General features: G+C 42.3%; 1 protein-coding gene and 1 non-coding gene across 2 annotated transcripts; both read left to right on the top strand.

Annotated features, from left to right (window-relative positions):
• The first annotated feature begins 20,531 nt into the window (after positions 1 to 20,531).
• LOC145412169 (phytanoyl-CoA dioxygenase, peroxisomal-like) lies at positions 20,532 to 101,425 on the top strand. Its single transcript, XM_080282104.1, has 5 exons — positions 20,532 to 20,579; positions 25,653 to 25,789; positions 34,876 to 35,002; positions 100,754 to 100,888; positions 101,300 to 101,425. Exons 1-5 carry the CDS (start codon positions 20,532 to 20,534, stop codon positions 101,423 to 101,425), a joined length of 573 nt encoding a protein of 190 aa, XP_080138230.1.
• On the top strand, positions 57,088 to 57,206 carry LOC145412291 (5S ribosomal RNA). Its single transcript, XR_013899553.1, has one exon. It is a non-coding gene; the product is annotated as a 5S ribosomal RNA (ribosomal RNA).
• Positions 101,426 to 141,991: the final 40,566 nt, after the last annotated feature.

The following is a 141,991-nucleotide window of genomic DNA, read 5'->3' as shown; positions in this document are numbered from 1 at the left end:
ACTTTCATGCCCCTTGTGATTTTTTTTTTTTTTTTTTTTTTGCCTGTCGACCATTGAGGCCTGAGCCTCTGGTCATTAAGGCAAATATATATATATGTATATATATTGACACATATATACATACTGTATATATACAAACATATATACATACATACATACATACACACATCCATGCATATGCCCTTGTGATGCTCAGCCGCGACCTTTTATAACCTGTCAGCTGGTGAGAATAACTACATAGTTATGTACACCGAACTGTGTGAATAACTTTGTCACTATTTTCACCAGTATCTAATTTTGTTCTATTATTTTAATAAGAAACAATAAATGTATTTACAGAATGAAAATAACCACATTAAAATAAAAGGCAAAGAAAAAATAAAACTAAACCTATCAGTTAACTGCAAGCGCCCGGGGATTAAAAACTGCATTCAAATTTAGCTCATCTTTTTGGCTTCATTATGATTCTGGAATTTTAAAATAAAGAGCATTTACGAAATCCATTGTAAGTATGCTGGCTCATCTTAGGTCTGGATTAATGTAGGCCTATATAATACTTTTTTCTCTTTGCCTGCACTCATCCACTTAATACCACAAAAACATGGAATAAAGCAAATTATTTTACTTTGTAAGGTCAAACATCAACCCAGAAACCAAGTCAGCCAACGACTGTAATAATATTGGTAAATATCGTTTCAGATCCATAAGTCACATATTTATTTCTTATTTTCACGCCGTATTCGAGGGATGTTCTCTATTAATTTTTCCGGCGCAAATGCTTGGTGTAGCATTTAATTGTAATTATATATGCGATGGAGGTATCGGAGGTGTAGAATCCGCAGGAATGGAGCCATAAATATTTTTGAGGTATTGCCCCTATCACTTTCTAGTGCAATAAGTGTTGTTCCGTTATTTGAAATGTAGCTTATGACGCGCATCTGGCTGCTCTTATGTTTGTTTAGCTTACCAGACAGGCGGACTCGGTGGCAAGGAGAATGAAACTTTACACTTCTTTGTTTTTGTAGCCCACACCGATGTGTCTGCCAGCATAACTGTGGCTGTGGCAAGAACCACACGATATGGTGGCAACGGTGGCGGAAGTGGAGCAGTAAAAACGCCACTGGAGGTCTGAGGTACTGGCTGGAGAGAGGTAAAGGCGCCTGTTCCCTGATCTTAAGTGAAATGGTGGCTTCATTTAAACCAAAGGAAAGACAAGTTCACAAAAGAAACACTGTGGTGTTTGTGGAAGAAGTGCAGCATTATCCTGGTCAGCGCCTATGTAAACTGCAGCATTAAATACTGCACAGAAATATGAAATGTGCAACAGTGAATGTGGAGTAGGCCTATGCCACAAGAAGGTGAAAGAAAGCGATTATCCACTGTGACCTGTGTTAGAAATGGTTGCAGGCACAGTGTGACAAAGTGCCGGCTGAATTATACAGTGTTTTACCAATTTCTCAAGAGCTGATGTGGTTCAGTAGAAGTTGTAAAGCACAAGTGACCGATTATTTGTCTATCTATGGCCAGACGCCATCATCCCGTAAGGCATGGCTATTTAGTGGTTTGACGGGGCCGATTATATCAGAGGTTTATGAAAGCTGAGGCTAGAATTGAGGAGCTGGAAAGTGCAGCACAAAATAACATGATTTAATGGAACCATGAAAAAGAAGATAAAGAAAGAAGGAAGAATACTGTAGTGATGTTTAATCTTAGTGAATTTGAAGAAGACACTGCCACAAAGGTACCGTAAAGGCAAGGTACTGAGAAATGTATGATGTAATTCAGAACAGCTTAGGGCTGGCGGACTCTGAGTTGGAGAAAGTGATAAGACTGGGAAAGAAATCTGGCAACAAGACTATACCTGTGCTTGTGAAAATGAGATATTCAAAAATAGGTAGTAAGAGGGCATGCAAAAAGAAACGAAACTGATCTACTGAAAAAGAAAATAGATATATCACTATATATAACAGAAGGAAAGGGAGGAAAATGATCTTATGGAAAAAGAACTGGATGATAAAAAATATGGTGAAACAGAATGGAAAATTTGGAGAAGTAAATTGGCTGAAAGAATGGAAGAAACTACAGAATGGTAATTGCAGGAAGTACTGATGGAACCACAGAAAATTACCGTAAAAATCAACATCTTGGTAGTGTAAGTAATGTAAATTGTGAAGAAAAATGTGTAAAATTGAAATTATTAAATGCACAAGGGTTAACAGTTGCAAATATACATGAGTTATAAACAATAATTAGTGAGCGATATATTTTGCATCACTAAAACAATTGTAAACAGGCAAAGATCAGTGAAACTATGTGTAAGATAGACTATTAAAAGTTTTAAAGGTGATAAAGGAGAAGTCTTATGTTATTGTGTAGAAACAATGGTCCTTTTAGTTTGGGGGAAATGAGTTCAATAAACAGAGATCTGTTGCTTGTCAAAGGAAAACTGAGGAAGCACCTGCAGAAATAATTTTGGTTTCCTTATCACTTGCGGATGCAATTCAAAAGTTGTCTGAGAAAATAGAAAATGATAAAATTGTTGGGAAAAAAAAAAGTGGATGATATGTACCGTATTATTAAGTGATATGAATGGATATGTTGGCTTTATTGATGAACAGTGATTGAATGAAAATGAAACAAAAATAATGGATGAAAAAATATAAGTTGAGTAGGTATATTAACTGACAACCCAAATTTTGAAGGACATATACATGGGGAAGAGGAGTGCAGAAGAATATAACTGACACTGTACTAGTGAATGATGAAATGTATGACATATTAATGAAGAACAGATACACAAGCTATACCAGATCATAACCTTACTCAGGTAGCAATGAAAATAAAGAGCAAAAGAACATTTTAAGATGAAAAAATAACCAAAACAGTTATACAATACAAAGGCACTGGAAGATTATGTTCACTATTTGGAAGGTGCGATCAAGGCAGAAAACAGTGGTGAAAGTCTGGAACTGAGGAATAATCTGATTAAAGGTAAAGACAGACAAAGCCCTCGTAAGAGTGTATAATAGAAAAATCAATGTATGTAATGGAATAAAAGAACCACCATGGAGAAATGATGACATAAGGAAATTAGATTAAGAATAAGCTACCGGTATAACAAGAGAAGAAGGAGGGCAGACGCAGTTGAAAAAGAAATATTGTCGTCAGTAGCTGTGTGGACCAAAGGTGTATATACAAAAGATGATAAAAGACGAAATATGGAAACTAACTGAAAATGAGATCAATGAAGGTAAATCAAGAGGAAAAAAAAAAAAATGAGAAAACATATTAGTTAAGGACAAGTGTTAAAAGTGTGAATGAGACTTGTGTTTTATTATGACAGTCAGTTGATAAGTGAGGAAGCAAAAAGGTTGAGGAATACTGGACACAAATGTATCAAAAACATGATAATATAATATGTGAATGTTGGAACATAGGAATGACGTGTGTATGAAACTTAACATGAAAGTCACGTAGACTGTTTTAACTGAAACCGAAGTGACTTCCTGAAGAAATGTTGGTAATCACTGTCCCTGAAGGTGATAGTTATACACAATTAAATATCTTAAAAAAAAAAAAAATGCTCTGAAGAAGTTAAAACAAGGAAAATCAGTAGGACCGGTGTAGGAAGCTACATTGTCCCCCCCAAGTTCAGAGGCCCCCCCTGCTATACGCATGCGCTGTCGGCCGCCAGATATATGTCAGACGTATGAATCATTCACTCTCTGACTCTGAGGAGAGAACAACTCGTAGCTGGTTATTTCGTCTCGATGAATTCGGAATAGGGCACCCACGATAATCTTGAGTGATTTATAATGGTATGCCAATCATTTTTATCATTTTAGAATCCTGATCTGATCTCATTTTTATCTTCTTTCTTATCTCTGTTGTAATGTATGATGCGTCTAATTTGTTGAGCGAAATTAAATAATGGACAAATCCACTGTAAACAAAGAAGTTGCGGACACGAGCGGAAGGATGCTGATTATCACGCTAATCATATAGCCTACAGTCTTAAATAGCTGGTTTTAACAGACAAGTATCTAACGAGCAGTTACTCTATGCTTCGGTTACAATCTTTCATATTTCGGCGTGAGTATATGCGGTTAAGCTGTGGTACAGGGATAAAAAATCAGTTAACTCGATAAATTGGCGACCAACAATGACTGGACTGCATGGGCCCTTGTCACGTTCTGTCATAGCAGAAACTGGCAAATTACCGTACTGAAAGTAACAGACAGAATAGACTGTAGATATGTTACAAGGAATTTGTGTAACCAGTGATTTCGTGAAATCCTTAGGGAATTCATGAAATGAGTTAAAACTATCTATCTATCTATCTATATACCTAGGCTGCTTCCCCCAAGGAAAGGGAGGTAGCCGAGACAGGACGACTCACTCTCCATTTACTCATCCATTCAAACACATTCATTCGCATCTTAGCCCCAAAGGGGAGAACGGACAGATCCTCACCGCACCACACCGCACAAGGGTCAACTGGGCAATGCAATCAGTGACATCCGCAGCAGGGCCCGACAGCAGAACTGGTTTACCCCTGCCACATCATAACAGACCCATCCCCTTACCCGCACCAGACCTGACTAGCTGATCAGACCAAATGCGGGAGAATATCCCCTCAGGGCTGCGTCATCACTTATTCATTCACAATTTCTCTCCATTTATTTCTGTCACGCACAGCCACTCTTCCTTGCTCAACAGACATCCCTCTCGCATCCAGCGCTCTCTTCACACTGTCCATCCATCCTATTCGTGGTCTTCCTCTCAGCCTTACACCTCTCACATCAGATCTAGTTATCTTTTTCACCAATCGCTCATTATCCATTCTCTCCATATGCCCAAACCATTGCAACACCCTCTGCTCAACTCTGCCAGCCATCTCCCGAACAACTCCAGTTCTCCTTCGCACTTCATCATTTCGCACCCGATCCATACGCGTCACTCCACACATACTCCTCAGACATCTCATCTCCATTACATTCAAACTTTTCCTCTCTGCTACACCCATATTCCATGTTTCAGCCCCATATAATGCAGTCGGTACCACAACACCCTCATACAGCCTTCTTTTTACATCCATTCTAAGCGAACGACATTTAAACACTTTTTTCATTCCTCCCAGCACCTTTCCTACTTCATTTATTCTAAACTTCACTTCTGCATCTATTCTTCCATCCACAGCAACATGTGACCCTAGATATTTAAAACAATCTACCTCCTCAAGCAACTCACCATTCAAAACTTTATTCATCCCCCTACCATCTATCAACCTCGTACACTTCATCACTTTACTCTTATTCTCATTTACTTTCAATTTCCTCCTTTCACACACCCTTCCAAACTCCTCTACCAACTGTCTCAATCTCTCCTCTGAATCAGTCACCAGTGCAGTATCATCTGCAAACAGCAGCTGCTTCAGATTCCACTCTCCTCCATCAACATTTACCAGACTCAGACCACCTAAAACTCTTGCATTCACCTCCCTTACAACACCATCCATGTAAATATTAAACAACCAAGGCGACATCACACATCCCTGTCGCAGCCCCACTCTCACGGGAAACCAATCACTCACAGCATTTCCCACTCTTACACACGCTCTACTATTTACATAAAAACTTTTCACCCCTTTTAGTAACCTACCATCAAGTCCATACAATCTTAAAACAGTCCACAAAGCCTCCCTATCAATTCTATCATACGCTTTCTCTAAATCCATAAATGCCCAAAACACATCCTTGCCTTTCGCTAAATACTTTTCACACACTTGTCTCACAGCAAACACCTGATCAACGCATCCCCTCCCTCTCCTAAAGCCACACTGCTCATCACTAATCACTCCCTCTGTACCCTCTCTAACTCTCATAATTAACACTTTACTATACACCTTACCTACAACACTCAACAGACTTATACCCCTAAAGCTAGTACATTCATACTTATCACCCTTGCCTTTATAAAACTAGGGTGAGTTAATTAAGGTTAGGTTAATTTAGGCCACGGTTAAGTTAGCCTGGGATAATCTAGGTTGTTTAGATTGTTAGACTAGGTTAGTTAGGTTAGGTTAGACTTTTATAGGAATGCTTAACATACTTTAGTCTTCATATAAAAATGTAACCTAACCTAACCAAACTAATCTAGCCTAAACTTAACCTAGATTATCGCAGGCTAACCTAACTGTAGCCTAAATTAACCTAACCTTAATTAACCCACCCGAATTTAAACTCATTTCATGAACTCCCTAGAGATTTCGTGAAATCACTGGTTACACAAATTCCCTGTAACATATACATCTGAATCAAGGAGGTTTTAGCAGTAAACTTCTACAATCGATTCAGCGAATGGTCATAGCAAGGAAACGAGAAGCAGAATTCTTGTTATTTATTCATAATAAAAGGACTATTTCCAGTGGTTTCTCTATGGAAGTATGTATACAGTATGTACATGTTTGGAAAAAACACATCCTTTTTAGGTGGTACCTTAACATATACCTAGCTTAGGTATTACACAAAATGAAAAGGTTAGATTTTCAAAAATGTCCTATTTAGCTGTTGTTTGTAATGTAACCTTGATGGTAATGGACAAGATTTTTTTTAATTTTTTTAATGCAGGTTTTAAGGTAATCAAGTAACGTTGGGTCTGGTTAGTACTTGGATGGGTGACTGCCTGGGAACACCAGATGCTGTTGGCATAGCTTTCTCCCTACGTGTCAAGTGGGGTTGGTGGAGGATTAGTGCCCCTCCCTGTAAAACAATTAACTCTAAGCCCTTGGCCACCCCGTTTGGGATACATGGTGTCTGGCAATGAATGAATGAAATGAATAACATTAAGGCCTTTACTGAAATAGTTGTGGAACTATGGTATCAGGCCCAGTTCATTATTTTTGCCAGGAACCTAACAAAATAAATTGTTTGTTCAAACTTTGGATTTTTTATTTTCTCCCACTTCTTGGCTAGTATTCACCATCACAATGTTGATGTTACGTTTAAGATCAACATACTGAGAAAACCTATAGTTCATTGCAAACGTCTTGCCCTCTGAGAATCTAAGTCTGTTGATGATATGGTGACCAGCTTTAGGAATGAGTATAGCCAATTATACAATGCATGTTTTAGAGTAGGAAAGTAATGGAAAATGGCTTCAAATGTCCATTATGTTGGAAGTTTTCGTATGCAAAAGTCGAAGGTAGTAAATGTTCATGGAAAGATGTAAACAGATTTCTAGCTACCGGTACTTTTAAAATATACGTCAATCATAAATGACCACAAGACTCACTGGACTAATATATATATATATATATATATATATATATACATATACAGGTATATATATATAGATAGATAGATAGATATTATATATATAAAATATATATATATATATATATATATATATATATATATATATATATATATATATATATATATATATATATATATATATATATATATATATATATATATAATATATATATATATATATATATATATATATATATATATATATATATATATATTGTTACATAGCCTATGATTTCATCATCCTTCGTATAATTCTAACGTACAGTATGCTGCATGTTTGATCACGATTCGCCTCGTGGCTTCCATAGTGACTAAGCTTCCGTGTTCTACCTCACTCCCCCCTTCTCCTCCCTTATAGTAGAGTAAGTCGTTCTTTTTGTTGTTCAGAGCAGGAGTGTCAACTCTTTGTCCCCTATGGCTTCATTTGCGCGTCCTTCTTACAAGTTGTATCAAGCTCTGCCGGCCCCTATATACAGTAACCCCTCCAATATCCGGATCAATAGAGCCATCAGTAGGTTAGGATATTGGTTTCGTCCGGATATTGGGCCCCAGCTTATGGACTTGTACTTACGGACCCTAACACAGAGAAACACCTATACAACTCCCTCCGGACATGCATAGCACCTATTTAACACCCAAATCACACCAATAAGGCACATAAATGACTGAAATAAATGCAATAGAAACATAAAATGTGGGTTTAGAAGTATGTTCATACATTAATAAACATTCTGGTACTTATGGACTCTAACCGAACCTAACCTAACCGAACCTAACCGAACTCTGAAAAACACATTCCTACTGCACATGCATGAGGTAAGTTTAATATGGAAAGAAGTACAGTATGACACTTTCTGGTAAGTATAGTATGGGAAAAAATACAATATGAAACATTCTGGTAAATATAGTATGGAAAATAGTACAACATGAAACATTCTGGCTACTTACAGCAAGTCCCTGGCCACCTCGATGAATAACCGCCTCCTCTCGGACTCTGACAGTAAGAACGATTTCCTGAAGCACTTGCACTACACTCTTCCTGAAGTCTTGCACTGAACTTAGTCACTAACACACAGAAGTCCGTTCTTTTCACAGTGTTCACTTTAGTCCAAATAATGTTCCATTAAATTTGAGTGTTGCACATTAACTTTTCCCAAGTTTTTTTAAGTTTCCAAAGCCAAAACAAAGAAGGTTAGTTACGTTAAATTTCTTTTCTACTTAGTCTTTTCTCCCAACTTGAAAACCTTAACACAACACACCGTTTTTTTCACTGCACAACACTAAGAGTAGGGCAGAGAGCAGCAGGAGGCCTTGCATCAAGTACGGCACCACCACAAAAGTGAGCACGTGGGCAGCCATGGCGAACAGCGCAGGTCTTGTCGCGGTGAGAGACAGGCGGGAAGTGGGGAGGATGCAGCGGCGCTCTATCGGACGTCGGAGGAATGACGAACCAAAACAATGCTCTCACGCGGCGCGCGCGGCAAGTTCAAATTACGGACGGCAAAAAATCGATTTTTTTTTCCCAATTTTTTTGGATTTTCGGACCATTTTGGGAATGTTTGATCCCAGGACGATAAGGTTCGGTTAGTGGGGATGTTCGGTTATTGGGCGTCCGGATATTAGAGTGATTACTGTAATGAGCTCAGTCTCTGCATTAATTGCCACTTAGATCTACTCCTCATTTTGTTCACATCTCTGTTCTCCCCTGTACAGTTGTTATTATTTTTGTGAGTGCTCAGGAAGTCTCCAACCATCTAGCAGCTGTGTAATTTGAGTATAAGTGTTATTACATTTTTTTCTTGTACTGTATAGCGTAAGGTGTTGGTTCGTGGGTCTGGTGAGGTTTTTGTGATTCATGTGGAGTTTTTGATGTCAGCCATTGTTAATAATATTTTGTATCTGTAATAATATATCTTGCATTAACTGAGCATTATCCGGTTTTCTCATTTTATCAGGGCTGACTTAGATAAATTTACTCTTGCTAATTTCGTGTTAATAGAGGCTATTGCAGTTAACCATATATTTAACCTGTTTTTTGCCATTACATTATCCTTATGAGTCCTGAATGTTTAGTTGTTAGCTTGAGCATTAAACTTTACCTTGTAATTTTACCTAACTCTTTTGTTTTGAACCTGGAACTTTGTGGGACAGTAGTGATTTTAGTATTCTCGCTTGAAGTGTTCATTATCTCTCTCTGCTCCGTAACATAAATTTGGCGACCTCTTATCAGGATATTCAGGATATTATCATAAGGATATTGCTTGATATTTTGTGACTGATTTATTCATGATGTCTACTATTACTACGGTTGATGAAGCCAAAGATTTTTTGTCAAATGTGCAAACAGTGTGTGATGTAGAAAACAGAACAAAGGATGAACTTAAGCTTGTTGCTCAACAATTGGGAATTGCTGTTCACACTCATCATTCTAAAGATTAAATTGTTGGCATGATTAATGAAAGCTTGTTTAATGTAACTCCTCCAGATGAGCAAACGCAGATTGAAATAGCTAAGTTACAGCTAGCCCTGCAGGAGGCTCGTGCTAAGGAGGCTGAGTTTCAGGCCCATGCTAAGGAGGCTGAGTTTCAGGCCCGTGCTAAGGAGGCTGAGTTTCAGGCCTGTGCTAAGGAGGCTGAGTTTCAGGCTCGTGCTAAGGAGGCTGAGTTTCAGGCACAAGTTGAACTTGCTAGGATTCAGGCAGACCATGAGTATCGCATGAAACAAGGTGGAACTGGATCATCTAGCTCTGATGATTTTGATGTGGCTAAAAATGTTAAACTTGTCCCTCCTTTTAATGAATCTGATTTAACAAAGTATTTTCAGTTGTTTGAGAGGGTAGCTACAGGTTTTAATTGGCCCAAAAAGTATTGGCCAGTACTCCTTCAAACTGTTCTCACCGGTAAAGCTCAAGTAACTTATGCATCTTTGCCTCAGGATCAGTCTGATAATTATGATGTAGTTAAGAGCTTGATTCTTAAGGGCTATGAGCTTGTTCCTGAAGCCTATAGAGTAAAATTTAGGACAACTTATAAGCAAGATAAGCAATCCCATATTGAGTATGCAAAAGTCAAAGAAGATCTGTTAGAGCTGTGGTTAAATTCTAAGAATGTGGATTCTGATTTTGGTAAATTTAAGCAGATGATTTTGCTGGAGGACTTCAAAAGGTGTATTAATAAAGATGTAAGCCTATATCTTGATGAGAATAGATAATTTGTCTGATGCTGCAGTTTTAGCTGATGAATATGTTCTCACTCACAAGAGATATTCTAAAGAAAAAAGGAAAGCTGAGAGTAAGTATGTTGCCTCTACTCAGAGTACAGGTAACAGGAAAGAGAATAAAGATGATGTTTCTCAGGAAGTAAATACCAGCTCCACCTCTAGATTTCAGAAAAGTAAATGTACTTATTGTAGTAAGCTTGGTCATACTACGGAGAAATGTTTCAGGAGACAGCGTGATGTGAACAAAAAGGAGTCTAAATATTCAGTCAATTGGTCTAGTGTCCACCCTTGAGAGTTCCCAGAATTCTTTAACCGAGTTAACTGAACCTGCTTTGAGGGGTAAATTAAATTCTCATGATGAAGCTCCTCTTTTGAGCAGTAACGTGGGTGACACTCTCAAGAGTTCATGTGCTAATTTCCTGTCTGATGGTTTTGTCAGTCCTCTGGACAGTAATAACAGGAAATCAGTTAAAATATATCGTGATACAGGTGCTTCCAATCCCTTATGCTGACCAGTGTTCTAGGCTCTAATGTTAATTCCTCTGATGAAACTTTAATCTTACAAGGTGTAGGGAATAATTACTTCTCTGTCCCTCTGTGCAGAGTGAATTTAGAGTCTGGTTTTGTTGATGGTTCCGTTATGGTTGGGTTGGTTGAGACACTCCCAATGTCAGGTGTAACTTTCTTACTTGGAAATGATATTGGTGGAAGTCAAGTGTGTCCAGCTCCTCAGTTGTCTAGTGAACCAGTGACTGCGACCCAGGATTGTGATGTCCCTGATGTGTTCTCTGCATGTGCTGTCACTAGGGCTAAGTCTAAAGTTACTGGTGACTTAGAGGATAATGATGATGATGATGTTATCCTAGCTGACACTTTTCTTGCTAATTTGGACCACTCACCAGATGAGGCAGTACCCTGTAGTGTTGATAATTTGTCTCGTCAAGAGTTGGTTGAGTTGCAGGTTGCTGACCCTGAGTTGAAAGGTCTAGCTAACTCTGCTTGCAGTGAGGAAGAGTCAGCAGGTGCTTCTACTTGTTATTAAATAAAGTCAGGAGTACTTATGAGAAAGTGGAGACCCCCAACAGCATCAGCCGACTGTGAATGGGAGGTTGTACATCAAATTGTCATCCCTCGTGTTTGTAGGCAGGATATCATTGGAGTGGCTCATGATTCCAGTCTGGCAGGACACCTTGGAGTGAGGAAGACTGTGGCACGCATTTTGAAACACTTCTACTGGCGAGTTACCGTATCTTCAGGGATGTTTCCTGGTATTGTAAGTCTTGTCACACCTGTCAAGTTGTGGGGAAGTGTAATCAGACTGAAAAGGTTGCACCTCTAGTTCCCATTCCTCCTTTTGAGGCGCCATTCACCCGTGTGTTGGTGGATATTGTGGGCCCTCTTCCTAAGACTTCTTCAGGATTTTCTTATGTGTTGACCCTGATTGATATGGCTACTCGTTATCCTGAAGCCATTCCACTTAGAAATATCTCAGCAAAGAACATGATTAAGGAAATAATAGGGTTCTTCACAAAGTTTGGTCTGCCCAAGGAGGTACAGTCAGACTGGGGAAGTAATTTCATGTCAAATGTTTTCAAGCAGTCTCTGAAAGAGTTGGGCATCACCCAGATCACATCTTCAGCTTACCATCCCCAGACCCAAGGAGCGTTGGAGAGATATCATCAAACACTCAAATCGATGCTCAGGAAATACTGTTTGGAACATCAGAAAGACTGGGATAAAGGTCTTCCATTCGTTGTATTTGCCGCAAGAGAATCTCCATTTGAATCACTGGGCTTCTCACCCTTTGAACTACTGTTTGGCCATTAAGTAAGAGGACCCCTTAAGCTACTCAAGGAATGCTGGCTGTCGGAGGAAAATGACGTCAACCTGCTGGAGTATGTGATGAAGTTCAAAGAACGGATGTCCACTGCTTTACGGCTGGCGAGAGAGAATTTAGGAGCTGCTCAGGAGAAGATGAAGACTTGGTATGATAAGAAGTCCAGGTTACGCCACTTTCAGCCAGGAGATCAGGTTTTGATTCTGCTACCGGTGCATGGGCAACCTCTTCAAGCCAAGTTTAGTGGTCCTTATTTCATGGAGAAGAAACTCAGTGATGTCAACTATGTCATCGCCACACCAGATCGTAGAAAGAACAAGCAACTTTGTCACATCAACATGCTAAAGTTATATCACAGGCAGAATGAAAATAACCCAGTCTGCACTGTAGCTGTTCCACCCGAGTCTGCAAGTGAAGTTCTCCCATGCAGCATGAGCCTGAGTGATAGTCTGGGGAAGAATCCTGATATCATTAATGATTTCCAGACTAAGCTTTCTCATCTAGCTCCCGAGGAGAGGCAGGAGTTTTCGGCATTACTGCAGGAGTACCCGCAAGTGTTCCGTGCCACTCCAGGAAGAACCACTGTGTTGATGCATGATGTCGATGTTGGAGACGCAAAGCCAATTAAACTGCCTCCTTACCGTGTGAACCCAGTGAAAGTTCCTCTCATCCAGAAGGAGCTTGGCTACCTGTTGGACCACGAGATGATTGAGCCCTGTCAGAGCGAGTGGAGTTCTCCTGTCACTCTAGTCCCTAAGCCAGGTGGGTCACAGCGGCTTTGCATCGACTACAGACGTGTTAATCAGATAGCCAAAACAGACACTTACCCTCTCCCTCGCGTGGAAGATTGCATAGACAAGATCGGAAAGGCTAGGTACATAAGTAAGTTTGATTTGTTAAAGGGATACTGGCAAGTACCTATGACTGAACGTGCTAGGGAGATCTCATGTTTTGTAACACTAGGAAAGACTTTTGCATGTTCTGTAATGCCATATGGTATGAAGAATGCACCAGCCACTTTTCAGAAGCTCATGAATGTTGTAACAGAGGGTTTGGCAGGGTGTGTTGTTTATACTGATGATGTATTAATCTTCAGTGACAACTGGAAAGATCACCTATGCCATGTCAGTAAATTTCTTGAGCATTTGGTTCAGGCTAATCTTGTAGCTAATTTATCAAAGTGTGAGTTTGGTCAAGCTAAAGTTCAGTACCTTGGGTACGTAATTGGTGATGGACACGTTGCACCACCAGCAGCTAAGGTTCAGGTTATAAGTGATCTTCCCAGACCTAAAAGTAGGAAAGAGCTACAAAGATTTTTGGGAATGGTAGGTTATTACAGGAGATTTGTTCTTAACTTTTCAATTTTTGTATCACCACTTACAGACCTACTGAAAAAGGGAGTTAAATTTGTCTGGACCGATAACTGTGAATCCTCTTTCAGCACTCTTAAAGCTATCCTATTAAGTCAGCCAGTGCTCGCTACTCCAAATTTTGCTAAGCCTTTTAAGATGGCTGTTGGCGCAAGTGATACAGGAGCTGGGGCTGTTTTGCTCTAAGAGGATGATCAGGGTATTGAACACCCTGTATCTTATTACAGTAAGAGGTTCACTCCACCTCAAAAGAACTACTCAACTATTGAGAAAGAGCTTTTGGCCTTGATTTTGGGTTTACAGCATTTTTCATTTTATTTGTGTTCTGGTTTTGACCCCATAGTCATTTATACCGATCATAACCCACTGAAATTCCTTAGTAAGTTTAAAGATAAAAATCAGAGATTGACAAGATGGAGTCTACTTCTTCAGGAGTATTCATTAGACATACAACATGTCAAGGGGAAAGAAAATGTTATTGCAGACTGCTTATCTAGACTTTAGACAGATTGTTTTGGAGTAATAAGAAATTTACTTTGTAATTTTTTTTTTTTTTTTTTTTGTGGGAAGGTGTTACATAGCCTATGATTTCATCATCCTTTGTATAATTCTAACGTACAGTATGCTGCATGTTTGATCACAATTCGCCTCGTGGCTTCCATAGTGACCAAGCGTCTGTGTTCTACCTCACTCCCCCCTTCTCCTCCCTTATAGTAGAGTAAGTCGTTCTTTCTGTTGTTCAGAGCAGGAGTGTCAACTCTTTGTACCCTGTGGCTTCATTTGCGTGTCCTTCTTACAAGTTGTATCAAGCTCTGCCGGCCCCTATATAATGAGCTCAGTCTCTGCATTAATTGCCATTCAGATCTACTCCTCATTTTGTTCACATCTCTGTCCTCCTCTGTACAGTTGTTATTATTTTTGTGAGTGCTCAGGAAGTCTCCAACCATCTAGCAGCTGTGTAATTTGAGTATAAGTGTTATTACATTTTTTTCTTGTACTGTTTAGTGTAAGGTGTTGGTTCGTGGGTCTGGTGAGGTTTTTGTGATTCATGTGGAGTTTTTGATGTCAGCCATTGTTAATAATATTTTGTATCTGTAATAATATATCTTGCATTAACTGAGCATTATCCAGTTTTCTCATTTTATCAGGGCTGACTTAGATAAATTTACTCTTGCTGATTTCGTGTTAATAGAGGCTATTGCAGTTAACCATATATTTAACCTGTTTTTTGCCATTACATTATCCTTATGAGTCCTGAATGTTTAGTTGTTAGTTTGAGCATCAAACTTTACCTCGTATTTTTACCTAACTCTTTTTGTTTTGAACCTGGAACTTTGCGGGACAGTAGTGATTTTAGTATTCTCACTTGAAGTGTTCATTATCTCTCTCTGTTCTGTAACAATATGTATATATAAATAGATATTTATATATATATACATATATATATATATATATATATATATATGTATATATTTCTACAAAGGATGCTGGTTCAGCCTAAAATATGATGCAGACTCATGGGTAAAGTAAAATATCCCCAAATAGCAACCTCACTTAAGGTGATATATATCTATCTACCTATCTATAGCCTGATGTCTCATTCCCCAAAAGGTGTGGCCATAAACAAATCACCTCCATGTCACTGTCATCTGCCATCTGGCTGGCCTCAGTCCAACCTCCTCTCATATACCTCCCCATCATTCCACCTCATCCTTGGTCTCCCTTTCTTTTTTCCCCCCTCTACCTCACTCACGTAAACCCTCCTAGACAGTCTTTCATTCTCCATTCTCTTCAGATGACCAAACATCTCAGCATAGTTCTCTGAACTTTCTTAATCTCATCCACATCAATACCGCAGGGTTCCTTCCTCATTTGTCTGTCTGTCTCTCCATGAACCTCCGTAAGCTTAAGATAATATGATAGTAAAATTCTGTTTCTGTTCAGTCTCTGAACATTATAGTTACTTGATTTTCAGATTATATCTTTATACCCTGCATTACTCATAAAACGGATAATAGTCATGCAGGACTTAACCCATCCTCAAAGACCTCTAACATACATGGGGTCAAATAATTGCACCATATGCATGAAGTTTATTGTCATACTTATCACAGTAATTTTCAGGTTTTCAAAATGATTTTACATTAACAAATACTGACCCATGACAGGCAAGGAAATACAATTACAAAGGAACATGTGTGTGTGTGAAAGAGTGAGTTATATATATATATATATATATATATATATATATACACACACACACACATAAACAGTGTAGATATATAGGGGTGGTGTGGCAGCCTTGCCTGGCACAATTTAGGGGGGTAGCAGACAATCAGGCCTCGGCTCCGTTCACTCCACTGACAATGTACTTTTCCTTGTGAGAAACCGTACAACAGTTACCTCCTGCAGCAGTGATCCCTAGTACATTAAAAAAATCCCGAGGGTGGTCACTTAACTAATAGAGCCCTCCGTGATCCACAGTCAGTCACAGGTCGAAACTAAAAGTTGTGACCTTTAACTAGGGGTTGTCTGTGCAAAAGATCATAGACTGCAATCCTTAAATCATTACTGTACTACATTTGAAGCATTGCATTTCATAAGCCATGAGCAACCATGTGCAGAAGTTCTTCACTTTGCTGCCAGCTGTATGAATTGTAAATATTGTAGGTTTATGTTTGTTATGTGACACCAATATAAAACAACAACAGTAGGTGAAGGAACGATACTGGGAGCAATACCAAATCCTGGCAATGGCTTATTGAAGAACCTTTGCTTTTGGCTGTACCTTACAACACAATATTTAATTGAAACTTGATTTTTTTTTTTTTCAAACAGTAACATTGAAATAAAAGCAGATTTGTTACCCACATTAAAGGAGCATGTATGCATCATCAGGTTAATTCCATTTTTATCAGCTATCAAAACAAACATTTAATGCAGCCACACACTTTCCGGTCAACTGCTGTGTGACATTCCAGTCATTAGTGCTACCAGATGCCCATGTAGCATGAGGGAAGGCATGGAAAGGTGGCACAATGGATGCAACATAGTCTGAGCATTTGCCATAAAGTATCTGTAAGCTAATGCATGGGAAACAGCATTCCTTTTTACTTGTAGGGAGGGTAGTTTATTTGTAATAGCAGGGTTATTAATAATTCCAACAGGTTTGATCTGAAATTTGTCTAGTTGCTTTAATGCAACTTCTCCACATCCATTCCACAAGGGTGAGCAAAATTCAGTCTGAGAACATACGTTACTCTTATAAATTTTAGCTAACTGCTCCTCAGTGAAGAAATTACGGACTTTGTACAATAATCCAAGTTTCTTTGAGGCAGTTTTAGCAAGTGATTTGATATGAGAGGTTCAGTTGAGGGGATTATTAAGTGAAACACTGAGAATTTCAGTACTTTTGGAGATGAGAATATTAGTAGCATTGAAGGTAATATACAAATCTGGAAATATCTGTCTATTATTAAACTGTACATATTTGGTTTTACTAACATTAAATGAGACAAGGTTATTTTGTCCCCATTCAGTGATCTTAGATAAGTCTTGATTTATGGAGATGGCTGTACTGAGTTGAGAGTCAGAGATATTAAACTTTGTGAATGGGTGTTTGAGTGTAATGAACTGTGAAGTATTGATGTTAAACTTTTTCCTCCAAAAAAGGTGTACTGCATCATTCTCCCTGGAGTTGCTTGCCCCCACCATTTGTTCCATATTGCAGTAGAGGAAGTGGGCCATGAAAGTGGCAACACCCCCTGTTCTGTGGACTGGGGGAATGATGTTGTGTTGGGGGCAGATACACAACCTTGATGTTGTCGACCCAGTCCTCTCTGCTGTTAAGGTGGCTTGGGGTATTGTCTATGAGGAGGAGAAAGCAGTTTGCTGGATTGTTCTGGCTAGTGTATCACATGGGCAGGAGGGACACGTATAGTAACCTGCAATGTAGGATCAGCAGAGCAATTTGGTCAACCAAGCCCTGGGGTTATTTTTCCAAGTAACCCCCTTAACTTACTCTGCCAGTACCCGGGGATTCTTCCAACATTAGGTGAGTAAGGGTTTTGGCTTAACCCGTTCTGTGTTGTGTCTGTATATGTACAAACAAACCTACACTGGCACAAAATGCCAAGTCTGTAAATATACAGACAAACCTGTCTGTCTATCTGTATACCTAGGCTCTTCCCCCCAAAGAAAGGGAGGTAGCCGAGACAGGACGACATACTCCCTATGTATTCATCCCCACACACACATTTATTCATATCTTAGCTCCAAGGGGAGAAGGAACAGATCCTTACCACACCACACCGCATGAGGGTCAACTGCGAAGTGCAACCAGTGACATCCGCAGTAAGGTCTGACAACAGAGCTGGTTTGCCCCTGCCACATTATAATGGACCCATCCCCTTACCTACACCTGACCTGATCAGCTGATCAGACCTAATGTGGGAGAATATCTCCTCAGGGCCACATCACCATTTATGCATTTGCAATTTCTCTCCAGTCATTCCTGTCACACGCAGCCACTCTTCCTTGCTCAACAGACATCCCTCTTGCATCTAACGCTCTCTTCACGCTGTCCATCCGTCCTCTTTGTGGTCTTCCTCTCAGCCTTATACCTCTCACATCTGATCCAGTTATCTTTTTCACCAATCACTCTTCATCTATTCTCTCCATATGCCCAAACCATTGTGACACTTTCTGCTCAACTCGATCAGCTGAGTCCGTATATATAAGGACACAGTTTTGTTCACATTTGCGCGAAAGTATTTGAGTCCGCCCTAGTATACCTAGTACAGAAACCAAATAAAACTGTCCAGCAATGTACAGTAAAGTGTTTCCACCACCACAAGACAGCCTTAGAAGAAGAAAAAAGACAAGGTATGAATGCAAAGACAGCAATGTCGGCCTGTGTATGGAACCCTTCATCACAGAGTACCATACATAAGAAAATTATTAAACAGAAGAACAGGGAAAGTATGTGTGTGTGTGTGTGTGTGTGTGTGTGTGTGTGTGTAAATAATGTATATAATGAAAATAATGTTTGTAAATATAAGTAAACAGAGATCCTTCCAGAGATCAAGCGCCTTTGTGGAGATGAAGGTAAACTTCAGGGTCTGCCTCACTCAGTTTAAGTTCATTAACCTATGGCACAAGGAGATGCTCTGTGGGCTTTGTTAGATGCATAGCGGTCAGGATGGGCATGTTTTGTGCTACAATTAGGACAGCCTAATTTTTTTTTTATTATGGCAGAAACTGTAGACTAAGGTAGCTTAAGGGCTTTTGCAATTTTGTTTGCCCCATGGCCATCCTTATGATGCTTAACCCGCCCCGTCCCGACCACTTTTTGACCACTGGTACCCCCGAATCCCGACCATTTTTCGACCATTTTTTTTTTTTTTTGCTAAAACTTTCGCTTTTGGTGAGAAACATTGAAAATTCATAGAGAAATCGCTCACCTGAGGTTTAAAATACTCATTACAGGTAGGAGAGCCTCCTTACCTTACTGGGTTTTCTATCAGGCTGGCACCAAAGAAAACGAGTTCTATGGGAGGATAACTATTTCACACCACTCATAAACGGTATTTATTTATTTACTGTTACGAATTTATATGTAGTACAAGAGTATATTGGTTTTCAAGCAGTAATATAGGCATTATAAGCATTGTTTCACTCACTAATACCTGACCTTTTTTTGCCACATTACCTGATCATCATTTCTAACTGTTTCTTCCTCTAATGCTATGTAAAGTTTGTCCTCCACATTGTCATTGATTGGGGAATCACTCTGGCCCTGAATTTCGTACCGTGGCATGACATGGCTATACTGGCCAGGTCACTGATAACAGGTGAATTGCTGAGAAAAGGGCATGCAGGGGGGGGGAGGAGGTCATGCTGGGTAAGGCATTGTCTCTGCCTGGCATCTTGTTGAGGAAGGTGTCCCGTGTATACGTACCAAAAATGACTCGCGAAAATTGAAAATTGTGGAAATTATGAACCTTGCAATTGCAGGACGTTGAAGTACGTCCTCGGGATTAGCTGTGACAAAACGTGAGGACGTGGAAGTACGTCCTCGGGACGGCGCGGGTTAACAGTGTCCAGTTTAGCAGCAGGGAAAGGCCATGCCTTACCCTTTTTGGCATGCCCTTGGCACCCTCAGTAGCACCATTCTTACTGCTGGTGTTAGCACCCTTACTTGACATGTTTTCCAAGTTACTAGTTTCATTATTTCACACAAAGTCATCTCCCCCTATTTTACTTTTTGTTTGTTTAAGGGATGCAGCCAAGACTGTGGCCCAGTGCCTTTCTGATGCAGATTGAATAGGGCCTGAAGTTACATGCAGGAGAGCTGCCTAGATTTTCAGATAAAGTCAGATGTGTAACACATGACTGATTGTCGTAACCAAGGGTTCCTATTGCCTCCTTCCCAGAGGATGTGGAGAGACAAGTTGAAAACTTCCAGAGATGCCAGATGATCTCACAAAAGTGTGTGAAGGGAGTGAAACCTAGGGTACCATAACAGGAAATGTTCTATGATCTTTTCAACCCAAGGACACCATTGGCACCAAGGGTGCTCTGTAATGCCCAAATGGTATGGATGACTTACGAGGCCTGTGTGGCCCAACTGTAACCTGGTGATGGCTACGCCAGCGTCCCAACAGGAATGGCAAGCCCAAGGGTGTGCAGAGGAGTTGGAGCAAAAACGCACCAGGTGGGAAATAGGGAGATTAGTCGCAAGGTCTGCATTCTAGTACGACATGCAGGCATTGTGTGCAAGGTTAGGGGATGCGGCAGTATCTGGTGCCACATATACCAGGTGCCAGTGTATTGGAGGTCAGCACCCGCTTTGCTGCTGTGTCTGCGATTTCATTGCCTCAGATGCCTACATGCGAAGGAATCCATTGAAGGCAGAAGTGCCATAGAGGAGTAGGAAGGAGAAAAGGATGCTTCATAATAGCATGGCCAATCCTGACAAGAGTTACAGGACGAACTGAGAGAAGGAGGGTGAGTGAGGACTGTGAGTTGGTATATAAAACCACCAGTTGGGGATGGAGGAAGGTCCACACATACTCAAGGTCTGGAGGATGGCTAGAGCTCCATCATCAGAACATCATACCGTCCACTGAATGATCAAGTTTGGTACGTGGAAAGGTCCTCAAAGTAGGCCGATGAGGTAAAGGAAGATGGAGGGGAGTGGGACCTACCTGTGTTTATTCTAAAAGAGTCCTTATGAAGAGAGGAGTCCATGTTGAGGAAGATCTGCCATTCCATGACTGCATCTGCCAACATAAGGAAAGGCACTAGAAGATAGGGATCTATCTATCTATCTGTCTATTGCCAGACGCCTCAATCCCATTTGGGGTGGCCACAAACAAATCGCCTCCACGTCGTCCTGTCCCCCGCCATTTCACTTCCCTGCTCCCGACTCACACCCCCCTCTCTCATATACCTCTCCACCGCATCCCTCCATCTCATCCTTGGCCTCCCCCTCCCTCTTCCTCCCTCCACCTCACTCACATACACTCTCTTCGTCAATCTTTCACCCTCCATCCTCTCCACATGACCAAACCACCTCAGTGTGTTCCTCATAACACTTCCTATCACATCCACATCCACACCACAACGCTCCTTTATATCCTCATTCGTCAGCCTGACTCTCCATGTGACTCCACAGGCTCCTCTTAAATAACTCATTTCCACTCTCTTGACTTGTGTCCTTCCAACAACATCCAAGCTTCACTTCCATACGTTAGAGTTTGTATCACAAAACTGTCATGTAGTAACTTTTTCACTTCCATGCTCACTTCCCTGTTTCTTAACACTGCTTTCAAAGAACCAGCAATCTTTCTTCCCTGCTGTACCATTTCAAGCACTTCACCCTCCAAACCTCCATCCTTACTCATCATACTACCCAAGTACTTAAACATACTCACATTTTCCAATTCTTCACCATCCAACCTTGCTGTACATTCACTGACTTCACCTCTCTCAAAGACCATCACTTTACTCTTTCCTACGTTCACCTTTAGATTCCGTTTCTTACACACTCTCCCAAACTCATCCACCGAGCCTTGCAGCTCCCCTTCGTCTTCCCTCAACAACACAGTATCATCTGCAAACAACAGTACAGGGAGTTTCCAAACACTATCCTCTCTCACCAGGGCCACTCCAACATCCACTACCCTACCTTGTACCTCTTTTATTACCCCATCCATGAACAGATTGAACAACCACGGAGACATGACACATCCCTGTTTCAACCCAACTTTCAAAGAGAAAAATTCACTTAGTTCACTATCCACATGCACTGCAGCCTTAGCACCATCATACATACTCTTCACAGCATTCAACAACTTTCCATCTACTCCATATATTCTTAATACTTTCCACAATCCTTGTCTATCCACCCTGTCATATGCTTTCTCCAAATCCATGAAAGCCACATACAACTTCTTTCCCTTCTCTAGAAACTTTTCCACTAAAGATCTAAGAATGAATATCTGATCCACACAACCTCTTCCCTTCCTAAAGCCTCCCTATTCTTCTCCAACTAATTCCTCTGTCCTTTCTCTGACTCTGTCAATAAGTATCCTACCATACACTTTTCCTATTATACTAAGAAAACAAATGCCCCTATGATACCACACACTTCTTTTTCCCCTTTTCCTTTGTACAAAGGAATAATTATACCTGACTTCCAATCCTCCGGGACTCTACCTTCCTCCCAGGCCAATCTGCACATCTTCCACATCCATTCTACTACTATCTCTCCCCCATGCTTCAGCATTTCACCACACACTCCATCAATTCCTGGGGCTTTCCCCAATTTAAGTTTCTTCATTGCTTCCACAACTTCTATCCTACTGATTTCTTCCTGTCTTCTCACCTCCCTCCTTCTCCCAGCCATTCCCCAGCCACTTATACTCACATTACTTCCATCCTGTATGTTCAACAATTCCTTAAAGTGTTCTCTCCATCTGCTCACTGTTTCTCCCTTCTCCACTAGTAATCTACCATTTTTATCTTTCACTCCCCTGCTAACTTCACTTCCACCCTGTCTTACTCTTTTCACCACTTTTCAGAACATTTTCTTACAGTCCCTCCACTTTACACTCAAATTCCTTCCAAATTCCTCATCCACTCTCTCCTTACTGTCTCTTACTAATCTTTTCACCTCTCTCTTTCTTTCTACATATAACTCTCTCTTCCGCCTTTCAACTTCTTCCACGAACCTATTTCTCATCCATTCATTGTATGCATTCTTCTTTTGTGCCACAGCCTGTCTCACCTCATCAGTCCACCACGCTGTTCCTTGCACCGCCCTCCGTCTTCTCTTCCTCCTACACACCACATCACATGCTGCACATATTTCTTCTGTAAGTATCCTGCACACACCTTCCACGTCCCCCATCTGCTCCAATTCATATTTGCCCAATCGTCCCTCCACTTCTCTCTTATACTCTGCCTTTTTCTCATCCTCTTGCAATCATTCCACTCTCCTTGCAACTACTCCTTCCTCTCGTCTTTCCCTTCTTCTATTCCTCCAGCTTACTTGTATCTTAATTCTGGCCACCACCAAGTAGTGGTCAGAAAGTCCACTCCCCCAACCTCTATAAGCTCTTGCATCCATTACACATCTTCGCATCCTTTCATCCATACACACATAATCAATCATTGCCTTCCTTTCATTCAGTTCACCACCCACCCTTCTCATCACTCGCCATGTATACCTGTGGATCATTTTATGCCTGAAGAAGGTATTGGCTATCACCAACCCCCTCCCAGCCCCTGTAATATTACACAATGCACTGTTTGTTGCACACTCTTATTGTTATTTTGTGATATCAGTGGTGTTTTGATGGCTTTGGACATGCAAGAATATTATGTAACTTGGGGACACAAGGAACAAGATCATAGCAGCAAGACACGTGAGCAAATGGGCAGGTGACATGGGGACATCAAAGGGGTGGTGGGAAGGAGGATGCTTGTGCAGAGGCCTTAGAAAAGGGATTTGTGTATATACACACGGGTTGGCCATCTTGGCTGATATGTATGGCTGTAGGCTTGCGCAGGTGGCAGCACATTCATGTGGGATCATTTTATGCAGACATAACAAAAATCATGTAAGCAATTTTCTTGTTCATTAACTTGAAACTGGGTACTACAAATTTTCATTAATCTCTATAGGGATTGATCGCTTACCAGATGATTGTATACTGGGTCGTTATTGTATGATGCTGTATGGTAGTTAAACATGGCCAGTTAAAGGAGCAGATATTCTTAGAAATAGGTTTGATGATAAGGTGGGCATGTAGTGCCACACAGAGGACCAGACCAGGATGCATGAGAATTGAAAGTGTAAGTGAAATGATGCACACAGATCTGCCGCCTTCAGTCTTCGGCACTTTTACCAGGATGTCTCCAAAGGAAGAGTGTGGAATGTGAAAATTATAGCTACTATATTTATGTAACCAAGGATCATGCTTCTTTCATTGTAAGGGCATTTGGGAGACACCCAGCTTATCAAGCCTTATCTTCCTGCCAGTGTCATACTGAGTAAGGCACACAAAGCAATAGTGACACCACACATTTCCATGGAAGATTCTTGTATCATTAACCCTGGAATGCTAACATCAGCTTTGAAAAGTTACTGCTAACCATGGGAGAATTTTACCCAATATTAGTAAATTAATTAAAAATACTTATACTCAATCTTTTTTCTGAATCCGAAAACATGGTATGAAAACACACCTCTCACACTTCCTTTACATGCAAAAAAGAACAAACAGTATCAAAAAATAAAGTTACATGTGATTTTACCAAAATAATTTAAAAAAAAAGGTCCACTGTTTTACCTTCAAATCTGTATTGCCCAAAGGACATTAGCTTTGGTCAAGATTATTATTGGACGCTGGAGATTGAAGCTGGGTATGTCGCTTACAAATCACCCTGGCTTGAAAATGTCATGGAAAATATATATATATATATATATATATATATATATATATATATATATATATATATATATATATATATATCCTGCATTGCTAACATTGTGTAAACTTACCCTTCAATCCTCAAATACGAGGGGAAATATGGGAGAGAGAAAAGGTGCACTACCTATCATGGCAAGAGGCTAGGATGACCTGAGCACTTGTGAAAGGACAGCTGCATACCCTTCCTTATCATGCGGTAAACACGGAAAAGATAAGACACGGGGAAATTAACCCTATGTTAGCGTTCCAGGGTTAAGGCCCAGATGGTCCTGTAGTCTGAGAAACAAGTAACGTAGTATAAGGCACATTTTAAAGAGTGGACAAGACATAGATGACACTTGGAAAAAACCACATGCTTAGAGAGAGAGAGAAAGAAAGAGAGAGTGATTGAGAGAGAGACTGTTCCCTGAGGTCCAGCAGTCCTCTTTTGTACCACACCCCTTCATATGTCTCAATTTCAGCACCAAATACCCACCACCCATATTGAATGGTTTACAGTACTGTTGATGGGTGGTATTCTAGTACAATTAGGGAGCCTACTGACACCTCTTCCTTACTGATTTATTTATGATTTTGTCCCATTACTGTATTCTTGTGTATTTTTCATCCAATCTATGTCATTGTTGAAAAGGCATTAGAAGAAAACCAGGGGATAATAATGAATACTGTAGTCTGGAAAACAAATAAGTAAGGAGGAAATGTTAGACATCCTCCTTACCCAACAAAACTATGGGCCTGTGGCATGTTAGTGGATCTTATGGAAGATCAATAATGTTTGTTTTAATGAAATTTGAATTTCTAAGATGGTGATCCATAATCAACTCTTAATTTACTGAGTGTGTATGGGGATAGTGTTTCAAAAGTTATTTGTTGAAATATTACAGAAATTATAAGACTGTATGTATTACAGATACTTGATTATGTTGAATGTTTCACTGGACCAAACATCATGGCCATGCATACCATGCTCATCAACAAACCTCCAGATCCAGGCACTCGCACGTCTCGCCACCCTCTCCACCAGGATCTTCACTACTTCCCCTTTAGGTTAGTCTCTTCACCTGTTGATCAGTGTTGTCCTCTTCAGGATGTCTGGGTAATGATCAGGTGCTGCATACAGGTAAGAATACCAAAGTGGTGGATGAAGGTTTTTGATCTTATGATCAGCCATGGGTGTACACCAGTCGCCTATTTTGAAATGTTCTGTATATATTAGGCTAGCCTTGGGTTATTATACTTTAAAAGTGGTGATGCAGTATGAGAATGTATACCTTGTACAGCATTGGCATATCATTATAATCTTTGTGTGTCTCTGGAAATGCGGCTTTTGTTCCGACATTGTAGCCCACCATTCTCCTTTTGGGAAATGAGGAGAGTCCAGGGATCTCTGCATACCCAGACAGTTTCTCCATCTGGGGTGGGCTGATTCTTTTTTTGGAGTCCCTATCCGGCCATATTGGTCCAACCACAGGAAGGGGATCCTCTCCAGCCAACTTCCTCTCAGGTGGACAGGCTCAGGAACTCAACCAAAACCAAAGTTTCTGATTCACAGTACTATCCGGTGATGTTCCACAGGGTTCAGTCTGTTCACCTTTAAACCTTTTCCTCCATGACCTGGCAACCTGTCCCTATTCAGTAACAGTTTTATGTCATTGACCCAGCAATAGATTAATAACTCTGAGACTCAGTAAGCCAGAAGGCTAGCTCCAGCAGTATGTACACTAATGAAAACAGTGGCTTAGGCTAAATAGAATGTCTGCTTCACCAACCAGATCAGCCATCATCACCTTCTTTACCCCAGACACACATGAATATTGCACATTGACAAATCTCCCTTATTAATTTAACTAACCATTCCTGCTGGATAGACACCCTCGAATTTTAGAGCTTGCTTTGGACACATCCATGGCCTTATCTCAGCATACAAGCAACATCATTGCAAAGTCTCCTTGAAAATAATCTACAGACTATTTAATAAAATCACAGTGAATTACACTAGCTAAAGCTAAACCCCCATCCTAACCACCAAAGATTTGGAAAAGCTTAAAAAACACAAAACAAAAACCTGAATGCAGTTGTTGTTGAGTAACCCCAGTCTGTCTGGCCAAGCAGACCCATCAAACCTAGGCAAACAACAGGCCCTGCAGCGCTGTCTTGTGCAGTGAACCCATGTTCCTTTGCGGCAGTCAGCACCTCACAGCAATGAGGCACGGGGAAGAATGCGGAGGTTTGGTTCCTGGATAAATGCTGCATATGCATCTCCATCAAGTTAACAGGTGCACCACAGTAGGCCCCACATCACCTCATTATTTGTAAATGGTTTCCAGAGTTACAGGAAACCATTAGGCTTGTCACTCAGTAAAGAATTGCCTGAAGCAGAAAGAAGAGTAATAATAATTGTAGGGTGGTAGGTGGTGGCGACCATCATCCACTCACTTGATGTAGTGCTGCCTACTTCTTCCTTAGCCTTTATCATTCTTTTTCTGTGCCTCCCCTTCTCTCTTCCTATTTCTCGCATCTTTCCTGTCACTTCTTATTGCTTTTCTTTCCTTTACAGGTGGCTTTACATTGAGTGACAAGCCAAATGGTTTCCTGTAAGCCAAGAAACCATTTACAACGCTGGGTGGTAACCATATAACCAAACCATACGTGCTCCCTACGTGTGAACAAGTGGGTTGGTGGAGGGTTAGTGCCCATCCCCTTAAAACAAATAACTCAAAGTCAAATGGCCACCCCTTAAGGGATTATGGTGTCTGGGAATAGATAGATAGGTAGATAGGAAGAATGGGAGAAAAATAGGAAGAAAGGAGTGCCGTCGTCATATTGTATTGTTAATAAAGGCTCCAACATGCTTGCATGGGTTGGCCATGGTCACCTAATCATGGCTTTCCATGCTGCTTAGTCTCTGGCAGCCTCCCTGTTCAGTCCATTATCCCTGAGGTCACTCTCTGTGATCTCATCCCAGGTCTGCCTTTTGCAACGCTACACCCGATGTTTACACTTTATCACCTTCCACACCCACTTGTCATCCTTCATCATCTCAGCATGTTCAGACCACCTCAGTCTACCTCTCCTTACCACAATGCCAGTATACTCAAGTCCCATCCATCCTCTCAACTCTTCATTTGTAATCCAAGACACCCCCTCCAGGCCTCAAGACACCCCCTCCAGGACACACTACACATCCATCTAATAAACTGTCATTTCTGTACATTTGATTCATGGAATATCCTCTTCCTTTACTGCCTAGGTCTCACTACCATACAGCATGACACTTCTAACACATGCCACATACAAAGATACCGTAACACAACAGGAGAGCTCTCTCAGTGTTAGGAGAGGAAACCCAGATAGAGGAAATGTAAGGTTGACACAGTGTTCAAGTTGCATGTTTTGTGTTCAAGTTGCATGTTTCAGTATTTCACACAGAAAGGTACCACTTAATATCACACACTGCTCTGTTTTTAAAGCACTTGCTCTGTTATTTGGCAATAACAGTGGTCTTTCATGGACAAAATAGAATGAAAGGCAGATGATCACAGCAAATATAAACACTGGGCGGCCATCTTGGCTCTGGCAGCTGACTGTCGGCTTGCTTGCGTCACTACATCCACACGAGATTCTCAAAAGCGGCTGTCAAAACTATCATTCCAGTGAAATCGCAACTAATTTTTAAATGTTATTGTGAAAGAGGGTATGATTTTTTAATTATCGTTCTAGCAATTTATCACATAGCAAACAGTCTTACAGCGAGACCAAACTGTAGCCAAATAATGTGGTGACATGGAGCTTGCTTTAATGCTCCTGTTAACTGGGTGAAGAGATGCAAAATAATGCAGTATCTACCCAGGAACCAAACCACCACACTGACCCCTCCCCCCCCCAACCTCACTGTGGCAAGGCACTGTCAGCCACATGGGAACACTGGTTCACTGTACAGCATGACATTGAAAAAACAGTTGCTTGCCTCTGTCGATGGGTCTGCTCGATCAGACAGACAAAAATAACAAGCTGTGTGGTTAGTTTAGTCTTTTAAGAAACAAGTTTTCCTTCCCTGAAAACTCTGATCATGTTGATGGTAGTGTATAGGAGAATTGTTTGGTTTACTAGATGTCATTGTTTTGATGCAGTACTGAATGCAAATTCATAATCGTGTTATTTTTCCTAGGGTTGTAGCACTAGCAGATTCTGTAGAAGAGCTGATGCTTTTGAGAAGCAAACCCTTAGCCATTATTATTATTATAAAACCATATAACCAAACCATATGTGTTCCCTACGTGTCAACAAGTGGGTTATTGGAGGGTTGGTGTCCCTCCCCATCAAATAACTACCGTAACTCAGTCAAACGGCCACCCCTCATGGGTTTATGGCGTCTGGCTATAGATAGATTGATACAGTAGATAGATAGATAAATAGATAAATTATTATTATTATTATTATTATTAGTAGTAGTAGTAGTAGTATTACTGTATTATTACAGTACAAATTCTGAAATCCGAAAATTACATTTGTAATGTCCACTTTCCCTTGTATGTATCATCATGGGGGTGTTCCCATCACCTGTCCTCACAGTGATATCATCATCCACTCAGTGAGGTGCTGCTTCTTTCTTCCATCACATTATCATTCTTTGCCTATATCTGCTCTCCTCTTCTATTTCTCCCATACTTCCTATTACGTTTTATTACTCCTCATTCCAATACAAGCTGCTCTACGCTAAGTGACAGGTCTAATGGCATACTGTAACCCAGGAAACCATTTACAACAGTGAGTGATAACCGTATAACCAAATAATGGGATGATGTGGAGCCTACAGTACTGTGGTGCCCCTGTTAACTGGGTGGAGGTGCAAATGTGGAACCAAACGTTCGCACTTGGCTGCAGCAATGGAACATTGGTTTAGAGCATGGGATGGCCCTGCTGGGGAGGATGTTTGTCTGCAGTTGATGGATCTTCTTGGCCAGACAGACCAAGATTACTCAACAACAGGAACAAGAACATATTTTTTTTTTTTTTTTTTTTTTTTTTTTTTTTTTAAATAGATATAAATTTGGTAATACAAAGTACTGTATCGTATTGACTGCTGATGGTAATGTAGGCTATTTAAATAATGATTTTCTTATTAGTTATCATTATGATTCAGTATTCCAAAGTTTTCAGTTATCTGTAGAGCCATTGTACCCAAGTAATTCAGATTTTGGGAGTTTGTACTATATTATTATTTTTTCATCCATCCATCCATCCATCATCCAATCCTACGTTGTCCTATGAGGAACGTAGGAGTCCGGGGCTAGGCAAGTTGGTCCTGACATTAAGATGAGAGACCAGCCTCACTCATCCCTGAGTGGCATTACTATCTATCTATTGCCAGACGCCTTAATCCCATACGGGGTGGCCACAAACAAATCGCCTCCACGTCACCCTGTCCCCCGCCATTTCACTGCCCTGCTCCCAATTCACACCCCCCTCTCTCATATACCTCTCCACTCCATCCCTCCATCTCATCCTTGGCCTTACGTGAGCAATAAACCCCAACCATCCCTCCGATTGGAGCACTGTACAGTAATAACCCACTAAACCACCAGGGGCCCAAATTTGGTTATATGGTTATCATCCGGCATAGTAAATGGCTTCCTGGTGTACAGGAAACCATTTGCCTTGTCACTTAGTGTGGGGTCACCCACAGGCAGAAGGAAGAGGAAAGACTGAAGGAAAGAAAGACAGAAGAGGGAGTGTAAGGTCACCCGTGGGCAGTAGGACGAGGAAGGAATGAAGGAAAGAAAGACAGAAGTGGATGGAAGGAAAAAAGGATGGAGGAGAGGAAAGGGCAGACACCCGAGAGCAGCACTACAACGAGTGAGTGGATGATGAGCTCCTCCACCTACAACATTTTAACCCTCTCAGGGTCACTCACGCGATTCGCGTTTCATGTGGATTGTTCTAAAGATGTTCAGTCACTCGAATCGCGTTCCTAAGCAGAAAAAACGTTGTCAAAAGAAAAGTTTTCGGCCGATATGCGTCAAATTTTGGTACGTTCCAGTGTGTGCATCTTTTTTCCAAGGTAAGCATTTGGCAACACTGTCACTGCTCTGATGAGACAATGTGTAGCAGAAATATCTCAGTATGTCATGACCAGCCGGGCAGGAGAGTAGCGCAGCTGTCAGCGTCCCTTTAAACCCGCCATTTTCCCCCTCCCACCCGAGGCAGAAGCCAATATTGAAATATTGTGATTGTACAGTGTTTTTGACTATAATGTGAAGTGATTGTGTCTTTGGAACATAGATATATTGTCTGTAAATCATTGGGGCCTGTTATCAGCCGTTAAGCCTACAGGCAGGAGTGTGGTTTGTTATAACGGGGTTTCCATTCTGCTTCACCCTGCCCATAAATGATGTGAGTATTTTGCCTTTAAATAGTGAAGCCAATACTTATATTTGTGAAACATATAGTGCTTGGATTGGTGAAATAACTGACCTACCATAGCAGGCATTATGCACGCTATAGAGATATGCAACAGTTGCTAAGGAAACAGGCGGTCACGTACGCAATAGAGTCAGAAATACTAGACGAGGTTGGGATGGAATCATGTGGTAGTGTTTTTATTGCATATGGTTTAGTGTGAAATATAAATATAAAATAGTGCAGCGAGTGTTCACAGAGAAATATTTCATTCATTGACTATCTATCTATCTATTGCCAGATGCCTCAATCCCGTTTGGGGTGGCCACAAACAAATCGCCTCCAAGTCGCCCTGTCCCCCGCCATTTCACTGCCCTGCTCCCAACTCACACTCCCTCTCTCATATACCTCTCCACCCCATCACTCCATCTCATCCTTGGCCTCCCCCTCCCTCTTCCCCCCTCCACCTCACTCACATACACTCTCTTCGTCAGTCTTTCACCCTCCATCCTCTCCACATGGTCAAGCCACCTCAGTGTGTTCCTCATAACGCTTCCTATCACATCCACATCCACACCACAACGCTCCTTTATATCCTCATTCGTCAGCCTGTCTCTCCATGTGACTCCACAGGCTCCTCTTAAATAACTCATTTCCACTGCTCTCACTCTTGACTTGTGTCCTTCCAACAACGTCCAAGCTTCACTTCCATATGTTAAAGTTGGTATCACAATACTGTCATGTAGTAACTTTTTCACTTCCATGCTCACTTCCCTGTTTCTTATCACTGCTTTCAAAGAACCAGCAACCTTTCTTCCCTGTTGTACCCTTTCAAGCGCTTCACCCTCCAAACCACCATCCTTCCTCATCACACTACCCAAGTACTTAAACGTACTCACATTTTCCAATTCCTCACCATCCAACCTTGCTGTACATTTGCTGACTTCACCTCTCTCAAAGACCATCACTTTACTCTTCCCTACATTCACCTTTAGATTCCGTTTCTTACACACTCTCCCAAACTCATCCACCAAGCCTTGCAGCTCCCCTTCATTGACTGACTTAGCTAAAACATAGCGCAAGTGTAAGAGACAAGAAATATGCCACAGTCACATATACATACGTATGTCATGCAGCGAATGTTCGTGGAGAAATCTATTGTGTGCATGCATGTGTTTTAGGCAAATGTATCGCAAGGAGAGAAGAAAATACGCCACAGTGACAGACACACCCACACGCACACACACTCACCCACATGCACCCACACTCACCCACACCCACACACACACACTCACTCACACCCACACACACACACTCACCCACACACACTCACACACTACATAACTCCTCATCTTCAAGCTACTGCCAGCATCTCAACACCTCTGGAGGAAGTGAGTTATCTGCATTTTGTTGATTTGTATATAATGTTTTTTACATACACACATATGAGATGGAAGAAAGTTCAGCTTCAGTATCAGAACCTAGCAGAAAGACTAATGGTCATGTTGAGTTTTTGACAGCACTATCAAAAACCTTATGATATTTTACGTGTATACTTTGAGTAAAAAAAAGAAAATAATAAAACGTAATGAGCAAAAATATGTAGCCGTGGGTGAGGCAGGGAAAGAATGTTTTTTATCTCGCGTGCGGGTGAGGAGGAGTATTCTGCATTTGTTGTCTAGTTACTGCAAAACTGTTGGACGTATCGATTTCCCGTAAAAATCATGATAAAGAGCATTAAATTCTATGTATGTTCATTTGCAGAGTATAAGCCTTTGGGAGCATTTTCTGTTGGAAAATTTGGAGGAACAGACTGTTTTGGTGAAGTCGAAAGCGCTTGGAGGAGTAATCTCACTTTGTTGGCCAATTACTTGAAAACTATTGGACGTATCGATTTCCTGTAAGAACCATGATAAAGAGCAGTAAATTCTACGTATGTACAAGACATAACAATGCAATATCTATGATAAGAAGTCGTTGTTACGGAGGCGGGAATATTGCGTATGCTGTTCGCACATCACGAAAGTGACATACGGACGTGAGTTCCCAGTCGTTTTTGGCGATTTACTTGAGAACTATGAGGCATATCGAAATCATTTTCAGGTTATTAGAAAGCTCGTGAAATTCTGCATAATATTATGCAATAAAAACATACCGTAACATGTGCGGGAAAAGTTCAGTATTAGAGTTCCTCGATTTTTTTCAAAAATGGCTTTCAGTTTTTGGCTATTTTCTCGAAAACTACAAATCTTATCACAACCGGATTAGTCTCTTTAGAAAGCTGATGAAATGCTCTATCAAAACTTCATATAACATTTTCCTGTATGACAGAAAACATTCAAGTGGTGATGTTGTGAAGTGAATGTGACGTAGCGAAATGTTTATTCACGGCCGCGTAATGTATTTTTATTCGTGTTTTCCTGTTTTTTTTTGTGGTGCTTACCAGCTAGAACAAACACTGACGAATAAGATGACATAGGTTTCATGGTAGTATATTGATGTTTGGGTGGCGAAAATAAGGAAAGAATACGTGTTATTTGCTGCGCGCGGGCAGCCTTGCCGGGCGGCCTCGCAGAAAAAATCGTTCTCCAGAAAACTTACTGAACTTATCGTGCGCGAGAGGGTTAATTATTATTATTAGAAGTAGCAGTAGTAGTAGTAGTAGTAGTAGTAGCAGTAGTAATAGTAGTAGCAGTTGTTGTGGTAAGTGATGGCAACCATCATCCAGTCACTTGATGTAGTGCTGCCTACTTTTTCCTTCACCTTTATCATTCTTTATCTGTGTCTGTCCTCCTCTCTTCACATTTCCCCCATCTTTCTTGTCACTTTTTATTAGTATTCTTTCCTTTTCAGGTGGCTTTACATTGAGTGAAGAGCCTATTGGTTTCCTGTAAGCCATGAAACCATTTACAGTGCTGGGTGGTAACCATATAACCAACCCACATGTGTTCCCTGTGTCAGTAAGTGGCTTGGCGGAGGGTTAGTGCCCGTCCCCACAAAACCACAAACTCAAAGACAAACGGTCACCTCTTATGGTAGTATGGTGTCTGGCTATAGGCATCATCATCATCATACATCAGCATCAGCATCTCTTTCCATGACTTGAAATAGTATCAGAATTGTCCCCTCACCAATTGCTTGTGATGGTTAGGATGTGTTGTTACTGCTTTTGTCAGAGCATTTCTGTGACTGTCCACCTACCTGATGCCGTGTTACCTAGTGATACCTTTAGTTAGGCTGAATCTGCATGTGAGTGATAAGCCAGATGGTGTACCCTTAGGTAGGATAATTATGTGCATTAATGATAAGTCAAATGGTTTCCTGTAATCAAGAATAAATATTCCATGTTGGGTGGTAATCATACCACCAGATGATGCCTGGTGGTTTAATGGGTTAAGATGGTGGAACCAGATGGTGACTGTAAGGGTTTACATCCTAAGGGTGGTTTGGGTTTACTGCTCACATAATGCTTCTCTAGGGCAAGCAAGGCTAGTCATCCTCACCTTAAACGTCAGGACTGTATAGCTTAGCAATGGGCCACAATACTCTTGATGGTAAAAAAAAAAAAAAAAAAAAAAAAAAAAAAAGATGGATCACAAAAAACTATTTTGTCATATAATTTGCTGTAATAAGCGTACTGACTGATGGTCCCCCTATCCTATTTCCAACGTCTCCTTGCTTGTATTTCTTACAGTTCTTGCATTTAACTGATATGTAAACATTGCTGTTTTCAGGCCTGCAAACCATATTGTGTGTGCATGGACAGCCATGGAGAAGGTTGACACAAACAATGGTTGCCTGTTTGTCCTTCCTGGGTCTCACAAAGGGGTTCTAGAACAGCATGATTACCCTGAGTGGGAGGTGAGTCTAAGATGTTTCATAATGACTGGAAGACATTGTAGTATCTCTTATCATTTTGTTTTCTTTAAAAAAAGCTCCCACATGCTTGCATGCATTGGCCTTGGTCACCTATTGGCGGTTCTCCATGCAGCTTGATCTATGGCAGCCTCCCTGTTCAGTCCCTTACCCCAGAGAACACACACTTTGACCTCATCCCAAGTCTTTCTCGGTATGCATCTCACAACCCTACCCCCAACATTCACACTTCTCACTTTCTGCACCCACTTGTCATCCCCCATCCTCTCCACATGCTCAAACCATCTCAGTCTGCTTCTCGTCATCACAACACCAATACACTCCAGTCCCATCCTTCCTCTTAATTCTTCCATTGTAAACTTAGCCCCCCCAGGCCTTGCATTCAAGGACCCACTGCACATCCATCTAATCATTATCATTTCTGTACGTTTAAGCCTGCGAATGTCTTCTTTCTTTACTGCCCAGGTCTCACTACCATACAATATTACACTTCTAACATGCTGCACACAAAGATCCTTTAGCATGGAGGGAGAACCCTCTCAGTGTCAGGAGAGGTAACAGCTCCCTGAACTTCTTCCAGCCAATCCTCACTCTAACCACAGAGCTAGAGCCAGCTCCACCTTCAGCACATAACATGTGTCACACAAAACAGAACTCTTCCACACACTTAAGGGACTTACCAGCAAGAGTAATGCCATCTTGCCTGACAATTTCCACATGCACTTCCCAACACACCACATGCATGAAATCAGCATTATCCCACAGTCTACCTCTAATACCCTACATCTCTTATGCACCCACTTATCACAAACACTGCACAAAATGGAATTACTTCGCATGTCTTTGCGGCAAACTGCATATGGCCACTCTCCCACTTCTTTCACAGTAGTGCCACAAACCCAAGATGTCTTTACCTTTGCTTTATCTGCATTTACTCTCAAACCCTTGTGCCCTATACCATCTCTCCACTTCATAAGTCTTTCTTCCGCCTCCCATTCATTCTCTGCAGTCAGCACCAGCTCATCGGCATACATCTCCCATGGGAGTCCATTTCTGAAGTCATGTGAGTGTGCTTCAAGCACCTTGATAAACAATATTGGGCTCAAGACTGACCGCTGATGCACACCAACATTCATGGAAAACTCGTTCTCAAATCTCCATTCACTCTCACCTGGGTGCAAGCACCTACATGCCAAGGCATAACCACTCTAACCAGCCACTCCATGATCCCAAGCTTTCTCATTGACCACTTCACCTGCCTGGAAACTGTTAAAGGCCTTCTCCAGATCAATGAAAATAACGTACAGATCCCTTTTCTTTCCCATATGTATTTTTCCTGAAGCTGTCAAACAGTGAATTTGGCATCAGTGGTCCCTTTGCCTGCTATAAAACCAAACTGCATCTTATCAGTATTCTCTCTTTCTGTAAGCATACCTTCTAGAACTCTCTCCATTACCTCCATTATTTGGTCTAAAAGTTTTATGCCTCTATAATTTCCTCTTTCCAGGGCATCACCCTTCCCTTTTTACTCATTTACAGTCGCACTTTTCAGCCATTCATTTGGGACAACACACACATATATAATCGTATTTATTGAATTAGTAACTAACCCCATTCCGATATCGCCTATACATCTTTTATCTTTTGATCGGTTGGCTTCCTTGCTCCACATCGATTGTTTTGTTTCCTCCAACCTCCACTTCCTGCATACATTTCTTAATACTGTAATACCATTTCTGTGTCTCTTACTTTAGACTTTTTTCATACCCATATGTTAATGTGGGAAATAAAGCACCTCTGGGCAGTTTTCCCATAGCCTCTGTACTGAAATCTTTTATGTTGTATCAGGGCACCAGCCACTTTTCATACATAAGTCACTCGGATTTCCTCTTCTGCATATTTATCTCTTTTCTGTCACTATATTCAGGTACATGAATTTCTCTGCCAGTGTCTCTCTCTTTCCACTGACCAACACATCAAGGTCGGAATCAGCCTGTCACGACAACCATCACTTAAACTCTTACTTACATTTACTTTCAGACTTCATCACATACTGTACAGATATCCATAAAACTTAACTTGTCTCCAAAGTCCCATTCATAGTTTGAAATGAGCACAGTATCATCTGTATACATCAGATTCAAGATATTCTGTCCCTCACTATTCATCATTGTCTTCACTTCTCTATCCATAAGTTGTGTTTTGATCTCTTCTAATCCCATCTATCTATTTATCTATCTATATATCTATATATATATGTTTATATCCATCCATCCATCCATCATCCAATTCTACATTGCCCCATGAGGAGCATAGGAGCCCGGGGCTAGGCAGTTGGTCCCGATATTTAAGATGAGAGTGAAATATATATATATATATATATATATATATATATATATATATATATATGTACACACACACACTGAACAGCCATGAGGACTTCACAGACACCTGTTTCTCACTTCAGACATTAATCTACCCTTACTTTTTCTTCCCCCAAATAGTGGTCAGGACTGTGTAGACTGGTTTATAGTGGATGTGAAGAGGAGGTTGGTGAGAGGGTAAAGAATGGTCAGAAGAAGTGGTAGAAGGTATCAGGAATGGTGTGCCACAGCACAGAGGTTAAAAAATGTGTTAAATGGTTATGAGACCAGTGTTGAGGTATTGGATGGATACCTGGGCACTGAGGGAGGGAGGGGAGGAGAAGCATGAGAAGAATGAAATAAGAATGCTTTGGTGAGGGGTGGGTGTTTTGATCAGAGAATGGTTTAGAAACGAGGACTTTAGGTGGTGAGCAGGTGTGATGTGTAGCAGTGAGATCTTAATAACAGGATTTAGATGGTATGGTCATCAGAAGAGAAGAGAGGAGCCAATCAAAGAGAGAATGAATGTCAGTGGAAGGAAGGTCAAGAGGAAAGCAGTGGATTAGGTTAAGAGATGTGGCTCAAAGAGATTTGAGAGACACTGGGCTCATGGAGGGCAGTGCCATGGATAGACAGCAATGGTGAAGGCTCATTAGAGAAGCCATCCCCAAACAGACGGTGGGTGTTAGCGCCGAAGTGGTGACATGTAGAGGTGTATGGTATGTAGGAGGACTGCTGGGCCTTGATAGCAGGCTGTGAAGCCTATGCCCAGAGTCGGACACATAAAAAAAAAAAAAAAAAAAAAAAGTTGGGAATAGCTATCAAAGATTAAGAAGATGTAGGGTACATAAAGGGTGTGCCTCCCCCCCCCCCTTTTTTTTTCTTTTTAAATTTGATAGTGGATTGACTCTGCCAGGTGCATGTGAAGCACATCAGCACAAGAAAATCCCAGTACTTCAGAAATGTTTAGATGGATAGACCTGAGGTCAGACCAGGGCCAGGGATATGAATGATATGGGAATGATAGTCTGGTCCATTTTACAGGGCATGCTGTTGACATTTCTCCCACTTTTGTACTTGCTGTGTTTCTAAATCTTACCTCACTGTATCCTTAAGTGGGGAAAAGGTCAGGGTGGTGGTGGTGGTGGTGGTGGTGGTGATGGCGGCGGCAGCAGCAGTTGAAAAATACTGCTAATATATCCCCTCATATAGATGATAAAGTTATACCTCTCTCATGACTACAACCTTCCACTTTTTTCCAGATCCCATATACTGTAATTCCTCAATCCTCAATCATCATCCTGTGTAATTTAGATTATATTTCACATGAAGTAACTGGTATAATGACAGTGACATAGACTGAATTAGATAATGCAACCACCATTATTTTAACAAGTGTTGATGGAAATGCCAGATGGTGAATTAAAGTAGTGGATGCTAAATAACTCCAGTTTAAACACGAAGCTGTCTCCGAAATATGCCATGGGAACAATTGAATCTGAAAGTGCAGTTTTACCAAAAGAGCTCACTTTATTCAAATGGTCAGTGGTGCAAGCCATTTTTTGATAAAGGGATTTTTACCATAATTTCATGACCCAGGACAACCTATGACATTATGATTGTGAGACTGGTATAATAGAAGTACTGGTATTAGAAGTTAAGAGTGAGGACAGCAAAAATGGAACTCTTAAGGAACAGAAGTGTTACAAGTGGACATGGTAAGGAATTTTGGAGAGTTATGAAAAATGTGATGTTGGAAAGTCTGCTGATCAGAGTAAAGGAAAGTGTGCTTTGATGGTATGGGATTGTACTGTCACATAGAATGAATTAGTATAGTGGTGAAAAACATACAGAATATGAGAAGTGTAAGGGTAGATGGAGGGATTGAAGGCCAAGAAATGGATAGATGTGAATACAATAGACCCTTGCAATACTGAACCCCAATATAACAGATTTAAGATTTATCATGTGCCTCAAAGCCACCAAACTTCTGTTGGCAATACTTAGTTGTTAGGATGCATCACACAGCCCATCCAAAAGCCTCTGAGCCCATTTAACTGTTTTACAGTTACTGAACAATGGTCAATAAGTGAGGCACAATATATGGCCCTTCTGAACTACTCCTCATGAGCTGGGTGACACAACACAGTTGCCAAGGTTGTGGTGGTTTCTCCCACACACTTGGGCTGGGTTGGATATCTGTTGCCAGGAAAAGTTGGGCTATTTTGAGGCTACTTCTGGTAGGCTTGGATGAGTCCAGAGTCTGTGGACACACTATCACATGCGATCACCTTAGTCTTGCGGTGTCTTTTGTTTTGTTGAGACTACCATGTTTGTGTCTCATGTCTCTCGACTTTACCAAGCATTTTTCTGCTGTGATTGTGAAGAATGGCTTCTAGTATGAAATCTCCCAGCACAACTTCTTCTGAGAAAGCGAAGAGGAAGAATCTTTTCATTTTGGAGAAGATGGAGGTGATTGAGGCCCACAAGAAAGGCATGGGCAGGGCCTATCTCATGGGTAGTTATGGCCTCAAGAAGACAACCCTTCATGATACTCTGAAGACTGAAGATAAAACAAAGGAAGCAGCAAAGAAAATGGAAAGCAGGAAGAAAGGGAAGAGTATGCTCAAGACCAGGAAGCTGCCAAATGAGAAGTTGGGCAAAGATGTGTTTAAAGTGGTATGCACAGGAGTGAGTTGAGATTGTCTGTTCGTGGCCTGGACATCCAACATACAGCACAGAGGCATGCTGCACACCTTGGAATTAAAGATTTCAAGTGTAGAGATAGGTGGCTGGCTGTGGAGGTTCACGAGGCACAATGGCATTGTTAACAAGGCAATTTGAGAGCTGCACAGTTCCAGTGTTGATGCTGTAGAGCCATTTGTACAGCATCTGTGGAAGCTAATGGAGGAGGAGGGCCAGCATGAGTTCCAAATCTACAATGCAGACACAATTGGGCTCTTCTGGCATGCTCCTCCTCAAAACACCAAAGCTTCCAAAGAAATTGACTGCACTCCAGGGCATGAAACAATGAAGAAGCAGCTCTCCACCCTGGTCTGTGCCAACACTGATGGTTCTCATTGCCTACAGCCAGTCATAATAGGTAAGCGCAAGCAGCCCAGGTCACTCAAGGATATCATGGCCAAACTTCCAGTGAAGTATGGGAACAAGTGTGCCAGTCATAGTAAGAGCAAGCAGCCTAAGTCAGTCAAGAACATCATGGCCAAGCTTCCTGTGAGGTAATATGGGAACAAGTCTGCCAGTCATAGTACGTAAGAGTAAGCAGCCCAGGCAGTCAAGAATGTCATGGCCAAGCATCCTGTGGAGTAACATGTGAATGAGTCTGCCAGTTGTAGCAAGTAAGGACAAGTAGCCCAGCTCTCTCAGGAACATCATGGCCAGGCTTCCTGTGTAGTAACATGGGAACAAGTAAGCCTGGTTTAACCAGGATATCATCAATGACTGGTTCCACCACAGCTTTGATACTTCTGTGCAGCAGCACCTAAAAAGGTATGGCATCAGTCTTGATGAAATGAAGGCAGTGCTGCTATTGTAACAAGACCATAGCCCATCTTTCCACCACCAAACCGTGCAGCACGGATGGACGAATTAGGACCTTGTTCCTGCCACCCAGCACCACAGCAATGATCCAGGACATGGACCAGGGAGTCATACAGAGTGGCAAAAGGCACTACAGAAGTCTTTACTTGCAGCAGTGCCTCATTGTGACTGAGGATGGGATGGACAAGGCTGACTGTGAGGACACCAGAAGCAAGAAAACCCAGGAGAATTTCAAGCACTACACCATAAAGGACACCATTTTCAACTAGGCATAGGTATGGCAGAAAGTGCCATTTGCCACGCACAGGAGTGGGTGGTACAAACTCTTCGGAACCCCCAAGACTTCAGCTTCACAGCATGATTTGTGGTTTGGTCATCTAGGATGGTAGAATTATTGGCAGCTGTAGGGCTGGGGAACCTTGTTGAGGAGGAGCTGCAACAGTGGCTGGATGAGGATGCTGGTGTGGCTGGCTGCCATCAACAGACGGAGGAGGAAATTGTAGCGGAACTGCAGGAAGATGTGACACCAACAAAGAGGAAAGACAAAGAGGAGGAGGAGGCGGCACCTAAACTATCTAGCTGTAGGTATTTATGCTGCAGTGCTCATGCATCTCCTGGTCATCCTTTCGGGACTTTGGCAGAAGCTTTGCCATTGCACTTGACATCTCAAAGGCTTGCGATCAAGCCTGGCATAAATCTTTAATTTCCAAACTTCCCTCTGATGGTTTCTATCCTTCTATCTGTTCCTTCATCTACAGCTTCCTTTCTGATCGTTCTATAGCCGTTGTTGTAGACGGCCATCATTCTTCTCCTAGATCTGTCAACAGTGGTGTTCCTATCACCAACTTTCTTCCTTTTATTCATCAGTGATCTAAGCTGTACATCTAACCCTATCCACTCGTACGCTGATGATTCCACCTTTCCATTCGGTTCCCGCAACATCCATCCCAGCAGTTACTTCAGCTAACAAGGGATGAGGCTATGGCACTCCTAATGTCTGACTTGGCTCGTATCTCTGACTGGGGTAAAAATCTATCTATCTATCTATCTATAGCCCGACGCCCTAATCCCGCAAAGGGTGGCCGCAGACAAAACGCCTCCAAGTCACTCTGTCACCCACCATTTGACTACCCTCCCCCCAACTCACCCCCCCCTCCCTCATATACCTCTCAACTCCATCCCTCCACCTCATCCTCGGTCTACCCCTCCCTCTCCCTCCCTCCACCTCACCCACTTACACCCTCTTAGCCAGTCTTTCATTCTCCATCCTCTCCACATGTCCAAACCACCTCAGTGTATTTCTCCTAATCTTTTCAACCACATCCACATCTACCCCACAATGTTCCTTCACTTCTTCATTCGTCAACCTGTCCCTCCATGTCACTCCACATGCTCCTCTCAAGTAACTCATTTCCACTGCTCTCACTCTTGACTTGTTCCCCTCTTGCAAGGTCCACGCCTCGCTTCCATACGTCAGGGTAGGGATCACAATACCATCATGCAGTGACTTCTTAACTTCCATACTCACCTCCCTATTTCTCATCACTGCTTTCAGTGTGCCAACAACCTTCCTTCCCTGCTGTACCCTTTCACGTACTTCATCCCCCAAAGTTCCATCCTTACTCATCACACTACCCAAGTACTTGAATGAACTCACATTCTCCATATCCTCACCATCCAACCTCACTGCACACTCTGTGACTTCATTCCTCTCAAACACCATAACTTTACTTTTGTTTATATTAACTTTCAGCTTCCTCCTCCTACACACTGTCCCAAATTCATTCACCAAACCTTGCAACTCCCCATTCATCTTCACTCAACAATACTGTATCATCAGCAAACAGCAACACCGGAAGCTTCCAAATCTCACCCTCATTCATTAGGGCCACCCCCACATCCACTGCCCTACCTTGTACCTCCTTTACGACCCCATCCATATATATATTAAACAGCCATGGAGACATTACACACCCCTGTTTCAGTCCCACATTGAGATCAAAGAACTCACTCAGCTCACCATTCACTCGCACCGTAGCCCTAGCTCCCTCGTATATACCCTTCACAGCACTCAACAATTTCCCCTCCACTCCATATATTCTTAATACCTTCCACATACCTTTCCTATCTATTCTGTCATAAGCTTTCTCCAAGTCCATGAAGGCAGCATACACTTTCCTTCCCTTCTCTAGATACTTCTCCACTAAACATCTTAGAACAAATATCTGATCTACACACCCTTTTCCCTTCCTAAATCCCCCTTGTTCTTCTCCAACTAGCTCCTCTGTCATATGCCTAACCCTATCAATGAGTATTCTACCATATATTTTACCAGTCACACTAAGAAGGCAAATACCCCTATGGTTACCACATACTTCTCTCTCCCCTTTTCCTTTGTACAGAGGAACAATTATACCTGATTTCCAGTCCTCTGGAACCCTTCCCTCTTCCCAAGCCAATCTACACAACTTCCATATCCACTCCACAACAATCTCACCCCCATACCTAAGCATTTCACCACACACTCCATCAATTCCTGGGGCCTTTCCCAACTTAATCTTCTTCATCGCTTCCACTACTTCCGACCTACTGATCTCTTCCTCCCTCCTCTCATCTCTTCTTCTCCCAGCCATTCCCCAACCACTTATACTCACACTGCTCTCACTCTCTACATTCAACAAATTCTCAAAGTGCTCCTTCCATCTCCCTCAATTTCTCTCTTTTCTCCACCAACAATCTATTATTCCTATCTTTCACTCCCCTACTATTTCCCCTTTCACACTGCCTTACTTTCTTTACCTCCTTCCAAAACAATTTCTTACTCTCCCTCCATTTCACACTCAGATTCCTCCCAATCTCTTCATCCACTTTCTTCTTACTCTCCTTCACCAGTCTCTTAACCTCCCTTCTCCTGCTCACATATACCTCTCTCTTCTCTCTCTCATCTTCTCCCCTACCTCTACTCGTCAACCATTCACCATATGCCTTCTTCTTTTGTTCCATAGCTCGTTTCACCTCATCATTCCACCATGCTGTCCCTTGCACACCCTTGCATCTCCTCCTCACTCCACAAACCGCCTCACACGCTGCGCTTATCTCTTCCGTGAATATCTTACATACGTCTTCCACCCCTTCCATCTGCTCTAGCTCATACCTTCCCAATCTTTCTTCCACTATGCTCTTATACTCTGTAAAAATAATCTTGTTATATTTAATGCATCAAAGACTCAGTTTTTACACCTATCAACCTGATAAAATCTTCCACAGGAGTACCCACTAATGTTTAATAATATTCAGCTTGATCCTGCATCATTCTTGAACATGCTTGGGGTTTCATTCACATGGGATTTATCTTTGGAAGATCATATTACATCTCATGTAAAATCTGCTTCCAAGAGATTAGGTGTGTTAAGCCAACTCCGTACCTTCTTTACCCCTCCACAGTTGTTGACTATATACACGGGTTTTATTCGCCCCTGTGTTGCTGCTGTATTAGCTCCAGTCTGATGAGCCATATGACATCATAATGATGAGAAAGGTGTCCTCCAACACTGCTTTTTTTTTTCTTTTTTTTTTAATGTGAGGAAGAAGGAACCATTTGCTAGGTGCCCGGAAAACAGTTCCTTCCAAGAGAAAAACAAAAATTATACAAAAGAGAGCCCATTTCAACATCCATTCATTTTGAGATGCCTGGACACACTGCATTTGAAAGACTGGAGATCATAGGAAGTAGGAAATACAGACAGAGGAAGACAGTTCCGGAGTTGACCTGTTGCAGAAATGAAGGACTGCGAGTAACAGTTAACTTTTGCATTAGAGAGTTGGACAGAAAAGGTTTGAGAGTTTGTTTCTAGTCGGATGCTTCGCGCCTGTCGTAGAGGTGGAGGAACACAAGCAGACATTTCAGAGGAACAGTGACCATGGAAGTAGCGATAGAAATGAGATAAAGAGGCAACAGTGCCGCTAAGAGACAGAGGTTGAAGGGAGCCAGTAAGAGGATGATCCAGCCAAAGTCTTTCAAGGCTGTGCCCTCTGCTGCCAAGAGGCCCTGCACAGAGTCAGAGACCTCCATTGTGTCTGTAGCATCAGCCTCCCCATCCAGTTTCCACATAGCCTTATGAGCCAGCACTACAGCCTCCAGGACCCCAACCCCCAGTGCAATAATCTGCCATTTTAGAAGTTAGAAAGTAGCCAAATTTCTGTATATCTATGATATGTACGACTCTATACCAGACGTGACACCTGAGTCACCAGATGTAATCATTACCGACAGTGACAGAAGTAATCATTACCGACAGTGACAATGAGTGACAGTTCTGTCAGTATACAACCTACAAGATACGTGGCAATGTTAGCAGTGTACAGCCATACGTACAGGTACAGTGTACGAAACGTGTTTCCTACCCCTTTTACTCCAACCTAAACTAAATTATTTAAGTCCCTTTATTATCCGGATGCCCACTAACCGGACATTTTGGGCCTAGGCCTTTAGAACCCCCAAATGGCCAAAAAATGAAAAAAATCCCCCCCAAACCTGAATTTTTTCCCACCCGTAATTTGAACTTGGTGGGCAGCGCGGTACAGCTGTGTTTACGCACTGCCCCCAGCCCCCTGCTGTCCCTCCCCTCCCCAGTTACCACCTAACTACCATCGTGAGTAGATGCTCATCACAATGGATGCTGCATGTTCTCGTTTTTGTGAATAAACTGCAATACCTCGCCACTAGACCACATGGGAATTTACAGTGTTGTGCAGTGTTAAGAAATTAGAATTTAGAGTGCAAAGATTAAGTGTGGAGTGCAAACTGGCGGTTGAAACTGGCATGGCACAACTAAGAACAGAATGTGCAGTGTTAAACAATTATAACTCAGAGTGCAAAGAATTAAGTGCAGCACAACACTGGATTACTGTACGTGCTTCAAGAGCATTTTCACCACTGCCATAGCCTTAGAAGAGGCAGCCATGGATGTGCTGTAAGTACGCTGTATTATCTATCTATTGCCAGACGCCTCAATCCCGTTCGGGGTGGCCACAAACAAATTGCCTCCACGTTGCCCTGTCCCCCGCCATTTCACTGCCCCGCTTCCAACTCACACCCCCCTCTCTCATATACCTCTCCACCCCATCCCTCCATCTCATCCTCGGCCTCCCCCTCCCTCTTCCCCCCTCCACCTCACTCACATACACTCTCTTCGTCAGTCTTTCACCCTCCGTCCTCTCCACATGGCCAAACCACCTCAGTGTATTCCTCCAAATGCTTCCTATCACATCCACATCCTCACCACAACGCTTCTTTATATCCTCATTTGTCAGCCTGTCTCTCCATGTGACTCCACAGGCACCTCTTAAATAACTCATTTCCACTGCTCTCACTCTTGACTTGTGTCCTTCCATCAACGTCCAAGCTTCACTTCCATACGTTAGAGTTGGTATCACATTACTGTCATGTAGTAACTTTTTCACTTCCATGCTCACTTCCCTGTTTCTTATCACTGCTTTCAAAGAACCAGCAACCTTTCTTCCCTGCTGTACCCTTTCAAGCACTTCACCCTCCAAACCTCCATCCTTACTCATCATACTACCCAATTACTTAAACATACTCACATTTTCCAATTCCTCACCATCCAACCTCACTGTACATTCACTGATTTCACCTTTCTCAAAGACCATCACTTTACTCTTCCCTACATTCACCTTTAGATTCCGTTTCTTACACACTCTCCCAAACTCATCCACCAACCCATGCAGCTCTCCTTCGTCTTCACTCAACAACACAGTATCATCTGCAAACAACAGTACACGGAGTTTCCATACATTACCCTCTCTCCCAGGGCCACTCCAACATCCACTACCCTACCTTGTACCTCTTTTATTACCCCATCCATGTGCAGATTGAACAACCATGGAGACATGACATATCCCTGTTTCAATCCAGCCTTCAAAGAGAAAAATTCACTCAGTTCACCATCCACACGCACTGCAGTCTTAGCGCCATCATACATACTCTTCACAGCATTCAACAACTTCCCATCTACTCCATATATTCTTAATACTTTCCACAATCCTTGTCTATCCACCCTGTCATGTGCTTTCTCCAAATCCAGGAAAGCCGCATACAACTTCTTTCCCTTGTCTAGAAATGTTTGCACTAAAGATCTAAGAATGAATATCTGATCTACACAACCTCTTCCCTTCCTAAAGCCTCCCTGTTCTTCTCCAACTAATTCCTCTGTTCTTTCTCTAACTCTGTCAGTAAGTATCCTACCATACACTTTTCCTATTATACTAAGAAGACAGATGCCCCTATGTTTACCACACACTTCTTTTTCCCCTTTTCCTTTGTACAAGGGAATAATTATACCTGACTTCCAATCCTCTGGGACTCTACCTTCCTCCCAGGCCAATCTGCACATTTTCCACATCCATTCTGCTGCTATCTCTCCCCCATGCTTCAGCTTTTCACCACACACTCCATCAATTCCTGGGGCTTTCCCCAATTTAACTTTCTTCATTGCTTCCACAACTTCTATCCTACTGATTTCTTCCTGTCTTCTCACCTCCCTCCTTCTCCCAGCCATTCCCCAGCCACTTATACTCGCATTACTTCCATCCTCTATGTTCAACAATTCCTTAAAGTGTTCTCTCCATCTTCTCACTTTTTCTCCCTTCTCCACTAGTAAGCTACCATTTTTATCTTTCACTCCCCTGCTAACTTCACTTCCACCCTGTCTTACTCTTTTCACCTCTTTCAAGAACATTTTCTTAGTCCCTCCACTTTACACTCAAGTTCCTTCCAAATTCCTCATCCGCTCTCTTCTTACTCTCTCTTACTAATCTCTTCACCTCTTTCTTTCTTTCTACATATAACTCTTTCTTCCGCCTTTCAACTTCTTCCACGCCCCTATTTCTCATCCATTCATTGTATGCTTTCTTCTTTTATGCCACAGCCTATCTCACCTCTTCATTCCACCACGCTATTCCTTGCACACCCCTCCATCTTCTCTTCATCCCACACACCACATCACATGCTGCACATATTTCTTCTTTAAATATCCTGCACACACCTTCCACGTCCCCCATCTGCTCCAATTCACATTTGCCCAATTTTTCCTCCACTTCTCTCTTATACTCTGCCTTTTTCTCATCCTCTTGTAACCTTTCCACTCTCCTTACAAATACTCCTTCTTCCCATCCTTCCCTTCTTCTATTTCTCCATCCTAATTGGACCTTGATTCTGGCCACCACCAAGTAGTGGTCGGAAAGTCCACTCCCCCAACCTCTATAAGCTCTTGCATCCATTACACCTTTTCGCATCCTTTCATCCACACACACATAATCAGTCATTGCCTTCCTTTCATTCAGTTCACCACCCACCTTTCTCATCACTCGCCATGTATACCTGTAGATCATTTTGTGCCTGAAGAGGGTATTGGCTATCACCAACCCCCTCCCAGCACAAATGTCCACTAACGCACTTCCATTTCCATCTATCTCAGCAGGTACACCCCACTCACCAACTATTCCATCCACCTTCACATTCCCTACTTTACCATTCATATCACTGATCAAATACACTCTCATTCCTTCCAAACTTTTCCATGCTTACTTCCACATTTGTCCAGAACTCTTCTCTCACTCTGCTTGCATGATCTTGCGTTAGCGCATACACACAATCGCCCACATTTGTATTCCAAGTTTCAATCCTACCCACACAATCCTTGACCCAACTGATCCATACTCTCTTATGCTCTTCTTCCATCTTTTACTCACAACTATACATACTCCTTCTTTTGCCCTCTCATTCTCACCTACTCCTGCACATATACCCCATCCATACTCCCATTCCCTCACACTCTCACCTCCCCATTTCGTTTCAGTTATTCCGCATATATCAACTTTCGCACCCTCAAGCACCTGGACAATCTCTCTCTCTTTCACCTCATCATTTGCTCCCCTTACATTCCACGTTCCGATTACCATGTCCTTTGTCCGGTCCTTGGTTGTCATCTTTTGGTTTGTCCTTGTCCGAGGCTTATTGTTTGTCTTTTTAGTTAATTGTTTTCTGGGGAGAGGCATTAACCCTCCGCCAACCCTTTTAGTCGCCTTTTACGACAAGCAGGGATACTGGGGGAGTATTCATGAAAACTCCCCCTACCCTAGGTGGGGTACACTGCTAAATATTTTCCATACTTTCTTCTAATTCCTCATTCTCTGGTTCCTTTTCATTTATTTCATGTTTTATGTCCCTTGTTTGTGTGAATAGGGTCTTAAATAGGTGCTATGCATGTTCGGTAGGGAGTTATTTAGGTGGCTTTCAAAGTTAGGCTGGGTTAGGGTCCAAAAGTACCCGTTTAGGAGGCAGGGGCCCAGTATCCGGACAAAACCACTTCCCGGACATGCCTTTGGCTGTATTACGTCTGATATGGGGAAGATTACTGTATTACCATATATATCTGTGTAGTCTATCACTCCCCCAGTGCTCCTTCAGAAGCCAGTGTACTTGACTCCATATCCACACAGTTGAGTAACCTTAACCTTACCCTTAGCACTGAAATTACCATTTTGGGTGATAACATACATAATGTAAAATGGTTATTGCACTCTGCCAAGACTGACGATACTGGTCTAGAGTGCAAGCTGCTTGCAGAATTGTTTAATCTCATGCCATTGGTTAAGCATCCAACCAGAATACCAGATAATCCTGACCATAATGCCTATCTCATGGACCTATTCCCGACAAATAATCCAGATCAATACAGGATAGAAGTACCGTCACCACTTGTATCCTCCGACCACAATCTCATTAAAGCCTCATTAGTCGGCTCCCCCTAACCCCCTGTTCTGGACCTGTCAGGGTGACCCGATGACACTTTGATAGGGGAAACTGGAATGGATTTAGAAATTATCTTGCTGACATTCCATGGCAGTCTTTCTTCTCTAGTGATATTAGTTCTACCCAGTCCCACATTAATAACTTTATACCAGCTGGTATGGATTTATTCTTACCAAATCAGGATTACATTAAAAGATCAAACTCCCCAACATGGTTTGATAGGAATTGCGCCAGAGCAACGGCCCAAAAGTCATAGCATATAACGTTTACTTAACCTGTGGATTGTGAGCCACAGCTCAGGCTGGGTAGCATCACGTTGCGAGCCACAGCTCAGGCGGTGTTGGCCGTGCATCACCAATAACTATTCCACCCCTGTGCAAACTTATGCATGGCGATATGCAGATGGAGAGAAAGAGATTTTTTCTTTTCACCAGATGATGCCCTGGATGTTTATCTTAAGTTTATAATAAACAAAAAACTTTTTTTTTTTAATTTTTTTCACTACTCTCCTACATAAACTTACTCATGGCCCTATGCAAAGACGGAGAGAGAGAGAGAGAGAGAGAGAGAGAGAGATTATTATTCTTTTTTACCAGATGATGTCCTGGGTGTTTATCTTCAAGTTTATAATAAACAAAAATTAAAAAAAAAACTTTTTTCCTTCATATTTTGCACACCACGGGGTGGGATAAAAAAAAAGGTAATTGTGCAATCCACAAATTAAAATAAAAAACATCTGAATCAGTCTGTCAGTTTAAAATTGTTAGAGACTACGCAAAAGCAGCAATAAATCCTGCTGAATCAATCTTTCTTCAAAACCAAGCATCAAAACTACTTAACAATCCTAATGACAATAGAATATTCTGGTCAACTCTCATTTCTTTCGATAATAACTTTAACCAGTCATCATCTATTCCCCCACTTAAATTTTCAGATGGTAATGTTACAAATGATCTGCATGGTAAAGTGAATATCCTTGTCAGTACATTTGCCAGAAATTCTACCGTAGAGGATGTCAGCCAGAATGTCCCTGTACTAGAACTTGACTTTCCCAAAATTGTTCCACTTAAAGTCCAGGCTAGATACTTAAAATCCATCATAGACAATTTACCGACCAACAAAGCTTCAGGACCAGATGGAATTCCTCCAATTGTTTTGAAAAAGTGCTTCCCAGTAGTTGCCTCTATTCTAGCTAAATTATTCACACTATGGATACATACTTCTTCATTTCCTATTTCATGGAAAGAAGCCAGTAGCCACCAATTCCAAAGAAAGGAAGTTCTTTTGACCCCACTAATTACAGACCAATAGCTATCATGTCTTCTGTTGGTAAAGTATTTGAAATTGTAATTAACAAGCACATGTTACACATCACGAATCCAACAGCTTATTAGTGATAGACAATATGTTTTTTGTCACGAAAGAACCACCATTGATATGCTCAATCTCCTGACTCATACTATCCATCAATCAATTGACCAACATGAAGAAACTCATGCAATAGCCCTTGATATTTCTAAAACTTTTAACAGACTGTGGCACTGTTCCCTGCTATTCAAACTCCCTTTCTGTGGACTAACGTCTTTTATGTCTCTGCTATCCTCATCTCAGTGATAGAAAAATAAGAGTAAAAGTAGATGGTAGATGATGTATATTCCAGTTTCCACTCAGTTAATGCCAGTGTGCCACAAGGATCAGTTCTGGCACCAACCCTATTCCCAATCCATATTAATGATCTCTTATCTGTCACCCACAATCCCATCTATTCACATACAGATGACTCAACACTTCATGCTACATTCACACTCAAACACCCATTCACAAAGTTTGCTATCTCTAACTCTCAACTCAGTGCAGCCATCTCCACAAATCAAGACTAATCTGAGATCACTCAGTGGGGACAAAATAACCTTGTCTCATTTAATGCTTGTAAAACCAAATATATACAAAGAGACAGATATCGCCAGATTTGTATATTACCGTCAGTACTAGTAATATTCCCATCTCCAAAAGAATTGAAATTCTCGTTGTCTTACTTAACAGTGCCCTCAGCTGGACCTCTCATTTCAGATCACTTGCTAAAACTGCCTCAGAGAAAATTGGATTATTGTACAGAATCCATAACTTCTTCACTGAGGAGCATTTTTTTTTTTTTATGCGAGGAGAAGGAACCAAAGGCTGCGAGCCCGCAATTGTTGTTCCTTCCAAGAGAAAAACAAAATACAAGAGAGAGCCAAATTCAAGATCCGATCATTTCGAGATGCCTGGCCACACTGCGTTTGAAAGACTGGAGATCATAGGAAGCAAGAAATACAGACAGAGGGAGTTAGCTATGATTTATGTGTGCTTTCAGCTAGAATATTGCTCACCCTTGTGGAATGGATGTGGAGAGGTTGCACTAAAACAACTAGACAAAATTCAGAACAAAGCTGTTGGAATTATTAATAACCCTGCTATCACAAATAAACAACCTCCCCTACAAGTAAGAAGGAATGTTGCCTCCCTTGCATTATGTTACAGATACTTGTATGGCAAATGCTCAGATGAAGTTGCAACCATGGCGCCACCTCTCCTTGCCTTCCCTTGTGCTACACGGGCATCTGGTAGCACTCGTGATTGGAATGTCACTCAGCTATATTGCAGAACTTCTGCCCATCAGAATTCTTTTATTCCTCGAACTGCATCTCTCTGGAACTCACTTCCCCAAAGCTATTTCCCCCCAAACTTCAACCTGCAGCTGTTCAAGTCCAACTGTTACAGATTGTTTATGAATGTAGGATGTCAGTAATCTGGTGTATGGATTATTTTTTTATTCATTTGTTTTTCCTTCCTCTGTTTTGTTATTACCGGTAATGGGAAAAAAATAAATAAATAAATAAACTAGCCTGAAATTGCCCCTCCCCATTGTGACTGCTGGTTTGTACTGAGATTTCAGTATAGTAATACTATACTAGTCATGAAGTCCTATGACAGGGATGTGAAATAAGCTGCAATAGGGCTTGAAAGGGTACAACAAGGAAGAAAGATTGCTCGTTCCTTGAAAGCAGTGATAAGAAACAGAGAAGTGAGCATGGAAGTGAAAAAGTTACTACATGACAGTATTGTGATACCAACTTTAACGTATGGAAGTGAAGTTTGGACCTTGTTGGAGGGACTGAAGTCAAGAGTGAGAGCTATGGAAATGAGTTATTTGAGAGGAGCATGTGGAGTCACAGGGAGAGACAGACTGACAAATGAGGAAGTGAAGGAGCGTTTTGGTGTGGATGTGGATGTGATAGGAGGCGTTAGGAGAAACACACTGAGGTGGTTTGGTCATGTGGAAAGGATGGAAAGTGAGAGACTGATGAGGAGAATGTTTGTGAGTGAGGTGGAGGGGGGGAGAGGGAGGGGGAGGCCAAGGATGAGATGGAGGGATGCAGAGGTATGTGAGAGAGGGGTGTGTGAGCTGGGAGCAGGGCAGTGAAATGGTGTTGGACAGGGTGACATGGAGGCGATTTGTTTGTGGCCACCCTTTACGGGATTAAGGTGTCTGACAATAAACAAGATGGACAGATAGTGTCTAGCATTCACCCAACTGTAGCAAGCTAACATGAATACTGGTGAACTGCCCGCTAACATTCTGAAAGGCAATCATGATCACTTTGCTTGTCATCCACTCATTAACTAGCAAGGCAATCATATTGGAGAGATGCTAGCTAGCGAGACTGCCGAGTCATTATAAGACATATGTCGCATATGGAAATTCAATCACCCTTGTTAAGCTGGCTTCTCTTACTGATATTATGTTTAATTCGAGACAAGAGTATCATAGATGGCAAAAGTCTTATATTGCTGGTAGTGAAAAACAGGAAAATCAGTTGTAATGTAAAGCAATACTGTCCGAAATTACAACTACCCTGTATTTTTCAGCCATTACTAGAGTACTTCAGTAATGTCAAAGCCACTCAGGGCTCAGCCAGTTACACTACTGTTATGAAAATGGATAAAATTTACCGAGTTGCATCATTAATACTATCTATCTGCCTGTCTATAGCCAGATGCCTTAATCCCGTAAAGGGTGGCCACAAACAAACTGCCTCCATGTCGCCCTGTCCAGCGCCGTTTCACTGCCCTGCTCCCAGCTTACATCCTCCTCACTCATATCTCTCCACTTCATCCCTCTATCTCATCCTTGACCTCCCCCTCCCTCTCCTCCCCTCCACCTCGCTCACATACGCTCTTCTTATCAGTCTCTCACTCTCCTCTGTTACATGACCAACCCACTTCTATGTGTTTCTTCTAACGCTTCCTATCACATCCACATCCACACCACAACACTCCTTTACTTCCTCATTTGTCAGTCTGTCTCTCCATGTGAATCCACATGCTCCTCAAATAACTCATTTCCACAGCTCTCACTCTTGACTTGTGTCCTTCCAACAAGGTCCAAGCTTCACTTCCATACATTAGAGTTGGTATCACAATACTGTCATGCGGGGACTTTTCTTTACTTCCACGATCACTTCCCTGTTTATCATTGCTTTCAAAGAACCAGCAACCTATCCTCTTTTTTGTATCCTTTCAAGCACTTAACCCTCCAAACTTCCATCCTTACTCATCACACTACCCAAGTACTTAAATGCACTCACATTTTCCTTGTCCTAATCATCCAACCTCACTGTACATTCAGTGACATACTACTCTTGAAGATCATAACATTACTCTTCCTTACAATTTCCTTTAGATTTTGTTTTTTACACACACTTCCAAACTCATTCACCAAGCCTCACAGTTCCCCTTCATCTTCACTTAACAGTACAGAATCATCTGCAAACAACAGTACAGGGAGTTTCCAAATGCTGTCCTCTCTCATTAGGGCTGCTCCAACATCCACTGGCCTAGCTTGTATCTCTTTTATAACCCCATCCATATACAGATTGAACAACCATAGAGACATGACACATCCCTGTTTCAATCCAACATTCAAATAGAAAAATTCACTCATTTCACTATCTACAGGCAATGCAGCTTTAGCACCTTCATACATACTTTACATAGCATTCAACAACTTTCCATTTATTCTATCTATTCTTAATACAGTGCACCCTCACACAATGCGAGTTCATGAGTGGCAGAAACCCTCTCATTCGATGATTTCGCATTGTGTGAACCAAAGAACTTATGGGAAATATGGTAAATGGTGGACAGCCCTCCCAGGGCTTGGTCTTCGGGTCCCCTTTCAGCCTAGTCTACCCTGCTAATACTTTGTCTAACAGTACTTCTAGTTGGACCAACAAATACAACAATGAATAGAACACCATGTACTTGTATTTAAATGACTTCTGGGCTTGTTAAGAAGGGAGGGGGGTGGGTATCTGAGACTCAGGTGTCTACTCTTGCCCCGTGGGGCGGGTTGCCCCGTTGTCACTCTCACTGTCACTGCTGAGGTCTCCTGGAGGTGCCATAAAGCCTTCAGAATCGACAGGTGAGACCATGATGAACAGGTGGGTACTTATGATGCTAAAACGGACCACAGGATGCGAGGTACAACATACGTTCTCACGGCAATATGGAGGATAACTGTCTGTTTACCCAGGAAAGTCGGTAGATGGCGTGCAGATAGCTGGTCAACCACCCATCAGTTTGAATCTGGCTCGTTGCCAGCCACCTGCCTTCATGTGACTGACTTGCATTGTCCAGCCTGACACTTGTGGTAATGGCTGGAAGTCCATTTTTGCCCTGGAATCATAGAGCCGAATTGCATGTTGGGAAGTTTAATTCACAGATTTCGCATTCGATAAAAGATAAGCATTTTCTGGGTTGACCTCGCATTGTAGGTGATTCACACAGTGTGAGTTCACATTGTGTGGGGGTGCGCTGTACAGCAGATGCTTTATTTAACAATCACTGATTTTATGGAGGCCTGAGAGAATGGAATTATTTTTTCCCTGTATTTTTGCCCTATTTAACTGAAAAAATCTGTTAAATCAAGCATAATTCCATTAAGGAAATTCCATACACAATAATGCATTTCTAGAGGTATTAATTATGGGTGTAGACTACTGTGTGTAGCACTGATAGTTAGCATAGTTTGCTGGGTTTGGATTGCCTTCAGGGATTTAGTGGAAGATATCTCAAAATACCGAAAAATTTGGCTTTATGTTGGCCTTGGTTATGGAACTTGATTTAGCGGAAAATTTGAGATAACGGAATGGGGGTTGGCTGAATTAGTTCATTAGAATAAGCATCTATTGTATTTTTCACATTCCTTGTTTATCCACCGTGTCATATGCTTTCTCCAAATCCATTAAGGCGGCATACAATTTCTTTCCCTTCTTTAGAAACTAAAGACCTAAGAGTTAATATCAGATCTATGCAACCTCTTTCCATCCTACAGCCTCCCATTTCTTCACCAACTAATTCCTGTGTTCTTTCCCAAACTCTGTCAATAAGTATCCTACCACATACTTTTCCTGTAACACCAAGATGACAAATTCCCCATATGATTACCACACATTTCCCCCTTTTCCATTGTATAATGGAATAATTATACCTGACTTCCTATCTTCTGGGACTCTACCTTCCTCCTATGCCAATCTGCACATCTTCCATATCCATTTTGCTACTATCTCTCCCCAGTGCTTCAACATTTCTCCACACACCATCAGTTCCTGGGCCTTTCCCCATTTTGACTTTCTTCATTCCTTCCACTACTTCCAGCCCACTGATTCCTTACTGTCTTCTCACCTCCCTTCTCCCAGCCACTCATACTCACATTAATTTCACTCTGTGTTTAACAGTTCCTTTAAAGTGTTCTCTCCATCTGCTCACATTATCCCCCTTTTCTACTAGCAATCTCCCATTTGTATCTTTCACTCCCCAACTAACTTCTTTAACACCCTGTCTATCTCTCTCTACCACATTCCAGAACATTTTCATACATTCCCACCACTGTACACTCAGATTCCTTCCAAATTCCTTATCCACTCTCTTACACTCTGTTGCTAATCTTTTCACCTTTTCCTTTCCACATATAATTCTCTCTTCCATCTCTCACCTTCCTCTACACCCCTGCTTCCCATCCACTCATCATATGCTTTCTTCTCTTGTGCCATATCTTGTCTCACCTCTTCATTCCATCATTCTGTTCCTTGCACCCCCTTTCATCATCTCTTCACCCCACACACCACCTCACATGCTGCACAGATTTGTTTTGTGATTATCTTGCACACACCTTCCACCTCCTCCATCCGCTCTAAATCATAAGGCCTATTTTGGTGGGATCAGTGGGGTTGGATTAGGATAGAGGCAGATTATTGATCCAGAAGGGCCACGCCAACGGCCATACCACGTTGAGTACACCGCTTCCCGTCCGATCAGCGAAGTTAAGCAACGTTGGGTCTGGTCAGTACTTGGATGGGTGACCACCTGGGAACACCAGATGCTGTTGGCATCCCTACGTGTCAAGTGGGTTTGCTGGAGGATTAGTGCCCCTCCCTGTAAAACAATTAACTCTAAGCCATTGGCCACCCCGTCTGGGATACATGGCGTCTGGCAATGAATGAATGAAGAATGAAGGGCCACGCCAAAACAGTCCAGCAGTTTCAGATTGGCTTGTCCTGCTGCCATGGCGAAGCCCCAGTGCCCCATCTGATTGTAAACAAAACGATGGCGGTTGAAAGTTCAGACAGATGATTCGGCCAGCAGTAATTCTGCTCTCATTTTCAGCAATACGGTCCCATTGCTGATGAAACCAGACACAGTTGAGCCCCTCATATCCAGCTTAGTAACTGACAGTGGCATTTTCAGTATATTAAAAAAAAAAAAAAAAAAAAAAAAATAGGGCACTTGCAGTGTAGGAGCTGATGCTACATTTGTTTTGCCGTGATGTCACAATCCAGGATCGCCCAGCTCAGTCTACCTCGGGGAGGTGTACTGCCTCAGATCGATCTGGGATCATCTTTCATTCCAATCCAGGACCAGGACTGAGGCTTGCCAAAATAGGATCAGCAGTTGGGATCGACTTTACCTCGATCCGGTATCGATCTGGGATTAAACTTTCTCTCGCCAAAGCATGCCAACATTTACCCAATCACTCTCCACTCCTCTCTTATATTCTGCCTTTTTTTTCATCCTCTTGTAACATTTCTACCCTCCTTGTTTGGACTACTTTCTCCTGTCCTTCCCTCCTCCTATTCTTCCTTTGCATTTGAACCATGACTTTCACCACCACCACATGGTGGTCAGAAAGTTCTCTCCCCCAAACTCTGGATGCTCTTGCATCCATTATACACCTTCTCATTCTGTCATCCACACACACATAATCATTCCCTTCCATTCATTCATTTCACCACCCACGTTTCTCATCACTCACCACGTATACCTGTGGATTGTTTTGTGCCTAAAGAGAGTAGTGGCTATCACTAACCTCTCCCCTCACAAATGTCCACTAGAGCACTGCCATTCTCATCCACTTCTGCAGGCACACCTCACTCACCAACTACTTCATCCACCATCACATTCCCTACATTTCCTTTCACATCTCCAATCAAAAACACTCTCTCATTCCTTTCAAACTTTTCCATGCATGCATCCTCATTTGGCCAGAACTCTTCTTTCACTTTACTTGCATGGTCTTGCATTGGCACATATACACACACAATCGACCACATGTGTAGTCCTACTTGTCCTGCTTTCAATTTTACCCACAGAGTCCTTGAACCAGCTGATCTATACTTCCATATATTCTCCTTCCATCTCTTGCATACAACAATACATACTCCTTCTTTTGCCCTCTCATTCTCACCTACTCTTGCACATGTACTCCATCCATACTCTCACTCTCTCACCTCCCCATTTAGTCCCAGTTATTCCACATATGTCCACTTTTGCACCCTCAAGCAACTGAAAAATCTCTCCCTCTTTTACTTCTTCATTCGCACCCCTTACATTTCATGTTGCAATCTATACCATGTCCTTTGTTCGATCCTTAGTTGTCATCTGTTGGTCAATCTTGGTCAGTGGCTTCTTGTTTATATTTTTAGTTGTTGTTTTTGGGGAGGGGCATTAACCCTCCACCAACCCACTTGTTGTTACATAAGGAACACTTGTTGGTTGGTTATAAGGTTACCTCCCGGCATATTAAATGATTTTGTGGTTTACTGGAAACAATTTGGCTTGCCACTTAATGTAGAGCCACCCTAAATTAGAGTACCTATACACTATGTGTACGGATGATGGGCGCCTACACCTACCACAGTTAATTAATACAATATTTAAAATTAGCAGTGCGTGATGGGCATTCATAGCAATGTCTGCCATTTCACAACAGAGAAAGTGAACAGAGTGAGCGATCCCGTTCACTGCCTGCATCACTGCTGCCCTAGCAAAGCTGTTATGACCAGCAATGGTGAATGCAGCCCATTGCATGTGTGCGCAGGTATGAGTGTGGTGTGGGTGTATTTAACCCCTTAACCGCGGGGCGTCACTTTTGTGACGCTCAGGTGCAATGGATCATACCACGGGGCGTCACTTTTGCGATTCTGTGTTATTTTGAATTTGCCTGGGCTTTCAAGTGGCTGCTTGTATCATCTGTCAGTACTGCCAGTGTCTAACAATAGTCAGTGCTGCTATTGTCATCTGTACTCCCATCCATTGTTGACAATTTAGCCATTTCTCCCCCTTCTTGACTCCCCTTCCTACCTCCCCTCCATTACCCTCTCCTCCCACCTGCCCCAGCTGTGCTGCACTAGGCAAATCTTTCCTAGATTTTTCCACTCATTTCATCCATTGGAATGAGCCTTATGCCCTATTCTTATACAGAATCTATCTATTTATCTATTGCCAGATGCCATAATCCCGTACGGGGTGGCCATTTGACTTTGAGTTACAGGTAACTCGCACGGAACACGATCTCACGGAACGCGCTCGCAATTATACACGGTAAGGGCTGGGATACATATAAGACAACGTAAGATTAAAAAAACATTATGAAAACTACAAATTAACGCAGGAGAGGCCTTTGAAAGATCAAATCCTCGAACGTCACCGCAGCGCGCGGTTTGTTTTGATTACATGACGGTCTAGGTGGGAAATTATTCAGTGAGTGAGACATTCCCGAGCACAGTAGCACAGTATTTGTAAGTTAAATATTTACAGTACTGTACTGTTCTGGTAAGTTTATGTGCAACTTAAAGTACTATTAAAGAACGTTAAAGCAAGAAATAAAGTCTTATAACCAGTTTACCTGATAGGCATCAGAATATTGCTTTTTTTATTTGTTCGTTTTTTCCACAGTACTGTACAGTATTTGTAAGTTAAATATTTACTGTTCTCGTATGTACTGTACTTGTAAGCACTTAAATAAAGTTAAATCATTAAATAAAGCCTTGTAACCAGTTAACCTGAATTATATGATTACCCATGATCGGCGTCGGAATATTGCCTTTTTTGTTTGTTCGTTAAACTCTTACTGTACTGCTTTTCTACAGTACTGTATTTGTAAGTTAAATATTTACTGTTCTGGTATGTACTTGTAAGCAATTAAAGCATTAAATAAAGCCTTGTAACCAGTTAACCTGATTTATATGATTACCCATGATCGGCGTCGGAATATTGCCTTTTTTTGTTTGTTCGTTAAAGACTTATAATAAGAGAAAAATACATTTTGTCTTGGTATCTTTACCTATTTGCTCAGGTTTGCTGTAATGGTTTGGATCATTTGATGCAATGCAACTTGTAGAAAACTGTGAAAAACTTTCGGGAAGTGAACGAAAATCTGGGACATGAGACTGACCTTGACTTCACCCTCTCATGTATCATCTGTCAGTTCACCACCTGCTATCGTGATGAGTGGATGTACGATTTTTTCGCTCGTGGCCATGCCTAACCACACATAGTTACACCCATTATCTTGACCCAGACAGAAAATACAATCTTTTTCCTCCCTTGCAAAACACAAACAACCACCCTGTTTACGAGACAGCAATATATATTGCGAAAATAACAAGGTAAAATGATCAAGATGAACGTAAAATGATAGAGAAAGATGAACATGTTATGATGGAAGAAGTACGTTTTCCCCGTCTGTAAATGTATTTATTTCTGCTTTGTATCTGTATTCGTAATGATCAGACTTATTGTTAGTTCTGAAACTGCATTACGATTCTATTTTTAGCCATTCTCGTGGTGTGGGAGCTGGAAGTTGTGACACAACTTCCTTATTGCTAATCGGACTGACCCTCCACTTTATTCTCCCGTGGCAGAGTCTAGCCTTGGAGGACGTGCAGTTTTCTCATTTAGGACTGAAAATTAAACTCTTTCGCTCCCTTTTCCAAGCATGGGCACAACGATAACGTAAAAAAAAAACTCGAAACTACCATAAACATATATCAAAAAGGTGAAAATGTATTCATAACATTTTTTTTTTTTTTTCCAGCCATTCCTAACAGATTACGTACTGAAATCATTCGATATCACAGTACTGCATTTCTAAGTTAAATACGTACTGTTCTGGTATGTACTTGTAAGTTAAAGCACTGGTACCAGTTAACCTGATTTATATGATTACCTATGATCAGCGTCGGAATGTTTCCTTGTGTTTACGTACAGTATTTGTGTGTTGAAGTTTTGCTCTGGAGTACTGTATTTGTGAGTTATAACATTAAATAAACCTTCTAACCACTTAAAGTGCTTTCTGGTGATTACCAGTGACATAACAGCAAAACAACACATTTGGGGGGTCTAGGGGGCAAAGTACGGAGTAGTTTAAATATACGCGATTTCGCACCTAACACGGCACGGTAGGAACGAAACCCACGTGTTCCGCGCGAGTTACCTGTACAGTATTTGTTTTACGGGGAGGGGCACTAACACTCCACCAACCCACTTGTTGACATGTAGGGAGCACGTATAGTTTGGTTATATGGTTACCACCCAGTGTTGTAAATGTATATACTGTATATAAAAAAGAAAAAAGGTAATTGGCTAATTATCACCTGGCAACACCTCACGTGCACTCGTTCGCTAATTTTCCCTGTTTATTTCCCCTTGAAATATGCTGTATGACCTGTTCTCATAATAAAAATATATATAAGAAAGGAAGGGAGAAGCCTAAGTGATATTTACATTCACCTGGAACTACCTAATTTATTACGTATTGTCTAGATTTCCTGCCAATCATTTCACAGCATATAAACTACCAGCTGTCACCACGCTGAAGTTGTCAGCCCTTGGCGGCCCCATATCTGCCTCGTCATTCAGTTCAGTCTTGTCTCTTTAGATGAAACCACGCTGCACTCGCGCCTCTCCATTTCCACCGCTTCTAGAGGGCCCTGTGACCTCTATCCCTATTAAACCTCGTGTGGGAAGGGGTAAAGGACTAAGTGACTCTGCTGTTGAACGTGAACTGGCTAATTTATCCATGATAATGATGGACAGTGACTACAATCTTTCTGGTGAATCGTGTGATGAGCCAGTGGAGGAAATGGTGATAAACTCCCAGTACGAGTGCTTCAGTGTCCCAAGTTCATCCTGGCTCCAAGGGAAAGGAGCCCTTAGTTACTGGAAGTGACAGTGTATAACATAGTGTAAATAAAATAGAAATGTAAATAATTACTAATATAAGAATATGAGTACAAATACTTGGACTAGTGACAGTGATAGTGAAAGCTTTGCTCTCTGCTCTAGTTTACTGAACGAGAAAGTGAATGCCTGGAGTGAAAATAAACTACTGTTACTGAAAGAAACTTATGGATAAATACTTTATGTATATATATAAGTGTAATAAAGTACTAGGAATATAAAGTGTGAGTGTGTTTATGAATAATAAATGACAGAATACCAGCGGGGAACAAGCACGAGTGGGAAGCTGGTACGTGCTTGTAATTTACATTGCTTTCACAGTGTTATTTTTTTGGAGTATGGATTCCAAACTACTTGAAAATCGTAGAATAGTGTTTCTAGTGATATTATCAGGCTGTGGTAATCATATTACGGAGTGTCGGGAAGTGTAAAATGGAGACTTCGTTACCCAACTTCAGAAGTCTCCACAAGTCCTACGGTAGTCGACGAAGGCTCAACAAACATCCCAGGAGAAAGCTGAAGGTATGTGTCATATGCATATGTAATAATAATATTCTAGGACTAATATCTGATTTTTGGCAAATAATTTTAAAAAGTCAGTTGTAGCGCGAATATCCCCGTGTGAGATGCACAGTCCGCCTCTGACATGCCCGCGGTTAAGGGGTTAAGGAGGGAAGAGTAGGAGAAATTCAGGTAGGGGCACAATGATAAACTACTTAACGTAATCCCTTCAAACCAGTACAGTAGAGTCAATCCCCGCTATTTGCGGGTTCATATATTCATGGATTTTTCTGGGAAATTATTTCAAGATATCCTGCTTTTCCCACAGCATCAACTGTTCCTAGTGGTTCAAAAGTGATTTTCTTGCATGCTTTCTGTGAGAAATACCGTCCTATACAGTTAAACAGTACAATTACTGAGTATAGGTATGTGCTGTTCAGCACACGGCAAACTCTCACCGTCATCACTGCATGGTGAGTACGGTAAACTGTACCCAGAAGGGCTTGTGTATCATCCTGTACTGTCTTTTTAGGAAGTCCCGTATTAATGTGCTATAAAATTAATTTACAGGTAATATAATGGGTTTGTATGTAATAGGAATAGCAAAAACATTGAAATCAGTGACTGCTCTGGTAGGTTTGGACTATTCGCGGAATTCAACATTCAAGGGGTGTCCTGGTACAGTGAGTCCTCGGCATACAAAAAATCGATGTATGAATTTTCGATGGTACGAAATTGATGAATGTAGGACAAATTCCACAATACGAAAAGCCTCTGTCTCGATGGTACGAAAAAGCAAAATGAGAGGAAATACAAAAAATTCCAAATGGGCATGCTGCACAGTGCCGTGCTCGCTTGCTGCGAGAAAACGAACTAATCCCTCTCTGGTAAACACATTTTTGCACGCTTCTCAGTCGAGTCACGTCCGTCCTCTCCTCTCAGCTTCACTGTGCGTTACGCTGTTTTTTGCTGTTCTTCACCTCTTCGTATTTTTACCATGCCTCCCAAGTGCCCTGCAGCATCCCGGGAACCAGCTGTAAGGAAGAAACAACATCGTACTCTCACTCTTGAGAGGAAATTGGAAATAATAAGACGCCATGAGGAGGAGCAGGGAGTCTTGGAAATTGGGCGAGCTTTAGGCCTTGCACTGTCTAATACTACAGTACTAATACTACAGTAATTAGTTGTATGTTTTATTTTTTAATGTCTGTACAATAGGATAGTACTATATTCGTGTATTGCATACTTCAAAATAGGAGGGGTAAATTTTAAGTGGGGGGTCCAATGGGGTCCTGGGATGCATCCCCCCCTTTCTTTGTATATTTCAGTGGGGAAAATCGTTCCGATATATGAAATTTCGCATTACAAAAGTTTTTTTGGTCCCTATCCCTTTCGTATATCGAGGACTCACTTTACATAACCCCTGCTAAGTGGGATCTGACTGTACTGTAATGTATTTTGTAGGGTAGTGTGTTCTTGCCTGGCAGATAATGTTATTCAGTTCAGGAAACATCATGTACTGAAGGGGTTGATACATGCTGGATCAAATGCCTGTAGTTTAAAGAGTTTCACTTGGGCCCAATAAAAATGCTTGCTTTAGCAATAATAAGAGGATTTCTGCAGTTGGTTGGTTAGCCCATGCTTGGGAGCTTTTAGAATAAAACAGGATAAGAAAGAGGAAGGGTTTCCCTTGCTCACCTAACGTTTCGACTGGAACTGGTAGAAAATGTTTGAGGGAGTAGTGTATGATTTCAATGTGTGTGTGTAAGGGAGTCGGGTGGTGGAATGAATGTCAGTTGGTTTTAGTAGCACCTGTCCATTTATAATTTTATTTATCTAGCTCTCTAACTGGTATTTGCCTTGACATTTCCAGTGGAAAATTATGTTCTGATGGGGCTGCATTTTTCTTGTGCTTTTCTTAGAGCTGTCACGTATTGTTCAGTGGTAGCTCATTATAATAAGTTGAGCGAGTGTTGCGTGTGTGTGTGTATTTACCTATTTTACCTATTTGTAGTATACAGGAATTGAGTAATGCTCGTGTTGTCCTGTCTCCATATCCACATTTATCAAGTCTACCTTTACACACATGAATGTTTTTCTCATGCACCACCTCTTTGTCTAAGTCGTTCCAAATATTTAAGTATTTACCTAATATATCTAACTGAAGCAACGTTGGGTCTGGGTAGTACTTGGATGGGTGACCGCCTGGGAACACCAGATGCTGTTGGCATCCCTACGTGTCAAGTGGGGTTGGTGGAGGATTGGTGCCCCTCCCTGTAAAGTAGTTAACTCTGAGCTCTTGACCACCCCGTTTGGGATACATGGCGTCTGGCAAATGGTGATATACACGGAATGTACTATGCTCGTGGGTTTCCGTCTGTGTTTCTCAATAAGTCAAATTTAGCTTTAAACTCGTTTAAGTTTTTAGACTGGACGATCTCTTTGTCCAGGTTATTCCATAAGTCTATACTTCTGTAAGGAAAGCTATATTTCTTGATATCCTTCAAGCAGCTTGACTTTTTCAATTTCATTCAGTGTCCTCTTGTTGCTCTTTTATCCCATACAAACAGATCTTCTTTGTCAATTTTATCTACTCCCACCATGGTCCTGAACACTGCAATCATGTCTCTCCTCTTTCTCCTTTCTTCTAAGGAAGGCAAATCCAACTTTTCCAACCTCTCTCTGTATGACAGGTCTGCCAGACTGGGGGCCATCTTGGTTGCTGTTCTTTGTATTCTCTCAATCTTGTTTATATCTTTCTTTTTGTGTGGGGGCACACTACCGCTGCATATTCTAACCTGGGGCGGATCATGGCCACTATCAATTTTTTCATCATCTCCTCATCCATATAATGAAATGCTACTCTTATGTTAGTCAAGAGTTTATAAGTCTCTCCAACTATCTTGTTAATGTGCTTTTCTGGTGACAAACTATCTTGGACCAGCACTCCCAAATCTTTCTGTTCTCTCCTCTTTGTGATTAATTCATTACCCAACAAATAATTCTGTGATGGCCTCCTGGTACTTTTACCCATTTCCAATATTTTACATTTCTTTACATTAAATTTCATTTCCCACGTCTGGCTCCAATCGTGTATCCTGTCCAAATCCTCCTGCAGTATTTTACAATCCTCCTCAACCTCTATCTTCCTCAGGATCTTTACATCATCAGCAAACAGACTTGCATAACTGTTCACTTCATCTACCATATCATATACGTAAATCAGGAATATTACTGGCGCCAACACCGAGCCTTGAGGGACTCCACTTGTTACTTCCCTCCATCCAGACATCCTATCCTTTATTACTGTCCTCATTTGTCTGTCTCTCAAAAAGTCTCTCATCCATTCCAAAAGTTTCCCCCTCAGTCCTCCTATATACAGTATTCTAGTTTCCACATTAGTCTCTTATGAGGTACCTTGTCAAAGGCCTTCTCTAAGTCTAAGTACACACAATCCACCCAACCATCTCTCTCCTGTACCACGTCAATCGCTCTTGAGTAAAAGCTCAACAAGTTAGAAACACATGACCTTCCACTTCTGAATCCAAACTGACATTCAGCCAAAATATGCATCTCTTCCAGATATTTTATCCATCTCTCTTTCAGGATTCTCTCACACAATTTTGCGACCATGCTGGTTAGAGACACTGGTCTATAATTCAGGGGTCCTTCCCTGTTTCCTCCCTTGTAAATTGGTACCACATTTGCCCTCTTCCATTCTTGTGGCACTTTCCTCTCTTCCAGTGTGCACACAATTAAACTGTGAATTTTATCCGCCAGTTGTTCTCTGCATTCCTTCAGTACCCAATTAGAAATTCCATCAGGTCCTGAGTTTCCAGTAATTTTATACACTTCCTGTACCTCCACTTTTATATCTTTTATCACCGGAATATTTCTAATCACTCCCTCCCCTTCCACAAGCTCCTTTTCTTTAGTGAAAACTGACTGGAAACGTTTGTTCATTATTTCTGCTTGCATTGCTGCATCCTTATAGACCTCTCCTACTTTCTGTTTGGTGATTCCTTCCTTTTGTTTCAGTTTGCTATTAACAAATCTATAAAACAGTTTGGGTTCATCCTTGCATTTGTCTATTATACCTTTTTCAAAATTCCTTTCTTCTTCTCTGCGTATTCTTGTGTATTCATTTCTTGTTCTTTTATATTCTTCCTTTGTTCTGTTGTTACCTCTCTTTCTCCAATTGTTCCACGCCTTATCTCTCTCTTTTTTTGCTATCATACAACTTCTATTAAATCACCCCTTTTCCCTGTTTTCTTTCCCTCTTACTCTTGGTACAAATTTTTCCACTCCCAAATTATACAGGTCTAGAAAGATATCCCACTTCCTCTGTATCTCTCTTGTTTCTCTGAATTTTCTCCAATCCGCATTTTCAAAAAAGTTTCTCAGTCCTGTAAAATTTGCTTTCCCAAAGTTGTATCTTCCCTGTCTATGAAGCTCATCTCTTGGCTCGACGTTCCCCATTAACATCTGGAACTCAATGACCACATGATCACTTTTTCCTAAAGGACAGAGATATTTCAGTGATTCTGTTACATCGGGTTCTTTGGTAAGCAGTAAATCTAACCTTGCTGGTGTGTCCCCACCTCGAAACCATGTCTCTTCTTTGACCTATTGCATCATCACATTATTCATTATTATATTTAATAACATAGTGCCCCACGAATCCTTGCCGCCTCCCGAGTACCATACCTCCCAGTTCACCTCTTTACAGTTAAAGTCACCCACCAAAATTATATTATTGCTTTTCTCAATTATTTTTTGTAAATAGCTAACCATATCTGACAGCATCTCATGGTATTTGTCATCCTTCCATGCTCTCGTCTTTGGAGGAACATACACTGCCGCCATATCTCTCTTAACATTCTCTCCAGTTTCTAATTTCATATGTATCACTTCAACCCTACCTTCTCCCATTTCCACAGTATCTACATTTATGTTGTTCTTCACTGCTATCATCACTCCTCCTCCCGTTTTTTCTTTTCTGTCTTTTCTCCACAGTTTGTATTTACCATCTCCCAAATGAACATCAATATCTTCTCTTAATTTGGTCTCTACAAAGCACATGACATCAGGTTCATGTTCTCTCAAGAAATCGTTAATTTCGATCCTTGTCGATATGAAACCATCAGCATTAGTATATATCACCTTCAAATTATTGTTGACGTTTTTAATACCCTCTTCTCTCCTACTCTCTGTCCGTACCACTTCCTCAACTTCTGATCTGTCACAGCCATCCCCCTTAGTTTCCTTCACTTCTATTTCCTTAAATACCACTTCCTTACTTTCATATCCATTACTCTTCAAAAAAAAGTATTACATTCTTCCTCTGTCCTTTTATCATTTTTTTCCTTTACTTCTTCCTTCAGTGATTTTAAAACTTCTCTTTCTTCTTCATTCAAATCTTTTCTTATCATAATATTTTCCATCCCCGCCTCTTTGCTTAATTTCCAGGTCACTTAAGTATCTCATTTATTACACTTTCTGATGTAAACTTGACTCTCATTGGTCTTGTTTCCCCTTTCTTATAAGGCCCTATCCTCCTTACTTCCTCAATTTCTTTTACCCACTTGTCTCCTTCGGGGTCGATCTTGCCTAATATTCCTCTCACCAGGTTCGTGTCTCTCTTGAGTCTTACGAACCTAACCTTTTCTTCCTCTTCCCTGTTTCCAAATATTACCACATATCTGTTCCTTTCTACAGTTTCTCTCACTATTTTCTCTTTTTTCTTCAGTATTTTCACTACATTTTCTTCCATTTTTTTCTTGTTCATTTCCCTTTCTTCCTGGATGATTTCTCTTAAGCTGACCACTTCTTTCTGTTCTTCTTCTACGTGTGCCCACCTTGCCTTATGCTCTTCTAATACACTACTCACCTTCTCCGTTTTATTAGTACTCTCTTCTACTTTCCTCCTCAATTCAACATTTTCATGCTTCAAATTTCTAATCTCTTCATTCGCTGTCTCATTGGACTGGATCAAACTATGTATAGTAGTCTCAGTATTTTCAGACACATCCTTTATCACTAGATTCTCTACTTTATTTTCAAGTTCACTAATCCTCATAATCAATGTTTTAACCAGATCCATGACTTTTTCTGCTATTTGTATATCTGGTAGTATGTGTGGACATTCGTGTTCCACATAGTCCCTCTCAAAATTTTTTTCTTCTGTAAAAACTAATTGGAAATTCGTATTTAGTGCTTCAAAAATTTCTTTCTCTTGTGTATAAGTGATTCCCTCATCTGTAATGGATTGTATTATATCTTTTACTTTGGTTTTGCTTCTGATATAGCTGTAAAACAGCTTTGGTTGATCACTACTTTTATTTATTATATCCTCCTCAAACTGTTTTTAGGCTTCCCTCCCTATTCTTGTATAGTCATTTCTTGCCTGTTTGTAATTATTATACACCCTTTCACTATTGTGTCTTCTGTATCTATTCCACAACAAATCTCTTCTTTCTTTTGATTTTTCACATTCTGTATTGAACCATTTCTGTATTTTCTTATCTGCCTCTTTGTGCTGTGGGATGTACTTCTGGACTCCTATTTCATAAAATTCACAGAATTTTTTATATACAGCATTTAAATCTTGTCCTCTAAGCTCATTTTCCCAATCAACTTCTAAGAAATACTTCTTTAGGTCTTGATAATTTCCCTTTTTATAGTTTAGGCTCTTTTTGTAACTGTCGTTGCTGTTTACTATGTCATATGCTATCCTGAAGTTATAATTTAGTACTGCATGATCGCTTTTGCCGAGTGGAGGGTGATATATTAAACTGTCAATATCATTTTCTTGCCTGGTAAATATTAGATCTAGCACTGATGGTACATCAAGTCCTCTTTTTCTGGTGGTTTCCCTCACATGTTGCGTTAGGAAAAACTCTTGCACAAGATCCAGGAGCTTTTGGTCCCAACAGCTTTCTTGGCTAATTATATCTATAGTATTCCAATTTATATTTGTATGGAAATCCCCAGTTAGTATAATTCTTTCCGATTTCTCTTCCATTTTATGTAGTAATGATCTTATACTCTGAATTGTACTCTCTGCCAGGTCCTCATATTCATCTCTCTCCCATGTGTTTGATCTGGGTGGCATGTACAAATTGGCTACAATTACTTTACCTTCAGATGTGTTGATCTCTACTGCAATCAGTTCTACTTGTGATGGTATATCTAGTCTTATTTCATTGACTTTTAGATTTTTCTTAGTTAATATTATAATTCCTCCTCCTTTTTTAAAATTTCTGTCTCTTCTCCATATATTGTATTCCTCTAAGTTTAGTATGTCATTGGATATCCTTGGTGTTAATTTTGTTTCAGTTAGGCATATTATTTGTGGTTCATTTTCTCTGACATAATCATTCAACTCTAGTAATTTAGATACCATTCCATCCACATTTGAGTACATCAACTTTATCATCTTGTTTATATACTTGTCATGACATGGTTCTACTAACTTCCTCCTTTTTCTTCCATCCTGTTTGTGTACCACTTTCGTACCTGCAATCCTATTACAGTACTTTGTAAAAAAATTTCTTCTTCTCCTCTTCTGATCTTCCCTCGTTTTTTTGTTTTTGTGTGTGTGTGTGTGTGTGTGCCATAGCAGCTGGGAGGCAGCAGTGTTACTTAGGCATAACAGTGGATGTTTTCACTGTACTCAATATGTTTTGAGGTGAATGACTGTTGTTAGTAAATTCTGAGTATTCTTTGTTAAATGTTGGTGTTGTGAGGCAAACATAGCTGACAGTGAGAGAGTGATATTGAGTAAAAAGGGTAGAGACAACTATATACCCTGTTCCCAAACAGCCTCAGTATATTGAACTTCGGTTGTAAAACATTTCATTTTGCTTTTTGTTAAGTGTGTATATTCAAGTGCTACATTTTTATATTCTTGAGGTAATTAGAGGTTAGTGTAGTGAGAGTGCATAATAAGTGATGGTGACAAAGGAGTGTTCAAGAGCATGTTTGTATTTTACTAATCTGCTTAGCAGAAAAGACTCATGTTGTATTTCATTTGGTTTGTTTGTTAAAGCATATTTTTTCAGTTATGGATGTGAATACAGTATGTTGTCTGTAGGTAATGAGACATCAGTTGCAGGTTACAGTGGTCTCATATTGCACTGAGTCGAGACTAAATGTGGGAAAATACCGTAACATCAGAGGTGTTGAGTACGAATCTGACAAGTATGGGGCACTTTTTGGGTAAATAAAATGTTGTAAATGTTCAATGTACTTGATTTTAAAAAAATTCTGTTTGTGCTGTCTGTGATTTTAATATACATACAAGCAGCTGATTTGGAGAGAAAGTGTATTTTTATTTTTAATAGCCTTTTCATTTTCTTAAATGAATGAAAGAGCAGATTTTATTGATTTGTTTTAAATTCATTTCAAGAATACAATAATCCCTTTAAGACCCGGATACCCAAGACCCAGACACCCCAAGTCCCGGATATTTTGGGCTTGGGACTCACTCTCATCTTAAATGTCAGGACCAACTTGCCTAGCCCTGGGCTTCTATGCTTCTCATGGGGCAACGTAGGATTGGATGATGGATGGATGGATGGGATATGGGACACCAAAAATGGCCACAAAATGTCAAAATGCAAAAAAAAAAAAAAAAAAGCCGATATGTGCTCACCCCCTCTCTATATTTGCCGCACGGTGATGAACAGCTGTGTTTTGCACGCAGTTCCGGCAACTTCTGCTAGAGTGCCCCTACATCCTCCCCATTTCCTGCCAACCTACCGTTGTGACTGCACACTCATCACCATGGCTGCCCACGTGCTCACTTTTGTGAATAAACAGCGAATAAATTGCAGTACCTCACCACTAGACCACATGGGAATTTACAGTGCTGTGCAGTGTTAAGAAATTAGAATTGACAGTGCAAAGGATTAAGTGCTAAGTGCAACACTGGCGTTTTGCAAGTAAGAATAGAATGCGCAGCGTTATACAGTTATAATTCACAGTGCAAAGGATTAAGTGCAGCGCAACACTGGATTACTGTACGTGCTTCAAGTGCACCTTCACCACTGTCAGAGCCATAGAGGAGGTGGGTTAATCTTCGTGACGGCCACTGACTTGTCGTAAGTACCCTGTACACTGCGAAATGTTTTCCTTAATCACTTCCAATTTCTCATTCTCTGGTTCCTTTTCATTTATTTTATGGTTTCTGCCCCTTATTTGTGTGACTAGGGTCTTAAATAGGTGCTGTGCATGTCCGGTAGGGAGTCATTCAAAGTTTGGTTGGGTTGGGGTCTATAAGTACAGTACCTGTCCAGGGGAATTTTTCCCAAGTCCCAGAAAAACCAAGTCCTGGACGTTACTCGGGCTCTATCTTCGAGAGATTACTGTAATAACATTTATCTTTCCGTCTGTCTATCTATCTATCTATCTATAGCCCGATGCCCTAATTCCACACAGGGTGGCCACAAACAAAATGCCTCCAAGTTGCTCTGTCACCCACCATTTGACTACCCTCCCCGCAACTCACTCCCCCCACCCTCATATACCCCTCAACTCCATTCCTCCACCTCATCCTCGGTCTTCCCCTCCCTCTCCCTCCCTCCACCTCAACTACATACACCCTCTTAGTCAGTCTTTCATTCTCAATTCTCTCCACATGTCCAAACCACCTCAGTGTATTTCTCCTAATCATCTCAACCACATCCACATCCACCCCACAATGTTCCTTCACTTCTTCACTTGTCAACCTGTCCCTTCACGTCACTCCACATGCTTCTCTCAAGTAACTCATTTCCACTGCTCTCACTCTTGACTCATTCCCCTCTTGCAAGGTCCATGCCTCGCTTCCATATGTCAGGGTAGGGATCACAATACTGTCATACAATGACTTCTTAACTTCCATTCTCACCTTCCTATTTCTCATCACTGCTTTCAGTGAACCAACAACCTTCCTTCCCTGCTGTACCCTTTCAAGCATTTCATCCCCCAAAGTTCCATCCTTACTCGTCACATTACCCAAGTACTTGAATGCACTCACATTCTCTATATCCTCACCATCCAACCTCACTGTGCATTCTGTGACTTCATTCCTCTCAAACACCATAACTTTACTCTTCATTAACTTTCAGATTCCTCTTCCTATACACTGTCCCAAATTCATTCACTAAACCTTGCAACTCCCATTCATTTCACTCAGCAATACTGTATCATCTGCAAACAGCAACACCGGAATCTTCCACATCTCACCCTCATTCATTAGAGCCGCCCCCACATCCACTGCCCTACCTTGCACCTCCTTTACAACCCCATGGATATTAACTGAGGCACTGAGTTGCCAAGGAGGCCAAGCTCCGAAAATAAAAAGACAGAGAAAACTGTGCTCAAAGTTTCATGACTTTCAGAATGCCATATCTTGGGATACACACTGTAATCCTTCAATTATCTGACATAATTGAGCCAAAGGCATGTCCGGGTAATTTCAGTGTCCGGATAATGAACAACATCTCCCTAACTATGCCCAGACCCTACCTATACCCAACCTCCAACCTATACCTAACCTATTTGTACAGTACCTCTGCTTACTTTGGAAGTGTTTTCCAGGCATTCAGGCACATTTAGACATCAAAACACACCTAGGAATATCCAAAGTAATGCTAAACACCAAGAAAACCATGCCAAAAAAAGAAAAAGAAAAAAAAAACAACAACACCCTACCCATACACTACTGTATGGACAGTACCCCTCCAATTTTTTTGGCACTGGGTTGAGGTCAGTCTGCCATATTAGACATCAAAACACATAAAAGAATATCCAAAGTACTGTAATGCTAAATGTCAAGAAAACTATTAAAAAAAAAAAATGAAAACCAAAAACCACCCTACTGGTACCTATTTACTACTGCATGTACAGTACCCCTCCTAATTTTGGCACTGTTTTCAGGTCAGTTTGCCATATTTAGACATCAAAACACACACAGGAATATCCAGAGTAATGCTGAACACCAAGAAAATCTTGATAGAGAAAAAAAACAAACACTGAAAAGCAAAAAATACACTGTACCTACATGCTACTGTATACAGTACCCCTCCTAATTCTGGCACTGTTTTCAGGTCAATCTTCCATATTTAGACATCAAAACACACACAGGTGAATACTGAACACCAGGGAAACAATGCATAAAAAAAAAAAATCCACAAAAAACCTCAGGACAGTTGAAAAATCAGTTTTCTAACGCCAATATCTGTTCCCAGGCCACAAAAAATCCACTATCAAATATGCCACCAGAAATTGGTGAAATTGGTATTAGCTAATGGTATACCATCATCATTGGTGTTTATACTATAAGATAAGCTAATAAGAACACAGGAGACTGATGAGTATACGTATAGAAATGCAGTGAGAATAAATAGTATTCAGGAGTAAAACTTACCTTCATATAACTTCCCACTATCCTAGTGCAAAATTTTGCTGGCACCTTCCAAGAGTTAAGAACATGTCTAGATGCAGAATTTTGTGAGCTTTCTCATGGTCACTTTGGAATTTTGATATGACCAGTGGTGTTCTAATAATTTGCAAAAAATTCACGAGTCAGTGCTATCTGTGCGAAGGAGAGGAGGGGCTGAGGCCTGAGGGGGGAGCCGGAAGGGTATGGGGGAGGGACGGGAGGGAAGGAGAAGCGAGGCTGTGGGCAGGATTTTCACTCTTCTGTCACAAAGCAGACGGGGGCTTTTGCTGTACATTTACACGCTGCTTGCGGTCTGTTAGACGCCCGGTGGCTATGCAGAAACATAACTGCCAGTGACTGCACGACTTTGGACGTTTTTTTTTTTTTTTTTTTTACAAATTTTATTGTGTAAGGTTTACATAATAAAAATTACACAAATGGCGCACCCCCTAGTAACACATACGTCGGGTGGGTTGCCTTGATGGGTTGAACCATGGTAATAAACATATAAATAGATTAATAATCACAGATATAAAGTTACACGAATATAGTATGATTATATACACATTGTTTCTTAACAAGAAACAGGCAGTGGTAAATTTCCTATTATAAGATTGTGGAGATAGTGGTATGGTCACAGTGTAATGAGAGAGAGAGAGAGAGAGAGAGAGAGAGAGAGAGGCTTATAACATATAGGTGAGAAGCAAGGGAGGGAAAGGAGGAGGAGGTAGGTCAGCAATTATAGAGGACTTTAGTCTGAGAACTGTCAGTAATTATAAGATTTAGAGGAGAGGTAAATTGGCAAACACAGATGGGAGAGAGAGAGAGAGAGAATTATAACATATAGGTGAGAAGCAAGGGAGGAAAAGGAGGAGGAGTAGGTCAGCAATTATAGAGGACTTTAGTCTGAGAACTGTCAGTAATTATAAGATTTAGAGGAGAGGTAAATTGGCAAACACAGGTGGAGAGAGAGAGAGAGAGAGAGAGAGAGAGCGTGGTTGCATACTGTTGTTGAAAAAGAATGATAGCATTAGACATTAAGTTACAAGAATATAGTATGACGACATGACGTTACCTAAATAAATATTGAGTGATACTGTTACAAAACTGTCGTGCGGTTACATTGTTACAATTGGTAGTACATCATAATATGGTACCAAATACTGTATAGTATCTAAATATGCAGACTTGATGCAATATACTTATAGTGATAAGTACATGGAGAGAAGAAAAGGTTACAGCAGTAGAGGTTGGTACGAACTTCAGTGAGATACCCATTAGGGAGAGGGAGGAGAGGAAGGTCAGTAATAATGGGATTTAGGAGGAGATTATTGGCAAACAAAGGTGTGGAGAGAGAGAGAGAGAGAGAGAGAGAGAGAGAGAGAGAGAGAGAGAGAGAGAGAGCAGTAGAAGCGGCTGTGTGAGAAGCAGGGGAGGGGAAGGAGGAGGAGGTAGGTCAGTAATTACAGAGGATATTAGTTTGAGAACTGTCAGTAATTATAAGATTTAAACGAGAGGTAAGTTGGCAAACACAGGTGTGGAGAGAGAGAGAGAGAGAGAGAGAGAGAGAGTCGAGACTGGAGGGAGAGCTGGGGGAGTGGGGAACAAGGCAAGGTAAAGGATTATTAGTGGGAGAGGGGGGGTGCATTCCCTGCGGAATGGGAGAATGCGGGTTGGGGGGGGTCTGCCTGGGAGTAGTGTACTGGAGAGGATGGGCTGAGCTCCCAGGGGAAGAGAGGGTGGAGGAAGAGAGTGATTGAGCAGAGCAAGAGTACATGTACCTTCACACATACATATATCCCTATATACATACATATAGATATACATAAAAACATGTACCTTCACACATACATATATCCCTATATACATACATATAGATATACATAAAAACATGTACCTTCACACATACATATATCCCTATATACATACATATAGATATACATAAAAACATGTACCTTCACACATACATATATCCCTATATATATACATATAGATATACATAAAAACATGTACCTTCACACATACATATATCCCTATATACATACATATAGATATACATAAAATATGAGATATGCATACACAACAAAAACATATACCGTATAAACATATACCCACGTACAGATATGTCATAAATACACATACATATACACATATATACATACATATACACACATATACACACATATATACATACATATACACACACATATACATATACATAAATATACGCACATACACACATACATACATGCACATAAATCCCGCTGAGGCAGGGAACAGTTTAGGGATTTGAATTTCATAAAATCAGACTTTACTGATCTACCAGAAGACCCGCCGACATGTCGTAAAAATACCCCCGCTAATACCAATACATCAGTCCTATATGAGACAGCCCTAGCATGTATTCAGTATGGACGATGGGTGTTAGCGCCGAAGTGGTGACATGTAGAGGTGTGCGGTACGTAGGAGGACTACTGGGCCTTGAAATCAGGCTGTGAAGCCTATGCCCAGAATCGGTCACATAAAAAAAAAAAAAAAAAAAAAAAAACATACGGACACATGCATATATATACACATATACATACTATACACAGACACACATATATACACATATACTCATACATACACATACCCATACTGCATCCACCCATATACACACACATACATATATACATATATGCACATACATATACAGACATACCTATATACAAGGACGTATAGAGGTGATGTGGGATTAAAATATATGAATTGTGTTACACTGCACAAGCGAAACCTGGGAATTCATTGATCACCTTTTTAAGGATAGAGGGCTGTAAGAAGTGTACCAATAGATCATCTCTACTATTTGAGGAACATAATTCTCTGTATGGTTTAACATATGGACACTCAGCAATGTAGTGCTCTAAGTTGTGCTTTGCGGTCTCTCCACATACTCTGCAGTTTCTAATCACATTGTTATCTGACTGTATTATTTCCCAGAGATATCTATATTGTAGTCTAATTCTACTGTAGGTTGTTTGCTGCCTTCTGGTAGTAAGTTTTACACTGACATAGTCAGGTGCCATGTACTTTGAAACTGATATATAATTTCTGAATGTTACGTGTGTGTTTTTTATCTTTTCTAGGTGTTGGCTGTACTGTTGTATAACTCTAGAACCTATTTTAGCTTGGATTCCACTCACAGGTAGGGCGAATTTATAGTCCACACTATCTTTCAATGCCCCTTCTCTCGCTAGAGCGTCTGCGCGTTCATTTCCTATGATACCACAATGAGAAGGTGCCCATATGAAGTCCACTGGTTTACCATTTCTCTGTATCTTATATACCAGTGCACGTATTCTGTCAGCCAGAAGTTGGTACTCAGGTGATCTTGACTGCAGAGCCTGTAAAGCGCCGAGGCTGTCAGACACTATAATAGCATCTTCATCTTTTCTTCTTGCCGTTGCTAAGGCACAGGTTATTGCGAGCATCTCACATTGGGTGACTGAGCTCCCGTCACTGAGACGCATCGATATTGCACCACCCTCTTCCTTCTGCTCTCCATACCACGCAACCCCGGAGCCCGCTCGTCCATCTTCCAAGAGGGACCCGTCGGTGTAGTAGATCGTGGAATCCCCTGGGAGACCACTGAGCCTGTGCAGGAAGTCCTGTCTGAGGAGAGGGGCAGGCGTATCTGCTTTCTTGTGGGAGAGATACGTTAGAGAGAGATTTATCTTCGGAGCTTGCCATGGTGGGAGGGGTGTTACAGTGTGCCGATTGTTATCAATATAGCCATGTACATTAGTTTCACAAAACAATGTCTTAATTGCCCTAATCCACTTATTATTTGAATGCACTCGGCTTGAGTGAAATACTGCATTATAGAATGCACCATCATCCCTTGTGTTCAATGAGTTGATGACTTGTTTGGTGGCTATACTGACTAATCTATGTTCAGTCGTTGTAAATCCTGCCTCTAACCTGATTGATTCTCGTCTAGCTGACATGGGGGAGCCTAATATGGCTCTTATAGCCTTGTTCTGGATGACTTCGAGTCGTTTGATGCTGGTCTTAGTCAACGGGAGGAGAGAACTGGCACTATAGTCTATGACTGATCTTACCATAGTAATGTACAGCTGTCTTACGAGTGGTACTGTGGATCCAACATTGCCTCTTGCAACCCTTTTAAGCAGTGCTAGTCTTGGCTTTATCTTTTGTGTAATCTTACTTATTTCGTCACTGTGTTGGTTGGTTCTACCTAGGAGAATACCCATGTATCGATAGGTTCTAACTTCCTCAAGGACTTTTCCCTGTATTCTAAGGTTTCCCCTGTTCTTTCCCTTCCTGTGTAGTACTTTGGTCTTCTCTGGTGCTATTATCAGTCCTATGCTATTGCATGTTTTAGAGAACTCCGTAAGAGCTCTTGTCATTAGATTACGTGTGTTGGCCTGTATTACTATGTCATCTGCATATATAGTGAATGTGACTCCCTTGATGTTTATTTTTCCGATTGTATTCATGATGATGTTAAAAAGAGTAGGTGACAGGACTCCTCCTTGTGGTGTACCTAACTGCATTTCTTCCCATCTTGAGTACACCCCTTCAAAGTACACACAGCTGTATCTGTCAGTTAAATACTCCTGTACTATTCGTAAAAGTGTCCCATGTGTCATTGATGCTAATTCGGTGAGTATTATATCCGGGTTAGCTCTATCAAAGGCCCCTTTAAGGTCTACAAAAACTGCGTATCTTTGTGTGATGCCTGCCTTAACCCTGTGTATGCATTGATGTGTTCCCCTCCCAGGCAAGAAACCGTAGAGACACTTGGCTAGTTTGGGTTTCACGACGTGCAGAAGCCTGTTGAGCACAATCCTCTCAAAGAATTTGCAGAGACACGATGTTAAAGATATTGGTCTATATTCGCCTGGCTTTCCTGGTTTCGGTATAGGAACGATTATGGCTTTCTTCCATGCTTTGGGGATGGGTCCACCCATCCAGATCATGTTGTACAGACGAAGTACAGGATTGCCCTTGATGGTAGTTAAAAACTTGATAACTGCATAGGTGATTCCGTCCATCCCAGGTGCTGTTGATCCTTTTGTTTTGAGACACTTCCTAAATTCCTCTTCAGTGATAGGTTTGTCATCCATCTCATGTGCCCTACCTACTGCATCACGTAGCTTGTTTATCTTTCTTTTGACTCTTTTTCTACATGAATGTCTTACTTTAAGTGGTAGGTTGTCTTTGCAGGATACAGACGACCAATGTTTTATGAGTTCCTCTGCTTTTGCCGTCGGGTTACTGTGTAATGGTTTGCTTTTTTTCTTTCCTTGGATGATGTCGATCTTCCTCGCTATTTCTTGTTGTGGGGTTTGATGATTGATGGTTTGAAGGAAGTTGGCCCAGTATTTGTCTCTTGCCTTGAGCTTGACCTGTTGAACCTGTTTCTCCATTCTTTTAAAGATCGTCAGGTTATCAGGGCTCGGATTATTTTCCCATTTTTTCTTTATTTTCTTATATTGCCTGTTTATTCTTTTAACTGCCTCATCACAGTTGTACCATCTCTTGATCGCATTTGGCTGACTTCTAGGCCCTCCTTTTTTACTGGTGGTAATTGCTGATTCTAGGTTGCTTATAAGGTCTTCATTGAACTGGTCTGTTGTTAGAGGTGTATAGTTCTCATACCAGAGTTCCAGCTTACTTTTTATCATGTCCTTCTGCTTGGTGGGGATTGTGATGTATTTCTTAGGTCTGATTATTCTCCTAAAGGCTGTAGGGATTTCTATTTCGGCATACAAACCAAAGTGGTCGGAGGTAAGGGTATCCACAACTTCACTGATGTAATTCAGTCCTGGGTCATTGATTGTGCATATATAATCAAGCCTGTTTCCCTGCATGTGTGTCGGTTCTGTTTGGCTGAGTAACTTGATTACGGTATGTGTGCTCGTGAGGTGTGAATATAGGGTGACTCCATTTGGGTTGGCTTGCCTAGTAGCATTACTGCCTAACCTTGGATGTACTGCATTTAGATCTCCAGCAATTATCGTAAGTACATCGCTTGTTTGAAGGTAAGCCTGATCTAAGTCGAGCTTACCCTGTCCAATATATGCATTGACAGCCTGAAAGAGCTCTCTCCCTCTCTCATCTGTGATGCCTACTGTGAGTGTCTGACTGTCATCACCGAGAAAGAATATGGGGTTAAGCCGTGTTGGTATGGTATTCTTGATGTAGGTAATTAGGCCCCGATGTCTGGTGTAGGCATTGCCACTGCATCGCCTCTCAAAGCTGTCAACAGTGAAGTGATGGTATCCAGATAGGTCCAGCTTGTCATTATTATCATGTTTAGTTTCCTGGAGGCAGATGATATCGATGCTGTTTTCTAGCACAAACTGTTGTAATTCAATGTACCTATGTTTCAGTCCGTTGATATTCCACGTCATTATCTTGAGTGGGGAGTTATTCGTCACTGTCATCCTGTGTCTGGTCAGTTTGGTAGAGAGGCAGACGACTGCTGTCACCGAACATGTACTCGTAGCTTGCAGTCTGTGTTACAGTGTCAGTGGCTGTTCGGAAAGACTTAGCCCGGTGGCTGCATGACTTGGGACATTCGGTGGGGATGTGTACGGACATTTTGACTTGTTGGTTACAGTTGTATTACTCAGGTGCTGGAGGTTCGTTGGGAGTGATCGGACAAGCGCTGGCTTTGACCATTCAGTACAGGGGTGGACAGACATTTTAACTCTGGTTGTGGGTTACGGCCTACTTCGTGCTCATGGCTCTAGCCCAGCGGCCACGTTACCAAATGTTTGAACATGTCGGCTGGCCGACCAAAATTCTGGGGGACTTTTACATCTGGATGATGGATAATGACTGGTCCAGATACTGCACATTTGAATAAATTAGGGATCACTGTACGAGGTATGCAATTGAATTTGGTATTAAAGTGTAGATTAAAGTCTTATTTAATTATATAAAGTAAAAAATTTAGTGCATGGCATTTTGAATGACGGAACAATGAATACGATTTTCTCGTGCCGCAGGGGTTCAGAAAGCTTCAGTACATACTGAAAAACAGAAAGGGGATTTACAATGATAATAATATAATACAGTTAATAACTAATAATTAGAAGACTGTGATGGTAGAAAGGGCCAAGAAAAACAAAATTAGTAAGATAGAAAGAGTGTTATGGAGACCAACAAATACATTGAAGAAAAAGAAAATAGTGAAATCTGAAAACAGTAATAAGACTAAGAGTATTCTGTCATGAAAGGATAGCAGTAATATATAAAAATACTACAAGCACTGTGTATAAAAAGGTAATGAAATTATTATAAAGTACCCTGGGGGGGGGGACACAATCTGGCCGCACTATGGGGTGGTACTACTACTCTGCGGCCAGGTTGTGTTAGGAAGAATACTGCCACCGTATTCCCTGCGTGTCGTAAAAGGCGACTAAAAGGGGCGGGGTGAGGGGACTAGGGACCCCCTCCTCTGTTTTTTAGTTCCTAAAAAGAGACAGGCCAGAGAAAGGGATGGGGGATGGAGTTATCCCCGTACCCTGAAGATTGGGTCTATGAACGTGCGTGGATGTAGTACGATTGAGGCTAAAAGGGAGGAGATTGGGAGAATGTTTGTGAGAAGAAAGTTGGATGTGTTAGCTTTGAGTGAAACGAAGATGAAAGGGAAGGGTGAGTCTATGTTTGGAAGTGTGAACGGAAGATTGTCAGGTGTTGATAGAGGAAGGGCAAGAGAAGGTGTGGCCTTGTTAGTGAGTCCGGAAGTACAGCAATGTGTGATTGAATGGAAGGAGGTGTCATCAAGACTGATGTGGGTGAAAACGAAATTTGAACGTGAGTTGTGGGTGTTTGTGAGTGCATATGGGCCTGGTAGTGAAAGGGATGAAGAAGAGAGGGAGTCTTTCTGGAATGATGTTGATGAGTGTCTGCAGAGTTTTGGAGCGAATGTGAATGTGGTAATGATGGGAGATCTGAATGCTAGAGTGGGAAATGTAGCAGTTGAAGGCGTAGTTGGTATGCATGGTGTGCCTGGAAGAAATGAAAATGGGGAACGAATGATAGCGATGTGTGTTGAGCGAGAGATGGTGATTGGGAATACGCTGTTTGAGAAGAAAGATATTTATAAGTATACATGGGTGAGACAGGAGGGTGGAAGGGTTGTTGATAGAGCCTTGATGGACTATGTGGTTGTGTCTAGGAATGTAATAGGAAGATTGTTGGATGTGAGAGTTCTGAGAGGGGAGGGTGGAGGTATGTCTGACCACTACCTGGTGGAGGGAAAGTTAAGAGTAGGTAAGAGATGGGTGAGAGCTAGGAGGGTTAGATGTGGCAGGGAGGTTTTGAAAGTGAGTGAGTTGGATAAAAGAGAGAAAAAGATAGAGTATCAGGAGAAATTGAAAGATGAGTGGAACGCAGTGAAAGATCGGGAAAATGGCAGCGTGGAGGAGGAATGGCAGTTGTTTAAGAGTGCTGTGGTGGGGCATGCAGAAGAGGTGTGTGGTGTGAGACGTGTGGGTGGTGGTGTAAGAAAAGGAAGTGAATGGTGGTGCGAGGAAGTAAGTATGGCTGTGGCTGAGAAGAGACGTGCATATGAAGTGTGGCTGCAGAGGAAGGATGAAATGTCATATGAAAGGTATAAGGAAAAGAGGAATAGAGCGAGAAGGGCTGTGCGTGATGCTAAAGTGGCAGCAGATGAGAGGTGGGGTAGGCGGCTGACAGAGAATTTTCAACAGAATAAGAAAATGTTTTGGAAGGAGATGAAAAGGGTGCGAAAGGGAGAGTCTGGGAAGGAAGAACGAGTAAAAGCAGAGGATGGAAGGATGTTAACTGAGATGGATGCAGTAAGGAAGAGATGGGCAGAGTATTTTGAAAGATTGTTAAATGTAGAGGAGGAAAGGGTGGCTGAGATTGTGGCGGATGGAAGGGTGCAAGGAATAAATGTGTTGGGAGAGTTGAATGATTCTTTGATCACGAAGGAGGAAGTGGAGAAAGCAGTAACGGAGATGAAAACAGGGAAAGCTGCAGGTATGGATGGGTGTGCTGTGGAATGCCTGAAGGGTGGTGGAGTGACTATTGTTGACTGGTTAGTAAGATTGTTGAATGTGTGCTTTGAGAAAGGTATGGTGCCAATTGACTGGGCAAGTGCTTGTGTGGTCCCGTTGTATAAAGGCAAGGGTGATAAGTATGAATGTACTAGCTTTAGGGGTATAAGTCTGTTGAGTGTTGTAGGTAAGGTGTATGGTAGAGTGTTAATTTTGAGAGTTAGAGAGGGTACAGAGGGAGTGATTAGTGATGAGCAGTGTGGCTTTAGGAGAGGGAGGGGATGCGTTGATCAGGTGTTTGCTGTGAGACAAGTGTGTGAAAAGTATTTAGCGAAAGGCAAGGATGTGTTTTGGGCATTTATGGATTTAGAGAAAGCGTATGATAGAATTGATAGGGAGGCTTTGTGGACTGTTTTAAGATTGTATGGACTTGATGGTAGGTTACTAAAAGGGGTAAAAAGTTTTTATGTAAATAGTAGAGCGTGTGTAAGAGTGGGAAATGCTGTGAGTGATTGGTTTCCCGTGAGAGTGGGGCTGCGACAGGGATGTGTGATGTCGCCTTGGTTGTTTAATATTTACATGGATGGTGTTGTAAGGGAGGTGAATGCAAGAGTTTTAGGTGGTCTGAGTCTGGTAAATGTTGATGGAGGAGAGTGGAATCTGAAGCAGCTGCTGTTTGCAGATGATACCGCACTGGTGACTGATTCAGAGGAGAGATTGAGACAGTTGGTAGAGGAGTTTGGAAGGGTGTGTGAAAGGAGGAAATTGAAAGTAAATGAGAATAAGAGTAAAGTGATGAAGTGTACGAGATTGATAGATGGTAGGGGGATGAATATAGTTTTGAATGGTGAGTTGCTTGAGGAGGTAGATTGTTTTAAATATCTAGGGTCACATGTTGCTGTGGATGGAAGAATAGATGCAGAAGTGAAGTTTAGAATAAATGAAGTAGGAAAGGTGCTGGGAGGAATGAAAAAAGTGTTTAAATGTCGTTCGCTTAGAATGGATGTAAAGAGAAGGCTGTATGAGGGTGTTGTGGTACCGACTGCATTATATGGGGCTGAAACATGGAATATGGGTGTAGCAGAGAGGAAAAGTTTGAATGTAATGGAGATGAGGTGTCTGAGGAGTATGTGTGAAGTGACGCGTATGGATCGAGTGCGAAATGATGAAGTGCGAAGGAGAACTGGAGTTGTTCGGGAGATGGCTGGTAGAGTTGAGCAGAGGGTGTTGCAATGGTTTGGGCATATGGAGAGAATGGAAAATGAGCGATTGGTGAAAAAGATAACTAGATCTGATGTGAGAGGTGTAAGGCTGAGAGGAAGACCACGAATAGGATGGATGGACAGTGTGAAGAGAGCGCTGGATGCGAGAGGGATGTCTGTTGAGCAAGGAAGAGTGGCTGTGCGTGACAGAAATAAATGGAGAGAAATTGTGAATGAATAAGTGATGACGCAGCCCTGAGGGGATATTCTCCCGCATTTGGTCTGATCAGCTAGTCAGATCAGGTGCGGGTAAGGGGATGGGTGTATTATGATGTGGCAGGGGTAAACCAGTTCTGCTGTCGGGCCCTGCTGCGGATGTCACTGATTGCATTGTGCAGTTGACCCTTGTGCGGTGTGGTGCGGTGAGGATCTGTCCGTTCTCCCCTTTGGGGCTAAGATGCGAATAAATGTGTTTGAATGGATGAGTAAATGGAGAGTGAGTCGTCCTGTCTCGGCTACCTCCCTTTCCTTGGGGGAAGCAGCCTAGGTATATAGATAGATAGATAGACCCTGGGGGTAGGGGGGTTTACAAGAATACTCCCCCAGTATCCCTGCTTGTCGTAAAAGGCGACTAAAAGGGTTGGCGGAGGGTTAGTGCCCCTCCCCGGAAAACAACTAACTAAAAAAAAAAAAAAGAAGCCTCGGACAAGGACTGACCAAACGATGACGACCCAGGACCGGACAAAGGACTTGGTAATGAGTACATGGAATGTAAGAGGAGCGAATGATGAGGTGAAAGAGAGAGAGATTGTCCAGGTGCTTGAGGGTGCGAAAGTGGATGTATGTGGAATAACTGAAACAAAATGGAGAGGAGAAAGTGTGAGAGAATGGGAGTATGGATGGGGTATATGTGCAGGAGTAGGTGAGAATGAGAGGGCAAAGGAAGGAGTATGTATAGTTGTGAGTAAAAGATGGAAGAGGAGCATAAGACAGTATGGATCAGTTGGGTCAAGGACTGTGTGGGTAAAGTTGAAAGTTGGAATACAAATGTGGGCGATTGTGTGTTCTTACCTTACCAAATTGTTCTTACCTAATTGTATCTTTACAGGAATGAGTCAAGCTCGTATTGTCCCGTGTCTTAGACCATATTTATCGTACATATCCTTAAATTTGTGAATTGTTTTGGCACACACTATTTCATTCGGTAGTGCATTCCATTGATCAATTGCTCTGTTTGGGAAACTGAATTTCCTTACGTCTTTATCACCTCTCTTCTTATGCAGTTTTTTGCAGTGTCCTCTTGCTGATGCTTCTCCATATGTTAAGTAATCATTTATGTCTATTTTCTCCTTTCCTGATATGCACTTATATAGCATTATCTTGTCACCTCTTTTCCTTCTCTCCTGTAGTGTTGGTAGATTCAGTTTATTTAGTCTTTCTTCGTAGCTTAGGTCCCTTAAGCTTGGTATCCATCTTGTAGCAGCCCTTTGAACTTTTTCAATCTTGTCTATATGCTTTTTGAGATGAGGACTCCAGACTATTGATGCATATTCCAGGGTTGGTCTAATGAATGATGTTATTATCCTTCTTAGCATGTCTTCATTTATGTATGTGAATGCTATTCTCATATTTGCAAGCAGTGTATACATGTTCCGTACCTTCTCGCTGATGTGGTCAGCCGGAGATAGTCTGTTATTGATAATCACACCTAGGTCTTTCTCTATTTCTGATGTGTATAGGGTTTTATTTCCTAACTTATAATCCCAATCAGGTCTTTTTCCACTTTTACCAAACTTGATTACATGACACTTGTCCACATTGAATTCCATTTGCCATGTACTACTCCATTTATGAAGTTTATTTAATTCTTCTTGTAGCTCCCTACAAGAGTCTGTGCTAGTAATTCTCCTTTGTATTTTTGCATCATCTGCAAACATATTCAGATAGCTCTCATTTCCAGTGTTACTGTTTATATCATTTATGTACACTAGAAACATGATTGGTGCCAGCACTGATCCCTGTGGTACTCCACTAGTCACTTCTTTCCATGATGAGTAGTTTCCTCTTAGTACTGTCCTCATTTCTCTTTTTATGAGAAAGTCTTGCATCCAACAAAAGTTTGCCTCGAATTCCTCCTTGATGGTACAGCTTCCATAAAAGTCTTTGGTGTGGTACTGTGTCAAAAGCTTTCTTGAAATCTAAATAGATACTGTCCACCCATCCTTCCCTTTCCTGTATTGTGTTTGTTACTCTGTCATAGTAGCTCAACAGATTAGTAACACATGATTTTCCTTTTCTGAAACCAAACTGTCTTTCTGTTATCATACTGTGTTCTTCTAGATGATTTACCCAAGCTTTTCTTATAAGTTTTTCTAATACCTTGCTTACAACACTGGTCAGTGATACTGGTCGGTAGTTGAGAGGATTTTGTCTATTTCCTTTCTTGAATAAGGGGACTATATTTGCTTTTTTCCAAATATCAGGTAGTTTCCCTCGACTCAAGGATTTCTTGAAAATTAAAAATAATGGTTTACTTAACTCCTTTGCACATTCTCGTAACACCCAACATGAAATTTCATCAGGACCACTTGCTTTTCCTCTGTCTAATCTACTTAACTCCTCTTGTATTACTTTTTCTGCTATTTGTATATCTGGTAGTATGTGTGGACATGCGTGTTCCACATATTCCCTCTCAAAATTTTTTTCTTCTGTAAAAACTAATTGGAAATTCTTATTTAGTGCTTCACAAATATCTTTCTCTTGTGTATAAGTGATTCCCTCATCCGTGATGGATTGTATTATATCTTTTACTTTGGTTTTGCTTCTGATATAGCTGTAAAACAGCTTTGGTTGATCACTACTTTTATTTATTATATCCTCCTCAAACTGTTTTTGGGCTTCCCTCCTTATTCTTGTATAGTCGTTTCTTGCCTGTTTGTAATTATTATACGCCCTTTCACTATTGTGTCTTCTGTATCTATTCCACAACAAATCTCTTCTTTCTTTTGATTTTTTACATTCTGTATTGAACCATTTCTGTATTTTCTTATCTGCTTCTTTGTGCTGTGGGATGTACTTCTGGACTCCTATTTCATAAAATTCACAAAATTTTTTATATACAGCATTTAAATCTTGTCCTCTAAGCTCATTTTCCCAATCAACTTCTAAGAAATACTTCTTTAGGTCTTGATAATTTCCCTTTTTATAGTTTAGTCTCTTTTTGTAACTGTCATTGCTGTTTACTATGTCATATGCTATCCTGAAGTTATAATTTAGTACTGCATGATCGCTTTTGCTGAGTGGAGGGTGATATATTAAACTGTCAAATGTCATTTTCTTGCCTAGTAAATATTAGATCTAGCACTGAAGGTACATCAAGTCCTCTTTTTCTAGTGGTTTCCCTCACATGTTGCGTTAAGAAAAACTCTTGTACGAGATCCAGGAGCTTTTGGTCCCAACAGCTTTCTTGGCTATTTATATCTAGAATATTCCAATTTATATTTGTATTGAAATCCCCAGTTAGTATAATTCTTTCCAATTTCTCTGAAATCTCCATTCTTGGAGATTTCAATGTTCACCACCACCTTTGGCTCTCCTCTCCTTTCACGGATCCACCTGGTGAACAAGCCTACATCTTTTCTATCCTTAATGACCTAGAGCAGCTTGTACAGCACCCTACCTGTATCCCTGACCGCCTTGGAGAGAGCTCCAACATACTTGACCTCTTCCTCACAACTAATCCTTCTGCTTACTCTGTTAATCTTTTCTCTCCGTTGGGCTCCTCCGATCACAACTTTATTACCTTAACCTGTCCTATCACTCCGGTACGGCCTGTGGACCCTCCAGGGAAACGTTGTCTATGGCATTTTGGAGCCGCAGACTGGGAGGCCCTCAGGCAGTACTTCTTTGATTTTCCCTGGAATGATTATTGCTTCCATGGCCGTGAGCCATCTGAGTGTGCCTTGCGCATTACGGAGGTTATTCTCTCGGGCATGGAAGCATACATTCCTTTCTCATATCCTTTGACTAACGCAAGAAAGCCTTGGTTTAATCACGCTTGTTCTAATGCTGTCCACAACAAGGAGAGGGCCTACAAAAGGTACCGGAGCCAACCCACCCCTGAATCACATCATCTTTACGTTTCTGCCCGGAATCGTGCTAAGTCTGTTCTTAGCTCTACTAAAAATAATTTCATCCATACTAAATGCTCTCAACTCTCCAACTCAAATTCTTCCCGCTTCTTCTGGCATCTTGCCAAAAATCTTTCTAACAACTTTACCTCATCATCCTTCCCTCCTCTTTTCTACTCTGATGGTTCTGTAGCTATTTCTTTTACTGATAAAGCAGATCTCTTCACACAGACTTTCTCCTCCAATTCTACCTTAGACGATTCCGGTGCTGTTCCTCCATCACTTCCCCCCTCTGACTTCCTCATGGCTGACATTAAAATTTCTTCAGTTGATGTATTTTCTGCCATCACTGGCCTCAGTACTAACAAGGCATATGGGCCTGATGGGGTCCCTCCTGTTGTTCTCAAGAACTGTGCTTCTGTGCTTACACCCTGCCTAGGCAAACTCTTTCGTCTTTGTCTGTCAACTTGTACCTTTCCTTCTTGCTGGAAGTTTGCTCTCATTCAGCCAGTCCCAAAGAAGGGTGACCACTCCCAACCCTCCAACTATCGTCCAATTGCTTTAACGTCCTGTATTTCAAAAGTTTTCGAGTCAATTCTTAATAGAAAAATTTTAAGGCATCTTTCCTATCACAACCTTCTTTCCGATCGTCAGTATGGGTTCCGTCAGGGACGCTCCACTGGCGATCTTCTCACCTACCTTTCAGACTCCTGGTCATCCTCCTTTCGGGACTTTGACGAAAGCTTTGCCATTGCACTTGACATCTCAAAAGCTTTCGATCAAGTCTGGCATAAATCTTTAATTTCCAAACTGCCCTCCTACGGTTTCTATCCTTCTATCTGTGCCTTCATCGTTAGCTTCCTTTCTGGTCGTTCTATAGCCGCTGTTGTAGATGGCCATCGTTCTTCTCCAAGATCTATCAACAGTGGTGTTCCTCAGGGCTCTGTCCTATCACCAACTCTCTTCCTTTTATTCATCAATGATCTTCTAAGCTGTACATCTAACCCTATCCACTCATACGCTGATGACTCCACTCTTCACCTTTCCATTCGGTTCCTGCAACGCCCATCTCAACAGTTACTTCAACAAACAAGGGATGAGGCTATGGCACACCTAATGTCTGACTTGGCTCGTATCTCTGACTGGGGTAAAAATAATATGGTTGTCTTTAATGCATCTAAGACTCAGTTCTTACACCTTTCAACCCGACAAAATTTTCCACAGGTATACCCACTAATGTTTAATAATATTCAGCTTAATCCTGCATCATCCTTGAACATGCTTGGGGTTTCATTTACTCGGGACTTATCTTGGAAAGATCATATTACATCTCTTGTAAAATCTGCTTCCAAGAGATTGGGTGTGCTAAGCCGACTCCACTCTTTCTTTACCCCTGCACAATTGTTGACTCTATACAGGGGTTTTATCCGCCCCTGTGTGGAGTACAACTCTCATGTGTGGGGAGGCTCCCCTCATACAGCTCTTCTCAATAGGGTGGAGTCAAAGGCTTTTCGTCTCATTAACTCTCCTCCTCTTACTGACTCCCTTCAACCTCTGTCTCTTCGCCGCACTGTTGCATCTTTATCTCTTTTCTATCGCTACTTTAATGGTCACTGTTCCTCTGAACTGTCTGCTTGCATTCCTCCACCTCTACGACGGGCGCGTAGCACCCGTCTGGCAGCAAACTCTCATCCTTTTTCTGTCCAACTCTCTAATGCAAGAGTTAACCGTTACTCCCAGTCTTTCATTTATGCAACAGGTCAGCTCTGGAACTGTCTCCCTCTGTCTGTATTTCCTGCTGCCTATGATCTCCAGTCTTTCAAACACAGTGTGTCCGGGCATCTCAAAATGATCGGATCTTGAATTTGGCTCTATATTGTATTTTGTTTTTCTCTTGGAGGGAACTGTTACTGCGGGCTCATGGCCTTTGGTTCCTTCTTCCTCGCATTAAAAAAAAAAAAAAAAAAGCAAGGATCTTATACTCTGAATTGTACTCTCTGCCAGGTCCTCATATTCGTCTCTTTCCCATGTGTTTGATCTGGGTGGCATATACAAATTGGCTACAATTACTTTACCTTCAGATGTGTCGATCTCTACTGCAATCAGTTCTACTTGTGATGGTATATCTAGGTTTATTTCCTTGACTTTTAGATTTTTCTTAGTTAATATTATAATTCCTCCTCCTTTTTTAAAATTTCTGTCTCTTCTCCATATATTGTATTCCTCTAAGTTTAGTATGTCATTGGATATCCTTGGTGTTAATTTTGTCTCAGTTAGGCATATTATTTGTGGTTCATTTTCTCTGACATAATCATTCATCTCTAGTAATTTAGATACCATTCCATCCACATTTGAGTACATCAACTTTATCATCTTGTTTATATACTTGTCATGACATGGTTCTACTAACTTCCTCCTTTTTCTTCCATCCTGTTTGTGTACCACTTTCGTACCTGCAATCTTATTACTTTGTAAAAAAATTTCTTCTTGTCCTCTTCTGATCTTCCCTCATTTTTTGTTTTTGCTTCCTCCCTTTTCTCTTTCAGTAATTCCAGTTCCTCTTGTGTTAGACATCTTTTTATCCATACATTTTTGAACTCCTCTTTTTCCATAAGATTCTTTGCATTTTTTAGTATCTCTTCCACAGTGTTTACACTCTGGAAAGTCACCTTTAGAGGTCTTGTCTTGCTTTTCTTGTATTTCCCTAACCTTTTGTGTTCCTCTATGTCTTTACTACAGATTTCCTCTGATACTTCTTTCAGTAAGCTCATTACATTTGCCATCTCCTTTTTGTCTCTAGTGATTTTGTTTTTAATTTCTTCCTCTTCTATACCAGTGATTACTATTGATTTATTTATTTCTATTGAATCTCTGACTAACTTTGGATTGTTTTGGATTATTCTTTTCACTTCCTTTTTAATGTTTTTTTCCTCCACCCTTGTTTCTAAGTCTTTCTTTACTTTCACCATTTCAGCATACGTGATTTCTACATCATTTTTGTAGCTTTGCACAGCTTCATTCACCTGTGTTATCTTCTCCTCAATATCACTGCTCTGGTCCATAAGACTACTTGCTTGTCTAATTGTCTCTGTGTAATTTTTTAACTCTTCCATAACACTCTCGTGATTAACTACTGTACTTCCCATTTCACTCACTTTCTTCCTAAGGGTATTCAATTCCACTGTTAGTTCACTGATGGTTGTGTCTTTCTTATTGGCCTCCCTTCCCAGTTTTTCTATCTCTTCCTTTTGCAAGTGCATTTGCTTCTTTATTTCATCAATTTCATTTTTGAAAGCCATTTCTAGTTTGTGTACACGTTCAACCAGTCTATTGTGAGTCTCCACTTCAACCAGTTCTTGGTAGAAATCATCATTTTGCTTTTTACTTTTATCCCTTTTCTTTTCCAAATTTGTTTTACTGAAGTATGTATCCATTTTGTAATACTAAATGAACAGAGTGTGTACTTACAAAGCATGCACGCTTTCCCCGTCTTGCTGTAGTATAAACAAACCCAGCTGACTCAACACATCGTGGTTCTTTGTTGTTTGAACCTGTCTTATTTAAACTTATTATTTCTTTTCCTTTTAATAATGAAAAATCATTTAGTCTAACCTGGTACAGAGCTTGACTCATTCAAAGATACTTATTTAGGTAATGCCTCTGGCCGTGTTGAGCTGGTATGGAGCGCCGGTACGGACGTCTACCTCCGACGATGCCGTGTGTGTATGCGCCAACGCAAGATCGTGCTAGAAGAGTGAGAGAAGAGTTCTGGACAAATGTGGAAGTGTGCATGGAAAAGTTTGGAAGGAATGAGAGAGTGTTTTTGATTGGTGATATGAATGGTAAAGTTGGGAATGTGAAGGTGGATGGAATAGTTGGTGAGTGGGGTGTGCCTGCTGAGATAGATGAGAATGGGAGTGCGTTAGTGGACATTTGTGCTGGGAGGGGGTTGGTGATAGCCAATACCCTCTTCAGGCATAAAATGATCCACAGGTATACATGGCGAGTGATGAGAAGGGTGGGTGGTGAACTGAATGAAAGGAAGGGAATGATTGATTACGTGTGTGTGGATGAAAGGATGCGAAGATGTGTAAAGGATGCAAGAGTGTATAGATGTTGGGGGAGTGGACTTTCTGACCACTACTTGGTGGTGGCCAGAATTAGAATGCAAGTAAGATGGAGGAATAGAAGAAGGGAAAGATGAGAGGAAGGACTAGTTGCAAGGAGAGTGGAAAGGTTACAAGAGGATGAGAAAAAGGCAGAGTATAAGAGAGAAGTGGAGGAACGATTGGGCAAATATGAATTGGAGCAGATGGGGGACGTGGAAGGTGTGTGTAAGATATTTACAGAAGAAATATGTGTAGCATGTGATGTGGTGTGTGGAAGGAAGAGAAGATGGAGGGGGGTGCAAGGAACAGCGTGGTGGAATGAAGAGGTGAAACAGGCTGTGGCACAAAAGAAGAAAGCATACAATGAATGGATGAGAAATAGGGGCGTGGAAGAAGTTGAGAGGCGGAAGAGAGAGTTATATGTGGAAAGAAAGAGAGAGGTGAAAAGATTAGTAAGAGAGAGTAAGAAGATTGTGGATGAGGAATTTGGAAGGAATTTGAGTGTAAAGTGGAGGGACTGTAAGAAAATGTTCTGGAGAGAAGTGAAAAGAGTAAGACAGGGTGGAAGTGAAGTTAGCAGGGGAGTGAAAGATAAAAATGGTAGATTACTAGTGGAGAAGGGAGAAAAAGTGAGAAGATGGAGAGAACACTTTAAGGAATTGTTGAACGTAGAGGATGGAAGTAATGCGAGTATAAGTGGCTGGGGAATGGCTGGGAGAAGGAGGGAGTTGAGAAGACAGGAAGAAATCAGTAGGATAGAAGTTGTGAAAGCAATGAAGAAAGTTAAATCAGGGAAAGCCCCAGGAATTGATGGAGTGTGTGGTGAAATGCTGAAGCATGGGGTAGAGATGGTAGTAGAATGGATGTGGAAGATGTGCAGATTGGCCTGGGAGGAAGGTAGAGTCCCGGAGGATTGGAAGTCAGGTATAATTATTCCCTTGTACAAAGGAAAAGGGGAAAAAGAAGTGTGTGGTAATCATAGGGGCATTTGTCTTCTTAGTATAATAGGAAAAGTGTATGGTAGGATACTTATAGACAGAGTTAGAGAAAGAACAGAGAAATTAGTTGGAGAAGAACAGGGAGGCTTTAGGAAGGGAAGGGGTTGTGTAGATCAGATATTCATTCGTAGATCTTTAGTGGAAAAGTTTCTAGAGAAGGGAAAGAAGTTGTATGCGGCTTTCATGGATTTGGAGAAAGCATATGACAGGGTGGATAGACAAGGATTGTGGAAAGTATTAAGAATATATGGGGTAGATGGGAAGTTGTTGAATGCTGTGAAGAGTATGTACGATGGTGCGAAGGCTGCAGTGCGTGTGGATGGTGAACTAAGTGAATTTTTCTCTTTGAAAGTTGGTTTGAAACAGGGATGTGTCATGTCTCCATGGTTGTTCAATCTGTACACGGATGGGGTAATAAAAGAGGTACAAGGTAGGGTAGTGGATGTTGGAGTGACCCTGGTGAGAAAGGATAGTGTTTGGAAACTCCCTGTACTGTTGTTTGCAGATGATACTGTGTTGTTGAGTGAAGATGAAGGGGAGCTGCAAGGCTTGGTGGATGAGTTTGGGAGAGTGTGTAAGAAACGGAATCTAAAGGTGAATGTAGGGAAGAGTAAAGTGATGGTCTTTGAGAGAGGTGAAGTTAGTGAATGTACAGCGATTTTGGATGGTGAGGAATTGGAAAATGTGAGTACGTTTAAGTACTTGGGTAGTGTGATGAGTAAGGATGGAGGTTTGGAGGGTGAAGTGCTTGAAAGGGTACAGCAGGGAAGAAAAGTTGCTGGTTCTTTGAAAGCAGTGATAAGAAACATGGAAGTGAGCATGGAAGTGAAAAAGTTACTACATGACAGTATTGTGATACCAACTCTAACGTACGGAAGTGAAGCTTGGACATTGTTGGAAGGACACAAGTCAAGAGTGAGAGCAGTGGAAATGAGTTATTTAAGAGGAGCCTGTGGAGTCACGTGGAGAGACAGGCTGACGAATGAGGATATAAAGGAGCGTTGTGGTGTGGATGTGATAGGAAGCGTTATGAGGAACACACTGAGGTGGTTTGGCCATGTGGAGAGGATGGAGGGTGAAAGACTGACGAAGAGAGTGTATGTGAGTGAGGTGGAGGGGGGAAGAGGGAGGGGGAGGCCGAGGATGAGATGGAGGGATGGGGTGGAGAGGTATATGAGAGAGGGGGGTGTGAGTTGGGAGCAGGGCAGTGAAATGGCGGGGGACAGGGCGACTTGGAGGCGATTTGTTTGTGGCCACCCCAAACGGGATTGAGGCGTCTGGCAATAGATAGATAGATAGATAGATAGAATAATTGGCTTCTTTAAGGAAATAAGATAGTAACATTGTGAGTGCAGTAACAAATAATTACGGTAGAAAAAGGTTGCAGTATTATTGATTGCTGATTATGATTATTCATTATCACTCTGATTATTGATTATAATTATTTGACATATTGCACTAACTGAGTGTAAACAGGAAAAATAAGGCACTAAAAACACAGAGTGATGCAGGATAATGCAATGGGAGGCGACATAGACAAAACTGAATCTGGTAGGGTGGTGGCGGCGTGATATGGGCATGGTGTGTGTGTGGTGATTGGCCAAGAATGGCCTAGATGGTGCACAACGCTGTGTGTGGTTGGGTGGGCACCATGCGGTCATGTGTATGGGGTGTGGATGGCATTTGGTTCTCTCTGTGGCTCAGCTTGGCAGGCTAGCCATCCAGCCAATGCACAGGAAAATAGTGCATGTCGCATTATATGATTTTCAACCATCTGAATGCTTGTATATGCCTAACTGTATTTACCTGATTGTGATATACTGTACAGGAAATGAGCTACACTCGTGGGGTCCTATCTCTGTTTCTCGATGAGGAAAATTTTGTTTTAAACTCGTTTAAATTTTTAGACTGGACGATCTCTTTGTCCAGGCTATTCCACAGGTCTGTGCATCTATTAGGAAATGTATATTTCTTGATATCCTTCAAGCAGCTTGGCTTCTTCAGTTTCATTCCGTGTCCACTTGTTACTCTCTTATCCCATACAAAAAGATCTTCTCTGTCAACTTTATCTACTCCCATCATGGTCCTGAACACTGCAGTCATGTCGCCCCTCTCTCTCCTTTCCTCTAAGGAAGGCAAATCCATCTTTTCCAGCCTCTGTTTGTATGACATCTGCTAGACTGGGGACCACCTTGGTTGCTGTTCTTTGTATTCTCTCAATCTTGTTTATATCTTTCTTTTTGTGTGGGGACCACACTACAGCTGCATATTCTATCCTGGGGTGGATCATGGCCACTATCAATTTTTTCATCATCTCCTCATCCATCTAATTAAGTGATACTCTTATGTTAGTGAAGAGTTTATACGTCTCTCTAACTATCTTGTTAATATGTTTTTCAGGTGACAAACTATCCTGAATCAGCACTCCCAAATCTTTCTCTTCTCTTACTTTTGTGATTGGTTCATTAACCCATCAGATAATTCAGTGATGGCCTCTTGGTACTTTTACCCACTTCCAATATTTTACATTTCTTTGCGTTGAATTTCATTTCCCACATCCGGTTCCAATCATGTATCCTATCCAGATCCTTCTGCAGCATTTTACAGTTCTCCTCAACCTCCACCTTCCTCTAGATCTTCGCATCATCAGCAAACAAACTTGCATAACTGTTCAATCAGTAGAGAGGTGGCCTGCAGTCCTAACGGACCCAGGTTCAAATCCCACTGGGGCAGGGAACAGTTTAAGGATCTGAATTTCAAAAAAATCAGACTTTACTGATCTACCAGAAGACCTGCCGACATGTCATAAAAATACCCACCCTAATACCAGTACACCGGTCCTGTATGAGACAGCCCTAGCATGTATTCAATATGGACAGTGGGTGTTAGTGCCGAAGTGGTGACATGTAGAGGTTTGCGGTACATAGGAGGACTATTGGGCCTTGAAAGCAGGCTGTGAAGCCTATGTCCAGAGTTGGGAGGGGGGGGGGATGGGAACTACCATATCATTTACGTAAATCAGGAACATTACTGGCGCCAACACTGAACCCTATGGGACTCCATTTGTTACTTCCCTCCATCCAGACATCCTATCGTTTATTTCTGTCCTCATTTGTCTCTCAAAAAGTCTCTCATCCATTCCAGGAGGTTTCCCTTCAATCCTCCTATATGCTGTAGTTTCCACATTAGTCTCTTGTGAGGTACCTTGTCGAAGGCCTTCTCCAATTTTAAATACACACAATCCACCCAACTGTCTCTCCTATAGCACATCAGTCGCCCTTGAGTAAAAGCTCAACAAGTTGGAAACACATGACCTTCCATTTCTGAATCGAACCTGACTATCAGCCAAAATATTCATCTCTTCCAGATATTTTATCCATCTTTCAGGATTCTCTCGCACAATTTTGCGACCATGCTGGTTAGGGACACTGATCTCTACTTCAGGGGTTCTTCCCTTTTTCCTCCCTTTTAAATTGGTACTCCATTTGCCCTCTTCCATTCTTGAGGCACTTTCTCCTCTTCCAGAGAACTCACAATTAAACTGTGAATCTTATCCGCCAGTTGTTCTCTGCATTCCTTCAGTACCCAGTTAGAGATTCCATCTGGTCCTGGGGCTTTCCCTACATCTTTAGTTTCCAGTAATATATACACTTCCTGTACTTACACTTTTATACCTTTTGTCACTACATTTCTAGTCATTTCCTCCCCTTCCACAAACTCCTTTTCATTAGTGAAAACCAATTGGAAACATTTGTTCATTATTTCAGCTTGCATTGCTGCATCTTTATAAACCTTTCCTTCTAGTTTTTTTTATTCCTTCCCTTTGTTTCAGTTTGCCATTGACAAATCTATAAAACAGTTTGGGCTCATCCTTACATTTGTCTATTATACCTTTTTCAAAGTTCTTTTCTTCCTCTCGACTTATTCTTGTATATTCATTTCTAGTTCTTTTATATTCTTCCTTTGTTAGGTTATTACCTCTTTTTCTCCAGTTGTTCCATGCCATGTCTCTCTCTTTTTTTGCTATCATACACCCTCTGTTAACTCACTCCTTTTTCCTGTTTTCTTTCCCCCTTACTCTTGGCACATATTTTTCCACCCCCAAATTATAGAGGTCTAGAAAGATATCCTACTTCCTCTGTATCTCTTATGTTTCTCTGAATTTTCTCCAGTCCGCATTTTCGGAAAATTTTCTCAATCCTGTAAGGTTTGCTTTCCCAAAGTTGTATCTTCCCTGCCTATAAAGCTCGTCTCTTGGCACCACATTCCTTATTATCATCTGGAACTCAGTGACCACATGATCACTTTTTCCTATTGGATACAGATATTTCAAAGATTCTATTACATCGGGTTCTTTGGTAAACAGTAAATCTAGTCTTGCTGGTGTGTCCTCACTTCGGAATCATGTGTCTTCTTTGACCCACTCTGTCATCACATTATTCATTGTTATATTTAATAGTATTGTATAGTGCCCCACGAATCTTCGTTTCCTCATTAGTCCCATTCCTCCCAGTTCACCTCTTTACAATTATAGTCACCCATTAAAATTATATTGGTGCTCTTCTCAGTCATTCTCTTTAAATAACAAGCCATGTCTAACAACATCTCTTGGTATTCATCTTCATTCCATGCTGTTGTCTAGGGGGAACTACCACTATATCTCTCATGCCATGCTCTCCAGTTTCTAATTTCGTATTTATCATATTTATCATTTCAGCCCTGTCCTTTCCCATTTCCACAGTATCTATATTTGTGTTGTACTTCACTGCTATCCTCCTCCTCCAGTTTTTTCTTTGCTGTCTCTCCACAGTTTATATTTACCATCTCCCATATGGGTATCAATATCTTCTCATGCCATTCTCTCCAGTTTCTAATTTCATATTTATTACTTCAACCCTGTCCTTTCCCATTTCCACAGTATCTACATTTGTGTTGTTCATCACTGCTATCCTCCTCCTCCAGTTTTTTCTTTTCTGTCTCTCCACAGTTTATACCGGGTATTTACCATCTCCCATATGGGTATCAATATCTTCTCTTAACATGGTCTCTACAAAGCAAATAACATCAGGTTCAAGTACCCGCAAGAAATTGTTGATTTCTAGCCTTGCCAGTATTAAACCATCTGCATTACTATATGCCACCTTCAAATTATTTTTGTTGTTTTTTATACTCTCTTCTCTCCGTCGGTAACACTTCCTCAATTTCTGATCCATGACTGTCCAGTAAAACATTGTCTTCTCTTCCTCCGTTCGCTGTTCGTTTTTTGCCTTTGCCTCCTTTACAAACTCCTTTATTTTAGCTCTTTCTTCCTCATTTGCATCTCTCCTTATCCAAACATTTTTGAACCCTTCTCTGTCTGCTAATTTCCATGTTCTATTGATGCTTTCATTTACTATTACCTGAGACTTAAACTTTACCTTCAACTGCCTCGCCCCTCCTTTCCTCATACTTTCCCAACCTAAACACTTCTTCAGTCTCTTCTTGAGCTTCGTTGTTACCCTCCATAACCACTGATATTATTTCTTTAACCTTACTCAGTTCTTCTCTTTCTCTTTCTGATCTTACTGTCATATTTTTTTCTTTTACTCCCAAAATTATCACTCATTTTTTCTTATCTGCTACATCTCTGACTAAAGATTCTCTACTTTTCAGTACCCTAACCACTTCCTTCTCCACCTTTTCCTTGCTTTGTTGTTCTATGAACTCTTCCAAATTTACATTTCCTTCCTCCTGAATTTTCTTCCACCCCTTATGTTGCTCCTTGATTTCCTTAATGTGCTCATCTTGCATCCTTGATTTGGATCCATACTCATCTAGTTTACTTTTCATCCTGTCCCTTTCTCCTTCCAACCTCTTATTCTCTCTCTTGACTGTTTTATTTCATTTGAGGCAGCTTCATTACACACTTTTAAATCTGTGACTTCTCTTTCATCACTACATGTGCAAACGTTTTCCAGTTTATTCTGTAGAATTTTAATCTCTTTCTTGTGCTGTAAGGTCCGTTCCCGCAGCTGTCTAATTACTGCCCCTACCTTTTTTAACTCCTGGACATTCCTCTCTGCTGTTTTCTGTAATCCTGCTACTCTTGTTTGGTTCAGCTTAGTACATCCATTTCCCAGATCATCTTCGGAGAAGCCTGCAAAATCCCCCTTACTGTTTGTAAACAAAGCACCGTCCCTCTCCACCATGATGTAACCGTATGGAAACTTTCTATTTCCACTATCTTGTACTCTTTATGACCAGAACCTCGTTTTTTTTTTTTTAACTACTGTCTGACGGGACCACGACTCACGCTGTCACATAATCACATTAGGCTGGTCTCCTTTTTGCCGCTGATTCAGCAGTTATTTCCTCATGATCCAGGAAAAGCTCCGTCTCTGTCGGCGACCTGTGTGTGTGTAGAAGTCTCTCTTTCATCTCTCCGGAAAGAGGAAGGTTTGGGGAGTACAGTGTTATGCATAACTCAAACATGGCCGTGTTTGCGTCTGGACTCCTCTGCAGTTCAGTGCCTCAGTTATATTTAGGTGATGAACAGTAATTCTCTAGTATTAAAGAAATCGGACAGTTCATAAACATGAATATTGTCAACATGGCATCGTGGAGTAAGGTAATTTTTTGTTAAGGAAGTGGTTGTTTGTTTGTTTTCATATGCTTTTCTTTTACATAAAAGTAAAGAAACCAATGACTGATCAGCAGTAGTGAATAGATATTCTGAATGTTGAGTATTTGAGTTAAAACTACTCATATTAAGCAGTGCAGTGTTTTCTATGCTGCGCAATATGGTAATCAGCGTTAAGAACTGACCGTAATAGTGAGTTAAGTCAGTCTTGTATTATCTGCTCTTTCCCTTCCAGAATTAGATTGCATCTTATAAAACAGATTGTCTTTTATACCACAACATCTAGTAATGATTAGCATGTGCTGAGTTGTTTCTCTATATACATTTCCATCTAAGTTTATAGTTTTGATCAGAGAAGAAATTCATTGCCCCTCTGTATATCTGACATTGCAGAATGGAGTGAACAAGATGTACCATGGGGTACGAGGCTATGATGATGTGCCAAAGACAATGTTATGCATGGAGAAGGGAGACACAGTATTTTTCCATCCCATTCTCCTTCATGGATCGGGGGACAATCGAACACAGGTAAATCAGTTTACAGGTGATATATAACATCTATGATGCTGTTATTTGTAATTTATTGTCAGTGATTAACATATATAATATGGCAGATTTGATTACTGGAAACATCTGTTTGGTGGCCTTCAGGAGCCCATACCTGGGGAGCAGTATTTCTTGACTACAATACTGTATCTTCAAGAGAGAGAGAGAGATTTGAAAGTTTTTCAAAAAATGAGCTGGAACTGGACCAGTTAACCTGACTGAAATCTGCTGGATTTAAGCTTCTGGATCAAAACCAGACTAGAACTAGAGAAGGAGATTCCCCCCCCCTTCCTTCCTGTCCTTTATCTAGAAGTAGAATATGACCAGAGTACTGATGGCATAAGCCAGTCAAACTGGATTACTGGAACAACTTTCTTTAGAATTAGCCTGCAGGACCTGGCCATGGCTACCAGAACTGTATCAGGCCTTACTTTTGCAAAAATGATTAACTGGACCACTGAAACAGAACCAGATCAAATTTCCACCACCAGTTCCCAGTTGTCACTCAGACACAAGTAAATAGAGTCAAAAGTCTGGTAGGTAATGTGTTTCTTGTGTCTGCACTTCACTCCAGCCACAGTGAAGCTTGATAGTATGTTGGCACTCCTCAGGAACAGCCCTGGTTAGCCTGTTGACCCCCGTAGGTTAGGATACGAGATTAAGAACCTGTGTATTTTCAGGGACTGACTGCAGTTAATAAAAGGGCCAATAATAATAATAGCCATTATTATTATTATGATTGCTGTCTTATTCACCATTCATTCATTCATCATCCAATCCTGTGTTGCCCTGTGAGGAGCGTAGGAGCCTGGGGCTAGGCAAGTTGGTCCAGACATTTAAGATGAAAGTGACCAGCTGCAGTCATCCCTGAGTGGCATTACATCAGCAAGAAACCCCAACCATCCCTTAGATATAAACCTTCACCGGCTTAATCTGATTGGAGCACTGTAATTACCCACTAAACCACCAGGTGGCAAAATTTGGTTATATGGTTACTACTCAGCATAGTACAGTAAATGGTTTCCTGGTGTACAGGAAACCATTTGGCTTCTCACTCATTGTAGAGTCACCCACAGGCAGAAGGAAGAGGAAAGAAAGGAGGAAAGAAAGACAGAAGAGGGAGTGTAAAGTCACCTGTAGGCAGATGGACGAAGAAAGAGTGACAGAAGAGGATGTCAGGAAAGAAGGATGGACAGGAAAGGGCAGACACCCGAGAGCAGCACTATATTGAGCAAGTGGATGGTGAGCACCCCCATCTACCTCATCATTATTATTATTATTAAGCTTCAACTTATAAATGACGAAGCTTATTGTTTTCGTTAGTATTACTGTATTATTTTTCTTTGCACTTTTTTCTTAGATCTTGATGATATTATATAGGGAGGTACCCTAGGGTAATCCAAGTACAAATATAAATGACCTTGTCCCATTTTTGAAGGTCATATATTCATTTTTGTTGTAAAAATTGCATATTTGAAATAGAAATATTTCAGAAACTAATTGAAATACACTTATTTGGTTGAAAATCTTTGGATAAAAAGTTTGCTAAGAATTGTGGCTGAATATTTTGCCATTTAGCCTAGTGGAATGTACCAAATTCAAATTGGCTCAGTGTCTTCTTTGTCGCACATTATAGAGAAAATCACAAAAGCTGTAAAGCTGTAACATTACAGAAATATGACTGTGGTCCTTCTTATTATCTGAAAGGAATACAGTTACAGTTAAGCATATAGTTAGCCAGTTATTGAGACAAATGTAAAATGTACCCATACATTCTTCCACACATTTGTTTTCAGATCTTGTAGATTTTACACAAGAAGCTACCTTGGGTTAATCTAAGTACAGAGGGCTCGCACAGTGCGCGAGTGGATGGGCAGTTCATGACCTCGCCCACTGTGGTTTTGCAAACTGCGAATACATAATCTTATGGGAAAAATAACATATGGGCAGGACTCCCTCAAACCTTGATATTTTTTTAACCTTAGAGATATAATAATGCAAAACTTTTTAAGACGTATACTGCAAATATAGCTAAAATAATAAAACTGTGGTCAGTCACCTTAAAAACAGTAGACAACAGGCAAGATGGACTTAAATAGCAGGGGTTCCGAGGCGCAACAACACACTTAGAGTGTCCCTGCCGCCCCAGCCACACCATGCTTGTGTAATGGTTGCCAGTGTTGTATTATTCCAGGTTTTTACGAAGATATTTACGGCCTGTCGAATGTTACATTTCTGAGAATGCAGCAACAGCCATTATGGTGGAGGGTTGCAGGTATGCTGGGTGAGGCAGGTGAGTCAGGTAGGGCTGTGGAGGTGGAGGGGGAGGCGGCTGGTGAGTCAGGTGGGGAAGTGGAGGTGGAGGGGACGGCAGCCGGCGAGTCAGGGGAGGATCCTCCATCTCCTCCTTGATACTGCTCACATTTTTGGCAATTTCTTTCATCTCTTCTTGTTTGTCTGTTTCATTCTTCATCTTGTTCTGGACGTATTTGCAGTATAAGAACTTGGGATTCGCGAAATAACCGTTATTCAAGTGAATCCAAACGTTATTATAGAAACTGGGTATCTGTTCGAACTTACCATCATTGTCGAAGTCGTTATTGACGAGATCATACTGTAGACTCCTCTTGAGCACCTTCCCCATGAGCCTGTAAGTCATGATGGGTGCATCGTGCAGGGAGGGGGGGGTCGCATAGTCTGGTAAAATAATGGTTTGGGGCCACTCCTTGCCTCAGCCTCACATATTGTGAGCTAAACTTGTGCATTCAGAGTTTTATGGTTGTGATTTTTGGTCACTTGTGTACTATGTGATTCGTGCACTGGGATCACGCATACTGTACGAGCCCACTGTACATGCTGCAAATATGAATAATCTTAAACTTCTTTTAAAGGTCACAGTCTTGTTTATGAAGCCAAAATTTCAAATCTTACATACCATAAATAGCTATGGCAAAGCTTCCTTATTGTGGCTACTCAATAACTAAACAGGTATTATTATTATTATTATTGGATCTTATTTTAGGTGGTAGGTGGTGGTGAGCATCATCCATTCACTTGTTGTAGTGCTGCATACTTCTTCCTTTACCCTTATCATTCTTCTTCTGTGTTTGCCATCCTCTCGTCCTATTTCTCCCATTCTTACTGTCATTTATTACTCTTCCATTGAAGGTGGCCCACAACTGGCTCTACACTGAGTGACAAATGTAATGGTTTCCTGGATGCAGGTGGTAAGCATACAGTATAATCAGATAATAGGTTGATGTGGAGCTTACTGTTGTGCCCCTGTTAACTGGGTGGAAAGCCATAAATGTGGTGTCCATCTGGGAACCAAACTTCCAAACTAGTCCCTTCCCATCACTTTGGCGAGGCAGTGTCTACCACACGGGACTATCAGTTCACTGCATGGCATAGCCCTGAAGGGGCAGTGGCTTGCCGGCAGTTGATGGGTCTGTTCAGCCAGAAAGATGAGGGTTACTCAACAACAAGAGCGTACTGCATAGCTCATATTTCTGTTTTCCCCAACAGTTTTCACCATCTCTTGAGAAACAATAGCTGGTTATGGCACTTAGTATGGCATCTAGTCCATAGAAAACATAATTTCATCCTAGTTGTGGGGTCTCCAACTGAATTAAACCAGTTCTCATACTGGTTCAAACTGCAGGATGTCTCAGATTGCCTGCAGAGTGATGTGACCACCATGGTGCTTCCATAATCCTCTGCATGTCTTTCTACCCTGACCTGGGAACCAGACAGGGAGCAAAAATTGCAGCCACACTTGACCAGCACTGGGATGGATGCACTATCCCTGCTGTGCATCTGTGGCTTTACACTGTAGTGGCATGTTTGAAACCCAGTGTTGACTTTTGTGGTCATTTGTTGAGCCATCCACTAGCCAGAAGCATAGACAACTTTTGTGGTCATTTGTGGAGCCATCCACTGGCCAGAAGCACAGACCCCTGTCCAAAGCTTCTAAGATGGAGAAGCTGTGTTGCTTGGATAACACAGCAAGAGTCATTTGACGTGATAGACTTTACTGCAAAAATATTGCGGAAAAAAGTGAACGTACTGTATGGAGTTTGTTTTACGGTTGGGTACCTCGGAAGTTAGTGAAATCCAAAAGCTGCTGACCAACCTTGTGTTAACGAATACAGAAACGATTTTGATGAGGTGCAGTCCATTCGCATAATGCACAAGAATTTGAGTGGTAGAAGACCTCGCTATCATGAAATTTCGTGCTTTACAAGTAATGTACCTTATGCGAATTGGTGGGGTAGCTATCTCAAAAGCTACCCCTTTGGCCCTTAGTCTGTCATTTTGCCTGTGTATTATGGGACATTAAACACATGTACCCAATAAGTATAACCCACACAATAGCCCTTTACCTTAAAATCTATGGAGGAAAGGCTTATTTGACTTCAAGAGATGGAGTTCCGAGGTAGGGTGAGGAAGTTACGGTGCCCTGGTCCCAGCACCCTCCACACCGTCCTACTCTACCACCACCAACATGCTTCACATCATTTGTGAACCCCTGATAGTCCAAGGCAGACACAACAGATGCACCATCGTCGTCATCCTCTGCTGATGTTGAGGGCACTGGATCATCTTCTTGTGGTGGAGTGAAGAAGATGGTAGTCAGTTTGATGCCTTCAGTTCACTTCCTCAATATTCCTATCTCGGTACGGTAGTAATGGAGGCTGTTTTCTGGGACATCCAGAACTCTTGAGCTCTCACTTTAGTTTTTGTTCATTGTCATTTGATCTTTAAACTCGTCAAAGACTGCCAGGATTTTGCTTATGTTTTGGATCAGTAGCTCTTCACTATCCATGCCCATGCCCTGTGACGTCATGACCCACATCATTTCTTTGCGTGCTCTAAGATGTAACATTGGATTCAGCTCACTTTGCCACCCCGATTTGGCATTTTCAAAATCAACTTGTGCACCACCGATTTAGTTTTTTCAACCCTTCCCCCCCCCCCCAGTTGCACTCTAGGCAGTTTGCGTGATAGAAATTCCTTGCATATTAAGCAAATGGACTGCACATGTATGCTCTGAGACAGCTAATCCACCTGTTGACAGCAGGCCTAGGAGATCACGGGTACAGTAGCATCTGTTCTGAAGGATGAAGATCCACCTGTACTGTCACGCCATGCTATACAGTGGAGTTAGGTCAAGTTACGACCCATTGAATAGTGATTGATTGTATAGTGAGGTAATTATAATATGGGTTGAATGAGGATGTGTTTTTGGTCAAGGACCACTCACCCAAAAAAAAAGTCTAAAAAATTTCCAACTCGCCCTAACCCCTAAAAGACAGGCATCAGAATGTTTTGACATATGCTGAGGACGGGCATAATCGGCAGGTGTGATACGGTGGGGGGTTTGTTGGGGGTGGTGGGAGGGTTGGGGAGGGGGATAGGAAGGTGAGGGGGTGGTGCAGAGGGGAGGGCTGGGTGGTTGGGGGAGGTGGGGGTGGGTGTGGGTGTGGAGGTGGGGGTATGATGTGTGGGGTGGGAAATGGGGGGTGGGGAGGGGGTGGGGGGTTTGGGGGTTGGATTGGTGGGGTGGTTTGGGAGGTGTGGGGGGTTTTCAGGGTGGGGGTGTGGGGGGTGTGGAGGATAGGGATCAGTGGGTTTGAGTTGGTGGGGGTAGGGGTGGGTATTAGGGGGTGGGGTTGTTGGGAGGGAATGGTGGGGGAGTTGGAAGTGGTAGGGGGGTGGTTGAGGGGATGGGGGAGTGGGAGGATGGGGATGGTGGGATGGTTGGAGTTAGTGGTGGTAGGGGGGGTTGGGGTGGGGGGTGGCAGATGGTGGAGGAGTCAGGATGGGGGTGTGGGGTGGGTGGGGGAGGTGTGTGGGTGTGGTGGAAGGGAGGGTGGGGCAGTTTTGGGGGGAGGGCGTGACTGCATATGCAGACACCCGTCTTTTTGGCCCTTGTACCCTCGAACAGCATGTGCAGACACCCGTCTTTTAGGGGTTAAGATCCTAATCTGTCCAATTGTGGAACGACTGTGCATGATTAGCTATGCATGCCTCAAAATTTACTGCCATGCTAGCTTTCAACCCAAAATTATCGTACAAACCGTACGATAATAGGAAACGGTACGTACACGTACCAATGGCAATATTATCGTAGTATACGATAATTATCGTACATGTGGCAACACGGGTGAATTCCCTCTCAACCTCTTTCTGGCAGACAGGTCTCTGGGCACTAGACAACCCGCGCACGAACATACATGGTGAGACTGGCATTCGAACATACATGGTGAGACTGTAGAACTGTGTGAGTTCAAGTAGGACATGACTGACCGTAATAAATGTCCACACAAGTATTGTGTTGTCATATAGTTTTCACACGTGTATTTGAATGTCAGCATATCAAAATGAGTGCGTTTTAAGTACTTGGGCTGTGTGATGAGTAAGAATGGAAGTTTAGAGGGTGAAATGCGTGAAAGGGGACAAGAAGGGAGAAAGGTTGCTGGCTATTTTAAAGCAGTGATAAGAAACATGGAAGTGAGCATGGAAGTAAAAAAGTCGCTGCATGACAGTATTGTGATGCCAACTTTAACGTATGGAGATGAAGCTTGGACCTTGTTGGAAGGACACAAGTCAAGAGTGAGAGCAGTGGAAATGAGTTATTTGATAGGGGGATGTGAAGTTACATGGGGAGACTGACTGACGAATAAGTGAAGGAACGTTGTGGTGTTGACGGGGATGTGATTGAAAGCGTTAGAAGAAATAGCTGAGGTGGTTTGGCATGTGGAGAGGATGGAGAGCGAGACTAACGAGGAGAATGTGAGTGAAATAGAGGGGGGGGGAGAGGGAGGGGGAGGCAGAAGATAAGATGGAGGGATGGAGTGGAAAGGTATATGAGAGGGGTGTGTGAGCTGGGAGCAGGGCAGTGAAATGGCGGGGTACAGGGAGGCATGGAGGTTGTTGTTGTTGTTGATTTACTTCCCATAGAAGGACCGCGCCTGTGGGCCCACCAGAGGTAAAGCTGCCGTGAAGAGGAGGACTAGTGTGAGCTAGTCGGCTTGTTGAAAGTTCTTGAAGTGATGATCCAGAGGAAGGCGGCAAGGGCTGGAGAAGGCAGAATGGTGAAGAGTGAGGCCGGCAAGCAGGTGGTCAATGGTCGACGAGGGCAGGGCAGGACGGGAAGCAGGGTGGAAGTCATGGCGCCGATGGAGAGGCGCCAACGAAGTCACGGTGTCAATGGAGAGGAGCCGCCGATGAGCTGCAGGTGGAACCGCCCCGACACTGCCCTCAGCCCCATTGCCCTGGATGGAAAGGGCTGTGGAGGCTCGCCTAGCTCCCCAGCAGCAGGTGGAGGCCAAGGAGGGAAGGCCCAGTCTCAGTCATCAGGAGGGCACAACCCCGATCCAGGTGGGCAGAGGGAGGGTCGTAGAGGAGGAGCCTAGACCTCCTGGTGGGAGGACCAGGACACTCAACCTCCAGGTGGAAGGGACAGGCCCAATCCCCTCAGCTGGAGGGGCTGCTGCGGAGAGCTGGTCCCACCGGGAACAGTGGTGGAGGTGTTACCGTGGTGAGAGATGGGCTGCGAGTGACGACATGGAACCGATTTGTTTGTGGCCACCCCTTACAGGATTGAGGCATCTGGCAATAGATAGACAGACAGCATATGAAGGTTACATTCTCATGACACTACAGTACAGAGGTCGTGTGGAGGAGGGGAAGTGATTTTAAACCGGGTGGAGACTAGAGGGAAGGGGTCAAGTGTTTAGTTCCCGCTCTGCTATATTAGTTGAGGTTAAAGCCATTTGTTAATTTAGTAATGATATATGACTAACATCCGAAATCTTCACTGCGTATTTATCTGATGTCGATAAATACCAAACGTCATAACGCAGTATATTGTCCTTAACGAGAAACTGGTAATTGCACACAATTATTGGCTTAGTTTTCATTTTTACACTGTAGCATTTTTATTCTTATGACCTTATCCTGCATCTAAGGCGTTGATGATTTTACAGTCAAAATCTTGCCAGTTTTGTACTTTGCCTGTTTTCCATCATATTGTAAAAAGATTTAAGAAGGCGCCCCAATCGGATTGAACCTGTGCAGGTTTATATCCAAGGGATGGTTGGGGTTTATTGCTCACGTAATGCCAACTCAGGGTGAGTGAGGCTCGTCACTCTCATGTCAGGATGATGGATCATGGATGGATGGATGGATGGATGGAGTACAGTAGCACTGATATTGTTATGCTGGGTGTTTTTAGGTCGACTTCTCGTCTTGAAGACACCAGCTACTGAGCGGGCCCCTCGTTTGGGACCGGAACTAGAACACCTCGACAGAGGAACAGGGCATAAAAACTCGGCAGGCTGCCTTAACACACGTATTGCCTTAGTTCAACCTTCTTACAATATACGTACAGTAGTATACAATACAGGGCCTGTGTACAGGGACAGGCTTACTAGTGACAGCATTTACCTTACGTTACACATACAGTGGGATCACCATCAGTCCATAACATATATCAGTAATACACAGGTTCTGGGGACACAGTCAATAGAGTCCTTTTCCTCTCAGTCCTAATATATTATTCTTAGTTTCTGAACTTAGGTACTTCACACAGTATGACAGAATATTCAGTTTGTAGCCACAGTCACTATTAACTCTCACTATCACTGTTTCAGGTTTTAACAAATTATATGGGTATGGTCATCTCTGTTTCCTGGGGTAACATTAAATTACACTAGAGAGTTTCTTGGGCTGCTGAAACCTGGGTCTAGTTGAGGTGGCGCCTGGGCATAGACGGGTGGACCACGGAAATGCCTTCACATAAGAGGCACGGAACCACTACTGGGGGCCTCGTGGCCTGGACGCGGTCCTGGCTGGGGATGCAGGGAGGCTCCCTCCTGGCGGAGCCTCGACCTGGTGAGTGGCCCTCGGGGCTGGGGCCAAAAAAGGTCAGGAGTCGCTCATGACGCCTCCTGCTGCGGGTGAAGGGCCGGTGTTGGGTGGACCCCAGGAGGTCCCGCCCTGGAGTTCGGGGGACGTCCCTGAGAGGCTGGGGATTGCGGTCGCCATGAGCCTAGGGTGCCGTCAGGGGTTGGCTGCTGCGTCCCCTCCAGGTGGCGTCCGTCAGGTCTGGGCGTCGACCAGGGGTGATCCGTAGGGCGTGGATCCCTTCCTCAGCAATTGGGCCTTGCCATCACTCCTCAAATGGCAGCTCCTCCTCGGAACCACACCTGTGGAGAGAGTGGGGAAAACGTCCTGCACAGCCTCTGGGTGGAGGCCAGGCCGTACCATGGACTACCTCCGACGGGGAGGCCCTAGAGGCTGTGGATGAAAGGTGTATAGTGGCTGACCCTTCCCCGACACGGACAGTGGCCGATGTTGCAGTGCTGTCTGGGACTGCACTTAGACAAGTCCCACCCTGATCCTGGCAAGCATTCACTGTGCTGCAATGTAGTGTACTTTTCCTGTAAGGTTGCTGCTGGTCACGTTGAGGGGAAGAGGGGCGTAAGAGCGTGACATACCGGAGTCCATCTCGCCCAGACCTGGCATATGCCCCACCGTGGTGTCTTCCTGGGGTGGGGGTGGGGTTGCGGTTCTGTCCTAGGGTGGGGGATTCCTCGGAGGTGCGTATCTCAGATATATATATATATATATATATATATATATATATATATATATATATATATATATACAGAAATACAGTACCCGCGCAGCGGGGTGACCCAGACACCACCAACCCAGGAGGAGAGTACGGAGGGATGATACCCACCCCACTAGGAGATGACAGGGAGGCTGGCTTACCTGTCATACCTTCCAGGCAAGAGCATCTTATCTCCCCCACGACACGACGCCCCTCTTCCTCACAGCCAGACCACCAAAGTCAGCTCTCAGGTTAATTCTAAATATTCCAAGGCCAAGATTCACACAGTCTTACGATCAATTTCCTGACGTACGTGTTTATTTATTTATGTATTTATTTATTTATTTGTTTATTTGGAAGATGAGAGAAAAGATAAATTTACGGGAAAATTCTGCTGCTTTCTTCCTTCCCTCTTCTTGCGAAAATTAATCTTGTGTGGTGCATAGTAAGTCCTTGTTGTGGTTTGATTTGACAGAGAGAGAGAGAGAGAGAGAGAGAGAGAGAGAGAGAGAGAATCAGGAAATCACTCAAAAAATCTGGTACCCTCTATTCTAATCCTTCCTTCGAAAATAAAATCTGCTTACGGTAAAATTTTCCTCGTAAGGGGAGAGAGAGAGAGAGAGAGAGAGAGAAAGAGAGAGAGAGAGAGAGAGAATCACACAAAAAATCCTGGGGGCGGATTCTGAAAGCTCAAAAATCCTCGCAAATCCACCATCTTTGGGCGTAAGAGCAACTTTTCACTTAAGTGCATATTCTGGAGCCTTAGAAAACGAGCGCAAACCCTATGCGGCGTTGTCAATTCTCCTCGTAGAGTTGCGCCATGTGAGGGGCAGCCCTAAGTACATCGTAAGCCTTATAACTCTCCTATTTTTACAAATGTTGTAGCTCAAACATCCCTCAAATCCTGAGAAATAAATCATGCATCAATTAATCCTTAAGTGCATACAGCTGTTGCGATTTTTCAAAAAATAATAAGTACAAGTGGCACAGACCGTCGTAGACGATGCCAGAATACTATAACGGAGCAAGTACTATTTCGACATATGTGGTAAAACTAGCATTGTCGGCCAATATTGCCTTTACTACAAACAAATTATAGCCTATTGATACAATGTTCACAAAAATTCGATTAAACAAGCCACTGTTAAGAAGAAACTCATCTAAAATATGGTGATAGCCTACATGACACAATGTCGAAAAAATAATGAATCAGTGCACTTATTTCTTCCCCAGAGAAGTTCACTGCCCTTCTGTACATAATATTTTGGTGGTCTTCCACTGCTTCAATACTGTCTTGGAAATTATGACTGGCGGTGTGGAAACATCGTCTGCTACCACTATGACGTCATACTCCGGTGTACTGTGATTGGTTACTCAGGTTTAAATAGAGAAACCTTCCGCTCCTTGATTGGCCAACATTTGCCCTGGCGCAACCTGGTGTTGGTCTTAAGATTGTCGTACCACACTCTCCAGAATACCACTTATCAATACCTCGTATACACATCGCAAAAGTTCTCGCAGATTTTCTCGTAACCCAGACACCTTTCAGAATCCGCCCCCAGGTACCTCTCTCCTATTCTACTCCTTCCTTTCAAAAATTTTTACTTACGATAACATTTTTCTCGTAAGTTATTTTGTGAATGTCAGGCCAGAATTCTTGTAGCGTAGTCAATAAAGGATGTCTGGAAATTAGCTTTATTTGTGTTTTATTTTCTCCTTTTAAATATGTGTTGTTTCTGAGTGGTTGTATTATGTTTGGGAAAGACTGGGAGGCGTTGAAGCATTTGTGATGATGAGGAGGAGGATGGTGATAAAGAAGATGATGATGATGATGATGATGATGATGAGGAGGAGGAGGATGGTGACGAAGATGAAGATGATGCTGATGATGATGATGAGGAGGAGGAGAAGGAGGATGGTTATTATTATGATGATGATGAGGAGGAGGAGGAGGAGGAGGAAGAGGAGGAGGGTGACGAAGAAGAAGAAAAAGATGATGATGATGATGATGATGATGACGACGATGATGATGATGGTGATGATGATGGTGATGATGAGGAGGGGGAGGAGGATGGTGATACAGAAGATGATGATGATGATGATGAGGAGGAGGAGGAGGATAATGATAATGATGATGATGATGAGGAGGAGGAGGAGGATAATGATAATGATGATGATGTATGTCTAAACGATATTAAGATTCCGTAGCTGCTCTCTCAAAAGTAACACAGCTGCTGCAACTGTGTCAAGAAGGCACTGTGCTGTTATTATACTCTTTTTATTCTAACTTGGCCTAAAATTGCCATCACCAGCTTAAATGCTGAGCTGGAACAATAGAGTAACATTAGAATATGATGCTAGTCACGAAGAGGTGCTATGGAATAAGTGTAATCAGAGTTCTCTTATTCTACCATTACGTTACGAAAAATATGCCAGGTTAAAATAGTTACCCACAACAGCGAACAGTAAGATACCATTTTCTGAAATATTCGGTCAAAGAGAACGAATAATTTTAGGCTAAACCTTAATATTTACCCAACACTCATATATCCATGGACGTAACTATATTAAAGCAGAAATATATGCGATTATGGGGGCCCTTCTGTCTTATGTTCCGGGACTGGTGGTGAGAAGAGCGCAAATATCTTACTCGCTTTGTGAAATCATGCTAGAGGACACTGATGCTGAACTACACCATCTTAAAGCCACCTCTTTTTCTGACGACGCTAGGATCAAGGGCAGGATCGAGACAGAGGATGATAAGATTTGACTTGTCTCCTAGGCTGAGATGACACAAACAACATGAAGACGAATAAGGACAAGTTTGAATTGATACGGACCACTACAGGACATCAAACATGCCACCAGGTACCACGTCCACCAGCAAAACACTGAATCAAATCAACATGTGCAGGACCTTGGAGTCAACATGAGTACAGGTGCATCGTTTACTCATCAGCAGACTAACTGGCTGGAGTCTGTGAACCTTCCAAACACGTGAGAGGTCCTACATGTTGACTCTCTGGGAAGCATTGGTCTTTTCTGGGGGGAAATACTGCTCCTAGTTCTGGTCACCCTACAGACAAGGAGATATGATCAAGTTAGAAGTCTACAGAGCAGCTTCACAAGTAGAACCAGGGGCCTTCAACACATGGATCACTGGGAGGGTCTGAAGGAAGTGAAACTATACCCAATGCAAACAAGACGACAGCGATGTCTAGTGATATGTGTGTGAAAGATCCTGGAGGGTAATATACCTGGGGTAGGGATAAATACAAACATCCACCTACGAAGAGGACGACTGTGCTACATCAAGAAGACAGAGACCACTACCCAGAGAACGTAAAGCATCATGCACAGCTGCTTCACAATGAATGGTGTTCGTCTATTTACTGCTGTGCCAAAGGTCGTCTGGGAACCATTGGGGATCAAAAATGCGGCTGGACAGATAGCTGGGAACAGTACCTGACGAGCCCCCAACACCAGACTACCTCACCACTACAACCAACTCCATCATTAGCCTGCACAGTGCTAGAGAAGTACAGCTGCCTGGACACAGTGAACGTCCACCTTAGCTGCATCCAGTGAGCACGAAATTCGACGAAGATGTAAAGTAACCATGCAGTCCACGGATGTCAAAGGCAGACGCTATAAATCATTATTATTACAGACTGTGCTCGAAATAGGGGGGAGGGGGCTGCGGAGATCAGACCCCTTCAGATTCACTTAATACCCATGGAAACTGACCATTAAGGAAAAACCACCGTGGACTCTGAAAATGCCCCCACAAATGAGTTCAATATTGTTAGGAGAAAAATGCTAGTGTTACATATGTGATAATTCAGAAAGCGACTGAAAATGTGATCTTTACATTTTCACACACACACAAAAATAAATAATAATAATAATGATTGCTTTGGAGACAACAATTCAATTACAGCCTATAAAATCGTGATGAAAAATGCAAAGTTCGTAATCTTGCCGCCTTACTTATCACACGATTATTTTAGTCACACTACACATCAACATTAGGTGATGTGGTGGGGTGTCAGATCATACAGACGAACTCTATCTATATTTCAATACAGAGGAAGATTATCTAACAGAAGGCCTTTACACACGCTCACTGTTTGCTGTCTATATGGGTGCTTTCTGTTTACCTGCAGGCCAACACGGATGCTGTCTCTCTCCCTGTAAACCCATGATGACGCTCTCTTGTCTATGTAAATGCCTATACAGATGCTTTCTCTCTCTCTCTCAGTAAACCTACACAGACGCTCGTTAACTCTCAGTAAACCTACACAGACGCTCTTTATCTCTCAGTAAACCTACACAGACGCTCTTTATCTCTCAGTAAACCTACACAGACGCTCTTTATCTCTCAGTAAACCTACACAGACGCTCTTTATCTCTCAGTAAACCTACACAGACGCTCTTTATCTCTCAGTAAACCTACACAGACGCTCTTTATCTCTCAGTAAACCTACACAGAAGCTCTGTATCTCTTAGTAAGCCTACACTGACGCTCTCTCTCTATCTGCAAGCCTTTACAGATGCTCTCTCTCTCTCTCTCTCACCCCGTTTAAAGCTATACCATTAAACTTATACCTATACTTCATACACATACCATTCCCTTGAGAGGCGAAGTGAGTTTCCTAATGCACCACCGCCGTCCCCCTTCCTCCTTCTCCTCCTCCTCCTCCTTCTCCTCCTCCTCCTCCTCCTCTTCCTCCATCAACATCATCCTATACACTGATTACAGACCCTTTACCAGAGGCCATTATCTTCCACAGCCAGTACTATAGTTTTTTCACTATAACTTGGTTCAGATTTTCATCCTTTTGTATCATTTCACATCAATCAGTGGCAGAAAAAGACAGTACTACGGCTCCCTACCACTTCTTCGTGACTAGCATCATATTCTAGTGTTAATCTAAGAGAGAGAGAGAGAGAGAGAAATTTCAGCCTGAGTAAAAATGAGTATAGTCACGAAGAAGTGCTATGGAGAGGATGTAGAGCCATAACACTGTCTTTTCCTGCCACTGAGCTACGTGAAAAAAAGCAGCATAAGGACGAAAATCTGGGCCAGGTTTAAGTGAAAGAGGTATAGACGGGATCCTATCGATATTATAGCGTTTAAATCAAAGAGAGGAGAGTATTTAAAGAGAGAGCATTTTAAAGAGTAGAGAGTACCGGGTATTTAAAGAGTAGAGAGTAATTAAAGAGCAGAGAGCATTTAAAGGGAGAGAGCATTTAAAGAGTAGAGAGTATTTAATGAGAAGAGAGCATTTAAAGAGCAGAGTATTCAAAGAGTAATTAAAGGGCAGAGTACTTAAAGGGCAGAAAGTATTTAAAGAGTAGACAGTATTTAAAGGGCAGAGTATTTAAAGAGCAGAGTAATTAAAGAGCAGAGAGTATTTAAAGAGTGGAGAGTAATTAAAGAGCAGAGAGTATTTAGAGAGCAGAGTATTTAAAGAGTAGAGAGTATTTAAAGAGTAGAATGTATTTAAAGAGCAGAGTATTTAAAAAGAAGAGGGTATTTAAAAAGAAGAGTATTTAAAGAGCAGAGAGTATTTAAAGAGTAGAATGTATTTAAAGAGCAGAGTATTTAAAAAGAAGAGAGTATCTAAAAAGAAGAGTATTTAAAGAGCTGACAGTATTTAAAGAGTAGAGAGCATTTAAAGAGCAAAGAGTGGAAGAGGAGGATGATACGGTGAGAAATAAGCAAGAGGGAAAGTGAAACAAATTGGATTCATTACTAAGACTCACACTCTCGCTCACTTTATCCCCCTCCCCCTCCCCCCGCTCTCTCTCTCTCTCTCTCTCTCTTCTCCTCCATTATTATTATTATTATTATTATTATTACTACTACTACTACTACTACTATTATTATTATTATTATTATTATTATTGTTATTATTGTTACTACTATTATTATTATTATTATGGCATCAACTTCATCATTATCATCATCATCATCATCATCATCACCATTATCATCATCATTATCACGACCAGTATAAGTAATAATAATCCATATTATAATGATCCGATTTCTGCATGTTTGTTGGTGTGTCCATTTGTCACCGTAACACAGCAAAACCAGCGAATTGTAGCATAATTTAACTTGAAGAATAAAACAATTTCCAGTCCAATCGGGTCACCTGTTCCAGAGCTATGACTCATTTCTGGCCTTTTGATACCGAGCGAAGACACCTGAAGGCGGCCTTTAAGCGGAACACTTTCTTTGTGGGCACTGATATTACCGTAACACTGCCTTTTTGACAATAATAATCAAAATAATAATAATAATAATCAAAATAATAATAATAATAACTGAGAGCAACCACTTTCCCAACAGCAACAAAACATCAAAATCCAACACAACATTACGACAGCAAAAAATAAAAATAAAAAGGTAGATGTGCAATTGTCTTCAACTGCAAACTCATTACTGTGAATATTACTCTCTCTCTCTCTCTCACACACACACACACACACTTTTCTTGAACTGCACCCTCATTACAGTGAATATTTCTCTTTCTCTCTCCCTCTCTGTCTCTGTCTGTCCGTCAGTCTGTCTGTCTGTCCGTCCCTCTTTCTATTTCACATTTAGAAACATATACACACACATCCACAGTCACATAAACATACCCACACATAGGCATAAACTTACAGACATAAAACATACATACATACATATACACATACACGCACATAAACATAGGCAACGTGAAAAAATAAACAAAAAACATACACAGAAACAGGGTGGCATACATACATACATACATAAATACATACATTCATAACATACATACATACATAACATACATACATACATACACAAATACATACACACATACTTGTACATATATACGTACACAGACACATACAAAAATACATACATACACACATACATACATACAGAAGTGCGTACATACATACATATATACATACATACATGGAATGTGTGTGTGTCCTGTCTCTCACCATGACAGTTATCACACGAGTGCTTTTCACCCCCCCTCTCTCTCTCTCTCTCTCTCTCCTTGCCGTGTGTGTGTGTGTGTGTGTGTGTGTGTGTGTGTGTGTGTGTGTGTGTGTGTGTGTGTGTGTGTGTGTGTGTTTGAATTTTTTTGTGTGCATACATACGTATGCATACGTACTCTTACAGAATAGCGTTGACACACACACACACGCACACACACACACACACACACACACACACACACACACACACACACACCCACAGTCACACAACTTTCACACTCCCTCACATTCTCTCTCTCTCTCTCTCTCTCTCTCTCTCTCTCTTACACACACACACACACACACACACACACAACATTACGTCTCACTGTTTCCTCTACACTCTCTTCTTCCACAACATTCACCAAACGACTACACTAGATTAAAACTCTCTCTCTCTACTACTACTACTACTACTGCTGCTGCTGCTGCTACTACTACTACTACTACTACTACTGCTGCTGCTGCTGCTACTACTACTACTACTACTACTACTGCTGCTGCTGCTGCTACTACTACTACTACTACATGGTAACTTTTGCTCTACATATCAAGTTGCCAGAATCCCTACCAACATCCTTTTATCATCATCATCATCATCATCATCATCATTATTATTATTATCATTATTATTATTATTATTATTAATATTATTTTTAAACATATATACGTGTGTTGTGTGGCAAGAGAAACAACAAAGAAGAAAGGTGCGGAATGATGGGATGAAGAGGTTAAGAAATCAATGGAGGAAAAGAGGAAGAAGTGGCTAGAGTGAATACAGAAGAGATTCAGTCGAAATAAGAACCGAATATACTGCGAGCAAGAAGCACGTAAAGAGACTAGTGAAGAGGAAAAAGAAGAAGGTAAATGATGATCTAGGAAGAAAAATGAATGCAAATTACTCTGAAAACAGGAAGTTATTCTGGAAAGAGGTGCGGAAATGTAGAAGTGACAGTGGAAAGAAATATGAAAGTGTGAGGGATGTAAGAGGTGGATTATTAACCTATGGGGATGAAGTAAGGACCAGATGGAAACAATATTTTGAAAGCCTGATGAATGGGAATAGAGAGAGCACAGCCACTGTAAACATGACTGGTTTTGGGGGTGTGCAGAGAAGGAATGCAGTGCCAGGAATGGTGACACTCGCACAGGTGAAGAACGCTGTGAAGCGGCTGAAAAATGGGAAACCAGCTGGGGTTGATGAGGTGTATGCAGAGATGATTATGTGTTGTGGAGAGAGCGGAATGAAGTGCTTGTTGGAGATATGTAAGAAGGCACTGATGTGTGAAACTGTGCCAGCAGAGAGGGAAATGGCTATGATTGTACCCATGCACAAAAATAAAGGTGAGCGAAGTGAGTACAAGAATTATCGTGGCATGAGTTTATTAAGTGTTGCAGGGAAGGTATTTGGAAGAATTATTATAAAGTAAGAGAGATATCAGATGTCCTAGTGTGTGATGAACAGGGTGGCTTGAGGAGTGGCAGAGGACATGTGGATCAAATATTTGCAGTGAGACAGATAGTGGAGAGGGCTTGTGAGAAGGACTATAAGGAGTTAATGGCATTTATGGATCTGGAAAAAGCATAAGACAAAGTAGACAAAGAAGGATTGTGGAATGTTCTGCGCATGAACGGTGTAGACGGTAAGCTGCTAGGTGCCGTCAAGAGTTTTTATGATGGTAGTGAAGCATGTGTAAGGGTAAATGGGCATCTAAGTGGATGGTTCACGATCAATGTGGGCGTGACAATGTTGTGTTATGTTCCCATGGTTGTCCAAGACATATATGGATGGGGTGATGAGAGCAGTAAAAATACGAGTAATGGAGAGAGGGATGGCGTTAAATTGGTAATGAATGGTGATGGATGGAATATCTCATATTTGTTGTATCCTGATGATGCAGTGCTACTTGCAAAGACCGGACAAGAACTTAGTAGACTAGTGCAGAGCTTTGCTGATGTCTGTGAGCGTCGTGTCTTGAGAGGAAATGTAGGAAAGAGTAAAGTGACGGTAATCAAGAGAGAAGGTGACTCCCAGTGTGATGTTGCAGTGAATGGAGAGAGAATGGAATTGGTGAGAGAGTTCATATACCTGGGTACAGTGATAGAAAAGAGAGTTAAATATGCAAAAGAAGTGGAAAGCAGAGTGACACAGAGATGGAAGGAAGGTAGCTGTTGCCATGAAGGCCTTGATAAGAAACAGAGGCTTGAGTGTTGCAACTGCGTGAGGCTTACATGAAGTAGTGTTAGTGCCAACTTTAACATATGGATGTGAGACTATGGTGTGGCATGAAAATGAAAAGTCAAGAGTGAAAGCAGTGGAGATGGGACTGCTGAGGAATGCCTGTGGAGTACAGAGAGTGGATAGGATACGAAATAATGTGATTCGTGAAAGATGCGGAATGAGGAAGTCGGTGGACACCAGAATCGAAGAGAGTGTACTGAGATGGTATGGTCATATGGAGAGAATGGATAACAACAGAGTGGTGAAAAATGTATATCTGAGCGAATCTAAAGGAGGGAGGAAGCGAAGTACACCAAGGAGAAGGTGGAGGGATATGGTGGGTGAGTGTGGGAGGAAGAGAGGTATGGAAGTCATTGAGGCTATGGGACTGACAAGAGATCGAGCTGGCTGGATGAATTTTGTGAGAAGTGCATGATCAAGGATTTTGGCACCCTTTTTTAACGTGACAGCATCCGGACTGACTCTATCGGATACGTTTATGTGAAGCTACAGAATGTGGTGAAAGTTTTTTGGCGTATCAGATAGATCCAGGATTCCGGGGGCTTGAATGATGAGTGAACGGAAGCTTGGCCCATTGGATTGGGCAAATTTCGGCTGTCTGGACGTTGCTACTCCTCACCCTGCCCTAGATTGGGAGGGGAGGTCTGGATGATGATGATGATGATGATGATGATGATTATTATTACGATATCCAACGTGCTTATAACTTTGCTGGTAATTGAAGGATTTTTGTTTTAACTAGAAAGCCTGGTGGTGGTGTGTAGTGTAATGTTGACGGTGCACTATATGGCGCGGCGCTATTTGTGGCGGCTGTCACCATCCACCGCCTCCTGCCTTCCCTCCACACCTTTACTTCCTGTCCTGTGGCCCTCCTCCCTCCACACGCCTCATGTACCCTTCCCTCCTCCTCCCATCTCACTTACCCTCTTTTTCCCATTATATTACCTTCTCCATCTCTATAATACAACTTTCTCAATAATTTCTTACAAAATCTTTCGTAAATCTCAAAATCATGGGAGTGGTGCATGGTGTGGGGGTGTGGGTGGTGCTGGCGGTGGTGGTGTGGTGTGGGTGTGTGGGGGCTGAGGGGGTGCGATCCCCACGCATCAGTACCGAACATTGCCAATTGATGGCTGATGCCGTCGCCACGCTGGGGGGTCAAGTAGCGTATCTGCAGCGGGCTAATGCCCTCCTTCAGCACCAGCTGCTGCAGACGCAGGCACTCCTTCGCGAGCGTGACGAGGAGCTGGCCACGGCTGAAGCCTCCCTCCTGCAGCATCGCCAGTACATCACAGACCTGGTGCAAGAACTGGAGGGCCGGCACCACGCCCACCAGAGGGAGGTGCGCGACTTGACAGGCCAGATCAAAGCCGCCCATCATGCCTACGCCAAGGACACCGCCCAGCTCGACCGGAGCTTGCAGGAGGCGCGCCTGGCGCATCAACAGGAGGCCGACGCTCTGCACCAAGAGCTGGGTGATCTGAATTAGCACGTGAGTGTTCTGAGCGCGGACCGCGACGCCCACCAAGACCAGGTGTCCACGCTGCGGGAGGCGCTGGCGGGACGCGACACCGTCATCGAGGGTCATGAAAAAGCCATAGAAGGCCACGAAGAGACCATTGCAGGCCACGAACAGATGGTGGCGGACCTGCTTGAGGCCATCATGGCCCACCAGGCTGACCTGCAGGAACTCATCGTGGCCAAGGAGGCCCAGGCAGCCCAGGATGCCCAGGTGCTCAGTGACCTGCAGCAGAGCCACCAGCAGCAGCTGGGCCATCACAGCCAGAACGCCAAAAAAGAGCTGGACGCCCTCGTGCGAGGTCACGCCGCCGAAAGGGACCAATGGCGGGCCGACGCGCAGGTCTGGCAGAAAACGAAGGCCCGCCTTGCTAGCGAAAAAGACCGATGTAGGGGGTTGGAAAAAATATTCGGGGTAAAATCAGTACACGAGGACGGCACCACCGCCAAGGCCAGACGCAGGGCGGCCCGTGCCCGCTGGTCGGTGGCGGTGTGAACGCCCCGCCCCTCACTGATGCTAACTGCCCCAAGCGTCCTCTCAGTGGTGACTCACCCCCGTGCTGGTGACTCACCCCCGTGAACACGGTGACCCACCCTTGAGTAAAAGACCCACCCCCGTGAACACGATGGCACACCCCCGTGTACATGACCCATCCCATAAACACGGTGACCCACCCCTGTGCAGACCCACCCCCGTGAACACGATGACCCCCCCCCCCGCCGTGAACACGATGACTCACCCCCGTGTACATGACCCATCTCATAAGCACGGTGACTCACCCCTGTGTAGACCCACCCCCGTGAACACGATGACCCCCCCCCCCCGCCGTGAACACAGTGACCCACCCCTGTGCAGGAGGTGGACCCTGTGAACACGGTGGGGCATCCCTGTGCAGGGGGTGAACCCTGTGAACATGGTGGGGCATCCCTGTGCAGGAGGTGAACCCCGTGAACACGGTGGGGCATCCCTGTGCGGGTGATGCACCCCCCACAAAATACGCACACACTTCTCTTCAGGTGATGCACCCCACAAAATATGCACACACTTCTCTTCAGGTGATGCACCCCCCACAAAATACGCACACACTTCTCTTCAGGTGATGCAACCCACAAAATACGCAAACACTCTTCGGGTGATGCACCCCACAAAATACGCAAACACTCTTCAGGTGATGCACCCCACAAAATACGCAAACACTCTTCAGGTGATGCACCCCACAAAATACGCAAACACTCTTCGGGTGATGCACCCCACAAAATACGCAAACACTCTTCAGGTGATGCACCCCACAAAATACGCAAACACTCTTCAGGTGATGCACCCCACAAAATACGCAAACACTCTTCGGGTGATGCATCCCCCCACAAAATACGCAAACACTCTTCGGGTGATGCATCCCCCACAAAATATGCAAACACTCTTCGGGTGATGCACCCCCCACAAAATACGCAAACACTCTTCGGGTGATGCACCCCACAAAATACGCAAACACTCTTCGGGTGATGCAACCCACAAAATACGCAAACACTCTTCGGGTGATGCATCCCCCACAAAATACGCAAACACTCTTCGGGTGATGCATCCCCGTGTTGGTGATGCGTCACCCCCTTTGAAAACTTTCTTATTTCTCACTCTTTTATTAACACAACAATATATTTATATTATTGTAATTTCGATGGATTATACTATGTATATATATATATATATATATATATATATATATATATATATATATATAAAATGACAATGTCAGAAGAGGAAGCCACGAAGTAATCGCCTTTATGCCACCCTGTCCTTTGCCATCAAGCTGCCCCACCTCCAACTACCATCATCCTTATTCGTATTCCTTTCCACACGATTCCTCCACTCCACTCCTCCATCCCATGCCTCCATCCCACTCCTCCACTCCACTCCTTCACCTCATTCCTCCACCCCATTCCTCCACCCCGTTCCTCCACCTCATTCCTCCACCTCATTCTCACAAGCCGTAAGAAAATGACAATTCTCGGTCAGTCCTGCCAGGATGGTCTGCATAATCCACAAAACCAGCCCCTCACCCCCAGTCCTGGCCTTGATGGGGTTGGTAATAATGTCACAATTATGATTATAAGATAATATGCAGGATTATAAACAAAAATATGCCAGTTTCTTAGTAAAAAAAAATATATACATTAAACCCTCGTGAGCGGCAACACTCACACACACCCAGTCCGACCTGGTCATCTGTGAGGGATAGAAGAATAGGCCTGTTTGGGGACACCTCTTAAAAAAAACGCGCCAAGACTTTAACCTCCTGGGTGGTGTGGAAATAAAGTCAAATTTACAATATGTACATTATAACGTAAAAGAAAATAACCAAAATGTATCCTAAAATACCACAGACAAGAGAGAGAGAGAGAGAGAGAGAGAGAGAGAGAGAGAGAGAGAGAGGGAGGGGGAAGGCAGACCAGGGGCAGTGTTGAGTGCAGCTTAGTGAGAGATGAAGGAAGGGAGGGAAGGAAGGAGGGAGAGAGTGATTGAATGAACACAAATCATGGCGCCACAACAACGAGGTCATCTGGCGCCATATGTAAAACAATAATATTTTTAAACATAATTAGATATAATAAAAACAAAATAAAGAAATGAAAGCACAAGTTTATAAGTCACTCATAAAAGAAACAAAATTCCCAAGGGTGACGCACATCTCCCCAAGGAGAGAGAGAGAGAGAGAGAGAGAGAGAGAGAGAGAGAGAGAGAAGGCAGGCAAGGGGCAGTGTTGAGTGCATTGTCAAGCTGAGGGAAAGATGAAGGGAGGGAAGGAAGGAGGGCGAGAATGATTGAATGAAAAGGCTCCGTAACACCGAGGTCATCTGGCGCCATATGTAAAACAATATAATAAAAAAACAAAATAAAGAAATGAAAGCACAAGTTTATAAGACATAAAAGAAACAAAATTCCCTAGGGTGATGCACATCCCCCAAGGAGAGAGAGAGAGAGAGAGAGAGAGAGAGAGAGAGAGAGAGAGAGAGAGAGAGAGAGAGAGAGGCATCGCGATATGGAAAACGTGGCAACACTGTACAGAGGTTCGTGCCCCACCCAAACCGCCACTTTAGAATGGTACGACCATAGGTCCCAACGCAGGTGTCACGTGTGCAGTAATTCCCAGGTGAGACTCACGACACAGAGGAAGGACACCCGCTATGAGTGCGTGCAGTGTGACGTGGGTCTCTGTATTCACCCATGTTTTAGTGAATATCACACGTTGATGCAATTTAGTATGGTGTGAATGCGAAAGGACGCAGACATTATTAGGTAAATGCGACAGACAGACGCTCAGTGAAATTATCAGTCATGTTGATCTCCAAATATTAGTATAAAGTGCATACGGGTAGAACATAAGTGAAAACATTGTAAGTATATAAATCTGCCCTAAGTTGAAACTTACATAGCGAGGGTTTTATGATGCGATATTCTGTCGCTCAGTGTAATAAATACGGCCCGTAATTATATAATTATTATTATTGGAAATTCTTACGGGTATAATATAAGTTCAAATTATTTTAAGTGCTGATAAATATTCTAAGTCAAATATTCATAGCGTGTGTATAGAGATGCGATTTCCTGACGCTCAGTTGAATGAATAAGACACGTATTAGTGAAAATAAAAGTCAGCAAGTGGTAAAGTGTGTAATATATGTGAAGAATTAGTATATAAGTGTGTGAGTATTATGTTGGTCGAAACATTCCTTGCGAGGGTATTTTCATGCGATATTCTCACGCTCACTTGAATAAATAATGGCAGTAAGTATGTACAGTGCATTATAGGGGTGTAAACGTGTGTAATGTAAGTGGGAAATTAAAATTGGAGTGAATAAATAAAGTAGATGATGAAACACGAGTGTTTGAGATCGTGGTTGCTACGTGAATATGCGCTAGCATATTGCTAAATGCCCTCGTAATGAATGAAAATAATTGAAAACCTTTACAGTGGTGGAGGAAAGGTTCTATGTAAAGGTGAAAATAATTGGAAAGTGATAAAACAATTTGGTATGTTGAAATACGAGTCATAGCGAGTGCGCTTACTAAGCTGATGTGCGCTATACTTATGCTGCATGTCATCATAATGAATGAAAACATCTGAAAACACTTACAAACAGTTGTAATTGGTAAAATGTCATTGAAACAGAAGTATACAAGTAGAAAAAATGATAGGTTGACTCATACCAGACACTTAGCATATAGCATGTTACGACTCGGACCAAACTCGCTATGCTCGCGCGATGGTACAATGCTTATTTTTCATATATATGTGTCTGATTACATTATATTGTTACTGTTATTGTTTATTAGTTCAAATTCAATAAATATAGAGGTGGTGTGTGTTGTTTCTCCCATTATTCCTTACCATAGAAAACGTAAACGCATAACCAGCCCATTACAGAACACCATACCTGCGGGGGGGAATCGCACCTGTACGGACCACTTATAGACCGCGGGAACCACTCTCTTTGTGATTTTCCTTCGACCTAAGCGGCAGTTTTAGCAAAAAAAAATTTTTCCAAAAAGGCTCGGGACTGGGGGATGTCATAGGTGCGGAAAACCTCGGGACGTGACGGGTTAAAGGATATATTCCCAGACTCGATGATAGCACAAAATATGACATTATAAAGACCAAAGGCGACATACATAATGAAGGAGGTAGCGAAAGTATCCCACAATGAACGGGTCGATGATTTGAAGGCAAACAGTTTCTCATTAAGATATCGACCAAATGGTTAGTAGTATTGAAGGCTATATTGTGTTCAGCCATAAATGTGGCAAGCTTTACCTCTGCTCTACTAACCATGTCCGTTTCAGTGTCAGCTGCTTCCTCTCTCGTAGTGTCCTCAGATATTGATGGCTGCTCTGCATTACGTGTGTGGTAGGCTGAGGTTCTGTGCCGCTTAAGTGCAGATATTTCGGCTGATACATCTACACGACACGCTTTGCAGTAGGCCCTTTTACGGCTTCCCTCAGCCTTCCCCAGCCAGTCACGAAAATCTTGATGCTGCAACCATGCATCTCGGAATTCCCGGCTTGATATTGGTGGCGCTGTGAAAGCTGTCTGAGAAAGCAAGTACTTCTGTAGTCGTAGACACTGCTGCATACATTTCTAAAAACTTAGCCTACATTAGATATGGCATACAGGAGGAGAAGGAGATACAATATTAAGAGCTGTTTACGGATCGACAGTGCACTAGGCCGATCTCAGACATATACATATCGTTGCATACTGGAATATGCGTGATGGGCAGTCTATGTGTACAGGCATGTTTGGAGTATCTATTTAGTATATTATTGGTTGAAGAACATTAATAATGTACTGTATATGCAACAGGAGTCTTACCACTGGTAATTACCTTGTGAATTCCCTCGTAGATTTACTGAATTTCAACAACATATTATTTAACGTATATACCTGGATGACCATTACTATCCATTATTGTTGGTACCTATGGAATATTACATTATTGGTATAATAATGATTATTCTTGGTACAGTTCGGTTTTTAATAGGCTTTATTCCTGTTTTACATTATTATAGCCCTTTCCAGGCAGTGCGGTAATATTTCCGCATCAGTGCGTTATTGCGTCCTCACTACCGACCTGAACATGGGGTTATGTTTCCGCAGATTTAATTTCCGCATACCAGACGACATTTCCGCATTTCGGCAACTCTGTCCCTCACCCACCTTCCCTTCTCTCTCTGGCCCCTCCCTCTCAGTCCCTCTTACTTCACTGTCACTTGCCGCGCAGAAAGGAGCCAACTGAGGCACGGGGTACCGGATGATAGGTATTATGACCACAACTGCATATCGTAACGGTGACTTAATCGTACATGCACGATAATTATCGTACACATGGCAACACTGGCCGCGGAGTGGCGGCAGGCCACTGAGCTCTACTGTATAGTATGGAGAGACTTTCTCATGGGTAGCATTGCTCAATTTATGTAGCCGCCGCCAGGGCACCGCTGGTGTAGCGGCAGTTTATGGATACAAAAATGGGCACAGGAATTCATCGAAGACAGATGGCGTTTACATTTCACAAGTAAGAAATATACTTTGATGCTAATTCTATAAGATTACTGTCCCCTGGGGAGGGGCGGGAAGATTCTTCCCCAGTATCCCTGCATGAATGAGGTCACTAAAAAGGGCCCATTACTCTCCACTCTTTCTCTCCCTGTCCTCTTCTCTTCTGTTCATACTTTCTTGTAGATATTTCCATGTTTCTTCTGGTCTTTATCAATCTGGACATTCGGTTTCATGACATGAACAGTCTAAAGACTTTCCACACCATTTCAACACCATTGCTTCCACGTAAAACAGCTTCAACATCACTATCATTTCAATGTTAATACCACACTATCTTTTCTCTTTCTGCCATTACCTTTCTCTGCCTTAGTACCGTAAAGAGTAAATTCTGCACTGCAGCAACCTATGGCGTTGTTTTATACTCATTGGCTAAATGTACCCCAGATAATTCGTTCAACTAGGCCGAAAAAGTCACAATCCATACATGTTTTTTGTATTATAAGCGACGAGTGTAGGTGTTTCAATATTGCGGCCAAAATCACCCGCTCGCGGCGGAGATAGCCTCTCCATATTATATAGCTCAGTGCCGCAGGCTAATAATTTATCACGGTGTTGCCAAACAAATGGAAAAGCGTTACACTGAACTTCAAAACTTAGTGAACTGGACCTGGAGCGGTGGCGTCTTCGTCGTAGGTCTACCCCCCAGAGGCTGTCGAAGAGAAGAGGAGGACAGCATGGGGGCCAAACCACCGCAAACCCCCCCAGCCCCTCACGGGGCTCGAGTACCTGGGAGTGGCTTCGGTCGCCCGAGCAAGTACCGCATCTCCCAACACAACACACACAACAACACCGTTTTTTCTACACCGAGAAATGACTCCCCGGTTGTCATTTCTCGACGACTTCTTCTAGCCGGGGACATTGAGAGCAATCCAGGACCCACCAACAAATTTTATGTCCAACATGCTCAAACCCTATCACGTCGAGCCGACAGACAAAGGGTTCAGTTCAGTGCAGTTCTTGCAAGAACTGGACCCATTACACCTGCACAACACTTGCATCCAGAAAACATTACACAAACACCTGGACCTGCTCCTTATGCTCCTTCCCCCCACCCATCAACCCCCCTTCCAATCCTACTCCTACTTCCCTCACACCTCCACACCCAAACCCACCGACCCTTCCCACACCATCCAGTCCCCCAACTCCTCGCATTCCAACCCATCCTAATCCACCTCAACCCTTACCTCCATCACAACCTCCTCCTACCCCTTCCCCTCCACCCACACTACCTCCCCCCCGTGCTGCAGCAGCCAACACATATTGCACACACAACATAAACATCCTTCAGTTAAACATAGATGGCATAAACACCAAAAAACATGAACTCACACAATTCATCAAACAACAGAACATACACATTGCCATCTTACAAGAAACAAAACTACACAGAGCACAGAAAACACCGACATTTCATAATTTCACTACCATTTGACAAGACCGGGCCGACGGCAGTGGCGGTGGACTCATCACCCTGGTACACAAATCCATCAACTTTGCACATACCAGTGCACACACAGTCACTTCTCCCCCCACATGACACCACAACAGAAATACAATCAATTAAAATACGCACTGGTAACAAGTCACACATAACAATCGCTAACACATACATTCTCCCCCAATCGTCCCCCACAGTACCACACAATTACTCTCCACAGATACACCACATCACTAACATACCCAACATCATCCTGGGTGGTGATTGGAGCGCCAAGTCGTCGGCCTGGCATGTCAACAACCCTGACACAGACAGAGGGCTGGTACTACAATCCCAGACAGATCATCTTTTCATACTAAATAATCTAGACCAACATACCTATATCCCACACCAAGCCCTCTTCCTCCCATCATCTCCAGACATCACCTTCTGCTCCCCAAACCTCGCTCCCACTACATCATGGAGAGTGGTCAAAACCCTAGGTTCTGATCACCTCCCAATCATCATCACTACCAAAACGAGAATCACCCCAGCTGGCCACAAACACACATACACTAACTATAAGAAAGCCCACTGGGAGACCTTTGTAACTGAAACAGAACAACATTTCGAAACACTAAACAGTACACCCATCACAAACATCAACACCGCTGTGCACACTTTCAATACAATTATACAAAATGCAGACAAAAGACACATCCCTAGAGGCAACAGAGACACAACCCCAACTTCACACCAGAAATTCAAGGCCTCATCAGACAACGGGACACACTGCGACACTTCCCAACACCCCATACACAAGACACCATACAACAAATACAAGAACTCAACACTCAAATAAACAATAAAATATCAGAACAGCAAACACTAAACTGGAAAAATTATCTCCAAACACTTGACCACAAAACAAACATCAGAAAACTCTACAAAACACTAAACAGCATCACACTTTCCAACAGCAACACCACACAATCACACGCTGCCATCACAACAACAGACACCATACCCTCAAACGAACAACAAGCAAACACTCTCGTCAATCACTTTTCACAAGTCAGCATCTAAACCCCCATCCCGAAGACCGACGTATCATCCGACGTAAGAGACAGTTCCCCACAGACCCAGACTACGCCTCTTTCACTTACAACCAGACGAAGTGCATCATTAACAACCTCAAGCACTCATCTGCCTGTGGACCAGACAACATAAGCAACATTCACCTTAAACACCTAGGACCACAAGGCATACAAGCACTCACCAACATATCAAACTACAGCAACTCACACAACATAATACCCAACATCTGGAAGCATGGCAATATCATCACTACCCCTAAACCCAACAAAGACCCCACGTTACCCTCCTCACATCGCCCTATCACACTCCTCTGCACCCCCCTCTAAAGTCACTGAACGACTGGTACTACAACTAGTCACACCTCACATTCCCCTAGCCCAGTCACAACATGGCTTGGCCACTATACTCCACAAACACCCTTCTTACAGACCTTATGCAGAGAGTTTTCGACCACATGAATTCAGCCAGGCCACCACACAGAACAATCCTAATCACACTAGACATTAGCAAAGCTTTTGATGCTATCCCCCGCCACAACCTCACAAACAAAATACTCAACACAAACATGCACAATAACACAAAAAGATGGCTGGCAAACTACTTAGCAGGCAGATGTGCACACGTAACATTTGCCGGTCAGTCTTCTAACGTCAGAAACTTCACAAACGGCGTCCCCTAAGGATCTGTTTTGTCCCCTACACTCTTTAACCTATACATGCACGACGTACCCACACCCCACACACCACAGATACACATAGCTTCCTATGCAAATGATATAACAATTACATGTACGCACCAAAACGCAAACACAGCTGCACACATCATTCAACCTTATCTCAACACACTACACGAATGGTTCACCACAAACAGGCTCAAAATAGCCCCAGCCAAATCTACAGTGACTCTTCTCACAAACTGGACAGCAGAACATAGTCACATCCTACACCTCACCATAAACAACACTCCCCTACCACACACACACACAAAATCCTTGGTGTAACATACAATACATCAATGTCATTTAAACAACACATCACAAACATTAAAAATAAAATAACACCAACACTCAATGCTTTGAAGTCACTTGCCCATACAACATTCGGACACAACAAAGAAACCACCACCACAGTATGCAAACAATACATACGTTCAGTGATGAATTATGCAAGCCCTGCCTGGGCTTCTAACCTCACCAAAACACACTACAACACTCTACAGACCATACAGAACAAGGCCCTAAAAATAATCACAGGCTGCACAGCTACTACACCCACAGACCACTTACATCAAGAAACCAAAGTCCTCAAAGTCAAGGATCACCTAGACATGAGAGGCACCCAGTTTCTTGCTGCAGCCTCCACAAACCCACAACATCCACTACAGTACATGGCAGCACATCCACCCACACCAAGGAACATCAAAACAACACCCAGCACACGATACCATACACAAATACTGTCATCTCTTCCCCCTCAGACCAGCTTCCAGAAGCATATCCACACTCAGATCACTCGCCACTCCATTCAGTCACTTAAAGACAACACACAGCTGCATGCTCGGCCTCCTGACATCCACCCTTCTGAATCCTATCTTCCTCGTGAGGACAGGGTCCACCTGGCTAGGCTGAGATGTGGGCACCATCCAGCCCTCTTAAGCTACCAGAAGAGGCTAGATGACTCCGTTCCTGATGCCTGTCGAGGATGCAACACAGCACCCCATACTATTAAGCACGTTATGGAAGACTGCATTGCACACAATCACCTACGCCAACAACACAACATACACTCTTTGAGAGCTCTGTGGGAAAGCCCGGTCCCGGCCATGGCCTTCCTTAGGGACTCGGGGCTGTTCGGCCAGACTGCCTAGGGAACTACTACTACTACTACTACTACTTAGTGAACTGTAAGTGAACGGTTTAAAATTGCGAACAATACTGGGTATCAAAACGCGCTAGTTAAAAAATAAAGCCTAAGGTCCGAATGTCTACACAACTGGGGAAGTTCTATGACACAGGAGTAAGTTATGGTAATAATTCGTTGCTGTTTGGTTTGCACAATTTTCAAAGTAGAGAGGACAAGGAATTTTGATAATTATTGGGGAACTATCGCGCATTTCAACCAACAATCTCCTCTCCACAAACTCTTCAATCTGTACAAATCTTTGGATGGAATAATCACGTATTCATGTTGCCACCTGCCAGCCTCCATCTCCCGCCAATCCACCCCCGCAAGGCAGTGTAAGCTGACTGGACTAAACCGACCTCAACGGCTCAAAACCTCGTTCTGAGTATCTGATCTGGGATTTTGCAGTAATCCAGGGTTTAAAAGAGAAACCTGAATTTGGACTTAAGATTCTGTTATAACAATTCATTACTTTTCTGTAAATCATCACTATTTAGCAGGGCTTCATAAAATTCTGGTTTTACCTCATCCGGTCCTGCTGATTTTCCTTGTTTTAACTTCTTCAGAGCATTTTTTTTTTTTTTTTTTTTTTTTAAAGATATGTAGTTGGGTGTAACTATCGCCTTCAGGGATAGTGATTATCAACATTTCTTCATGAAGTCACTTCGGTTTCGGTTAAAACAGTCTACGCGAATTTCATGTTAAGTTTTATACATGTCATTCCTGTGTTCCAACTTTCACATATTATATTATCATGTTTTTGGTACATTTGTGTCCAGTGTTCCTCAACCTTTCTGCGTCCACACTTATCAACTGACTGTCATAATAAAACACAAGTCTCATTCATACTTTTAACACTTGTCCTTAACGAATATGTTTTCTGATATTTTTTTTCCTTTTGCTTTGCCTTCGTTGATCTCATTTGTCATTTTCAATTCATTTCCAAATTTCGTCTTTTATCATCTTTTGTACATACACTTTTCGCCTTTGGTCCACATAGCTACTGACGACAATATTTCTTTTTCAACTGCGTCTGCCCTCCTTCTTCTCTTGTTATACCGGTAGCTTATTCTTAATCTAATTTCCTTATGTCATCATTTATCCATGGTGGTTCTTTTATTCCATTACATACATTGATTTTTCTATTATACACTCTTACGAGGGCTTTGTCTGTCTTTACCTTTAATCAGATTATTCCTCAGTTCCAGACTTTCACCACTGTTTTCTGCCTTGATCGCACCTTCCAAATAGTGAACATAATCTTCCAGTGCCTTTGTATTGTATAACTGTTTTGGTTATTTTTTCATCTCAAAATGTTCTTTTGCTCTTTATTTTCATTGCTACCTGAGTAAGGTTATGATCTGGTATAGCTTGTGTATCTGTTCTTCATTAATATGTCATACATTTCATCATTCACTAGTACAGTGTCAGTTATATTCTTCTGCACTCCTCTTCCCCATGTATATGTCCTTCAAAATTTGGGTTGTCATTTAATAATTGATGAAACAACAGATAATACTTCAACTAAGACGTGCTGTTGTATGTCTATTCTATCTATCTATAGCCCGACGCCCTAATCCCGCAAAGGGTGGCCGCAGACAAAACGCCTCCAAGTCGCTCTGTCACCCACCATTTGACTACCCTCCCCCCAACTCACCCCCCCTCCCTCATATACCTCTCAACTCCATCCTCCCACCTCATCCTCGGTCTACCTCTCCCTCTCCCTCCCTCCACCTCACCTACATACACCCTCTTAGTCAGTCTTTCATTCTCCATTCTCTTCACATGTCCAAACCACCTCAGTGTATTTCTCCTAATCTTCTCAACCACATCCACATCCACCCCACAGCGTTCCTTCACTTCTTCATTCGTCAACCTGTCCCTCCACGTCACTCCACATGCTCCTCTCAAGTAACTCATTTCCACTGCTCTCACTCTTGACTTGTTCCCCTCTTGCAAGGTCCACGCCTCGCTTTCATATGTCAGGGTAGGGATCACAATACTATCATGCAGTGACTTCTTAACTTCCATACTCACCTCCCTATTTCTCATCACTGCTTTCAGTGTACCAACAACCTTCCTTCCCTGCTGTACCCTTTCACGCACTTCATCCCCCAAAGTTCCATCCTTACTCATCACACTACCCAAGTACTTGAATGCACTCACATTCTCCATATCCTCACCATCCAACCTCACTGCACACTCTGTGACTTCATTCCTCTCAAACACCATAACTTTACTTTTGTTTACATTAACTTTTAGCTTCCTCCTCCTACACACTGTCCCAAATTCATTCACCAAACCTTGCAACTCCCATTCATCTTCACTCAACAGTACTGTATCATCAGCAAACAGCAACACCGGAAGCTTCCAAATCTCACCCTCATTCATTAGAGCCACCCCCACATCCACTGTCCTACCCTGCACCTCCTTTACAACCCCATCAATGTATATATTAAACAGCCATGGAGACATCACACAACCCTGTTTCAGTCCCACATTAAGATCAAAGAACTCACTCAGCTCACCATCCACTCGCACCGTAACCCTAGCTCCCTCGTACATACTCTTCACAGCACTCAACAATTTCCCCTCCACTCCATATGTTCTTAATATCTTCCACATACCTTGCCTATCTATTCTGTCATAAGCTTTCTCTAAGTCCATGAAGGCAGCATACACTTTCCTTCCCTTCTCTAGATACTTCTCCACTAAACATCCTAGAACAAATATCTGATCTACACACCCTTTTCCCTTCCTAAATCCCCCCTTGTTCTTCTCAAACTAGCTCCTCTGTCATATCCCTAACCCTATCAATGAGTATTCTACCATATATTTTACCAGTCACACTAAGTAGGCAAATACCCCTATGGTTACCACATACTTCTCTCTCTCCTTTTCCTTTGTATAAAGGAACAATTATACCTGATTTCCAGTCCTCTGGAACCCTTCCCTCTTCCCAAGCCAATCTACACAACTTCCATATCCACTCCACAACAATCTCACCCCCATACCTAAGCATTTCACCACACACTCCATCAATTCCTGGGGCCTTTCCCAACTTAATATTCTTCATCGCTTCCACTACTTCCGCCCTACTGATCTCTTCCTCTCTCCTCTCATCTCTTCTTCTCCCAGCCATTCCCTAACCACTTATACTCGCACTGCTCTCACTCTCTACATTCAACAAATCCTCAAAGTGCTCCTTCCATCTCCTCAGTTTCTCTCGCTTCTCCACCAACAATCTATTATTCCTATCTTTCACTCCCCTACTATTTCCCCTTTCACACTGCCTTACTTTCTTTACCTCCTTCCAAAACAATTTCTTACTCTCCCTCTATTTCACACTCAGATTCCTCCCAAACTCCTCATCCACTTTCTTTTTACTCTCCTTCACCAGTCTCTTAACCTCCCTTCTCCTGCTCACATATACCTCTCTCTTCTCTCTCTCTCATCTTCTCCCCCACCTCTACTCGCTAACCATTCACTATATGCCTTCTTCTTTTGTTCCACAGCTCGTTTCACCTCATCATTCCACCATGCTGTCCCTTGCACACCCTTGCATCTCCTCCTCACTCCACAAACCGCCTCACACGCTGCGCCTATCTCTTCCGTGAATATCTTACATACGTCTTCCACCCCTTCCATCTGCTCTAGCTCATACCTTCCCAGTCTTTCTTCCACTATGCTCTTATACTCTGTCATTTTCTCACTATCTTGCAATTTCTCCACTCTTCTCACAGGAGTTGCTTCCTCCTGTCTTCCCCTTCGTCTCCTCAACCACTTTCTTTGCAGCTCTACCTTGGCTATCACTAAGTGATGGTCCGAGACTCCATTCCCCCACCCTCTCCACGCTCTTGCATCCAACACTTGTCTTCTCATTCGCTCATCCACACACACGTAGTCTATCATTGCCTTTCGTTCAACAAGTTCACCATCCATCCTCCTCATTACTCTTCATGTATACCGGTGGATCATCTTATGCCGAAAGTAGGTGTTGGCTATTGCCAACCCCTTACAAGCACAGATGTCCACCAAAGCACTACCATTCCCATCTACTTCAGCTGGCACACTTCACTGACCAACCACTCCATCCACTCGTACATTCCCAACTTTGCCATTCATGACTCCAATCAACAGCACTCTCTCGCTCCTCTCAAATTTGTCCATACACGCTTCTACTCTCACCCAAAACTCATCTTTCACTCTTGCCACACGATCCTCTGTCGAGGCATACACACATATAATCGCCCACGCTTGTATACCTACTTTCATCCTCACCCATACAATCCTTGCACCCACTGTTCCATACTCTCTTATATTCTCCTTCCACATCTTGCCTATCATCAGACATACTCCCTCTCTTGCCCTCTCATTTTCATTGACTCCCCCACATATACCTAAACCATATTCCCATTCTCTCACCCTTTCACTTCTCCATTTAGTTTCAGTCAATCCACATATATCCACTTTTGCATCCTCAAGCACCTGAACAATCTCTCTCTCTTTCACTTCATCATTCACTCCTCTCACATTCCACGTTCCCACCCTAAGAATGTCCTTCGTCCGTTCCTTAGTCATCAACGTATGGTCCGTCCGGGTCCGAGGCGCTTTGTTTGCTGTCGTAAGTATTATAATAAAACCAGGAACGCCATTAACACCGCACTCCTCGATCTATTGGACATCTACACATCACATGAGGCAGCAGGTTCTTTTCAGGGATCAACACGTGACAGTTTACACAGAATGATAACAAAGTATTTAGATGAGCATGACATTCCTAGTGCCAGCCTGATAGGATTTGCAACAGATAATGCCAGCAATATTATGGGCAGCCACATCTATTTCGTAAGCGGCCTTCAAGTAAGTGCACCTGACATTACCATCCTTCGCTGCATCTGCCATTCTGTACATCTCTGTGCCTCACAGGCTGCTAAAACACTTCCTAGGATGTGTGAGGACCCAGTAAGGAATGTTTATACCTATTTCTGCCATAGTGCCAAGCGAAAGAGTGAATTCCGACAGTTCCAGGCTTTCTGTGATGTCAAACCGCACAAAATACTGCATGTTGCCCAGACACGGTGGCTGTCCCTGCATATGACGGTTCAACGTATTCTAGAACAGTGGAACCCCCTCGTACTGTTCTTTCAAGTGAAGTGTATGGAAGATAGGTTAACATCCAACAAACAGATCTGTGATGGCTAGAAAGATCCCAGCATTCGTTGCTATTTCCACTTCCTTAGTCTCATTCTTCCTAAATTTAATGACTTCAATAAACTGTTTCAGAGGGCCGACCCGACCATTCACCTGGTGTACGATGCATGCACGAAACTGTACCCGGACGTACTGAGACTCTTTTTACAGACATGACCGCCTACATGTGTCTCCTGAACTGATTGATCCCGACAAGGGGGACAACTACCTACCAACTGAAGAGGTTAACCTGGGTGCACAAGTACATAAGTTATTGCAAACACCTGAGTATAGTCAAAATCAAGTAATGGTTCGTGATATTAAGGAACGATGTGTAACTTTCCCGGTCACTGCATGCAAGCAGATGAAAACCAGATTTCCCTTAGAGTCTAAATTGTTTAAACAGTGTTCAGTTTTGTCTGTCCATAAATTCCTTAGTAAAAACCTTCTCATGGAGGTGCCTACTTTGGTAGATTGTGCCAGTGAGGTTCTGCGTATTTATACTGGGGATATCCAAAGCTTAATGATGAATGGAGAAGTTTACCTCACATGCATCTTCCAGATGACGTGAGGGAAGCAGGAAACCCTGAAGTTTTCTTCAGCAGACTCAGGAGCCTGACTAATGACTATGGTGACCCATGTTCTCTGTTCTTCCCCAGCTTGCCTTAGATCTCTAGCAATACCAACCTCAAATGCTGATGCTGAGAGAATTTTCTCCAAATTAGGGCTGGTTAAAACAAAGCGTAGAAACAAGCTTCACACTGGAACACAGACAGCATTAGTCCAGGTGTCAGAGACGGTCAAGAAGCATGGTGGATGTGTCAAGTTTCAGCCTTCCCCCACAATGACTGCAGCAGCAAAACAACGAGGCGAGCCAGTGACTGGGGATGACACTGACTCCGACGGACCATAAAATATTCTTTATGTATAGCATTCTGTGACATTCCATGTATGTTTTATGGACGATCTGTATAACTATATACAGTATATAGATGTGTATGCATTTATGCAGTGTGTATATTGGGCATGTGTGGTTTGTCTACGTATAAGAATATCAACATGTATTACTATTTATTATGGATGTTCTGTAATAGTGTAATAATTATATGTGTATATTTTCTCATTGTATATTGTGGTCATATTTGGTTTGTGCAAACGTAGTTTTACAGTACCCTACATGTATTACTATTATAATGGATGGTCTATATGTATATATTTATGCGTATTTTGTGTATGTCAGGTTGTGTACTTCACAGTGTAAAGTCTATAAGTACTGTACATCTAATAATTACTATATATTTATCCTTCTTACTATTAGTATCCATCCAGCAACCGAGTCAGAGTCAGACATAATTTATACAGATATCCAACAACATCTAGTGTTTTCTAACCATACCCATAAGAGAAAATATATACGGAAATGCTAGTGCAGTAGCCGTGGCAACACTGGTGGGGGGACGAGTGATGGTGTTAGGTTGAAGTGAGGGAGGGGCATGCTCGGATGTTTCGGCCACAGACGTTTGAACCATGTGCCACCACCCTGGGACGCTTTGGGCATAGGTTAGGTTGGGTAAGGTTCACAACACTTCAAAACGTCCTAGGTTGGTGACCCATGGCCCATACGTCCGTGGCCGAAACGTCCTACATTCGGGAGGGGAGGGAGGGGAGGTAGGAGAGGGAGAATGATATGCGAAGTGGTGGTCACATTATCTGTCTATTTTCTTTCATTCAGGGCATGACATAAAGAAGTTACTATTTGGTAGATAATGCTGCATAACATCTTGTATAGCGGCGTCAGATAACAAGCTTTAGATAGGTGTTGATATCAATTGCTGGCTCGTGAAAGAAATAAACTGACGTGACAGATCAAACATTAGTGCAGAGCCATCAAGACTGTGTGGGCCCACACTGCCAACGCGTGGGAGCCAGAGGTCTAGAGGACACAGGCCCGCCTCCTCAAGCACACCACAGACGAGCGGGAGCTGTTCAGACGAAACCAGCAAACCATCAACAACATTGTTTCCTCACTGCCGCAAAGACTACAAGAGGTTAATAAGAGGCAGGAGGCCACTGGACTAGAGGACTCTGATGCATGGTCGCGGAGGATGTAGACGTGTTTTCATCTGCTCTCTTCTCTAGCTTTGCAGGGCTGCCTCACCGGCATTAGTTTTGTACATAGCACTAATAAAAGGTTAGCTAGGCCTAATTTTCCTCCCAGTCCTTTAGAGATATAGTAGGTGTCTATATCTGTGTCCTGAGAATGTCTTTACTTACTCGCCTCTGGAGTGTACCTCCAACTGATCGCTCTGGGGTGTGAGTTACACACAGGCGCGTCCTCCCAAGAGTGGTTTGAGAGGGTAATCTCAGACTAGGTGTGTCTTCCCCGGGTGCTCTGTCCCTTGCTCGTTTTTCTCTTTCTTCCCACTTCCCCCTCACGGGGAAAGTGGTTACTATGGCGGATGCCCCTGTTGCCTCTCCGCCCCTTCAGGGGGGGAGGTGGTCATGCCGACAATAAGACTCACCGGACTGACAACCCCTACGCTGGCGGACACCAGACTTGAGCCCCACTTGACGTCCCCGTAGGGAATGCCACCTTTGTGACAATTCGTGCTCTCGGTTCCACTTCCCTGTCCAGTCTCAATCCCTTCCTTATCAAGAAGGTGATTGACAACTGTGCAGGAGAGGTGGAACAAGTAAAAAACTTGTGAACGGAGATCTCCTGGTCAAAACTGTTAACTCGTCACAGGTGAAAGATTTACTGAAACCGCATAAATTCCACAGTTACGATGTCGAGCCTAAAATCCCAGTCTCCATGAATTCATGCAAGGGTGTTGTCACTTGCAGGGATCTCATGGTGATGAGCGAGGACGAAATCGTACGTGAATTGGCGCAGGAAGACGTAATTGATGCTATATTCATTACTCATTACTCGAAAGGCACAAGGATGAAGACGGCAACTATTGTCTTGACGTTTGGCAAAGTTCTCTTGCTAGTCATGTGAAAGTTGGATGCGAAATTGTTCACGTTCGGCCGTACATCCCTAACCCTCTATGTTGCTTGAAATGCCAGCTGTATGGGCTTAGTGACAAGGCTTGTCGGGCTTCCCAGCCAGTGTGCGGCGAGTGTGGAAGCCAGGGTCATGATGCGGAACGTTGCACATCAGAAACAGTATGTTCCTTTCACTGCAAGGGTCCTCACTCCACTTCCTCTAGGGACTGTCCCAAGTGGAAGGAGGAGGAGGTCTGCAGGGTGAAGGCAACTGAGGATATTTCCTTCTATGAAGCTAGGAAAAAGGTGGAGTCGCATGCAACTTCCACACCGAATAGGTCCTATGCTTCCATGGTAATGTCCCATACTGTGATGTGCTCTGTCGAGACGCAAACTGACCTTGTCCTTCTCCCTCCTGCCACTCATTGTCCCTCTACATCTCCATCTCGGCCTCCTGTACGCTCCAACTCTCTCACTGACATCCCTAAGGCTTCGACATATTCTCAGACTGCTGCTGCCTTTCCATCAGTATGGCCTAAACCGAAGTCTGACAAGTCTAGTAAGAGTAACATGACCACCCTCTCAAAACAGTCACGTCCTCATGTTCTTCCAGTTCCTACTCCATCGAAGGAGAGAAAGGTTAGCTCTTCCTTGGGGGAGTCTGGGAGCCTAGTTATTGATGAAAATATGGAGGTTTCTGTAAACAAGCACCGGGATAGGTCCCCCGGTAGTCACACGCCTGTTGGCGGGCGGCATAGAAAGACAAGCACACTGGCCCCCAACGTACAGGAGACATGCTAGGTAGATCATTCTGATCCTCCACAGTTCAAACACTACCACTTGTATAGAAGACATGAAGGTCATGGAGTTGCCATATACACGCACAAATCACACCCACAAACGGAAGTGATTCTAAATTCTACTCTGGAAGCAGTCACGTGCAGAGTAAAATTTAATAACACGTATCTGTCTATTTGCTCTCTGTACTGTCCACCACATGGCCCCATTGATGGTGATGCTTTAAATTCACTATTTGAACATCTTCCGGGAAATAAGTTAGTGTTGGGCGACTTTAACATCCATCACTATCAATGGGGTAGCTTGAGGATCGATGGTCGTTGGGAGCACGTAGTCCAACATCTCTCTTCTGAACGATGGTAGAGCGACTCGTGTAGATGATCGTACTGGTAAATTTTCGGCCATTGACTTATATCTGGCCTCCCCTGGTATACATCAAGATTTCTCGTGGGACCCTTATGACGACTCCTTGGGAAGTGATCATTTACCCATCTGTCTTTCTTATACACGCAACATCGTTTTGGACCCTCCACCTCCAAAATTTAACTATAAGAAAGCATATTGGTGATCCTTCTTGTTACGTGGGTGGCAATGACACGGCACGGCTCACCCGACCACCTACAAGTGCCTGATCTTTACGTGTAATGTCACCACCTTCACTAGCGATCTCGGAATGCTGTTGGGACAAAGACCGAACGCCTGGACCATGCTGCAGCACACTTGCTATGTTGACAAGGGTTGTGGATCCAGGGCTTGAGGATTCGGACTCATTCGAATTCTAAACAGATTTGTAGTGGGAGCTGGTGAAGAGGGAATGAGCAGAACTACCTTGGACTGTGAAGGGAGAGGGTGACGAGGGCTGGTCGGTGGTCGGCGGAGCAGGGTTGTGGTTTTACATCAATATATATATTTATCTGTATTTGTGAGTGATATTATCTGCTGACCCATATAGCAGAATTTTGTATATTTCTATGTTATGTTTATTATTCGGTGTGTAATGTGATTCATGCTTTATTGTGGTAAATAGTGTTGGTGAAAGTAAATACAGGTTTTAGGGAATGAGGATTTTTAATGTAGCCTGAAGGAAAAGGAACACAAGGATTCCTAACCAATGATTTGATACTAGATTTGTTTTGTGGGTTCTGTTACGCACCTTGTTCGGG

Source organism: Coenobita brevimanus, chromosome 92 (assembly GCF_032717465.1).
Source record: "Coenobita brevimanus isolate Jiangsu-jjx chromosome 92, ASM3271746v2, whole genome shotgun sequence".
Taxonomy (NCBI): Eukaryota; Metazoa; Arthropoda; class Malacostraca; order Decapoda; family Coenobitidae; genus Coenobita; species Coenobita brevimanus.
Note: the sequence above shows the minus strand (reverse complement) of the source record. Positions and strands in the feature narration are given on the sequence as shown.

Coding starts and splice junctions, on each gene's coding strand:
- LOC145412169 (XM_080282104.1), top strand. CDS start 20,532: ATGCGGCAGTATCTGGTGCCACATATACCAGGTGCCAGTGTATTGGAG. Junction 25,790..34,875: donor CTTCACTACTTCCCCTTTAG/GTTAGTCTCTTC, acceptor TGCTGTTTTCAG/GCCTGCAAACCATATTGTGT. Junction 35,003..100,753: donor ATGATTACCCTGAGTGGGAG/GTGAGTCTAAGA, acceptor CTGACATTGCAG/AATGGAGTGAACAAGATGTA.